At 40.3% G+C, this 144,179-nt stretch overlaps 1 protein-coding gene and 1 pseudogene across 1 annotated transcript; both read left to right on the top strand.

The window, feature by feature from the left end:
* The first annotated feature begins 1,211 nt into the window (after positions 1 to 1,211).
* Positions 1,212 to 102,623, top strand: LOC146655276 (uncharacterized). Its single transcript, XM_085428036.1, has 5 exons — positions 1,212 to 2,299; positions 65,478 to 65,582; positions 80,082 to 80,218; positions 90,310 to 90,434; positions 93,020 to 102,623. The coding sequence occupies exons 1-5, from the start codon at positions 2,189 to 2,191 to the stop codon at positions 97,303 to 97,305; spliced, it is 4,764 nt and encodes a 1,587-aa protein (XP_085284162.1). The 5' UTR covers positions 1,212 to 2,188; the 3' UTR covers positions 97,306 to 102,623.
* LOC146655277 (E3 SUMO-protein ligase KIAA1586-like) lies at positions 62,315 to 64,725 on the top strand (annotated as a pseudogene).
* Positions 102,624 to 144,179: the final 41,556 nt, after the last annotated feature.

Raw genomic sequence — 144,179 nt, forward strand, 5'->3', positions numbered from 1 at the left:
TATTAATGGGAATTAACTGTTTAACAAATTATTTAACTAACTGTTTAGGGCGAAAAATGGCAATCAATCTGGGAAAATACAAACCAAATATACTGTTACATGGACAAACGATATATCTGCTCATTACTGTATAAAAGACTTTGGTAAATGTACTTTTTCTTGGCTAACTGTATTCATAATGTCAAATAGCGAGGTGGTTGTTCAAGCGCTTTGGTTGAATGATGTAGAGAGTTAAGTCATGTTTGAACTAAACTCTTAATTAAACTGTGTCCAACTTTCCTTATAGTGGAATATAATCTGGGGATAAGGAATAATTTTACATCTTTTTTGGGTCATTGTCAAAAAGCTTTAATCAAACTTGTTTTATGTTTTATGTCTCATCCACCTAAGTTAAAATTGTGGCTCTATAACCGTTTAGGCAGGGGCTTGGTCCTGTGATCCGACTATAACTTGAAAAAAAAAAACAGCAAGTGTGTGCACACACAAATAAAGTGACAAATCAAATAATCCATATCTGTTGAGCTTCCTATATAGAGGTGTCCTAGGGGCTGCAGAGAAAGATTGTGGTTTGTGAAGCAGTTATTAGTTCTGGCTGTGTTTTCTAAACCCAGCCATCCACCCCAGCCTCCAACATAAACGTGGCGACACCTGTGACATCTACAGATTCTTTATACTTGAATTTCTGCACATCATTTGGGAACTTAATTGTGTAGGTTTTCTTTTTTTCATAATGATTAAAATTCGCCATGGGAAGATGATTTTGCTCTGACATGCATGTTAAGAAAGACACTAAATCACTACATGGTTCAGTTTTACTATCAAGTTTTAATCCATCCAGTTAATTCAAAGGCATTATGGGTTAAAGAAATAACACATTCATTTGTTTCACTTTCCTTTAAGCTCTATTTCTCCGTCTTTCCTGTCTGTGCATTTCCTGCTTACCAGTAGGTGGAGCTTGTCTCCTTTGGCTTGAGAGAGCGTGAGAAGGAGGGAGAGAAGGAGATGATTAAAGAGAGAAGAAAGACAGCAAAAGGAGAGGCAGAGAGAGAGAGAGAGAGAGAGAGAGAGAGAGAGAGAGAGAGAGAGAGAGAGAGAGAGAGGAGGGAGGGAGGGAGGGAGGGAGAGAAATGGGGAGGGAGGGAGTAGAGAGCAAGCGTCAGCACTCCATGTGTTAAAAGGGCAGATGGTAACCGCGGGTAACTGAGGAGCAAACCACTCTGCTGGCCACAGAGCAAGAGATCAGCGGAGAGAGGGAGATAGAGGGAGGGAGGAGAGTGAACACATGCAGCGCAGCAGAGGAGAGGAGCATCTGAGAGGAAGCTGCACGCTTGCTCTGACAGAAAGAGAAAGAGAGGGAGGAGAAGACTGAGTACTTCTTCTCCACACTAACAAGGAGGCAGAGAGCAAAAAGAGGGGCAAAGACAGAGACAGAGGAGATGCTGAGATAGTAACAGGAGGGGGAAAAAGTATCCCTCCCAGCCACTTACAGAGATACAGAGACAAAGAGGGAGGGAAAACAAAAGGGGCTAGAGAGATTGTGGAGTGAGGAGAACGGACGGGAGATAGTTAAAGGAACTGCAAGACTGATCAATAAGCGGCTGAGATTTCGGGAAGAAATTTAGACTCAGCGAGAAAAAGAGAGAGAGAGAGCGAGCGAGAGAGGGAGTCAATGACAGGGAAAGATTGATTAATGAAAGATTTGAGCAAAACATCTGGAGAGAAGGAGACTTAAAGAGAAATATTTAAGAGGAGACAGGGGCATCTAGCGGAAGGCAAATTTAGAAAAGAAAGGGAGAAGAATTAAAAAAACATTTAGAGAAGGACAGGAGGATAAGAGTGGAAAGAAAGGGGAGCAGAGGGTGAAATATTTAAGAAGAGACAGAAGCTGAGGGGAAATGAGCAGGAGAACGCAGAGTTAAAGAGTCACTGGCAAAAACTTAGAGAAGAGAGAGAATAAATCAGAGCAGCAGAGGGAAGGGAAACTGCGCTCATCCTTTCTTTTTTTTATTTCCTCTGTCCCTCCTCTTCTTGATAAAACCTAGGAGGGGAGATGAAGTGAGGAGAGAGTTGAGTAGTACAACATCAGAAGAAGGAGAAGAAGGAGTTTTCAAGGGTTTTTTGGCAAAGTCCAGATAGATCAAGAGAGTTATAGATAGATATTTAACTGCATGAAAGAGAAGTATATCCAATGGCGTGCTACTACATTGTGATCAGTTCCACCCACCTGCGTGACGGACAGCTGAGGAGCATCAAGGGGGTGTTCAGAGGACCAATAGGAACCAATGGCCAAAGAAACACGGTAAGACCAAACAGTTACTTCTTTTATAGATGCAGAGTTTGCAGAAAAGAAGGGAAAAAGGTCACATAAGTGTAACTGTGTTTGACGTCCAGACTATTGGAGTCTTTCTGGTATTTGAACTCGAGGCTTTTTGGTGGCGGGAGGTTAGTTAGATTCTGTCTACATTTAATTGGCATAAATCCAGTTTAATCCAGAGTTCAGATGTGTAGCTATTAGTGTTTTAACTTTGCTGCAACAAACACGTCCAGGAAATCATTACCTCTAAATTATCATTAGTTAAACCACTCCCACTCACTTGATTGTCAGCTCCTTAATCATAGTGTTTGTAGAGTTAATTAATTGCCACTTCCATTAGGTTAATTGACTCGGTATTGGAGGCAGAAAGATCCAGATGGGGGTGGGGAGGCTGGTGCGGGTCCCCGTCTGTTGCACTAAGAGCTTCTCTGGCTCAGAGTCCGTGCTTAAACATGCCCAGGATTAGATTTTTTTTCCCTTTTAACCTTTCAAGTGTTTACTGATTGAGTTCAGTTAAAAAGTCAGGTAGGTGTTCTCTCTTTACATTTGCATTTATCCTTAGTTTGACACGCCACTTCAGCGCTTTTACAACAGCACTCTGTTTCAAACACATGCACTTGGATCATTTTCACGCAGTTTTCTGCACATCTTGTAGTGTAAATTTCACCTTTATCTTCTTATCACAAGCCTCCTTATGTTAATGAAGTGGGGAGAATCTAAAAATAAAGTCAGATAACATTTAGAGACAAATTAAAACCCCCTCGCTGCATTTTATTAAAACCTGAATGAAAATTAGTTATTCAGAACGACTGTGGTGTCATGAAACTGTGTGGGATGCTTCGACCCGACCAGATGAGTCACATGCGTCTTGACTTTTTTTTTGGTTCTCTTAACTCAGACTAAACCTTGTACTTCATTCGTACTGACTGTTGCAGGCAAACATAATTACTGAGAGTCCTTGTAGAGATGCACCAAAGATTCCAACAGGCTTCAAAGAGACACATCACATGAGACGTCAAGAGGTTGTGTAAGGGCAGAACTACAGTAAGCTCATTAGGCATAAAACACTTGCTGCAAGGTTTAGAAGAAATAAAATTAGTCTGTCATTTTAAATCAATCAAAAGTTTCACGCTTAACCCTGGCATGGCAAAACATGGCTGATTTTATGTTCTATCAGCAAAAGCGCTGATGGGAGCTGTGCATTGGCCATTACAAATCAATTAAATGCCAGCGTTCTGCTGATAAAGAAGTCATTTTAAATCTCTACTCCATCTCTATCATGTGATAGGACTGTTAGATCATATTTCACCTGTGTCAATACTTTTAATAACAGCCATTGATCATAAATGACGATGGCTTGTCATGGTGAAATGATAGGGTTATAAGTCTTCAGGAGAGCCCGGCTGGACAACAGAAAATCAACAATGCATTTGACTTAGCGTGCAATTAACTAGAGAGCACAACAGAGCCCACAGCAGCGGTGGAGCACTGTGCAGCCAAAGCACTGTGGATTGTGTTATTGTGTTTTTAATAAAAAAGCAACAATGCACAGCCTAAGTTGTTAAAATTAAAGTGGATTTAAGTCCATGCACACTGCACCAGCATGTAATGAAGCATTAATATTAAAGCCCTTAATTAAATTTTTGTACCATCGCCTCCAAACACCCCCCCAACCACCCTTTTTTGTGTGTGTTTACGCTCTATATTAACTAGAGTGATATAAAGAAGTGATTTCTTATCAAACACTTTTATCAGCAATGCTATATCTTCCAAATTTCCTAAAAACAGAGTGAGGAAAAAACAACAGGAAAAACAAAGCCTGCGTGTTTATCTTTTGGGGATTTCTGCTTGCTGAATCTGTCAGTGTTTCTTAAGAACTCGACAAGTTATTTCTTAGTGTCCTAAAAAAACTGCGACTGTGTCTTGTGATTTCACCCTGCTGTGACTGAGGTCTGGTTAGGCTAGAAAAAGATCACAGGTTTTCAAAGTAAGGGGATTTTTGATGATACGGTGACGATAATAAACACTTGACTGACTTCAAGGATAATTATGGTCATGGTTAGGAGATACTAATGTTGTTTTTTAGGTCTGAATAGTGAGTGAAAGTGGAAAATCAATGACTGCAATATAGTATTACTCTTAAGAATACTTGTTCATTGGCTTGCTGGATCTCTGTGGGTTCACTGGATAGGCTCATCCAGGAAATTGGCCAGGAAACAGAGGAACAGAACAAAGGAAGAGAGAAATGTTATCTCTGTTAAATGCTGCGTATGTGTTGTTGTTAATTAAGTATCGTCTGAACCTTGACTCACTGTTGATGTTCGGTGAAATCCAACAAAAAGATCATCCAGCAAACATGACGTTTAGTTTGTTGTTTGTGGTCTCTCCGTGCTGTCTTTATCTCCAGTTTCCCCTCATAATCCAATCATTTGCGCTATTGCAGCCACTCCTCCCTGCGCCTGGGCTCTTCCTGTTTGAAAGTGAGTTCTTCCTCCTCACTATTTCTAAGTTGTTGCCCATAAGGGCTCGTCATACTTTTATGGTTCCCCTTCTAATATTGTAGTGTCTTTATCTTACAATATATAGTAGAGTAAAAGACAAATAATACATTAAACGAATTAAGCAACTAACCTTTGCTTAACCTCTTACTACTCATTAAAAAATAGCTGCTGTGACTTTAGTCCCTATTAACCTGGATGACTGAGAACCTTCACAGACCCAGAACCTTCCCTATTAACCTCTTTACGTCCAGGGGGTCTCTGGTGATCCATCTAAGGTTAGGGTTAGGTTTGGGTTTTATTTCTGGCTCATGCTAAATAGACCAATTTTTAGGAACTTCAAATTAAGTCTCAAACAGATTGACATCAAAGTTTGTCTGCTGTTTTTTTCATTTGGATCCTCCATGCAGACAAAAACTCTGGGCTCTAAACCCATAGTCTGGCAGCACAGTTTATAGAAATAGGATCTTTATTTTAAAAATATTACTACACTGTACTGAGAAGCAGTTTGAAATCTGGATATATCTATCTTAAAAATAAACAGATACTGTGCAGGTTATCGAAGTGGCATAAGTCATGTGATGGAGAAATATATTCTGTTTCCTTTGAATGTTATTTTCCTAACTTTTGGTTCTATATTGGTGTACTTCTTTCAGTCCACTAACTATTAAAGAAACTAACTTTCACTTCAGTTGTCATACTATCTCTTAATCAGTAATGCAGGAGTTCTGTTTGAGCTGTGCATTTTTGGTGAAATGTGTTGAATATTTGGATAGAACAGGACAAAGGATGAAATGTACTACAGTTGAACATACACTGTAATATCTGTTCACAGTGGGGAGATGGGGGGGCATGCCTGGTCTGAAAAAATGCTTAGCTGGGTGGTATGTGCCACATGAATGTCAGGACTAAGGGTTTCCCAGGAGAAGATTGTGTTGTAATGAGATGATCAATTTTATTCACTTCAGCTGTCAGCGGTTTTAATGTTTAATCATGTTGAAATGAAGTTCATATATTTATTTATATATATTGTTAAGTTATCTTCTTGACAGGGCCTATTTCCAACTCTTTTCTAACTAACTTCATCACTGAAGCCACATTTCTCATTAAAGACTGTCATAAAAAGCAAAGAAAAAAAGATGATCACTTACTTCTAACACATTAATTATTGTGCTTCATTAAATAGATGACAAACTAATGAAGCTGTTATAGCACCTTCAACAAGTTAGAGCTTTCAGACTTGTTAAATGATATCCAACTAAGAAAACATAAGGTAAACTTTCCACTGCTAACAGAGTACCATAAATAAAATGTTCTTTAATTACCCACACAAGCAAACGGTGGCATTTCAGAGGCACGTATTCAACTCTGTTCGTCACGTAATCCAGGAATAGAAAGCTATATCAAGAGTTTTAATTGGCAAACAACCACACATGACTATCACCAGTCACCTTGGATCCTCATATACCCAAGCTAATTTTATCCTCAAGTTCTTTAGCACAGCCAGGTCTGATGAAATTGCATGAAATGATGAGGTTTTAAAAATTCAAATAACATGACCTGTGCACAGAAAATGAGAGCGATATGTTTGCGCCAGCACAAAAGAATTGCATGAGAGAGACATGGGCAGAAATAGGCAGCAGAGTCTGACGCCAAAATAGTGTTGGGATCAGTAGGATGGATGACTTTCCTTCAACTCAAATGACTCAACTTGACTCCTCGTTTAGCAAACAATATTTTTAGCATTTTTTTTTGTAAAGCATGATCAAAAAGTTACCTTAAACAGTTTGAATTACTCAACATAACCTTTTCTCAGTGTTGGTCATATCAATTACATTACATTACAGTACAGTTATCCAGTTATCACCCATCTTTGGACACAATCTGATGACAGCTACACACCTGTAAAGTTTTAAGAGTGCATTTTGCATGGCTGAGTTGCTACTGTGGTGAAGACATCTGTCCACAGGCAGACAGACACATATTAGCATCTGCTAAAATGCCCAGTAGAGTAGGTGTCCTCACGTCTGGTGGGGAAAAATGGGCATGGCGTGGTAGTGCATTGGTAGTCTTTAGGTGCAACACAGACCTTTGTAAACCCACATATAGATGTTGTAGCTGTGTACTGTCACCAGAGAGAAGTGTCAGAAATATATCAAACAAGCAGCGATGTTGTCTACTTTATGTTTGTGCAGTTGTTGATCCGTCAGCTTAAAGAGAAGATGGAGGCCATAAAGAATGTTTTGTAGAGATGTGAGTGCTTCTCAGAGGGTTTTTTGATCTTTGATGTTTTTTTGTGCTTCTTCCTCTTAATGTTAAACTCTGTGGTCGTTTTTATTTCTGTTCAAGCCAACTTTTCAACTAAGCAGCATGCTAGTGTTATTGCCACTGGGCAACTACAAAGACACCATGGCAACATGCGAGTGTGTTTCCGTAGCTTCTGTATAGGTTTAATTTACATAGTGTATCTCCTTGCGTTGCCAGAGAGCTACAGAGATGTAGGAGCATACATCTTGAATGAGAGTACAGATCAAGACTTATCTCCCATTGTTTAAAAAAAGTTTGAATCCAGCCCTACAATGGCTTCCTTCTTTTGCCTTGCCACACCTCTTTCTTGAGAACTGGCTAGCGAGTAACATTTTGGATAAAGGTTGAGATGAGAGGATCTGTCCAGTAAATATTAGCATATATTAGCATGTTAGCATAGCTTAGGAGCGAAACAGCTAGCCTAGCTCTGTACCTCCAGGCTGACTATACCATGTTTTTATTTTATCCATGCTACATTACCAGCATGCATTTTTATCCACCCCGATCAGCAACTTCTTTTTGAAATGTTTTATTATTTTTTGGGCATGTTAAGCTTTTATTCATGAGGACAGTAGAGAGAGAAAGACTCCAAAGGATCAACATGTCTGAAATGGTTTAAAGAGCACTCAAATTCAGGACACCATACGGCAAGGTGGAACATGGGTCGCCTGCTGAACAAGGTGAGCTATAGCAGCATCCCTCTCTTCCTGTTTTTTCAATCATTATCGCCAGCAGATGGACTTTCTCAGATGTCATGAAAATGCAAGACTTTAATTTAATTTTTTCCAACCTCTTTCAGGACATCGTGCCCATGCTGGCTCAAAATTGAGGTTCAAAGTTCAATGCTGCGCATGGAAACAGCCGCTATGAAAACAATCTCACTATGAGGTCCATCTGGAGCTTTTAATCACATTTGACCTTTTGGTGAGATTATTTTCTCAAGTCAAACGAGTATTTAAAAATATTTTGAAACTGTGGTAAAATGTTCCAAAGCCCTAAAAAATGATCATAGGCATATCAGGCATCTAACTTTATTGCATAAAAGTACCTTGATTACAGGCATCTATCATGTAAGAAACACCTGAAACTATTATGCAAAATTCAGACCTTGTGTAATGCTTATAATAAACAGCATTTTAGTCTTATTTCCTCAGATATTTGACACCTTTGTGTCCGACAGGTGAGCGTTTCCCTGCTGCAGAGAGAAAACACATCTCACACTGCATGCTGATATCACCCACTTCGCTCCTCTTCAAAGGAAAACAAATCACTCTAACACCTTGAATCAAATGTTTTTCTGTACCTTAATTGCTTTAAGGTGCCAAAGATATTTGGGCCTGCCGCCTGTGTTTCGCTCTGTGTTACTATTCATGCTGTCCATGAAGGTCCTAAAGCAACATTTGAAATCATTCAACAGGTGTACATGCATATCGATTTTCTGTCCTTCATCACGCGTGTGTCTGCTTGTGTTTTAAATGTGTGCTTTTGCTGGCATGACAACGACACCACGGTGACATTAATTTATGATTGCCCAGCTGTCGGGGAATTTTTCACACCTTTCCCAATATCAGTGAGGCCGGCGTTATGTTGCTATAGAAACATTGATTCCCGGAAGTTAAGTAACGCTTCTTTTCTGCACCCCACTTGGCAAAAAGGTTGACATGAACTTCCTTTTGAGTCTTTGTTTATTTGTTTTGTCCGAAGTTGCCGCTGAGGATGTGACAGCGTTTTGCCCCGGAGCTCCAGCAGCATAGCTCCTTAACTCTGGACTGTTTTATTTTCTTCATCAGAAGTCTGCATTTAGTGCCGAGTGTTTTCAGTTAAAACCACAGGTGCTGCAGACTATCTTATAAAAGCAATAATGTCCTTGAGCCGCTGGGTTATTGAGCAGTATACTCATTTGGTGCTATCGGCTATTTCACATCAGGCCTAACAACACCCAGGACAATACTACGCCATAACCCACTGCCTCTCAGCTGTTAACGCTTTAAACCTGTGTGTTTTGTGTGTGCGCGCTATAAGATTTGAGCTAATTCTCCAACAACGTGGCTCCACGCTCCATAAATTATCACAGAGGAGGACGCTGCGTGCATGATTTGTGCGTGTGTGAGTGTGTGTGTGTGACTGCGTCCGTGCATGTGTGTGTTTAACCGTTCCAAGTTCATCTGGGTTTCAAAGGGTTACATGTGTCTGCGTGTGCAAGCATGATCTGTGTGAGTGCGTTCAGCTGTTGTGACTTGCATGGCATGAGTGTGTGTGATGGAGTGAGTTTGTGTATTCGGTAGTTGTGAGTACATGGTGTGCTTCATTGATGTGTGAAACATCAGCTATGACTGTGGAGCCATCTGCTCCAAAGGGAGAGATAGAGTGCAAGTGTGTGTGTGTGTGTGTGTGTGTGTGTGTGTGTGTGTGTGTGTGTGTGAGAGAATGTATTTTTGCTCTACATGCATGAGTGGGTTTATGTGACAGTGCAGTGTATGTACGAGTATGTGTGTGCACTACTGACTACTTGCCTGAACCAACAAGTTGCTGCTTTTTTGTGCATGTGGGACATCAAGAAGTTTCCAAGCTGATTCCCGCTCAGCTAAAGTATCTAATAATTATTTCAACTCCTCCTCAGGATGAAACTTTGTTTCTGTCTGCTTCTGTTAAAATTTACATGCCAGCTTTTTTGTTTTGCCTTAGATGCAGTCTGTCGTCTTGAAATTGCATTCCTGTGTAACTAAATTCTTTTCACATTTGGGCTGGATTATGTTCAGAGGCAACAATTAGATTCTTTTTGAATGAATGAATGATGCATCACATGTATGAACTGCATCGCTGCCAGCGGTTTCCATGTGCGCAGTTTTTTCATTTTGATTGAAATCGTTCCAACTGAAGATTTCCCAAGTGCTGACATGTGATATGGTTTTCATACACCTTCGTGTTTACATGCACACACTCATTTGATCTGAACGGTGTATGAGCGATAGGCTGTGCAGAAATTTAAATAAGCAAATTTCACCATTTAACAGAAAATTTCACATTGTGAGATTGCAGTCTGTATGAATATAATTTCTCAGACACGTGGCTGGTATTTCAGAAGCAAAAGCAGACTCAGTCAATGCAGGCTTCACAGGTGCTAAAAAAAAGACGCAGACCTTGCATTTCTCAATTTTGAATTACATCTTCTGATTACGACATTGAATTAACTAAAGGAATTTGTCTTATTAAAAAGACACAAGTTGGAAAAAATGAAAAATTGATAAAAATGCAGCTTTGAACCACTAGTTTCTCAAGAGAGAAATAAGCAATTATTTAATATAGTGGCTTTTATTGATCAGGTGTGTGTAAAGTAGGAGCGAAATTTTGAGTTTACAGTTTTGCCAAGAATTACATGCTGTAAATTTTTTGATTAAGTAAAAACAGGTGAGTGTTTTGCAATGAAAAACCACTAAAGGGTAGTTATTCTTAGTTAGCGTATTGTCTGTCTTGTTAATGTTGGTTTATAATGGAGCACTGTAACAAAAAAATAATTTCCCCCAGGGATCAATAAAGTATTCTGATTCTGATTCTGATTACACAATGTACTAAAGCACAACAAGTGCACTGTTGCAGAGCAAGTTGTCTTCCTCCTGCTAAAAATAAAATGCAGCATTTCACACAAAGTGGAAATCCATGCTTGGGGTGCGTAAATGTGCATCTCTTAAGAAGCAGCAACACCTGTGATTGCAGCATCCTTATTGTATAAAGATGATCCAACTTTGATGGTAGTGCACATAGAAAAAACACAAAAAAGTGAAAGAAGTTTCTATTTTCTTCTATTTTCTTAAAACATTTTGTTGTTAGTTTTCCATCTTTTGGTTTTAATATGTTTTAGCTTACAATCCAAGACACTCTGTGACAGATCAACTTTGGAAAGACATGATTTGCAAAGTCCACAAACTTTGAAATGTTCTATGAAATGTTGGTGAATCTAATCTCATCCCCATTAAATCCTTCCCTTCAAATAAAGCTGGAGCCTCTCTACATGTAGCCAACTGCAGAGATTCATGCATATATGGTGTTGTTCCATCCGCACACTGTAATTAAAGTAGGTTCCCACTGAACTATGAATGAATGAAGAGCACAATCTGCAGGAGCATGCTTTGTAGAAAGACAAAGGGAAACATCTGGAGAAATCCACTAAGATTTTAGAGGTAGTGGAAGAGATGTGGGTCTGGAGAGGGGGTCTCTCTGATAGCTGCTAGTTGTGGATCATATTTCTATTTATTGATTATTATAGATCTCAGATTCTGCAAACACTACTATACATTTATCCTTGCGTGCATTTGTACCATTATACTGGACTACAAAGTGGTTGCCACCCAAAGTCCTCCCATCTACCCAGATGACTATTACCAGCTGTTACCCGTTTAATTTAAACACACTGCTGCTCTTATTGTTGCCTGTACTGTCACAGCCATCACCTACACCCCCTAATGTCACTAGTTTGAGCCTCCCCCATCATGGATTAATTTTCATGTCTCTTATTGTTCTCAGCCAAGAATAATTGCTTTTATTTAGTTCTCGTCAGCAAAGGGATAGTATAAAGCAATTCTTGTATACAATCTTGCTAGAAAGTCCAGTAAGATGACACTTCAGAGTTTTTCACAACACAACTTCTAATTTGCATTTTACTTTTTGTTTTTTTATTAGCACTAGGTGTAGAGAAAAGAAGCTCAATCGACAGTTTTTTAATATCAAAATGTGTGCTAGGGTATGGTCACTCCGGCTCAAAGCAAAATTCAGATGACTTGAAACAGGTCATAGATGAAAAGGATCGGTTCAGTTTCAAGTTTCAGTTTGAAGAGAAGAGAAGTAGTATAGATGTGTTTTGTAGCCCAGGGTTGCTGCACTCCTTCCCCTTGGTTTTGGTTTAACTTTGTTGTATACCGATTACCATGTGTAGACCCACGCACCTGATTGGTGTCTACTTTTGAACCTTATCCCACCCTCCAATTCTTAAGTGCTTCACACTTCTGCCTTCCACCATCCCTGATTTGACCGGTGCCCTTTTCCTGTGCCCCAACCACACTCCAGCTTACTGCAGCAGCTGGCTCAGAAAGGCTGCCAATTTGTCATTAGTGGTAGCTGTGATTTAGAGAGAGCAGCCTGCACTGTTTCATTTCTCTGTGTTGCCAGCCTAAGAGGTTGGAGTTACTTGTTTTGTGGTACTTGGGTTAAAATTGAATGTACCTCAAAGGGCTTTCTGATTTGCTTGAAGAGCATGCACTTGCTTGTTTGTGGTTTGGACACTCAAGGCTAGGTTTGTAAAACACAAAAGTGGAAATAATAATTTGCCAACACTTCACGATTTACGTGAAATGTCGGCATTAGAGTGGCTTCCTCAAAAGAGGTGCCTGGCAAAGCTCATGTAGCACGAGGAACATCATGTGTAGGAATAATCAGCGGGGGGCCTGCAGAGCTTGATCTGCCGTCTGCGATGTTTGTGATATATTAATTACACGTGAAAGGCTTATTTTCACATAACTGTTATCAGGGTGAATTTCAGAGAAGAGGATTGCTTCACGTGTCAACCTGTATTGCTGAACTTTATTCTCCGCCTTCATTAAATGCTTCTGCGGAAGACGGCGAGTTCATTCTGCATGACTTGACCCGGTCACATTCCTTTCCATTGACCTTACAGGTTTTTGTGCTGTCAGTGCTTTTAATTTAGCCGATGTGGCCCTTTAAGAAGCAAAAACACCCTGAGAGATTAATTTTTCATCTGAAGATGTTCTTAATGAGTTGTGGAGTGCTGAATGTTAAAGTATATATTTATGTAGCATGGCCGTTACTCGATTACCATGGAAACTGAGGTAGCATGTTGGAGGTGAGTGGGCGTCAACGCGACTTGGATGAACCCTGCAAATGTCGTGGGAGGGACGGAGAGAGAGAGATAAAGTGACAGAGGAAATGAAAGCAGATGGAGAAAAGTAAGAAAGAAACGCTGAAATGAGGTAATGTTTGGTTGCTATGAGAAGTTTGCACGTCCTGCTTTTCACTTCTTTCGCTTGTCTCTTCTCATCTTTCAGTCCGTTCCCCTAGTCTGAAAAAACATTTGCACACTCATATTTTTTTGTCTTCACTCGTGTTGTTTTTTCTCTCCCTTTCTTCATGTTTCCTCTCATTTTCTCCTCTTGTTTCAAAAACACTTTTCCTCTGAACTCATGCATAAATCCTTCAGTCATTCTTCAAAATATGCACATGCCCTAAAACTGCAAGTAGCCACCTTAACAGTACTCATTGCTGTAGGACTCCTTGTTGATTTTTAACATTTTGCCCGCATATCATGTGCACAAATTAAAAATTTTACAGAAACTTCAGTAAAAAAGTGACCAAGTCCCAGAGGTGTGGACTCTCCAAGGACAAGTTGTTTATTTGAAGGCAGGCAGAGGCATGGAAGTAAACAAATTCATAGGACTTACTGGTAAATTTGAAATTCCGCTAATAAACTCAGTCATTGGTGCTACTCCAGAAAGAGTTTCTTCTTTGGGTTGCCCCCCAAAACATTCCAGTGACGGTATGTCGTATGAAGACAAAGATAAAGATGTACTCATGCTTGGTGATCTGTATCGTGTCCAAGCACGTTTGAACCCCAAAGTCCAGTTAGTTTGTATTACAGCTCCTAAATTCATGGCTGAAAGAAACACAACATACCAGATACAACAATGCTGCTGTTCTTCAACAAGCTTTTAATGATGTATAATACTTACAAAGAACAAATGGAAATAGAAAGAGATGGGAACCCTGGGTTAAACTAACCAACGAGGAAGGAAACAACAAACCAGCCATGCTATGGCTTTGGCTTGTCTCAGGACGTGCTGGTAACTCCCAACTCAACGTATACTTAATAAACAAAGCTGTAAAAACAACCAAAGGATAAAGATGTTTTTGAAGAAAATTAGGGAGGAGGCAAGTTGCTCTCCACCATTCTCCACCTTCTCCAGGATTATATTCACACAACCAGTGTTCAGCAACCAATCAGAATAAATAAGAGAAGCGGGGGCATAGTTAGGGTGGACCTGGGCGACTCCCTCAGCTGCATTCATGAAGCTCAGCTGAAAATTGGTGTGTTGATTAAATAGTAGATCTATAAATCACACACAGGTCCAAAAATGGCCCCAATTAAGGCACAAAATCCATAAAATCATGAACCTTAACAACAAGCATCCCTCTATGTGAGATAGAGAGTAATGAAGATATGGAAACTGGGAGAAAAGGGATAAAGTAAAATATAGGGAGTGACCACTGAAGCAAATTCGAGCCTGGAACATTAATTACAGTGTCTGTGAGGGCCAGTGAGGGAGTGGCGATAGTCGTGTTTGGGTACGAGGCAACCAACCCTAGTGTGAGTACACCTTTAGATTCAAGCACCACTTTAGTTGAATGGGATAGGAATGTACTATTTATGCTACCATTTCTTCCTCCTCTTCTTAACTTGGACTCATCCTTTGCTCTTCCACATTCTCTCTTTTTTCCCTCCCTTGTTTGTAACCTGGCGGCTGCTTTTTCCTCAGCTGCTTCTGCCCTCACCTTTGATGCTTCTCTGCTCTCTCTTGTTTTTCCTGCATGTCTCTGCACTTTGCTTGCTCTCTTCTCTTTCGCTTTACTTTTCTCTTGGTTTTAACAGGGCTTTTTGGGTTTTGTCACCCTCTTATCTGTGTCCTCCCTCCGTCATTTATACTTATGTACTAATCTTACACCCTTTTTTCTCATTTCCTCCTCAACTCTGCTTTTCATTTCTCCACTACATCAATCTCCACCCACTTCTCCCTCATTTTGTTCTTCTTTTACTCCTTTTTCTTTTCTCACTCCTCAGCACTTTTTGTTCTCTTGTTTAAACCCAATCTTTGCAAATTTGCCTTCTGCTCATCTTTTTACTCCTTATATTTACCCATGTTTAAGCTTGTTCTACCTGTTCCTCTCCTCTCCGATGAAGCATTTCCAACCTTGCTTTCAACTGATCTGTTTCTCCTCTCTGCTCACCTTTCATCATAATATGCCGCTTCTCTTATCTGCCTTTTCTCTCTTTCACCTGCTTCCTCTCTGCCTCTCCCATTGTTACCTTTACACTCCTTGTTTTCCTTTCTTCTCTGCCATCCTTTATTTCCCTACCCTCTTCTCCTTCAGATTCTCCTTCTTCCATCACTTCTCCTGCAATCTCTCCTCCATATCCCTTCCTCCTCTCATCATCTTTTTCTGTTTATTCTCCTTTTCTCTCATTTTATTTCCTTTGCTTTTTTAAAAATCCTGCTTTCTATTCATCCTTTCCTGCATTCAGTTCTCCGCCTCCTCTCCTCTCCTCTGCGCTCTTCTCCCTTAGTTTAGTGAGCAGTAAAAACAACGATAAAATAATAATAAAAACAACAACTGTCCCGTGATTATAAACCCATCTCCATCTGGATCGCTCACACCGCCACACAGACTCACGCACACACCGAGCCGAGTAGGAAGTCAAACAGAAGGCCAATAAGACACGCTTGACTGGAGGCGACTCTACAATGTGTGTGTATGAGATGGGGAGAGAGATAGAGCGAGACTGTGTGCGTGAACAGAGAGGGTATTCACTCCTGTCATTGTGTGAACCTCGTGTCCTCGCAGCCGCAGGAAGATGAGATAAATCCTGAAACATTTTTGTCGATACTCAAGGGAACGTTTCAGACTAAAGACACCTGGAGGTCAGGGAGTGATGCCGGGCTAAGTTAGTAAAAACTGATAATCAAGTGGAAATCACTGCAGTGATGTCTGGTTGTACCACTGAAACTGCAAATACATGAGTGAATGAAACATTTAAAGCATTTTAGAAGATCTTTTAACATTTAATTACTGACTTTAAGTATTTATCGTTACAGAAGCGCATGTGTGTGTTAATGTGTCACTAAATGCGCCCAGGGGGTGGGGGTTATTTGGTGGCATCAACCCCAGTTCACATATTTACCATTTTAAAATATAAATGTCCTAATAAATTATGCTTTTTTTTAGTATATATAACACCCACCAAAGTAAAATGATCTCCAGCTATAACATCAAAGAGATGTGCACATTCATGAATCAATACTATGATTTAATCATGTAGTGAATAGGAATCTGCATAAGGAATACTTGTGCTTTGCTGTCTTAAGCATATTTGGATGTTTAAGCTTTTAGACAATTACTTAAGTAGGATTATTTAGGTAGGATTTTGCTTTGGAGTTTAAACTGGTGTGAAGCTTATTACCTTTCATGGTCGTCAAATTTGTATCTAATGATTTCTACATTTATTTATGATCAAATATTCAGATTTCCTTTGAATTTCCTTCCTTCTTAAATCTTCTTCACATAAAAAATGCACATTCAAACATACATGCATTTATTAATACATGTGTACAAACATGCAGATTTGATTGCAAGCATCATTGTGAACCATACCCTGAAGTCATGCCACAAAACTAAAACATGCACTCAATGGCCTTTTTGTCACGATGACCTACAGAAATTCAAATTAAGCATTGGAATGGGGAAGAAAGGTGATTTAAGCAACTCTGAGTGTGGCACAGTTGTTGGTGCCAGACGGGACAGTCTGCGTATTTCAGAAACTGCTGATCTGATGGGAATTTTCCAAACAACTATCTCTAGGGTTTACAGAGAATGGTGGGAAAAAGAGAAAATATCCAGTGAAAAGCAGTCCTCTGGGTGAAAATGCCTTGTTGATATCAGAGGTGAGAGAAGAATAACCACATTGCTTCAAGCTGATAGGAAAGCAACAGAAACTCAAATAACCACTCATTTGAGCTGAAGTATGCAGAAGAGGCTACAGTTCACACGGGCTCTCCAAAAGTGGACAAGATAAGAGTGGAAGAATGTTGCCTGGTCTAATGAGTTTTGGTTTTTCAGGATTTGGCATAAACAGCATGAAAGCATGGACCCATCCAGCCTCGTATCAACAGTTCAAGCTGCTGCTGGTGGTGTAATGGTGTGAGGGATATTTTCTCGGCACATTTTGCCCCTTAACACCAACTGAGAATCATTTCAATTCCCAGCCTACCTCAGTATTTTTGCTGACCACCTTCTGATGGCTGCTTCAAGCAGGAGAATACTCAGTGTCACAACGTTTAGATCATCTCAAACTGTTTAAATTTGCTTTACTCAAGCAATGTGTACCTAATAAAGTGGCTCTTAAGTGTACATTTATATATAGAGAACATAGCAAAACATAGAGAATAGGAAAAATTGGGAGCTATAACAGGTTAGATGGGAAGAGACTATGGAGTGTACAAAAACATCAAAGTTATTCGTTGATAGTATAAGTTTGACTTTTACAGTATTTTTTAAGTGAATGTAATAAGACCTGATAAGCTTTGGGATTAAAAATGTAAATGCAGTTTCAAATTTAAGTGGATGATTTGTCACTGGAGAGGTGGGTTAATGTAAGGACTGACCTCCTCAGTGAAACTGCTGGGGCCCAGTTTGCGAAGCAGCGGTGCAAAAATATGGCAAAAGGGGCACATCTGGTCATAACTGCCCCAGGGAAGCCACAGTGGAAGACTCCAGCTGAGATATGTCAAAATCTAAATTTAAACTTTAGCCCTGAATGCAAGCTGTGATGGAAAATGTTCTTTTTGATCCAAAGTTTTAAAAACAAACCAAATAGGGTTTGCAGACTTCACCATTTCCAGGAAATTTGCTTCGAGTTTTCTATAGATGAGGAAAAACACTTTTCCTCAGCCATCATCCCAGTTTTCTGACAAACATGTGGTAAAGCAGCACCAACAGCACATGTCACCGTGACCCAGCCAGAGACTCAATATCAATCATGTCCTCTCCAGAAGTCTCCTGTCAAAAACATCTCTCCACAAAAATATGTCTGTCAGAGAGTCGACTAACACACACAGAAACACAGCTCTTTTAAACTCTCCCTACATGTAGTAGTGGACAACAAAATTTTGTGAACACATGTAATCAGATTACATTTTAATTCTCCACCATTTTCCAGGCAAACACTGTACGAGCTGTGTGGTTTTATGTTGTGGAAACTAATAATGGTGAGACTATTTGGAGTGTGCTTTGGGATAAGCGGTTTCTTTCGTGTAATAAGATTCTCTATTTGATGATCTGTATTTAACAACTTTTTGAAACTGTTTTTACGTTTGGTATAAACACATTTAAGATAATAAGTAGGAAGCACTGAAGCAAACAAAGACTGAAGAAAGCAATGATACTGTGTGGCCTCTGATTATTTTTTCCTATCTGGTCATCATCTGCTTTTTGCATAATTACTTTTGCTTTCATCCAATTAAGACATCCCGATATTGTCTGTTAAGTGCTGCTGGCCTTCCAAAAGATCATTCAAAGCATCTGAGTTTAAAACACGTGATTCCCCTGATTTTGCTAATCTCACGAAAATGTATATTTATTTGTATTCCAGTGAAACACTACAAGATAATGAAATGGAAGATGTCCTTTTAGTGGGCCATGTTGATGTGCTTGAGATGCTTTCCATGGCCAATAATTGGTGTTATCACCACTGAATATAGGTCACTATATGGGCCGCATTTCTGGCTGTTAATCATCACTTCTGGCTTCTTTTGTGTTATTCACAAGCAACTAAACAAGTAGCTCAGACATGAGAAAACCAACACAGCTTAACATTTTTAAGGCTTTTGGAAACAGACAGCATACTAACCTAAGTACTTAAAATTCTGCTGACAGTCTGCAAACATTAGTGCTGCCAGCATTAGGATGTGGGGCTTGAACCATGGAGGTTGCCATTAGGGACATCTGCCATTCTGCTGCCCACATCTACCGCCAGTGCTAATCCTTCTGGTCTTTATGATGCTTAAAGATAGCTCAGAAATATGAGCAACAAAAGGACCGAGTGGACTTCCACTGATCATGATATTAAAGCTGCAAATGTAATAATGTGGATGAAACACTGTTTTCTGCAGTTTTTTTGTTTTTGTCTTTTTGGATGATGTCATAGAGGGGAGATATCTCTTGCACTCAGCACTGGCTTTGAGCACAGAGGTCCTTCTACCAGTTGTTCTGTCCTTCTGTTTGTGAAGATCAGCCAATGACAAGAAAGCTGGTGTACAGTGGGAGGAGCTACATAATAATTTCCCCCTTCTGCCCTGCAGATAATGTAAACTTTTATATTGAGGAGGAACTGAAGGGCTGCATCCGGTGCCTGATTGAAATAATTAAGGATTATTTTGATATTATTCTCAGTCTGAATAAATGGAACATGGTATTTAGGATATATTTTTTAATATATGAAAACATATTTCAGTGAAGGCATAAGGACTGATATTGACTGATTTTCTTCACTAAGCACAGAAAGGATATTTACCAGGTATAAATAATATTTTTCCTGTCTACCGTCCTTGAGCGAGGACACTACTACTACTCCTTTCCATTTCGTTTTCAGTCCCGAGCATAAACGAGAGTATTTCAAAAATACTCGTTGAAGGTTTCTAAGTGTCCATTAAGAACAGAAGCTGTGCTATGAACCACTCCTCTTGTTATCTCTGTTTACTAGCTGTTAGCTAATGTCCAGTACAGCTCCTTTGTAGCAGAGCAGAGGGTGTAAACACAGATAAACCCAGATGACATATAGATGCCCTTGCTCTGGGGCACGTCAGCAGCATCGGCCGCTGTTGATACCTGAGATCAAACAAGTAATTTCTTCTTCTTTTCTAAGAGGAAAAGAAGATAGCCAGATATTTTGGCACTCAGGGTCTGCTCTAATGACACTGCAGATGAGCAGATAGCATTGATCAGAATGACCCGTCTTTCTAAATCAATAGGAATGATCCCATCTAGATAATGTTACAATCAATAACACTCTCGGTATGTCTGTCTGTGTGTGTCTGCACTGATGACCTGACCTGTGTCTTTGTGATGCTACCTGCGTGCGTGAGGGTGCATTTGCCTGTGCGTATACGTGTGTGTGTGTTGTAAGTGTGTGTGTGCGTGTTGGGGGGGTGGGGTCGGGCAGCTTAAGGTCAGACAAGGTGAGGCGTAATGGGACTCTGACCAGATCCAATCTGGGACCACTTGTGGCAAAATGAATTGGCCTCACACACAGAGTCTATCCCTGAATGTCCGTGTGTGTCTGTGTGTGTCCTTCTTTGTCTTCTTGGTGTGTGTGAATGAGCGCCCAGTTGTCTATGTGTATCTTCGAGTGTGTTTGTATATGTGTAAAGGCCATGCTTGCTGTGGAAAACTAATCTAATTCTGACAGTTTCGCACAGACAAAAGGGCACATTTATTAAAAAAAAAAAATCACGACGCAGCACATTCGCTTTGCACTTCCACACGCTGTGTACACACTCGCAAGCTGAACTCGGCAAATGTTTCACACACCAGCCGCCACTTTGTGACCGTCTGTGACAAGTGTAAAATGCCACATGATTGGTGGTGCTGCACTGTGGAAAAGTGTCTCCATTTCCTGCCTTCTGGTTCACTGCCTCGTGGTCGACCGTAGCAATGAAAGCTGAACCCTCGAATTCTCAGCTGGCTTTGTTGCTCCTTCGCTATATTGCTTCAAGAGCATTTCTACTTATGTTTTTTGTCTGTGGGACAGTGGTTTTTCTGGAACAGGTGGACATGAATCTTTCAGAAATATGGAATAAATACCCCTGAAATTACAGTTAACAGGTAATCTAAAGGTATATGACAATGGCCACTTGTGCTTAACTCTAACCTGAATTTTAACTGACAAAATCCCCAAGCTAATAATTGCTTGGAGGTTACAGTTACCCATTAATCTCCTTGTAGAGGGGAGTTCAGATAAACAGGTGCTGAAAGCTTCTGCACATTTGTATGCAACTAGGAATTGAGTGCGACTGTGTTTGTTTCTCAGGCCAGTTTGACTTTTTAGTTCACCTTTCTCATTGCTGTCTCAGTGCATGAACAAACACATTTAATGAACAATTTAGAGCTTCCTCTTCACTCGACCTGCATATGACTCCTCGGGTGCTCTAGGTTTTGGCGAGAGCTGAAGTCAAGTTATTATGTTGCACAAAATGCAATGCTATAGGACATAGCACGCCTCAGCACAGAGTGTAAATAGATTACACATGGTCTGTGTTGTGTCTGTCTACAACTGTGCCAGATGAAATGCCAAAATGGTCAGATACTGTCATAATTAAGAATTGATTTACAGTTAGATTTTATAATGCATAAATGAAACTCTATAATACCTTTTTGTTAAAAAAAATCCACAAAAAAGAACACATATGTATTATGAAAATGATCATAAAAAAGGATTAGTAATCAGTCGTTACTGGACGATGATGGCAGTTATTGTTTACCTGACAACACTTATCAGAACAAGCTTATAACACTTTAAATAGTGGCATATAATCACTAATCTCTATGAACAGATATCTGCACATGAACATGTACAGTTTAGTTTCTATCTGACCTGCATAGTTCAGTCACACTGGGACTGACTTAGATTGCAGACAGGTAAACAGTCTGTGTGTTCAGCCAGGCTGTTCTCATTCGAGCCATCAATTAAGAATGTTTTGTCACAGCTGATGGCGTGACTCGTTTATGCACAACATGTCCTTTAGTGACAGAGTCTGATGTATCAGGTTATGACATCAGTGAGACAGGTTGGTCACTCCAGAGTAGACATTCGTCAACGTGCCAGGTTAGTGTTGCAAAGGCTCATACTGTAACCCAAAATGCAAACTTTAACAGTATATTTTGTTGCCTAAAATAAAGGTAAATAAAAGGGAATGAGAATTTCATTAAATCAGCAAGAGGAAAAATAAATATCACAAAAAAAAAGAGTCACTAAGTATCTCTGACAAACCTGCGACTATATGGACAAAAGTGTTAAACCACACCTCTTTGTCTTTGAGTTCAGGTGTTTTAGGTCTTGTTGCCACAGGTGTATAAAATTAATCATCTCATGAAAAAATAGTTAATTCCATAGAGCTCACTGAACTCCAGTGTGGTACTGTAACAGGACGCCACCACTGCAACAAGTCAATTTCCAAAATGTGTTCCCTTCTGCCCTGCAGACAATGTAAAGTTACACACGGTCACAACATGTGGCATGAACATCAGCACAAAAACATCAGAACAAAAACAGACAGTGTGCTTGGAGCTTCACGGGTTTCCACTGGAGATCAGCTCCTGTATGTGGCCCAGCACAACCCTCCAATCCTCAAACCCGTGCTTTTCCAAATACCCAAGCCAAATTTTAGGTCTCAGCAAGAGGACAGCGTAATTAAAAGTTCTAATGAACTGAAAATCTTTCACTTCTAAAACTTGCAGATGAACTGTGAAGAAGTCAGTTATATTGCAGAAATGGTCTGAGAAGTTTCTGTTCCGTAACTGCTGTGAATCAAAGCTGCTCTGTCAGCTCCAGACACTCAAACCCACAGAGGATTAGCATTTGCTGTTCAAAAGATAGATTTCCAATTCCTTTTAACCTCCAAGTCACTGCGGTTAAAGGTGACTCCAACCACAAGATGATCATCTCAATGAATCAGATATCTCTCAAACATTTCCTCTTTGCCACTCTTTCGCCGCAGCTTGAATCTCACCTGTCTCAGATTTTCTAACGCCGCTATTTCCGGCTTCCCTCGGTTTACCTCTTTCCTCACCACGCGCCCCCATGCAGCGTGGAATGTAAATAAACCAACATTGCGAATCCATAGCCAGCACGCACACTCACTCATGCAGAAACACACAGACAGACACACACACATACACACACACACACACGTGCACGCAACACAGATTTGTATGCGGCAACGAGTTCCACTGTGTTTCTATTTCGGGCCGGTTCGAGTTCTTTGTAAGTCTGTCGCGCCGCCTTTGGAGTGTTTCTTGGTTGTAAAATAAAGGCTGCGGATACATGTACTTCTCCACAAAGATTTGTTAGCTCTCTCTATTACAAGATGTGCACATTTGAGTGAGTGTGTGTGTGTGTGTGTGTGTGTGTGTGTGTGTGTGTGTGTGTGTGTGTGGAGAGGGAGACAGAGATAACATTGTTCTCCCAGAAATCTATCAGCGCCAACAGGATTGCTTTTCCCCCGCCTCGCTTTTTCCTGTGTTTCATTCCTGTTTCCATCTCCCCCGCCTCATCTCTCTCTTTCTATCCACCGTTCCCCCGTCCTCTCCTACTTCCTTCCCTCTTTCTCCTCATCCTTTCTCAATTCTTTCTAACTCTCAAGCTCTCCCCAAACAGAGCACCAGTTGCACTTTATAACATCTAGTTTAGCAGCTGGACACCAAAACACGACAATGGATAGCCGAGCTAACTTGCGTATGTGTGTGAGTGTGTGTATTTGTGCACGAGTGCATCAGCATGTCTGCCAAAGCTATCTTCTCTAAATGATACTCTGCCTCCTCTACCCCTGACAGAGAGCGAGATAGATATGAAGACGGCAGAGAAATGGGAGTAGAGGAGGGAAGTGGTGAGGCGGGAGACGGATGAGAAGACAGAAGAAAGAGAGAGAAACGGAGGGATGAGGGCAAAAGTGAGATGATGGAGGAAGATATAGAGGCAGGGAAATGAGTGATAGAAGGTGAACAAGTTAAAAAAAAAGATGCACAGGGATTAGCTGAGAAGGGAAAAAATTAGTTATGGCTGGTGCAGACAAGAGACAAGAGGGATTGAGGCAGGACGCAGCAAGGTTGTACTTTGCATTTGTCAGTTCAACGCCGCTATACTGACAACATATAATTTCCACATTTAGGGGGTAAAGACATACAGAGCAGAACATATGAAAGAACAAGTAAGCAGCATGGGAGAGCTGATGCATAAACAAATAAGCGCCTCTCACAAATACATGTTAGAGGCTGTTTGGTATGTAATAAAACTCCCTGAAAACTGAAGCTTAGAGCAGATAAAGCTACTGTGGCTATACTATAAGTTAAGGTAATCCTATCAAGATTGTAGATGGCAACTATAATGAAAACAGCATCTCGTACACATTACTCATTACTCAAGAGTTGTTTGCCAGATTGGATGTAATAAAAACACCAAAAATGTACCTTTTCTGATTGGTTGGTGGTGTTTGCTGGAAGTTGCTTGCCGTTGCTAGGTAAAATTGCTTGTACCATAAACCTACTAGTGATTGCTTTGGTTGTAAGCTGATTGCCACGGTTGCCTGTAGTTTTTCTTATTTGACTGAGAATACTCGTTGACTACTAGTTGAGTACTATTAAAACTTGAAAGATTGCTCTATATGGAGAAGTTTGCCCTTAAAATAACAATTGTTTTTCACAAGCTGCAACTTTTGACAGCATTTGTTGACAAGCCTGACAATTTTTAAAACTATGAACACGGCACTATGCTGGTGCCCAAAGCGATCACGAGTAAGTTATTACCACACAGCAGGAGAATACATCTTTTTCCCTAGCAACAGATGGTTGCTGGAGGAGAGGCGTATTCACTTTCTTTATTAGTGACTTTCCCAGCAACTGCCATCAACCATCAATCAATACTTACAACTCGCAGCCGGTGGTTGCTAGTGGGTTGCAGGTCAGTCTCTAAGCCTGTGAAACTGGAGCCTCATTCACTTGATCCTACATTGTTACCATTCACACCTTAAAGTTAGATTTAAGGGTCCTATATTTGAGTAGCTTTGTATCATCACAAAGGTTTCTATAAAGGAAGAATGTGCAGTGAAAATGTGCTGATGTAACACATACTTAAAACCATACATACATTTGTTTTTAGAGCGTCAAGTCGAACAAAACAGGTCATTTCATATGCCAGACATCGCTGATAATTGTTCCTGTTTGCTTTCCTGCTTGGGTACTTATTATCCGTATAAATATATTTTAAAGTTTATTAACAATCATTATTATTGTTAAATGTGGTTGTTGTAAATAGCTTCTGCAGTGGGTAACACTCTGGCTTCCTTGTGTGAAGTGATGCACCGTTTTTCTGTTTCTTTGTAGTTAGATTATTTCGTTTCACCTCTGCCAAGGTCCTTTGCTTTGGACTTAGAGAGCTGATAACCTTTTTTCCTTTGGTACTTTGTTTTCTGTTCACAATTCCTGAGTAGAAATGAACAAATACATGTTTTCTTTTTTCCTCCACTTCTCCAGTGAATGCCTACGTTTTACATGATGAAAAAAATCCAGTCAGGAAAGTGATGAAACGGTCCAACGGCACTTTGCTGGGTTTACATCAGTCCTTTTAGTTGATCTGTTTCTCACCAACTCTGTGTGAAAACCTGAATAATCATCTGCCCTTTCCCTTTGTCATCCTATTTCTCATTCCCAGAATTTATAACAGGTTCAGTTAGAATCCTTTATTCGAACTCATAACCAACAATAACCTAAAGAACACACCTCAAGCTTACTAATTAACACATTTCATGAACAGTTTGTGATTTTAGTCAAATTACAAACTGTAACTAACCAACAGCAAACATTTCCATCTGTCCAATGCATCTCTCCATCTCCAGCTATTACTGTGACTCTGAAAGCAACTGGCTGTCGTTAGCCAAGACAGAATTAGAGCATTAACTCCCCCTAATACACAACTACGAAATGTCTTTTTCAAAATGTATGTTTGTGTCAGACAAACAGCATTTTAATTAATGAGCATTAAAACTGTTTGTAGGGAAATACCTGCACACAAGTTGCAGTTTAAGAAAATATAGATATTTTCATTTACACCCCAGAGAATATGAATTGTGAAAAAAATCAACATGAAAATGTTCCTATTAAACATGGACACATCTTTTCAACCTTTTATCCAAAAACTGTAAACAAAATCCTTTAAATCCTCATTATGAAATCAGTCTGTTATAGACTGCTGTATGCAATGGACAACCCCCCGCCCCCAAAAAACACTTCCATCTCCACTTCCATTCCTCCAAAATGTCAGCTTTTCTGTAGCTAACAAAAACACTTCACAAGCCCACGGCTATGTTCACTTTTTTCCTTTTCAGAAGCATGAAAACCGTGTTTTAGATATAGCACGATCAAACTGGTGATCATCATATTTAAATACCTAAATTTAACATTTTCTTATGTTTTTGGATCTCCTAGAGAGAGGGTTGGATAAAAACAAAGTAGACTTTACTGATTAAAAAAACACACGCAGAGAAAAACAGAACAAAAATGGGGTATAGGTGAAAAAAAAGCCAGGTGAACCTAGAGCAAACAAACAAACTGTCAAGCGAGTACACAAAGGGCTGATTGGACACAGGTGAAAACAACTGAAGACAGGTGAAACTAATGAGGAACAGGTAGGTGGTCACAAAGGAGAGGAAGCTAATGAAGCAAAAACACTGCAGACACGGAAGGAAAGGCATTACCAAAGCAAAACAAGAAGTGAGAACAAGGGAAGACAGAAATTAATACATAAAACAGAAGAAGACAACAACAAGCAAATTCAGTTCTAATCACATTTAATTTGGAAGAGTTTTATGTTGAACTGACTCACTTAATTGGTGCAAAATTTCTGGCTTTGAAAGTAGTTGACAATGTTAGGAATTGATTACCAGTTTACACCACAGACTGTATAAAAAAGATGGACAAATTTGTCACGTTTGAAAAGAAGTGCCTTTAACCTGCATTCTTTCAACTTTTTATGGTGAGTTAGTTTCAGGTCTTACTGATTATATTGTTCATAATGTGAGTTACGGTAGGAATAAGAGCAAAATATACATCAAAGAAGGGTTTACTTAGACAAGCGGTCACGCTGGAAGTTTATTATATATATTTATATATATTTAACTGATACATTTCCTACATGTAGCCTCTTTTTTCTTCTCTTGTGAGAATAATTTGACCTTTTAATTACTATATGTTGACCTTTCAGTCACTAATTTTGTCTGATTTTGTCTTTTGGTGCTTCTGAACCCAGATTAAAGAGCGTAACAAGATTGACCGACAAAGTGAAAAGTGCCATCGCACCAAAACAACTGGATAAAAGAGGCTGAAAAACTGTAGCAAAGCTGTAGAGCTGAGTGATATTCATCTATAGGGGTCAAATGCACAAAAATTAAATGAGGGGCTCTTTCTTGTTGACTCAGCCCAATCTAATGCAAGAAATACAGCTGATTTACTGCCTGGCCCAAGTTGTATGTAAATGCAAAATTGCACCATACTGTATAGCATTTATTATTCACTGCTCAAATGCTTGAATTATACAGCCTGAGGCTCAGCTGACAGTGATTTATTGGATTAACTGCATTTATTCCACTCTGAAATTCATTACCTAAATCTGTGATGAAAAAAAAAAAAAAAAACAGGGGTCTCGCTATTGTGGATTTAAGCTTTAAGTAATTATGTTACAGGTATCTCATGCTAGATAGTTAGTAAACCTTTCTAATTGTGGTATTGGATCGCTCATGCTTTGCTGCAAACCATTAACTAAATGTGTGAGGAGCCAGATATACGCTGTGAGGTAGTTAATTAGAGTGGAGCAACGCCAGTGGTTAAGACATCCCATAATATAGCTATAATACCTGAGAGATCTCATGTGAACAGCCCCTCTGACTGGAAGGGAGCGACTCAAGCTTCCAGCCGCATTATCTGACGTCTGAGAAGCTGGACGTCAGATATTAGAAGCACCACAGCGAGATGAGACGATAGAGTGTTTTTCCCTCTGCTTCATCCATCAATCCCTTTCAGTGGATTTTGTCACAGCTTCCCTATTTGCAAAATAACTTCAGAATTTGGCTGAAACCCTACCTTTTCTCATCTTCCTAGGCATCTTTCTTTGTCATTTACCCACTTGCATTTTCCCTCTATCCTCCCCCTGTCTCCCTCCATCCCTCCTCCTATCTGTTCTCTCTTTGTGCTCCTCCCTCGCCTCTCTTATCAATTCATCTCCTTCTGTCTTTTTATTTCTCTCTCTTCCTTCCATTCCCTCTAGTTGCCTCTTAGAAATTCCTTAACGGCACTTTTCGTTTTTTTCTTTTTTTCAAGGAAAGACAGAGATTGATGGAGTGAACAGCAATAAAGAGACAGGGAGAGGGAGTAAGAGTGTGTATGTGGGGGGTATAATAGAGGGAAAGAGAAGGGAGGGAGGGATGAAAAAGGAGGAGAAGTGAAAAATCTCTGAGCCATAATCTTCACTCAGCCTGGAGAAGCTCTGCCAAGCTGACCACACACACACACACACACACACACACACACACACACACACACACACACACACACACACACACACACACACACACACACACACACACACACACACGTTTTGTGTGGGCTAAGTTTAAGACAGAGTGGAAATCAATGTAGCCACTACCACTATGCATGATAATGAGAAACAGCGTGTGTTTGTGTGTTTGTGTGTGTGTGAAAGAGAGAGACAGTATGACAGAGGATGTGTGTCTAAATCGAGCATCTGTTTGTGTGTGTGTGGATGTGAGTGAATATCTGCAGTGTGTGTGTGTGTGTGTGTTTGTGTGTGGTCTAATCCTAACTAAGCCTTTGGGATGTGTGTCTGAGTCTGATACAGAGTCGTAGGCTGATTGCTGTATCTGCCCTGAGAATGTGTGTGTGTGTGTGTGTGTGTGTGTGTGTGTGTGTGTGTGTGTGTGTGTGTGTGTGTGTGTGTGTGTGTGTCCATACGCACATGTCTACATAAGTGTGTATTTGCCTCACTGGAGGTAAACGCAGCTCCCAGAATGCAATGAGGGAAAGTTCAGGTTCAACAAAAAGTCACTTTATTAAATGTGCGGGGAAAGGGCAGGGGTAGTAAGTGAAACTAAGCCTCCTCCTGGTCACGCTATCTTTGCTCAGCCGGCTCAAGCGGACGTCTGCTCTGCTGGCCCAGAGAGGCGGAAAACAGACGCACGGGAGGAAGCGGCGAGCTGGGGTTGCAGGGGGAAGGGTTGCTGGGGGTTAAAGACAGGGCCGTGTAAGTACAAGCAGCACTAACCTGTCCAGATCCCACGCATGTAGCCGGGATCCAAAATCATTATTCCTGGTCACACTGCAGGTTCCAGGAAATCCATAACACCGCGGCAGAATCCTGGCATGTTGGGCAGTTCATCAACGCTTTATTGCTCAGATTACAGTGCTGCAAGTCAGAGATATACTGCAGCACGGCACAGATGTTTGGGCTCCATATGGTGGAACATTAAGGTGTTTGAATGACTAAATGTGGAGTGTGTGCAGGTCTGTCTTTACGTCAACTCCATCTCTTATGAATCACAGTCTTTATAGCGTATATGCAGTGATTTTGTTTTATCAAAATATGCTCTGTGTGAATTTTGAATGAATTATATTCCCTTTAGAAAGATCAGACAGAAGATTAATAGGTATCTATTTGTCACTAGCATGTGGGGACTTCCCACAGACTTGGAGACATAGGAGGGTTGTCACACATCTAAACAATACAACTTTGCAGCTTCTGAAAATGTCTATTTAAGTATATTTCGCCTGCAAAATAAAAAGCAGAACATTTGGATCAATCTACTGGGTGCTTTGAAACAAATTTTTAAAACTAAATGTGCAGGGTAGGTCAACAAGATCAGGGGTGTTAAATATACTGCCTGGGGGCTACAACCAGCCCATCAAAGTTTCTAATTTTGCCAACTGCATGGCTCTGCAAAATGTGAAAATTTAAATTAAATAAGACATAAATGTAAAATTTTAACTATATCATAAAAGTCAAAACTGAAAGTCCAGAGGTTTCAGTCACAGTAATGCTTGCAGCCATTTAATAAAAACCTTGCCCTGCCATATAATGCCAGAATAATAGACACAGCATCAAAAACAGAAAATTAGAAACAGAAAATTTCCTATTTTTCAGTGTGGGTCTAAAAAAAAATAGGACATTTTCTTTGAATTAACACAAAATGTAAAGTTTTTGAACTGGAACAATTACATACAATATAGTTTCTTAAGCTTACAGATTTATTTGTTAGACTGTAACTCTCCAGTCTTGCTGATTTATTAGAATAACATGTCTATGTCATAAATGTAGGCGGGCCAAATGTAGAAACACTGAGGCATAAAAAATACATCTCAGGCTGTTATTTTATCAGTTTTAGAAATCAAGTTCATGATATGAATATTTTCAAAATGTACTTAACTTTCTGTGTGCAATAATGTCTGAAATTTAACTATTAGGTCCATTCTAACAAGATGGAAAATCTGTTTATGTGTCTGCGCATTGCACTTTATGTCGTCCTGTGTTGATTGTCTGTTATATGTCATATGTAGCACCATGGCCTTGGAGGAACTGTGTACTATACCACTGCACATGGTTGGAATGACAATAAAGCCACTTGACTTGTACACTGTTGAGCAAAATGTCAAACATTTAAGCTGCATTTAAAATATGATTTGGTTACTAAAGAATGTGAATGATTATTTCAAATGGCTCTTAAATAGACAGACCGCATTTGAATCAACAGTGTTTAAGTTTGTCCTTTAAACTGTGCTCAAGTACTTAGTTGCATTTAGGCTGGTCGTTTAGTCTACAAATAATTAAGGTCAGATCGTCTTGAGGCTGAAGCACAATAATAGATGATGAATAATGACAGCTAAGGCATGTGGTTCTATTCAGATGATCCAACACATTATGACTACTTGACTAATATGCTGTTGACCTTTTGCTGCCAAAGCATAGATTCTACAAGACCTCTAAAGGTGCTTTAGTACCTTGCAAATATTTGTGACAAGAGCACAGAAGGCAGTGCTGTGATGCAGTTACAGAGCTGCAAAGTCTGAATAGACAGGCGGTCGGCTGGATGGATGGGTCTATAAAACACTTGCCTTTAATATGGGAGACTGATGTTTGTTTCTCCATTTCAAACTATGTACTTTGAGTCAATAACCTTAACTGTGTCTGTTATAATGAATCATTTCAAGCCTCTCACCTAAACCTAAAACAGGTGCACTTTTGCCCACACTCAACTAAACAAGTGCAGTAAAAGTACCTGCCCATTCAGCAGTCTGTTATTTTGCCTCTCCTCAGACTGCTTCTCTACGAACTCTACATGCTGAACTAATGCAGAGCTCCCCACAAGCCTTGTTATTTTGGAAATGCAGTTATCTGACCAATTTGGCACTTGCCAAAAGTTTTCGCTGACTGATCCTTCACCCACTGCCTAATAAGACTCAGATCTCAGTTATGAGTTATGTAAAAGTCAATGACAACATTATTATAATCTGACATGAACTAAAGTTGCACTGAACTTGGATGATTAATACATATCTTGATACACTTCCTCCACTTTCACTTAATTTAGCTGCTGCACTTACATATGCATGTGTGCATGACTTACTGCAGGATGATCTAGTGCTCTGCACACGCCTCCAAACTTAGGAAAGGTGCTATAACTATTCAGGTAGCATGTGACCCGATGAGACCCCTTGTGACTCTATACATCTTAAAGTCTCTTAAGTGTTAAATAAGCATGTATATATATATATATATGTGTGTGTGTGTGTGTGTGTGTGTGTGTGTGTGTGTGTGTGTGTGTGTGAGAAAGTGTCTAGTATAGCTGATGCAGCTTTGTGTGCCTGTTTTCTTTGTATGAGTGTGTGGATGTGGCTTGTGTGAGTGTGATTTGTGAGTGTGCCTCTGTGTTAATTGGAGAGCTGTTGTCTTGAAAGATCATCCATTTGTCTCCATCTGGCCCTCTGGCTGCAAATACCTCCCTGCTACATCGCACACTCTCACAATCTCACACACACAGGCATGCACACAATTACATTTACTCACAAGTGAACAGTACACGCACTGGTTTTCCTGCGCTTTAAAAGACAATGCTCCCTGTTGAAGCTGCCACTCAAATACATTTTAATCTACATCATAAATCAAATTTTGTTCTCCATTTCAAGATATTTCTACAGTCTCTTGGATGAAAGCCTTTAATATTGACTGTAAAGTGGAGATGGTGGGTGTGCAGCAGGCCCACCGGCTCATTTCGGAGCGGACTCGCTTCTCATTTATTTAGGGGATGGAAAGGTGATGCTCGGCCTCTCGATTAAAAACAAAACACAATTGGCTCTTTCTTTAATCCACCGTGAGTAATAGAGTCTCAGTCTAATATGAAATAACTGCCATAATTGTGAGAGATGAGCCCTGCGTTGAAGCCCTAGTGATGAGGACAATATATGGCATCGGTGAGGGAGGGAGTGCATGTCGTGTCTAATTTGAACAATGTTTATTCATAGGATTAGGCTGTTTGGCGAGAATGTGGGTTGTCATGTTCATGAAACAACATGGCAAACACTCTTGAAAGTGATGTAATATTAATGTCAATATGCCCGTCTCATTTTTCATCCCAGTGTCACAGATTTGGAGGGTCTACACTCAACAAACAGTGTAACCCTTTAATTTACTCTTAATACTAAAACTTCAGAGTGAAGGAAACGTTCCGTTACTTTTCACTGAAATCAGACTTTAACACAACAAAACTGAGATATTGCATTGGTGTTACATGCAACAGAGCATCAGACAGGCAGCAAGTCACAGGTAATGTTAGTCAACCTGGGAAAGCTGTTTTAAAAACCTCTTCTGCGGTTTCAGCCTGAAAAAAACCCCTTTGTAATGCCAAGTTTTATCTCAGCTTGGATTTGTAACAAAACTTTCCTCAACCAGATAAAGATAAGAGTGCAGTAATTCTTTTGGCAATAAAGAAGGAAGACTTACCCTCACACAGCGTAAAGAGCACTAAAAACTAAAACCCAAGGCGAGAATCTCGGTGTAATCATTGATGAAGATCTAAATTTCACTGTCCACTTCCAAGTTATGACTCAGGCTTTATCCTGGCATCTTAAATTAGCTAAAAGGAGAAACATGGTGTCTAAGGAAGATTTAGAAAACCTCATTTGTACTTTGAGCTCTTGCAGGATGGACAACAGTAACACACTCTTCTTTGGCTTCCCGAGTAGGAAAAGTGGACATCTCATTAAACACGCCGCTTCTACAAAACTACTTCAGCCCTGCAACTAAAGTTATAGTGGCTGCTGGTTCCTACTGTGTGAAACATACCAAACACAAACACGATTTACCCTTTTTATGTGAAGCAAATGCTACAAAGCGTAATTTTTCAGAGGTTACCAGGGTAGTGAGTTCCACTAAAGGTGACAAAACAAATATATGTTTTACTTGTGTTTATTCATAAGGCTGCTGGAAGCTGGTTAACTTTAAAACATAACTGCAGGAACAGCAGCTTGTACGATCACCTATGAGGTCATTTTCGGGGGAAGGATAGTCTCAATAAACACCAAGAGGGGAAACACTATTACTTCAGTTTTTAGACACTTGCACTGGCCTCTTGTTAGCGTGAATATATAACTGAATTTAAAGCCTTACTTATTATCTATAAGGCTCTCAGTGGTCCAGGCCAAAAATACATCAGATTTATTTCTGCTGAGCACAAGTCTAGTTGTTCTTTCGGCTCCTCTGGGGTTGGTTAGATAATGGCATTCTGAGTTCAACCCAAACATCAGCTCCCCTTGAAGCTTAGATTTTCCCCAACTTTTGTCATTTTTAAAACTAAGATATAGACCCAGTGTTTTTACTTATTTAAGATGCCACTTTTACATATTCTATTAACTCTTATTTAAACTTGTGTTATCTGTTTTGCATGCTTTTCTTTTATTTTCACTTTCAACTCTTCTAATTAGTACAGTGATGTATTTATGCTGCTTATCTTTGAAGATCCTCAATGCATTAAGAAAGCACTTTGTTTGCCATTTTATATGAAGTGCTCTGTCCAAATAACCTTACCTTAAAACTTTTTTTTTTAAACACAAAGTCTGTGTTATAAATAGTGGAGGGCAATATGAAAGAGTTTTGTATCCCTCAGCAGGAAGGATTCAACAAAAGATGCTTATCAGGTTCAAGCTGCCAAGTCAACCTGATCTTTCATTCTGGGGAATAAAAGTCAGGACATCTTGACTTTTCAGGCTTCAATTTTGACCATTCGTTTTAAAATCAGACTCTCAAGTGAAAACACCCAACTTTGTCAGATAACAACACGAAATATTGACAAATAATTTCAACAGCGGATGCATTTCATTGGTTTTGCGGCTTTGTAGCCCAACTAATACAAGATAAAATATTTTTTATGTTTTCTTTTACATACAATTTAAATATAACTATGTTTTTAAACTGACATGTTGAATAAAATGTAAATAAGATTTAGAAATCTCATAAAAACCCATATTTTATATTTAGAACAGAACACAGAAAACAGATCAGTTATTTAAACTGAGAAGATATTTCATGAAATATATCAGTGTATTCTGAATTTGGCTGAAAACTAAAGGCTGGATACAGTTAGAGGAGGTCAGTAACATGACTGGATATAAAAAGGGTAGCTTAGAGAGGCAGTGTTTCTCTGAAGTAAATATGAGCACAGGTTCAACATTTTTGAAGAAAAAAAAATTGTGGTAACAATCAACAAATTCCAAAAATGTGGAGAAATCTGTGTGCAATGGAGAAGGCCGAGACTCAATCTCGGATGCCAGTGATCTTCATGCTCTCAAGCAGCACTGCATTAAAAACAGACACAATTCTGTCATGGAAATCACTGCATGGGGTCAGGAACACTTCCAGAAGTCACTGTGTATGAACGCAGTTCACTGTGCCATCCATAAATACAGGTTAAAGCTCTATGATGCAAAGACGAAGCAACATGTAACCATGATCCAGAACACTGATGTCCTCTCTGAGCCAAAGCTCATTTAAAATGGACTGAGACAAAGTGAAAAACTGTTCAGTGGTGAGACGAATTGAAATTTGACATTTTTTGGGGAAAACATGTACATTGCATCCCTCGGAGTAAAGAAGACAGCGACCATCTGGCTTATTATCAGCACTCATCAAAAGCCTGCATCTCTGATGGTATGGGGGTGCGTTAGTGCCTATGGAATTGGCAGCCTGAACATTTAAATGTGTACCCAGGTTTTAGACCAACATATGCTCCGAGTCATATGTTTTGAGGGAAAGCCTTGCAGATTTCAGCATGACAATGCTAAACCATATACTGTAGCTATTCATAGTACAGCATGACGTCGTAGTATTAGAGTGGCCTGTCATACAGACCAGACATTTCACCAACTGAAAACATTTGGAGCACCATGAGACAAACAATGCAAAAAACAACACAGACCCAGGACTGATGAGCAGGAAGAATCTTCTATCAGACAAGGATGGGAATGTTTTCTTTCCCAAAAGTCCACCAACCGTTCTCCTCAGTTCCAAGACTTTTAGTGGTAAACATGGCCTTTTTGAGATCTGTTGCTACCGTCAAACACTAAATAATTTTTTATAATAATTTATAAAAACACTATAAGAATTTCTTTTCTTTAAATTGTACATTTTTTCAGTGTGAATGTTTAATATTTAATGAAAAAAAATCTGTTACCTCAATTTTAAAGCTGGGAATCAGGACTCTTAGTCTTGGTTTTTTCTTCCTTTAAAGAACTCTTTACAGCTTGTAGAAAAGCTGAAAAACAAGAAAAACTTGTTGAAAAGGTGATCAACTAGGCATTCGTTTAAAGAAATAAAATCCTAAAAGTACTAGCATCTGTACTTGATATAATGTCCTTTTAGCTGATCTGCACAGAGGTAGTGGACAAAACTAGTTAGTAAAGAAAGAAAACTTTAATAAATACTAAACTGCAGGCATGTTAGTATGATAATGGTTATTAGATAATAGAGAAAGAGAAAATAAAAGAATGGCTAAGCAGCCAAGAAATCCAAATCTATCTTTGCGATTGTGTTGAAACAGAGTTGGCAGTAAATCTGTTTCATCTCTTACTTCTCATACAAGCATGAAGGACTGCAGGACGAAAAGAAAGCGAAACTTTTGCAGACATATCATAAAAAAACATACCTTATCCGATTCAGGCAGCTGAGCATTAAAGGAACTATTACTTTTATGGAACAAAGTTGCTTTCCCGAATAGGAGTTCACACTGAGAGCAAAATCGCCATTAAAAAGTAGCTGGCATGAAGCACAGCTTGGTAATCTGGCCAATATCTGTCCTGCGTGGGAGCACGCTGAGGAACAACAACAACACATACACAAAGGAGTTGAACCCATATGGTTTCTAAAGGCTGAAACAAATAACTCTCAAACCAAAGTCACCAGTCGCAGATATAAGCTATTTTAAAAACAGGTTTGTTTTTTATCAGACCTGCAGCAACTTAAGTTATTGTCTAACCTGCTGGTTCATTTCTCCATTAACGAATTAATCATTTAGCTCATAATTCTAAGTCAGTCCAAAAAGGGCCTCTTGTTATGTTTGTGAAGTTGTTAGCATTTTAATGGATTTACCTGCGAAATAATATCTCTTGCAGTGTGGTGCTGACTGTCCCAGAAGTTTGTGCTTTTCTAGCCAGACCCCCAAGTGTTTGACACCTAGCAATAAATTACAAAACAATAAGGGAACACAATTAAAAGTGACTAGTTCTGCCCACAGAAAGACACAGCTGTGAAACTTAAAAAGGTAATGAGTGCATGCATGTCTGTGCATTTAGCCCTGTAGCTTACCCATGCATCTTGCTAAGCCTGCAAGCATTAGCTGATAACTTAGCGCTCCACCGTCTTGACCAAATATGGTCACATCGGGCTCTGAAAACCCAGCAATAAGACTTCAAAATCTAACTCCTCAGTAGCAATGTCCATCTCTTACATACCCTCTGTGGTTTTATGTTTCCCAGCTGTCCTTGGACAGGAACATTTTTAATGGGCGTGGCTTACAGTTTGGGACAAGGGTGTAAGAAGTGCAATGTTTCTGTTGATCTACTTTTATACTGCTTTTATGCTTGTGTTACTTGCATTTTAGTGCATTTTTTTAACTACAGCCTCTAGTCAGTCCACTAGTTTTAATGAGGTAATATAAAAGAGAAACAAATTCCAAATGTCTAAATTTGTTTAAACTATTAACAACTGAATTATGTTTAATTCTGAGGACTTCAGCAGATGGTTTGGGAGTGTGTCAAACGTATGCTTGTTGTCAGTTTTAGTCCAACATCCCTACATGCACTTATCATTTGACAACAGTAAAAAGTGAAAGAGAAGTGGGAGGGAAAAGCTGTGTAATTAACCCACAAAGTACACTGTCGACTTCAAAAACCCTCTTTACTTATTCCTTCCTCCGTCCCTGTCTCTATCTCTCTATCTTCATCTCTTGCCGCTTCTCTGAAGTCCGGTTGCAATATCAGACAGGCTAATTAAAGCAGCACGTAATGAGGCGGTGGAGGGGAGGAAGAAAAGGAGGAGGAGGAGGAGAACAAGGAGGTGGAGGATGAGGAGGAAAGGGGTGGGTCAGAGGGAGAAGCTGAGAAGAAAGAAGTCATGATTCGAGGATGTCAAACTCCTATTAAAGGAACTAGCTCCTCAGACAAGCAACTGATTTCCTGTTCCTCTGAGCCTCACTGTAGCTCTGTGTTTTGGAATTAAGCAATTCAAAACAGGTGTAACAGGACAAAGACACACATATTTTGATCGCTTCAGTCCATGTAAGAAAAGAGAAGCCGGTGATGCCTGCGGGGTGTTAATTAAGACTAGCATTAAAGTTAGAGTAAAGTAACGTGTAGCCTAAGAACCTCCCTGGAGATGTAGAGCCAATGTCTGCAACATATGAATCCACTCATTTTAAATTAGCTGTGAGAGAAAGGTGCCTGCAAGGGGGAAACCTATGTGCATTTTGCTGTGTTATATTTGAGAGTGGAATTGATTTCTTGAAACAGTTGTGAAGATCAAATGTGAACACAAGACAAGCGGATAGGTCAACTAAAACAGCAGTCCCCAACCTTTTTTGCGCCACGGACCGGTTTATGTCCGACAATATTTTCACGGACCGGCCTTTAAGGTGTTGCAGATAAATACAATTCACTAGCTGGGCCCACATCCTCATTTTAGGTTTGACAGTGTTTTAGTAGGTAAAGGTGAATGCTTGGACATGAATTGAGCTGCAGTTTGGGGAAGGCCTCGAAGGGGACTGGCAACGGCGCCCGAGCCCGGCAGGTCCTGGCAGAGGGAGGGTGGGGAACGTAAACGAGAATGAACAGCTTGCAGAACTGGGGGAACCTATATAGACGACAACCGGAAGGAGCGTGTTTGGAGGCGTGGTCCTGCTCCTGAAATTCTGGTACATAATCTCCAACAAAATAAAACCAGTACCGGTATCAAAAAAAGGAAGATTTATTCATAATACACGGGAACAGACCCAGGGAAACAGGGTTAACGATAAAAACCATACCCCCCCCCCCGATAAATACCCTGAAAAAAAGGGACACTCTTTTACATTGCTCCGTAGTACTTTTGAATTATGTTTCTATTTTTTTTTTATAGTTTATTGTCATTGTCTTTCTCTTTGTAGCTATTTAATATTTATTTGTAGCTTTTTTCATTGGGTCCATTCTGTGTCTGTTTTTTAAATTCTGATTGTGGTCATTTTGAGTCTCAGTTCTCTTTTTGTGACTTATTTCTGTAGTTGTTTCTCATTTCATTTTATGGTTATGCATTCATTTTGTTTCTCTTTTTGGTTCTGGACTGCTTTTGGCCAATGAACTATTCCTGTGGTTGTTTCATGTTTGAGTCATTTTAAGGCTATATAGCCACCTCACTGCCTTCTTTTGGTTTCTATTTGCAGACATAAAAAAAAAATACTTCAACATAAATTTTCTTCTTTTTGTTGCCACAATAGTTAAATAGTTGTTTTGTATTTCTTTGGTATTTTGGCTTTCTCTGAAGGCACTTTATTGACATTTTGTATCTCCCTTGGCATATTTTGGACTCACTTGCATTTCTTTCAGTTGCTGCATTGTATCTTTGCAATTGTTTTTTTTTTTTTGTTTTTTTTTTAATCTTATCTTTTTGTGATGTAACTTTATGGCTGCTTTATATGTCTTTTTTTTGTCAAATTTGCTGCAATTTACTGTCACTTTAAGGTTTCGTGGTAGGCCATTTGTCATGCTTTTGCATTCTTTGTGGTAATTTTGAATCCCTTTAAAGCACTTTTGCTTCTCCTTTCAGTCATTATAGTCTGTAGACATTTGAGGTTTCTTTGTAGAAATTTTGCAGCTTGCATCTAGTTTGTCACTTTACATCTCTTTGCAGTCATTTTGTGTCTGTTTTTGGAGATTAGGACTGTCTGCATAATCATTTTCAGTTTCTTTGTGTCCATTTTTTTGCTACTTTGCTAGGATTTAAGTGTATTGCAATTTAGCATCTTATTAGGGTAATTTGTGTCTAATTATGGATAATGCACACCCATTTTTCTGTTTGTAATGATGATCATTTCTTTGTGGCCATTCCATTTCCATTTTGTCAGTAGCACATCCTTTTAGTTACTTTTTGTCTATTGATTGGCATTTTGTTTTTTGGTCATGCTTTGCAACACATTGTGTTTATTTGATGTAATTTTATATAGTGTTGCTGTTCATTTGACCATTTTCTTTTGTCATTTTGTGTTGCTCTGTTGTAAATGCATGCCTTCCTTGGTCATTTTGCACCATTTCATGGACAATTATGGCAATTCTGCTTCTTTTTTAAGACAATTTTTTGTCAATTTTGGTTGTCTTTGTAGTCATTTAGAATCTCTTTGTGCTCATATTTCACTTCTTGAGTGATTTGGTTGTTATTTTATGTATTTGGTTTTTTTTAAGTGTCTGCATTGCCATTTTACCGTGTTATATTATCATTTTTTTTCTTCTTATGGTAATTTCCTTTCTCTATGTGCCGATATTTCCTATCTTTTTGTAGTGATTTTGTATCTCTTTGTGGTCATTTTCTGGCTGCTTCTGATTGTTTAATCTCTGTTTGGTTGTTATGTGTTTGTGTCATGGATCATCTTCAGTAGGCATGTTTAGTAAGTTATCCATTGATGTAAACCACAAAGAGGTCCTTTGCGGTCTTGGTTCAAGTGAAAATCTGAAGAAAAAAAAATGTCTCTGAGTGATTTTTGACTCGGCCTTGTCTCTGCCGCATGGCTGATGATGAAATGACTTGAAAGATGAGAGACCGCCAAAGAAAGACGGAGATATGGAGAGGCAAGGGGAAGAGACAGAATAAGACTAAGATAGGAGACACATAGATACACTGAGACAATAAGGAGGATGTTATTCCTGCATCATTACTTCAACACCCATTCTCCCTCTACTGTCTCATCTTCTCTTTTCATTATTATTCGCACTCCCTCTCATCTTTTCTTTCTATTATTCATCCTCTCTCTTCATGTCTCTATCATTAGTTTTTATCTCTCTGTCTCTCTTGCTTTCTGTTGTTCAGACACTCAGACAAATGAGCCATGAAATATTCGCCATCAAGACACAGAGAGAGTTTCTGAGTGTGTGTATCTCTGTGTGTGTGGGTGGCAGGCTGTGCACATGAGAGTGGGTGTTTGTGTGCATTATGACTTTGGCTTTAAGTCTGTCAGGTCTACTAGCCACTCTGGAAGGTAGCCCACCTGCGTTTGATCCGACTTCTGTGATCCAAAAAGTAATTTGGCAGGCAGGAAATCAAATTGGCTGCTAAAAATTGTGAATCTAGTCATGGCTGCACAGCTGACCAGCCAAGGAGAGAGGATGTTTCACGGAGATCCTAGCCAGAAATCTCACAAGCAAATTTACTAAATTAGCACAGAAGATTGTGTTTTATTGTTTAATAAAACACAATCATCCCCTAAACCTGACTAGTTGCTATGTAAAGATATTCTTGCAGGAATTATCCCTGACCACAATATCAGGTTTTGCTGAATCATCAAAAACACGTAATTTTCTCTGTAGGTCCCTAAAGAAAACAAAATATCGTTATTTTTAATAAAGGGTAAACACTCATCCAATACCAAATTTATCTTAGAAACATTTTCCTCAACTACATGTTAAGCTGCAGGCTGCTGTGCAGAGTAATTTTTTGCATGTGCAGCACAGCCTCTACGTGTTACAGCATTGAAGAACAAATATTAATTAAGCACCTCTGAAAGACATATAGTGAACAAACTTGCAATTTAGGACATTTTTAACAAATATTTTATAACAAAAAAGAACTGCTAACTAAAAAGGTGGACAAAGCTTGCTGAGGAATTAGCATACCATTTGTTAGGCATCTAAAGAACAGAAACTGATGTCTCACTCTGTGTCTGTGTGGCAAATAGTCAAGTTTTTTTTTTTGATAATTCAGCTATATGATTTCTTTATAGTTTAGACTGATTCCCACATTAAAGTGTACCATGAGGTACCATGATAACCTTCAATTAATGAGAAAATAAATCTGATACAATTTATAAAAGAACATTTTTTCAGCTGTTTTGAAAGCTAAAATACCAAAAAGGTAATGGGTAGTTGTGTTCTGTTGGTCAAATATTTACAATTAAAAACAGTAGACTCAAGCAGGATCTGCAAGAAAGGTCTACCAGATAAATAATACTGGTGGTATCTTCAGCTCTATGACCAAGCACTTATAGGTTGTGCTGGGTAGGCAGACTTGGGGCCACTGACCACTCCTTTACTACAAAGCGAGTGCAGTGGACGAATTGCAGCCTCAAAAACAAAGATTCAGACATCTGTTTATAAATAACAAACCTATGGAATAATTTCAAACAACTCCAGGGTATGGCTGTCTATTGAAAGCGGGCTTCAGGAGTCAAGGTTCAGCTAATATAACAGTGGCAGAACATTTTAATCTGTTTGTTAAGGCTCATTTTAGTAATTATCACTCCACTTCTACCATAAAGACTGATACATAAAATTCCCATGAAGACAACCCACAACAACTCTTCTTGTTATTGTTCAGTATTGTTTTTCAGTTTGAGCACGAACTATTAAAGTGCTCCAATTATATAACTTCCCACTGCATACTTTCAAATGGTTTCTGCAGAGTCGGAGGTGAGCAGGTATGCTCTTGGTGGAGGGACGGTGGAGACCGAAGCAAAGAACAATTTGCATATTCATAGATGCATAGATCTGCACATATTTAAGGGGGTGTAGAGATACATTGAAGCCATTTTCAGGCACAAAGGATTTTCTTTAAGTGTGTAATTTCTATGAAAGAAAAGGTTTAGAGATGCAATCAAGTGAACCTCTTGTTTCCTTGTGGTAAACATGTAGGTGGCTAAATTATTAATAATTGCTGCCTGAGCTGTGATAGAGTTATGGGATAGATTTCTGGATCAATAGATTGAAAATATCAAATGATGAATGATTACACTCTTGTTTTGTGTTTTCATATTAAATTACTCCATATTAAATTAGTAAATCAAACAATTTTTGTGGCCTCTGGAGCTCCAGTGCAGTTGTTAAGGAACTAATATATATCTGTATAAATATATAATTTATCATCTAAGATGGGCACGAAGAAAATTGCCAATCTATATTTAGATCAAGCATAACTATGGCCCAAAAAGTTCTGCAAATTTATCAAATGGTCAAAGAGCTTTAGTTGCACCAGCAGCAAACAGGACGCCTGCTTTTTTCTCTTAAATTTGGCAGATTTACAAATATAAAGGAGGGCAGCAGGTATGTAAGTTATGTCACTTAAGAGAAGCTGAGTATGAATCACTTTTTGTTTTACAGTATCCTTATTGTGATAAGTAAAATATTATTTATTTAATGAAATGTCTGTTAAGAATTCAAAAATATTTTGGACCACTGACAATAACAGAATGAAACAGATGTTTATTCATGTTAACGCTTATAAGTTAGCTACCATTTATTCTGAACCTTGTAGATTTGTTTTATAATAATATAATAATCTAAATGATGTATTTTAAGTTTCATTGAAATATTATTAAAGAAATATAATACAGATCTATAGAATTATTTATTTTATAAGACAAACTGAATTTTACTGTTAAAAAGGTGAAATATGAGTAACATAAAAATGCTACTTGCACCATAATGTAGATGTAGTCTTTCATAAAAGTATTGATACTGTCATTGACATTTAGGTCTCACAACCCATATGGAAAAGATATATATAAATCTTATAAAGTTTGTATCTGTCTTGTGCGAAACTTATATGAAAAGCATACAAGAGTGAAAACAGATATAAGATCCCTTGAAAAATTATATAAATGAAACTTGTATGTTTTGGATACTTACTAAAACAATATATGAAAGTAATGAGAAAGTGGCCACTTTCATGAGTAAATCATATAAGCCTTACATGATTCACTATATGAAGTAAGCCAAATCTTATGCAAGTCTTTTATACGTTTTTTCTATTTCTTTTCCATATGGGAAAATAATGTATACGAAATTTGACTTTATAGAAGTAATAGTGTCTTCAGGCTGGGTTTTGTTTTTAAATCTGTGATGAAATAAAAAAATAACAAAAAAAAATCAAATTCAGTCTTTTACAGAGACCATATATCAGATATCTCTGTCTCTGTATCATCCAGAAATATTAAAACCTCTAAAATATCAAATTAAATCTTTGTGGAATATTTCTGTCGTGCATTAATGGCTGCCACACATTATCCCAGAGACCTGTTGATGTTTCCGCAATTACCTGGTTCCAACTGAGGTCAATCATAGTTCTATAATGAGGTAATGTCCCATTAAGATAATTGGGTTAATTTGTTGCAATTAACAAGGTACTGCAGGGACAAAACAGTGTGAGTCAACCAGGGGACAACAGTTCAATAAATGTACAAAAACATTTCAAAGTCTGCAAAGTTGAAAAAACAGCTGATTTGCAAAACCATTGTAAGGATAGCCTGTTCAGGTTTTAATCCCCTGCTGGGATGTTCGAGCACAGAGTAGGATGCAGTATTTATCATCCACAGTATATAAGCTGCTCTTTGGGGGTGCTATTGTCTAAAGTAGCCAGGAACATCAATTTAAATGTGTTTGCAGCACATCCCCATTCCAAATGTTACACATCCTCACCCTGTTTATGCAACACAACTTATAAAAAGTGCATAAAATCTGTTGTGGACATGAAGCCAGAGGCACGTCCATATGTTTGACATCTTTAGCACGACATCGCTTCTGAGGTTAAAACTCCTTATGTGCTGTGGGTCTAAAGAAGTTGTTGTCAGTTTAAGGCTCTATAAAGTCGTGAAGCACCCTGGCTCTTAATACTGCTTGTTTGTGTATTTCTGTGTTTGTTTTTTTCCCCCCATTTGATGGAAAAGACCCAAAACGTGTTTTAAGTCCCAACTTTTCACATGCTAATTGTTAGATTTGTATTGTTGATTGTCATTTATGCTTAGAAATATTTACTTATATATGCTTAGAGTTTTGTAATTAGTTGTAGATTGGTAGAGGGTTTGATCCTTGATAGTCTGCAAACTTTGTGTGTATTAGACAGCACTTTGGGAGCATGAGAGGTCATACCGTGTCTTATTGTTTTATGGTAGGATTAACGTAGTTGCGTCTGTTCTAGTCTAAGTGCTCTTTGTTTAGATGAACTGCAGGACTTCCTCACCGTGTTATCTAGGATGAACCATCTAGGGTGAGGGGGAGGCTACCCTCTTCCTGACCAAGGATGTTTGACCCTTTGATCAGCAGTCCACACACACACACACACACACACACACACACACACAGGCAAGGTACTCTTTGTTTGTATGTAGACGTCGTATGTTAATGAACTTATGCATATTCATGTAACCTCAATAAAAGGACAGTGTATGGGAGAACGGACGAGACCAACTGGAGTCAAGCGGTTGTCCGGTTCTCTCCCGTGCACGAGTAACATGAAGAACTTTGCCTATTTGTGTCTTGCTTAGCAGTGTAATTATATTGTCTTAACGTTCCAGCGAATAGGTTTATGCTACAAACCTAACACTAATACTTGGAGAGAAGCTTTATCACCAGGTAACATACACGGTAAGGCTCCTGAATACCATTTTGCCAGATGAGTTAAATTTGCATAATGATGTCGTTGGCATAATCTCTCGATTTGAGAAGAAGGGGATTCATATCCCTTTTGGGACCACTATTTTCCCACTTATTTTACTTTGATCCATCCATCCATATATTCATTCATTTTCTCCCATTTATCAGGGTCTGGGTTGCAGGGGCAGCAGACTAAACAGAGATGCCCAGAGCACCCTCTCGCCAGAAACCTCCTTCGGCTCATACGGGAGGATAATGAAGCCTTCCCAAGTCACCTGAGAGACATAATCTTTCCAGCATGTCCTGGGCCTGCCCCGGGGTCCTCTCCCAATTGGTTATTCTCTAAAACACCTCCCATGGAAAACGTCCAGGAGGCATCCTAGTTAGATGCCACACTACAATGCAGGAAAGCAGTGGTTCATGCAAATCACTGAGGGGAGCCCAGGAAGCTAATTGCCCCACTTGCATCTGCAATCTTATTCCCACCTATGGACACAGTTTGTACTCATAGATGACATGACACTAAGTGGGGACAGAATCATAGATTTGGTTTGGTTGTGTTTAGGCACTTTGTCTACTTGGTTACGTTTAGCGAAAGGGATTTGGATATATATATATATATATATATATATATATATATATATATATATACAGTGGGGCAAAAAAGTATTTAGTCAGCCACCGATTGTGCAAGTTCCCCCACCTAAAATGATGACAGAGGTCAGTAATTTGCACCAGAGGTACACTTCAACGGTGAGAGACAGAATGTGAAAAAAAAATCCATGAATCCACATGGTAGGATTTGTAAAGAATTTATTCGTAAATCAGGGTGGAAAATAAGTATTTGGTCAATAACAAAAATACAACTCAATACTTTGTAACATAACCTTTGTTGGCAATAACAGAGGTCAAACGTTTACTATAGGTCTTTACCAGGTTTGCACACACAGTAGCTGGTATTTTGGCCCATTCCTCCATGCAGATCTTCTCGAGAGCAGTGATGTTTTGGGGCTGTCGCCGAGCAACACGGACTTTCAACTCCCGCCACAGATTTTCTATGGGGTTGAGGTCTGGAGACTGGCTAGGCCACTCCAGGACTTTCAAATGCTTCTTACGGAGCCACTCCTTTGTTGCCCGGGCGGTGTGTTTTGGATCATTGTCATGTTGGAAGACCCAGCCTCGTTTTATCTTCAAAGTTCTCACTGATGGAAGGAGGTTTTGGCTCAAAATCTCACGATACATGGCCCCATTCATTCTGTCCTTAACACGGATCAGTCGTCCTGTCCCCTTGGCAGAAAAACAGCCCCATAGCATGATGTTTCCACCCCCATGCTTCACAGTAGGTATGGTGTTCTTGGGATGCAACTCAGTATTCTTCTTCCTCCAAACACGACGAGTTGAGTTTATACCAAAAAGTTCTACTTTGGTTTCATCTGACCACATGACATTCTCCCAATCCTCTGCTGTATCATCCATGTGCTCTCTGGCAAACTTCAGACGGGCCTGGACATGCACTGGCTTCAGCAGCGGAACACGTCTGGCACTGCGGAATTTGATTCCCTACCGTTGTAGTGTGTTACTGATGGTGACCTTTGTTACTTTGGTCCCAGCTCTCTGCAGGTCATTCACCAGGTCCCCCCGTGTGGTTCTGGGATCTTTGCTCACCGTTCTCATGATCATTTTGACCCCACGGGATGAGATCTTGCGTGGAGCCCCAGATCGAGGGAGATTATCAGTGGTCTTGTATGTCTTCCATTTTCTGATGATTGCTCCCACAGTTGATTTTTTCACACCAAGCTGCTTGCCTATTGTAGATTCACTCTTCCCAGTCTGGTGCAGGTCTACCATACTTTTCCTGGTGTCCTTCGAAAGCTCTTTGGTCTTGGCCATGGCGGAGTTTGGAGTCTGACTGTTTGAGGCTGTGGACAGGTGTCTTTTATACAGATGATGAGTTCAAACAGGTGCCATTCATACAGGTAACGAGTGGGGGACAGAAAAGCTTCTTACAGAAGACGTTACAGGTCTGTGAGAGCCAGAAATTTTCCTTGTTTGAGGTGACCAAATACTTATTTTCCACCCTGATTTACGAATAAATTCTTTACAAATCCTACCATGTGAATTCATGGATTTTTTTTTCACATTCTGTCTCTCACAGTTGAAGTGTACCTCTGGTGCAAATTACTGACCTCTGTCATCATTTTAAGTGGGGGAACTTGCACAATCGGTGGCTGACTAATTACTTTTTTGCCCCACTGTGTGTGTATATATATATATATGTATATATATATATACCTGGATCCCCCGTAGCCGGTTACCAAGATTACGTGAAATACCCTCAGAAGGTCTGCTAGATGATGTTAATGCAGCACTACGGGCAATACCTACAACCACGATTACCGACACTAACAAGCTGATCTACAATACGGCAGCAGTGATCAGTGAGATGCTTGGCCACAAGTTGAACAGCGACAAGGGGCAGTACCCTCCATGGAGAAGGAGGCTAGAGGGCAAGATCAAAGTAGCACGGAGGGAGGTTAGCCAACTAACGGAGTTGCAGAAAGGTGCAACAAATAAGGTGCCTAAGAAATACAGCAAGCTGTCCATACCTGAGGCCTTGGAAACTGCCAAGCAAAGACTCACAGCCTTGGCCAGCCGCTTGAGGAGGTACACCAGAGAGATAGAAGGCAGGAGAATAAACCAGCTGTTCTCCACAGAACCAGCAAAGGTGTACTCTCAGTGGCAAGGGAACAATAAGAGAACAGCACCACCAAGGCTGGAGATGGAGCAATACTGGAAGAGCATATGGGAGAAGGATGCAACCCATAACGGCAATGCTCAGTGGCTAGAGGATCTGAGGGCAGACCACAGCGACCTCCCTGAACAGGGTCCAGTAACCATCACAGTGGCAGATATCCAAGAAAAGGTCTCCAGTATGAAGAGTTGGACAGCACCAGGGCCCGACATGGTTCACGCCTACTGGCTGAAGAAGCTGACTGCACTCCACGAGCGTCTGGCAGCACAAATGAACCAGCTGCTAGTTAACGAGAGACACCCGGAATGGCTAACTGAAGGCCGGACGGTCCTGATCCCCAAGGACCCCAAGAAGGGACCGGTCCCCTCCAACTACCGACCAATAACCTGCCTCAGTACTACATGGAAGCTCCTGTCAGGCATCATATCGGCTAAGATGAACAGGCACATGGGTCAATACATGAGCGGGACACAGAAAGGAATTGGCAAGAATACCAGAGGCGCAAAACACCAGCTACTGGTAGACAGAACAATCAGCCGAGACTGCAAGACCAGACTGACCAACCTGTGCACTGCCTGGATTGATTACAAGAAGGCCTATGACTCAATGCCCCACAGCTGGATACTGGAATGCCTAGAATTGTACAAGATCAATGGGACCCTAAGAGCCTTCATCAGGAACTCAATGGGGATGTGGCGTACAACACTAGAGGCCGACTCCAAGCCCATAGCACAAGTCACCATCAAGTGCGGGATCTACCAAGGAGATGCTCTGTCCCCACTGCTGTTCTGCATAGACCTGAACCCCCTCAGTGAGATCATTAACAAGACTGGCTACGGATACCGACTACGGAACGGAGCAGTTGTCAGCCACCTCCTGTACATGGATGACATCAAGCTGTATGCCAAGAGTGAACGAGACATCGATTCACTGATCCACACTACCAGGCTATACAGCAATGACATTGGAATGTCGTTCGGACTGGAGAAGTGTAGTCGGATGGTATCAAAGAGAGGGAAGGTAGTCAGAACTGAGGGGATTAAACTACCAGAAGGCAACATTGCAGACATAGAGGACAGTTACAAGTACCTGGGGATCCCGCAGGCAAATGGGAACCATGAAGATGCCGCTAGAAAGGCTGCAACCACCAAGTACCTGCAGAGGGTCAGGCAAGTCCTGAGGAGTCAGCTGAATGGTAAGAACAAGATCCGGGCCATCAACACGTACGCGCTGCCCGTGATCAGGTACCCTGCTGGGGTAATAGGCTGGCCAAAGGAGGAGATAGAAGCCACTGACATAAAGACAAGAAAGCTCCTTACCATGCATGGAGGGTTTCACCCCAAGTCCAGCACCCTGAGGCTGTACGCTAAGCGGAAGGAAGGGGGCCGGGGACTGGTGAGTGTCAGCACCACAGTCCAGGATGAGACAAGGAACATCCAAGAATACATTGGGAAGATGGCCCCAACTGACCGAGTGCTCAGTGAATACCTCAGGCAGCAGAAACCCAAGAAAGAGGAGGGAAACGAGGAACCATCATGGAAGGACAGGCCCCTGCACGGTATGTACCACCGGCAGATAGAGGAGGTGGCTGATATCCAGAAATCCTACCAGTGGCTGGACAAAGCTGGACTGAAAGACAGCACAGAGGCACTAATCATGGCAGCACAAGAACAAGCTCTGAGCACAAGATCCATAGAGGCTGGGGTCTATCACACCAGGCAAGACCCCAGGTGCAGGCTGTGTAAAGATGCCCCAGAGACAATCCAGCACATAACAGCAGGGTGCAAGATGCTAGCAGGCAAGGCATACATGGAACGCCATAACCAAGTGGCCGGCATAGTGTACAGGAACATCTGTGCCGAGTATAACCTGGAAGTCCCGAGGTCAAAATGGGAGATGCCCCCAAGGGTGGTGGAGAATGACCGAGCTAAGATCCTGTGGGACTTCCAGATACAGACGGACAAAATGGTGGTGGCTAACCAACCGGACATAGTGGTGGTAGACAAACAGAAGAAGACGGCCGTAGTGATCGATGTAGCGGTTCCGAATGACAGCAATGTCAGGAAGAAGGAACACGAGAAGCTGGAGAAATACCAAGGGCTCAGAGAAGAGCTCGAGAGGATGTGGAGGGTGAAGGTAACGGTGGTTCCCGTGGTAATCGGAGCACTAGGTGCGGTGACTCCCAAGCTAGGCGAGTGGCTCCAGCAGATCCCGGGAACAACATCGGAGATCTCTGTCCAGAAGAGCGCAGTCCTGGGAACAGCTAAGATACTGCGCAGGACCCTCAAGCTCCCAGGCCTCTGGTAGAGGACCCGAGCTTGAAGGATAAACCGCCCGCAGGGGCGTGCTGGGTGTTTATATATATATATATATATATATATATATATTAGGGGTGCAACGATATTCGTATCGATATTGAACCGTTCGATACAGTGCTTTCGGTTCGGTACGCATATGTATCGAACAATACAACATTTGTAATTTATTTTATCAACTTTCCTTCCGACGATGCTGTCTGTGTTGAGCGCTCAGTGAATCTTCGTTCGACTACTCCGCCTAGGCTGCACTGTCGAGCGCAGATCCACTGAGCGCTCAACACAGACAGCATAGTCAGAAGGAAGAGCGCAGGGCAAGCTAGCAAGACACATGGACCTCCCCCACCCTCATTCAGATCTGGCGTTTGGAATTATTTTGGTTTTCATGTGACGTATGACCCTGAAGGTAAGCGAGTCATGGACTAAAGTAAAACAGTATGTTGGATGTGCCATGCAATGCTCAATTACATGGGTGGGAGCTAGTGTGTTAGCGCAGTTAGCTCGTTAACGTGTTGGCTGTCTAGCCCCACACACGGGGCGATCGGCGGTAGCTCGTTAACGGAGATTTGCCGTGTTGTGGCGTTAAGGTCATTTCAACGAGATTAACCTGAAAGCACTAGTGGGAACACAACGAATATGACTGCACATTTACACCGACATCATCCTAGTGCAAAGACCAAAACAACAAGCATGCTACTAACTTTAGCCGAGTCATTTAGACAGCTGTTAGCACATGATTCTCCTTATGCTGCTGAGAATATAGCCCAGAAGAAGCGGATAGTATAGCTTTTATTTTGGAAAGAGACATTTCTCTGTAATAAACTCTCTTTTCCAAAGATGAGTGATTCCTCAATCAGATACAGGGCTTGCAATATCGCTAGCCCGACGTCCTGGAGCTAGCGATTTTTTTCAGTCGGGCTACCAAAATCTATCTCTGCCCTGCCCGTCGGGCTATTGTAGGAAGGAAAAATATATGTCAATGCTTTTGCATTCTTTCAGAAATGTAGCTAGGTAATTATGTCATTGGCATCTGTGAGCCACTGTCAATATATGACATATTGAAATCGCGTTTGAATTTGCGCTTGTTTTTTTGCTTTCACTTTGCAATCGTGCGAACTGTGTATAGAGAGCGACAGCACTGATCTGTGAGTGATGATAATTTGTGCACCAATTCCTCTGACATCGTCTTATTAATCGTTAGCTTACTATGCAAACATGACAAGTGAAATCTCCCACAGCAAGCTTAAACATGTGAGAGGTTGATTGCGCAGAGAATCGCTGAGCTTATGTGAGTGCGTGTGTAAAAGCAGCAGGATATATATATTTTAGTTCTGCTGAGCCAAATAAGACAGGTCAGGGTGAAGAAGTGACAGCCAAAGAAAAGCTTACCACAAAACGGAGAAGTTATGACAAATCAGACTATAAGGCAAAAAGAAAGTGCAGCTTTATGGTTTCATGGACAAAATAATTTCTGTGGCTGCAATATGACGAACTATATAACCAGGGCTGCACATAAGTGGTCCGCAGGTGCGCATTCGCTGTCAAAATAAAAAACACGCACAAGGGTTAGGGTTAAATTTAAAAACTGTACTTTTGAGTTAAAATATAAATTTATAATTTTAATAAATGAAAAATTAAAAAGGCATGAACATTTTTTTTGTATCGAAAAAATATTGAACCGTGACACCAAAGTATCGAACCGAACCGAACCATGAATTTTGTGTATCGTTGCACCCCTAATATATATATATATATATATATATATATATATATATATATATATATATACACACACACACACACACACACACACACACACACACACACACACACACTCTTCAACAACTTGAACCACATGATAAAGAGCAAATTTCTTCCATTTGCAAAGAGGTTTCTCCTCATTTGTTAAATGGTTCTGTGAAAACACCAGCAAGCATATTGAAGTCTAGTTTACAACAGAAGAAGATGAAAAAAGTTGATGGTAAGTGGCTAACCTCTAAGTGGAAATGAGTTCTGACCAAGGCTACGTCCACACGTACCCGGGTATTTTTGAAAACGCAGATTTTTCTATGGGTTTGCACCTTTCGTCCACACGAAAATGGCGTTTTCGGTCACTGAAAACGGAGATTTCTAAAAACGCCGGCCAGGGTGGATATTTTCGTAAACTCCGTTTTCGCATTTGCATGTGGACGAGAAAAAACGGAGAAAACGCAGCGTCAGAGGTGTGCGCCTTTTTTGACGTCACACTGTGCGCCACGTTATTGTTTCGGTGAAATTAATTTCTACAATACTGTTACTGTTAATTTTACTCTCTCTTTCTTACATATACACACACAGTTACTGTCCCTCCACACATACGACTCGGTTCTGCTTCTATGCCCCAGCTTTGTTTACTATTTCCCACCGAGGCTTCTAGACTTCTGATTGGCCAACATTTCTACACGGTTAGGAATATATCGCCACCTGTTGCTTTGGCATGTTCCTAGCAGCGTTTTCCTTCATTTCTGCGTTTACGTGTGGATGGGATTATTTTTTTAAATGAAAACGGAAAATCTCCGTATTCAAAAATACCCGTGTACGTGTGGACGTAGCCCAAATATCAATATGTGATAACTTGGAGGTAAGAACAATTTGTCACTTTTCTGTGAGAGACATTAGGTTGGATCAAAACATTTCAGTATCACTTCGGGCCACCAGGTGTGCATGTTTTACAAAAATACCTTCCAGTGTCACAGTGTCTTTGTTCTAATTAGATGAATGTCAGTCTGTGCTGGTTGCATGAGTCCTTAATTACCACTTCAGCATTCTCTACAAACTGGAACTCTCCACTTCAGAGATCCTGCGTGTACTGTACCATATTTCACAATGTTCACATTATTTTGACACACAATGACAAAAATATACTCAAGGACAAGCATTCACACATTATTCTCATGTGGCTTATACCTATTTCTAGACCCATAATCATTCCAAATATACAGAAGCCTAAAGATAATGGGCTTCTAATTTAAAGCATGTATAAATAAACAGACCAGGTCATACTGTGTATGCCTCTTGTAATTAGTTGTACTCTTGGATTTTACTTCTAGTAAACTGCCAGCAATGGTGGCTTTGGAACCATTTTGGCACTTATTTTTTGGCACATCTTCACGCAGGAGAACTTGTAGCCATCTGATATTCTCTAAATCTACTAGTTGTTATTTCAACCACGAAGCTGACAAATGTTTTTCTACTTGGCTGCCAGTATGAATGAAGCAAACACTCAAACCAAAGTACATTTACTTGGCTGCAACCTTTAATGTCTAACTGCAGAAAGCGTCCTGTCCCACCAACACAATAATAACCACATTTGTAATAACCAAGTAAACCGAGTAAGATATCCTTATACTAGCCTGTCTTAGCCATAAACACCAAATAATATAATGCATTTCTGATAATGCAACAAACAAACATAATAATAATAATACTAATAATAATAATTTATAATAATTTATTCATGCAACCTATAGAATAACTTGGATCCAGTTTCACTGCTTCTAAAAGTTTGCAATCGTAAAAAATAGACATCAAGTTGTGGGTGTTGCAATGATCAGGTGGTTACTTTATTATTTTATCTCAGTGTATCAGTGTCTTCTTTGACTGACTGTAGTTGAACTTACTGTGTGATGTAATGACACCAAAGATGATGATGACCATCTGATGATGTATCAATTCAATGAGGGAAGCAAACAAACAAACCAAAAACACGAAACAATGCAAAATATCAAATCAAAAGCTTATTTTCAAAGTTACCAATGGTCATACATGGGTTCCCAGTCAGTAAGGCAGATGATTCTGGTGAAAGGTCACACGTGAGCAGAGTCACACTATGAAAAACATGCAAGAAAAATTTAAAATAGGGGAAAAAACCCCCACATGGGATAAATACTGGGAAAGAAAAACACAAGGAGTCAAATCTAGCTCAAGGAATATCCACTTGGAAGCTTGACTGGACAGTGACAAGACAATCTGGTGAGGGAAACAGGGGAGTGTGTACGCTGGGGAGAGCGATTAACTGATCAAGAACAGGTGGTGGAGGAAATTGGGGAGAAAACCAACAAAAGGAGGAAGTTAAACTGACAGCAATGAAAAGGGATCACAGAGAATCGCCCGAGGCTAAGCATGATCAAAACTGAAAAACCATGACTGATGCACACCTTGTTTAAATCACTGCAGAAATACTCAAGAAGTCATTTTTTAAATCCAAGTAATAGTTCTTGCTGTCCAGCAGTGATAGTTTCCTTCAGTTTGGCACCCAGGAAAATTTTGAGCCTCTTTATACTCCACACACATTCTTTCAGTGCTGTTGTCAGCAATGGCATAAAAAGACAGAGTCCAGAGAAGACCTTACTGCAGCGCGATGAGGTTAAGCACAGACGCATCCAGTCGGCTGGGGACAGCTCGGCCTTTATAGTCCCAGCTACTGGTGGTGCTTTTAGGCAGCAGCCTCTCTTTGTTGCAGTCCCTCAGTGCAGAAACTCTGACTCTACCAGCATACTTTGACTCTGACAACATGTTATAAAATGTGTAGTAATCCCGCAGGTCCCCTGCATGTACAAAACAAGAAGTTGTTTTGGCTAACTGAAATGCAGCAGCTCCAACAGCTGAGTGAGCAGGAGTGTGCTCCCCAGAGCAAAGCTTGAAATACAGCCAAACATTTCTGTGCAGCTCTTCTGACATAAATTCACATCAGTGGATACTGAAAGTAAAACAAGTTACCTATAGTAATATAAAATTATTACCATGATTAATAATAATAATAGTCATGATAATAATAGTGCAAAAGTCTTGAGCTACATCCCTCATTTCATTGTATTTTGCCTCTTAAGATGCAGACTTTTTAAAGATTTCTTGAGACTTATGAATAGTTCTCTGGACTTTCTGAAGGTTTTTCAATGTTTTACTTTCAGTCCAGTCCTTCTACATCCAAAGAAGAATGTCCTTCAAGAAGCCTGGAGAAGTATTCCCGAGGTCTGCTTAAAAAATTACAATGAAGTTGCCTAAAAGGGTTCAGGCTGTGGTGATAGTATATGCTGTATTCCTATGTTTCAGTATAATGCTGCAGCATTTTCCCATTTTCCTAGTAAACCATAAAGAAGACTCAAGACTCTTGCAAAGTGCTATATGCAGACAAGTGTTCTTTGCATTGCCTCCTTTCCTTGAATGTCTTTTTCCATGCTTGCAAATCTAAGTTTGATTTTTAATATTCATTTTTTTTCAAAGGCATTACTGACATCTGCGATTAAAACTATGTATGACAAGAATCTGTACACATTTCTGTTATTAGTAGAGAAATAACTGTTGAATCTCTAATGAATCACATACTCGAAAGAATGAATCTGAAAGTCGTTTTGCTGGTTTGATTATTGGGGTAAACAAAGATTCAAACACAACACTGGCATTTTTATCAGTCCCAATATCAGGAGAGCTTTCTTTTAAACAACTGTTTGTTTGGGTTTTTTTTTTACTTTTCTTATATATTACATACTTATAATCGTGGACGTTTATGTTAAAGGTGGCCATAGTTTCAAATAATGAGATGAGCATATGCATTTTATTTATATATAGAATTTTATTCTTGGTTTTGCATGATATCATACAGAGCAGAGCTGTTTGGAAGGAAGTTGGCTTTGAGGGAGGGTGGAGCTAAAAAGACTTGGATGACTTGGAGGGCATGCAAAGCTGCTCTGTCCAACAAAAGAAATACATACCTGGACCTGATCCAAATAGGTTGCCTTTAATTCATATAGAATAGCATCAAGGCTATAAAAAGACCTTTACTGCAAATACTATGTTTACTTTCTTTCTTTCTAAATCAGCTTACCTCCCTTAAACAAACACTGTTATTTTCAAAGAGCAACCAATTCAGTTTTCAGTTATATGTACATGAGCTTGTCTGTACATCTTCTGGCAGGACGGGTCATTCTGTTCTTGAACCATTTCCATTCTCCAGTAAATGAACAAGGGACAATATTCGCTGGACTACCAGACCTTACAAAGCACTCATCAATTGAAGACTCATGGAGGAAATAAAGGGACTGAAACTCTCATATTTAGCCTTAAATTGGAAGGGTTTTTATATTTATCCACTGAAGGCAAAATACATTTCTGTAGCTCTAAAACTGAGTCTGTTAGTTTCTAAAATGTAATAGAGCTGGTCTGCCATAATGTGAAGGCCTGGATGTTCTCACAACAAATTAATAAATGCTTATTTCCCCTCTAGAAGACCAGAACCTACAGATAATATAATATAATATAATATAATATAATATAATATAATATAATAGGTCCTTCTTGGAGACTGGTACATTTGATAAAATGGTGAACCATGTTTCCTTCTTCTTGCAATTAGAACATACTTATTCCGACTACACACACTTGACACACACACGAGAACAGTACCATTTAACTGAATTTGATTTTCCTTTTTTATTGCAAGCCTTTATTTTTCCAGAAGGGATGTAATGATGAAAAAAACCTGCCAAAACCACACATGAATAAAACGGATCAAATGCAAAGAAAATTATAACTGCATTTAATATAAAGACACAAAATAACAGCGCACGAGTCAATAGCTCCATGTGGCCCTTTGAAAAGATGATCAATAAAAAATGTGGCATTCTTTGGTCGGTGGTAATAAAGTAACCTCATATTTACTTATATTACATATTTTATTGACTTTTGGCACTCTGAGATATTACACAGAGGCCTTACTAGTAGTGAGCAGTGACTTCATCTTTCCTTGCTGCATGCTCTTTAAAAGGTTGACTCAGTTTTTCTTATTGAATGCTGCTAACCTTCCAGGCTACTTATCACCTAGTTGTCACATCAGCCGGTATTCATTATAAGCAGTGAAAGAACATTTAAAGAGCTCAGTCAGTATAAAGGTGAACAAATGCCGCAGCATTTCCTACAGATCTCGTCTTTTTCTTCATACACTGACAGAAAATATTCAATAATTCATCTTTCTTTCATTTCTTTCTCCTTTTTTTTTTTTTTTGAAAAATGTTTTGACCTTGTCCCTAATTTTTAGTGCATTAAAGTGATGATTAAGCCACACCATGGGCAGCATAAAATGATCAATATTCTCCTTTTTATTCCCTTAAACCTGATAAAAGAGTCTATCTACATCCTGACTGTGGTTTGTCATTAGTGTTAAGAAAGTACAAGCTTGGAGAAAGAACATAACCCTGAGGGAGACAGAGGAAGAGAAATCTGTCAGTAAGAAAGTCATTTACAGGAGCAGCTCAGTGAGCATGCGAGGCAGGAAAAAAGCTGCAGAGGGGCTTCACTTCACACATCAGACTTATCAAGCCAGTTACAAGACATCGAAAATCAAATTAGTTACAGCCGACAGCTTTGTTTCACCAAAAGTAAAACATTTCAAGATATTGAGTTGAGCGGGGCAAAATGTGGACTATTTGATGCTTTATATTCTATTTCTTTCATATATTTTCTTCAACTTGAAATGTAAAAAAAAGCAGAGGAGTCAAGATGAAACACTCAGGTCTAATCAGATGTTGACAATTACAGTAACAAGACATAACAGACAATTCTGCATCTGCAAGCAGATATGAGCCCTGTTTTGGTTTCATAATATGAAAAAGGAAACTCAAATTCAGACAAATGTATACCAGCTGTCTGTAGGTCTATGGAGAAAGTTATCTTTTCTTCTAATAGCTTCATTCCAACCTTTCAACATTAGTCAAGTGTCCAGAATCATGAAATCAAGAGGATGCTCATGTTGCTCTGTATCTAACGGTTGTATCTTATTTATAATTTACCTATTGACTTCTTGTTAATGTCTATATAATCAGATATCATCATATAAATATGTAGAATTTGTAACCAAGGGACAAGATCTTCAGTACCAGAAGTCTTCTAGTTTTTTTTGTTATTTCTCGTGAGCAATCATGTTTGAACATGCTTTGGCTGCACGCAAGTACCAAAATACAATCTTGAAAGCATCAATTTCCATTTTAAAGAATTAGAAATGAAAGAATTGGACATTTATCATTGGGTATAGATATAATGCATGTTCTGTATTATTGTGGCTAGACCAGAATCCATAAAAACTGGGAGTTGTACCCAGAAAATCAAGTCAACAGACTAGCCAATAGGTTCATATTGGCATGTTGATAAGATGAAGGTCCATCAGAGTTGCTTTTGCGTTTCCATCCATCTTTTTAACTGCATATCCAATTCAGGCTTCTACACTAGGATAGGGTCCAGTACACAAGACAGGTTGCCAGTCTATCGTAGAGCCAGCACGGGAGACAGACAACCATTCATGCTCACATTCACACCTGTGACCAATTCCGAGTGAACTAATCACCAATTAACCAAATATGCATGTATTAAAATGTGAGAGCAACTAGAGAGAACCCCTGCAAGCACAGGGAGAGCATGTAAGCTCCACACAGAAGTATGGAAATATGCTATTTAGTTATATGATTTAGTAAATTTGGTGAAAGTGATTGAAAGTGAATTCCCTGTTTTTTCTTTTCTTTTTTTCCTGGTGTCTCATGAAGGGAAAACAGATTTATTCAATTCAGTTTCAGCTCAGTTGTATTCATATGGCATCAAATCACAACAACAGTTGACTCAAGGCGCTTTATTTTGTAAGGTAAAGACCCTACAATAATGCAGTCAACCCCAACAATCAGATGACCCTTTATGAGCAAGCACTTGGTGACAGTCGGAAAGAAAAACTCCCTTTTAACAGCAAGGCACTAGCCTCATGGAGGGACATCATCGTTCGCCACGGTTTGGGGATAATGGGAGAAAGACAGGACAAAAAACATGTTATGGAAGAGAGCCAGAGATTAATAATAAGTAATATTTAAATGCACAGTGGTGTGTAAAGACATAGAGAGTCAAACAGCCAAGACAATGTTACTGCAGCTACTTTTACTTAAGTCTCTTCAAACTCATCTGCAACTGAATAATGTTTGAGTAATGCTTGAACAGACACAGTTGGATGAATTACCAATCACCCACTTAGGTCACAAAGCAGAACAGTGAGATGTTATGCTCATTCTCTCATGAACCAAACACCTGAGCACTGAAATAAACTGGAAATTAAAGCAGGGAATGCAGCAGCCAGCATCACATCTGTATTTTTAAATGCAGTTGTTTACCAGCTTTTGGAGATTGACTGATATGTCGTGACTCACCTCTACTTCAGTTAGCTGAGTTTTTTTTTTTTTTTAAATACATGTGGTCTGACTAAGCAGCTATTCAGAAATTGTTTTTCACACTGAAAACTGTGCTTGTAAGATGTAGTGTGGATTTGGGAGGTTACTTTTTCTCCTCACAACTGTGCATCTGAGTTTGTCCAAAGGGTTTTAAAAAATTCATTCACTCTACAGGTCAGACAATTTCCCAAACTCTTCCACAAAGCTCTCCCACAACTGAAGTAAAAAAACAAAATTAAATTAAATTTTAAAAAAGGAATGCGATTTTCAAAGAACAGCAAGAAAACATCTTTATTTTGTTGCACAGCAGTGCACCAAAAGCTTCTAAACTGTAATGTGTTTTAATTTGAGTTTACTGAGCAGCAATTTCCAAACTATCCAGCAAGTCATGTGTAATGGACATGGAAACCCATCCTCAGCGGGCTTAATGCAACCCAACGACATCTTTAATGACATAATGCAAACCTATGCCGTCTTTGATTAAATAATGCAAATGTAATGTTTCGTTGTGTAATAGAATAATGCAACATAAATTCGTTAGTTAATGGAATTATGGTAGCTACGGTAATCACTTCTCTGATGAGCTAATGCTGAGTAAAGGAGGAGATCCCTGCGGTAATGGCAGAGGATGGCAGCCGTTCTGGGACGTTGAGGGATTAAGGGAGGTTGTCTGCGTTTCCCCTCTGCTTTTGTCACAGGCTTTCTGTTTGTCTCTGTCTGTCCTCTATCACATTTTCTGTCTTTGTCTTTCTGTCTCTGGCCCCTCCTCTCCCACAGACCTCTTCACAATGCTCACAGTGCTCAGGAAGCTTCTCGATTTTTAGAGACAAAAAGTTGGAATTTTCCAACTTATGCAATCTGTGACGCACACACACACAGCCAAGTACCCAGACCTCCACTGAAGGTCGTGTCACAGATTGAGTTTTCCCTGCTTTAAAAGATAAATCAATCTTCCATTAATGGAGAATGTGTGTGTCTGCGTGTGTGCGTGCGTGTTAAAATCTTGCATTGCATTTGTGAAAGCACGTGAGCTTTAGACACACTTCTGTATGTTCTGTATAAAGAGAAATTATCACATATGGGTTTGCAAAACTGTGTGTGTTTTTTTTGTGCGTGTATATTTGGGTGTGTATCAGCTCGTGTGTGTGTGTGTGTTCACTCAGACACTCAGATTGCTGATCAATAATTGTGATTGAAGGGCCCATTAGCCATCGGAAGCAATAGAGACAGCATCACTCCAAATGACAAACTCAACAATGAACACACACAGACACACACACACAAACACTCACGCACACACAATATGACAGGTAACAAATTAAAAGCTTGAGTATGATGAATACACATCCCCATAAACGCATTTTACAACCGATACTGGTTATGACTGTAATTTACCACTCCAGCCAACACAGAGGGATTTTCCACAAACACATTTTGTTTTCATCTTGCTTCCTATGGCCAACTTTCAAAATCATGATTTATAAATATGCAAACACACTTTGAAATGTACTTTTCCATCTTTATCTGATAAGTCAGATTTTATTTTTCTTTACATAATCTAAATGGCTGTGAACTGATTTTTCGAGTCTATGACTAATAATTTAATCAGCAGGCGGCTTAATGCAGTTTTGTTTCTGTCTTCTCTTCTTTTTTCTTCGATAAGGAAAGAGTATATGAGGTAAATCTGCTTTAGACATGGTCATAAGAGACATTTACACTTTACAAAATGCACAGCTAAAGTGCTTTTATTATTATTTTATTATTTTCTGTTAACTATTTACTGTTAGAATTGGGAATGCTCATATTAAACATTGCCACATTTTGAAGTCACTGTATGTGCATTTGATCCCTGTGAGCGAAAAGGTTTCAGACTGCGCTAAATGCTCATTTTTTGTAAGCTTGGACCTGTAAGACATCAGACAGATGGGATATCCCTTATATGCTCCTCTGAAGCACACAGCCCTGGCTGTAGGCACATTCAATCCTTGTGCTAATAAGGGGCAAGGCTGGCTTAAAGGAAGAGGAAAGGATGCTAAAATACCTTGCTACAGACAGGGCATAAACTAAAAGTGGCTGCATCAGTGCAGATAATAACATCAAAATACTCCTTGATTTTGAACAATGAGAATCAAAGCTACTGTAGCAGACCTGAAGATTACATAAAGGATATGAAAATGAGCATCACTGGTCCTCTTTATGTGAAAATGGCAATATGAAAAACATCTGTATTTTAAATTCCACTTGGCAGAAGTCAAATTCCTTAAGGGTATCAACACTAAAAGTGTTCATCATGCAAACTGGGCTTTTCCACAGTTAAATCATGTAGCCCGAAGGTCCTTAAAGTTTATATATTTATTTTTTATCCTGTGCAATAAGATGAAAATAAAAACATTCTGTGTAACTCTGAGGCTTTGTTAGTTTGTTTGGTTTTGCATAACAATCTACGTCTTTGTAATCAGCTATTTCTCTCAAAACACCTTCAGGGCCTTCACATACATTTATGCATTGTATTTAACATCTTGATCAGATGATTTGAATACAAAAAACATATTAGCTAGTTAATACTTTACAGTGCTTTAGTATAAGTATTGTTTGTAATTTCTGTTGGGATATTGTGAGAATGACTATTTTCAATCTAATTTAACAAACTCTACATTTTTTAAAAGCTGCATGCCTTGTGATCCGAATAGTGTTACGTATTTTAAAATGTCATCTAGCCCAGAAAAATACAATCACCAGTAATGATATTTTCATTTCATTTGTTTAATTGGGTTCTCTTTATCGCCTTTGAGGACTTGTGTGCAGATCTGGTGAAGTTTAGTTCATGTTTGTTGGAGATATGTAGAAAATATATATTAGAGGGTTTACAAATCTTTTTTCTTATTCTGTAATAAGCAGAGTGTTTACACAGAAAAACCATTACCTAAAATTCATTACGGTCAGCACACATAGACAAATCGAAAAGATCTCTGATCTGCATTATCTCTAATGACCAGCACTCGGGTGACTTCTCTTGTTGCACAAAAGAAGTCCAATTGTAAAGAAGACCTTGAGAATATGACTTCACTTTTCACTCAGACCAGTGCTTTAAGTGGGCCGGTACGCGCCGGTACTCAGTACCGCCACTTCTAAATATAGCTCTTGAGAGTACCGCCACCTCTCCATGCGCCCAGAACGTGCTTTTAGCGTACCGGTACTCTCATTTGCACATCTGTTATAATCGTTTGGCTGCGCTGCCGCTTTTCAGAGCGCCCTTCACAAGCACGCTTCCTAATTCGTCCCACCGAGAGCAGAGACTACATTACCCATACACCAATGTGTTTTACAAGTGAAAAGCGCATGCGTCGCTTTTGCCGTTGTCATGTCAATAACTCAACGTGGTCCGGAGAGTGTGTGTAAAACGCGCAAACAGCTGCTCGTTAAAATACAAAAACAATGAACACTTAATATGCTCTCCTGGCATCAGACTCTGACTAGTAAAAGAACAAGGTCAGAATCAGAGGACTCGCTGGCTGACACCCCACCAAGCCAGAATGATATCGCTGCAGGTCAGACGCAAGCTAACGAAAGCTGCACTAGTGTCGCAGCCGCGGACGACGGCACTTTTGGCGACGACGAGGACGAGAATGACACCATTTCTACCGACGACAACAGCCGCGTTAGCGAGCATGAGTGGCCAGAATGTTGGTCCCAAGCACAAGTCCGGTATTTCTCCACAAATTACAAGTGGCTGATCAGCAGAAATCAAAAGTTGGGTTGTAGTGTGTGTAGTCAAGTTTGTGCTCGCGTGGACATGCAGCAAGGACAGAGAGTGTCGCAGGAGTGGAGTGGGTGCTTAATCTCGTCTTTTGGAAGGGACAAGGCTGCACAACAAAACTCACTACGAAAGAAAATAAAAGAGCACAGAGACTCAATTTATCACAAGAAAGCAGTTGAAATAAAAGAGAAGGCAACACAAAATACAATGCAAAAACACATTGAAGATATGAGAAAGGCTGACTACGCTTCAACTTGCAATGTGTTTAGAACAGCTTATAAGATTGGCAAGCATGGGCGTCCCTTTACAGACATGCCAGTCTTAAATGGTGTCAAGATGGGCAGAGTTTTGCACTCTAATAACTCATGTGCAAATATACTGGATCACATTGCAGCTGAAATGAAAAAGAAGGTAGTCAATGACATAGTGATGAATGAAAGAAAATTGTGTGTGCTCATTACAATAAGTGGAAAGTCTGTGCTTGTCGTGTGCCTGCGGTCAGCTATTTCCAGTGAAAATCCAGACACAATACTTTTTGAACTGATTGAGCTGCAGGGGACCACAGCAAAGGACATCACTGAAGCACTGTTAGGATGTCTTCATAATAATGGCTTTGACCCTCACTACCTACAGGAACATTTGTTGGCATTTGCTTGTGATGGAGCCTCAGTGATGCTTGGGAGGAAAGCAGGAGTTGCTGCACAGCTTTGTTCCAAATTCCCTTACCTGTTTGTCTGGCATTGTTCCAATCACAGACTGGAACTGGCAGTTTGTGATGTTTTGAAGGAGGTAGGAGGAATCAACCACTTTAAAATACTCTTAGATCAGCTTTACTCCCTCTACCATGCATCACCAAAAAACCAAAGGGAGTTAACCGAGAGTGCTCACAATGTTGGACAACGTCTCCTTGTGATAGGCCGTGTTTTATCAGTGCGTTGGGTTGCTTCAAGTGAGAGAACAGTGAAAGCAGTATGGGAGAACTACCAAGCTCTGCAGGTACACTTTACAAGTGCTGCTGCTGATAGCAGCAGTGACTCAAGAGAGAGCAAAATACAAATTAGTTTATAATTTATTTTATGTACATTTTGTTAAAAAAAATTTCAATACCTTTTTGCACATTTTATTTATGTTCAGTAGCTCTTTCTAGCCCAAGCAAATCCACAAACTAATAAAATGATTTATTATTTTGTATAAGGTTGTCTGTTGACTGTTGTATATAAAACCCATTCAATATAGTTGTTGTTACCTCAGGGGAGGCGGAAAAAAAATAGAGTACCGGCACCTCTTTTGGGCCACTTAAAGCACTGACTCAGACTATGACTTGAGTAACAGTTTAAGAAGAGTTTACAGTCTCAGTCACTGGTTGCAAGTCTTGTGCATTATACCATGATATTCATTTAGAAACTTATGGTCCCGTCTAAAATAGATGATAAAGCAAGGTATGATAGGGTAGGTAGGGTTTCTACTCTTGTCAGTGACAGGCTGCTACTGTATAAACCTGGGGGGTCCTTCGTCTTTCACCCTCACCTTCCTGCCAGGGTTCAAGATACCATGATGTCAAAGGACATACTGAAGAGTCAAGGTTTCAATATCCAGTCAATGCATTCAGTTAGTTCATTTCACTTCATCCATCCATTCTATTCTGATTATCCAATTCAGGGTCATGGGCTGCTGGAGTGTATCCCAGCTATGATAGGGCGAGAGACAGGGTACACCCTGCACAGGTCACCAGCCTGTTACAGGGCCAGCACAGAAAAACAGACAACCAGTATGGAAACCCAGTAGGTTTTCAATTAGATGGCTCCCAGTGACCAAGTACTACACAGAGGGAGAGGAAAACTCCCTTTTAACAGAACAAAACCTCTGCAGAACAAGCAGGGCAAACATCTGTCCTGACCAGCTCGGGGGTGAGAAGAAAAAAAAAAGGCACAGGGAAACAGAACACACACTGGCCTGGGACAGAGAAGACACAGTTTTATGACATGCGGAGATGGTGTACAAACGCCTATAATAGAGGAGGGTGGGAAAGAAATGGTCTGTGTATCACAGAAAGTCTGAGTTTGATTTGGCCCTAATTACAAGCTTTATTAAAAAGAATGATTTAAGTCTGTTCTTAATTTTCAAAAGTCCAAAGGGAAAAGTGTGTATAGGAGGAAGCTATAGCCAAACTTTTAAAGAGATAAAACTGTGATAGTTTGCTGAAAATTAATTTGGAAAGAAACTTTGTGTGATACAGCTTCATCTTTGTTTTTCCTCCTTTTTTTCACACTGTACTCCCTTTGCACTAACCAGAATCCTTTTGCACATGAAATAAAGAAAATAATATGCTTCATGCTTCAAAAAGTACCATTTAAAAAATGAATATTTTTCTAATAAAAAATCATCATAAACTGAGAATAAAGAGCCATATGTCTTGTTAATGGAGCAATAACTCCCAAGGTCACCACACAGACACAATATAAGAAATGATATTTTCATATTAAGACTTCACTCCTTTCTCCTTGTCTGATTTCCTTCTCACCTTTGTCTCTCGGTAGGAGGAGGGGGACTCGAGGTTTTACTGTGAGCTCTGCGATAAGCAGTATCTGAGACACCAACAGTTTGACAACCACATCAACTCCTACGACCATCACCACAGGCAGGTGAGTCATGCCACCTTAACAAGGCACCAAGAGGTCTGGTTTATCCTGCCACAGAACACCTTAAACCTTCCAGACCAAGGTCATGGATTTATTACATCCCAGTGCCACAACAAGCACTCGAGTCTGATTTCAGACACACGGCACACTCGCTGTGGTCTACAAAATCCCACTAACACAGAACCGTATCCATCCTCATGACCACTATGACTAAAAATTGCAGCACTTCTGATTCATTTCATGGAAGAATTGACAGTTACATTATGACAGGATTAGCTTCTTTTTTTTTTTTTTACTCGGAGTGGACATGGTGACAGAGTAGCACTAGGCAAAGCCCGTTGTTTGGTAACCCACTATTATAATGTGATTAATATGGATAATAATGTTCTTAATATATGCAAATTGCCAAGACCTCAGCTCAGAAGCCATGACAAGAGACAGAGACACAGGGTGAAGGCCAGTAAATACTAATGTTCTGTCCTCACTAAGCGTTGTCCTCGTGAACGTAGACTCAGCTATACAGACAGCTAAACACTCTCCTAATCAAAATCCAGGGAACAGGCCAATGTGTTGAGTTGGATGATTTAATAAGGAAAAAGTGTGAAACTGTTGACAAAACCAGAAATAAACCAATAAAAATGTTGCCTCAATATACAGTATAACAAACACATATTCAAAAATATGAGCACAATATTTATCTGCTTAGTGAGTGCCCGAATAAAACATCAAATGAAATCACACTCATGATCAAAACGTTAAAGAAACCACATGACATATGAGCTAGCTTAACCTCACTAGCTTAGGTTATACATGCATTCAAATTAAATTCTAACTACAAACTATATCACGCCTTCACAACAAATAATAATGCACACAAGTTGTCTCAGTGATAACAAACAATATTACTCACAGATGATGCCGTTTATCAGCTTGTGAAGGCATGGATGGCAACAGATTAATGGAGGTGAAACTGCCTCTGGCTCGATCTTACAGAGTAAAAAAAATACACAAAAACAACCACTAGAGGGCAAACTGCTGCAGAACAGAAAATACCTAATGCCAGCATACTCCCCACCTGACATCCCCAGGATGTCAAACTGCACATCACTTGACAGAGATTCTCTGCAACAGGAGTATAACTTCAGACACTGGCCTTAAGTAAAGTTTTGGAACACTGTCTCTGAAAACTTTCACCTCGACCTTCCTGACCTTCCCATCGTCACTTGGAAAAGTCCTTGTGATCAGTCCTGTGGGCCAGTCATGTCTCTTCAGTGAATTGTCTTTCATTAGAACAACGTCTCCGTCCATGAGATTAGGTCTCTCCGTTCTCCATTTCTTTCGACCTTGTAGACTACTGAGGTACTCCCTTTTCCACCTCTCCCAGAATGTGTTGGCCAAGCTTTGAACCTGATGCCACTGACGTCTGAAGATATTACTATCATCAAAGTTACCAGGAGGAACAGGAAGTACAGCAATCTTCTGAGTTAGCAGCATAGCAGGAGTGAGGATGAGAGGTTCGTCTGGATCTGTGGACACTGAAGTAAGTGGTCTGGAATTGACAATTGCAGTTACCTCTGCCATAAATGTTGTCAGGACCTCATGTGTGAGCTGAAAAGACCCAAGCTTGAGGAACATTGCGTCAAGGATCCGACGTGTGACACCGATCATCCTCTCCCAGCTTCCCCCCATGTGTGAAGAGTGGGGAGGGTTAAACAGCCATACACAGCCCTGATCAGACAGGTAGTTGGACACTTCCTTGTTGTTACAGCCTTTGGAAGTGATCCCAAGCTCTCGACAGGCTCCAACAAAATTAGTACCACAGTCTGACCTTAGCTGTTTGACAGGCCCTCTAACTGCAAAGAAGCGTCTTAGAGCGTTAATGAAGCTGGATGAATCCATTGATTCGATGACCTCGATGTGTATGGCACGCACGCTCATACATGTGAAGATGATTGCCCAACGCTTACTGTTGGCTAGCCCTCCACGTGTCCTCCTTGAGGTGACACACCATGGTCCGAACACATCCAATCCAACAAAGGTGAACGGAGGATCTGTACTCAAGCGATCAGCAGGCAGGTCTGCCATTATCTGCTCCTCCTCTCTCCCACGCAATCTTCGACATGTCACACAGTTGTAGACCAAACTGCTGACAGACCGTCTTCCTCCAACAATCCAGAAACCAGCACTCCTCAAAGCGCCTTCCGTCAAGTGTCGTCCTTGATGGCAGACTTGTTCATGGCAGTGTCTGATAAGCAAGGAGGTAACATGATGTTTACCAGGCATGATAACTGGCTGACCCTCTTCTGCTGTGAGCTGTGACTTTTTCAGTCGTCCTCCGACGCGGAGAAGACCTTCAGAATCAATGAAAGGACAAAGCTTGCTGAGAGAGCACTGTTTAGGGACCTGACCTCCCTTTTGTAAGCAGTGTATTTCTTCTGAATAGACCTGCCTTTGGACAGCAAGAAGAATTCTGATCCTTGCATGATGCAGCTGGTCTGGACTGAAAAGCAGCTTGCAGTTGTGCCAACCGTGGCAAGGACCTTCTTTTGCTGCCCTTGTAAAGGAGTAAGCAATGTGGCAGAGCCTGGCAATAGCTCTGGTGAGTGACCTCCAACTTGAAAATCGCTCAAAGCGTTTACTGCCCAGCTGAAATGACAAATTTGTGGCACAAGTCACTACTTCTGGACGTAGTTCCACATCTGTTGCGGGTTCAACTAGGCTGAAAGCTTCCTGTTTTAAGTGACAATGTTGCTTGTCTACAAGAAAGGCTGGTCCAGACAACCAGGAGGAAGCTGCAAGCTGGTTAGCTGGAATCGCTCTAGTTGCCTGGTCAGCTGGGTTGACATCAGAAGGAACATAGTTTCATTGGCTTTTGTTGGTTGAACGTCTGATCCTTTGTACCCTGTTATGAACATAGACGTAGAACCGTCTAGAGTCATTAAATATATACCCAAGCACTACTTTACTGTCTGAGAAAAGCTTGATGTCGTCTACCTGAATGTCCAACTCTGCAGACATAACCTCTGCCAGTTCCACTGCAAGAACGGCTGCACAGAGCTCAAGCCTTGGGATGGTGATGTCAGGCTTAGGTGCCAACTTTGTTTTCCCAAACAGGAATCCAACTTCGCTATGTCCTGCAGCATCTGTGACTCTCAGATAAGCAACAGCAGCAATAGCTTTGGTAGATGCATCACAAAAGATACAGATCTCTTTGCTCTGAGCTGTGGAGAGTGGGACCATTGTGTAGGCCCTTGGGATCTTCAACTCTCTTAGGTCTTGAAGAGATGTGCACCACCTCTGCCACTGTTCAAGCTTTTCTCGGGGCAGTGGTGCATCCCAGTCACAAGTCTCAGTAGTGAGTTCTCTCAAAATGAGGCGGCCCTGAACACTGAAGGGAGCAGCGAACCCCAACGGGTCAAATAAGCTGTTGATAGTAGACAACACACCCCGACGTGTAAAGGGTTTTTCTGCGCAGTCCACATGGAAAGTTAGAGTATCTGTAGCAAGATCCCAACCAAGACCCAGGCTGCGCTGCATGGGAGGGGAGTCCTGACCCACGTCCAGGTCTTGCAGGTTGCTAGCAAGATCTTCAGCTGGAAATGCCCTCATGACCTCAACACTGTTAGACACAATCTTGTGTAGTCTGAGGTTGGATTGCGCTAGCATGTCTTGTGCACCTTTCAGCACTTTGATGGCATCTTCTGCACCGAGGAAAGATTTCAGGCCATCATCAACATAGAAATGTCTGTGCACAAAGCTCCGCACTTCGGGTCCATAGTCCTCTTCACCCTCCATAGCCGTCCTCTTCAGGCCATAAATGGCCACAGCTGGCGAGGGACAGTTACCAAACACATGAACCCTCATGCGGTACTCCAGCACTTTGTCATCAAGTTGGTGGTTACGAAACCACAAGAATCGGAGGTGGTCCCGATGATCCTCCCTCACTAGGAAACTGTGGAACATCTGTTGAATGTCTGTCATCACAGCCACTGGGTCCATTCTGAAACGCATGAGAACCCCAATTAGGGTGTTGTTGAGGTCCGGGCCTTGTAAGAGCACATCATTCAATGAGATGCCTTTGAACTGTGCGCTTGAATCAAAGACGATCCTTATTTTTCCCGGTTTCTGGGGGTGATAGACACCAAAGGAAGGTAAATACCAATACTCTTTGTCAGGCTCTGGTGGAGGAGCTGGCTCAGCGTGTCCATTTTTGAAAATATCCTCCATGAAATCTATGAAATGATGTTTCATCTCCGGTTTCCTATTCAAGGTACGGCGAAGTGACATCAGTCGGCTGAGGGCTTGCTCTCGATTATTTGGTAAACGTGGTCTTGGACTACGAAATGGCAGGGGAGCCACCCAGCTGTTGGAATCATCTTTCTTGAACTCCTTGTTCATGATCTGGAGGAAGATTTCATCTTCGATGGAGGGTGCCAGCTTATCATCCTCTTTTGAATGGCTGAAGACCAGCTCACCTAAGCTTGGCCGACTGGAAGTCAGTGTGTCAGGGGATATTAGCTGTTCCTCTATGAACTTTTCTTTGCAGATGATCCTGTTCTCACAAGGCTTGAAGTAGCTTGGTCGTCCATTCTCAAGGACATTGGTCTTGAATGTGTTGACAGTCGGCCGGTGAGCCCCACCGAGACAGACGTCACCGACTATTACCCAACCCAGGTCCACTTGTTGGGCATAAGGTTCGTTGTGACGGCCGTTACGCTGACTGCGCACTTTGTGAACTCTGATGATGTCCCTCCCAAGTAACAAAAGTATCTCAGCTGACGCATCAAGAGGAGGGATCCTGTCAGCAATACACCTGAGATGCTTGTGGCTTTGGGCGGCTTCTGGAGTAGGGATTTCGTCCCTATTATTGGGAATCAGGTTGCACTCAATAAGAGTCGGCAATGATAAGTGCAACTGTCCATCAGCTGACTCCACCATAAATCCAGAGGCCCTTCTTCCAGCAGTCTCGGTGATTCCTGAGCATGTTTTGAGGGTATAGGGGGAAGCCTCACCCTGGATGTCAAACATGTCAAAGAATGCTGATCTGGCTAGCGACACATTGCTTTGGTCATCCAGCATCACGTATGTCCTCACCTTTTGGTCTGGGCGACCCTTGGGATACACACTGACCAGACAGATTTTGGAACATGATTTACCTTTAAGACCCTGACCACACACGGCTGTGCATGAAGAGGCTGCTATGTCAGTGACACACTCGGTAGGCTCCCCACCATGCTCTGCAGAAGGTGGTCTGGAACTTGGAGCCCAAGGTGCCGGTCCAGGATGGAGTGCTGCAATGTGCCGGTCGCTGTCACACTCAGAGCAGTGGGTGTCAGCTTTACACTCTTTAGCTTGGTGAGTTGCTGAAGCACAACATTTAAAACATATGGAGTGCTCCACCAGGAAGCGTCTTCGCTCTGCAAGTGGTCTTTCTCGAAAGCCTCTGCATTTCCTGAGGGAGTGAGGTTTCTTGTGGAGAGGACACTCTCTGTCTAGATCAACGGTGAGTCCTTTGGAGGACTGAGAGGTGGGGGGGGTTTCCTACCTCAGTTTTACTTACGGATAAAGGAGGTTTGGATTTCCATTGTTTGGAGAAGGATCCGTCACCTTTGAACACAGCTGAACTGAAGTTAGCAAAAGCAAAGCTAGGATCATTTCTCATCTCTGCATGGTTATACACGAAGTCCACAAAAAATGAGAAAGGGGGATATGGAACTTGGTGCTCCCTCTTATAGCGAGACCCCTGAGTTATCCACTGTTCTTGGACATTGTGGGGCAGTTTCTCCGCTATAGGGTTTATTCCCCTTGCAGTGTCTAGGAAGCTGAGCCCTGGCAAATATCCCTCTTGCTTAGCAGCTTCGATCTCTAGGAGCAGGTCTCCGAGTTCTTGAAGCTTCTGGTGATCTCTATTTGAAAGCTTTGGGAAGTGGTTCAATCTATCGAAGAGAGAAGCTTCAATGGCCTCTGGAGAGCCATAACACTTGTCCAGCCTTCGCCAAAGCATGTTCAAACCCATGAATGGATTGTTGACATAAACTGCCCTTATCCTCTTGGCGTGGTGTAGCGACTCCCCACCAAGCCACTTAATGAGCAGGTCCAGTTCTTCACTAGGTTTGAGGCTAAGTCCCTCCACAGCGTTAACAAAGCTAGATTTCCATGACAGATAACTAGCAGGCTGGTTATCAAACACTTTTAGTCCAGCTGTGACAAGGTCTCGACGCGCCAGATATACAGCTAACTCAGATACACCTTGAGCCTCCAGTGGTGAGCGGGGTGGAAGTTGGTTTGTTGAGTCTGTGCAGCGATGTGTGTGCATGGAGGGGACATCTCTATCTGTGTTAAAAGGCAGAGGGTCAGGGCGATTCTTTCTCTGGTTGCCTGGGTGCAGGCCTTCAGCCGAGCAAGCAGAAGGATACGGCTGTTGTGTGTCACGACTGACGCAATGAACTTTGATATCTGGGAGGTGTCTGTGTTGTGGTACAGAAGCAGCAGCCTGTGTTTCTTTCTCATTTTGAGCTAAAGCATAACTCTGCCCTGAAGAGAAATGTGCTTGGATGAACTCACCAGTTCGCTGTAATGACTGCTTCGTTGCTTGAGCATGACTGGCTTTACTCCCAAGGTCACAGTTGTCTAAATCCGCAGCAGCCTCAAACACTTGAGCCTCTGCTGAGGCAGCCTCAGCTTCACACTCTTCTTTTAGTGCATTCAATGTAGCCTCTATGCGTGCTTTCTCCACTTGCATGTCTATTTGACGTTTTGCATAGGCTGCTCGTGTGCGTGCAGCTTCCGCCTTTGCACGAGCTTTAGCAGCAGCGGCACTAGCTGAAGATTTATTTGAACTTTGCTTGGAAAATGCAGCTGAGGCAGCACACTCTGACCTAACCTCCAGGCTCTGAATATCGGCGTCAATAGGGTTTGAGCTGGACATCGTTTAATACAGGCAGGTGAATGGGTCTTCAAATCCCGTAAAAAGATACAGAAGAAGCGAACGTAGCCTCTTTGATGTTTTTCTTCTACTTAGTGGTTACTGGTGGCGAAGAAATAGGCTGCCGAGATTCCTTCAAAGCTTGATGTGATGATTCATCTTTTCACTGTTCTGTCCTCACTAAGCGTTGTCCTCGTGAACGTAGACTCAGCTATACAGACAGCTAAACACTCTCCTAATCAAAATCCAGGGAACAGGCCAATGTGTTGAGTTGGATGATTTAATAAGGAAAAAGTGTGAAACTGTTGACAAAACCAGAAATAAACCAATAAAAATGTTGCCTCAATATACAGTATAACAAACACATATTCAAAAATATGAGCACAATATTTATCTGCTTAGTGAGTGCCCGAATAAAACATCAAATGAAATCACACTCATGATCAAAACGTTAAAGAAACCACATGACATATGAGCTAGCTTAACCTCACTAGCTTAGGTTATACATGCATTCAAATTAAATTCTAACTACAAACTATATCACGCCTTCACAACAAATAATAATGCACACAAGTTGTCTCAGTGATAACAAACAATATTACTCACAGATGATGCCGTTTATCAGCTTGTGAAGGCATGGATGGCAACAGATTAATGGAGGTGAAACTGCCTCTGGCTCGATCTTACAGAGTAAAAAAAATACACAAAAACAACCACTAGAGGGCAAACTGCTGCAGAACAGAAAATACCTAATGCCAGCATAACTAATTTATTTTAACAAAAAACATGAAATTAACATAAAAATACCAACACAAAGACGACCGTGAGCTCTGGAAGTCAGTTTCATCAGTACCGAGAATGTGTGAGTGGATTAGTGAACAGTACGCTGGTGGGAATGTTGAGTGGCACGAAGCAAAGATGCATATGGAACAAGGGCCCCCAAAGGTTTAGTTTTATGGGTGAAACACTGGGCCAAAGCGTCTGCAGCTGACCTGATGGTCTGGCCCACACACCGCACAGCAGTAGAACATATAGGCAAACAAGACAAGCAAGCAGAACATCAAACCATAAAGCCCGGGTTTTTCTTTCCTCTGTGATGAGCAGAGAAAATGTATCAAAGCATCTTTTGACCAAGTGGTGCTAAAAAAAAAAGCAAAAACAAAAATAAAAAAGCTGAGTTTACAGTAATTAGCTCTCTGTGGTAGAGAGCGAGAGGGAAAACACACACTCAAGAGAAGAAACCAGAAGTTTGAACAACTTTATGTGTGTTGAAATATACGTTTTGATCTACTTTTTAAATATATTCGTATTCAACAACATTACACACAACAGACACTTTATTAGGCACACACTTCTAGCTTTCAGAACTACTTTAAAGTTTAATGACATAGATTCACAAAGGTGCTGGAAACATCGCTGAGATATTTTAGTCCACGTTTTCATTATTGCGTAATACAGTTGCTGCAGATTTGTGACTGTATGATAATAATGAGAATCTCCCGTTCCACCACATCCCAAAGGTGCACTATTGGACTGAGGTCCCATTACTCTGGAGGCCACTGAAATACAGTGAACTCATTGTGCTGTTCAAGAAACCAGTGTGAGATTACTTAAGCTTTGTGACATGGTGCATTACATCTTGTTGGAAAAGATGGGCACACTATGATCTTGAAGGAACGGACAGTGTCAGCAACAACATTCAGGCAGGCTGTAGAGTTCAAACGATGCTCAGTTGGTGCTAAGAGGCTCAAAGGGAGGTACGTGCAGCAAGTATCCCACAAACCATTACACCATCACCAGCATGGACTACTGATAAAAGGCAGGATGGCTTTAGGTTTTCATGCTGGTTATGCCAAGTTTTTACCCTACCATCCAGATGTTGCAACATAAATCCAGACTCCTCCTATGAAGCAGCATTTCCCAGTCTTCTACTGACCAATTTTGGTGAGCCTGTGTGAACTGTAGCCTCAGTTACCTTTGTTTAGCCCACATCAGTGGCACCTGTTGTGGTCTTCTCTTGCTGAAAGCCATCAGTATCAAGGTTGTCGTGTATTCAGAGATGCTCTTCTGCATATCTTGCTTGTAACTGGTTATTCGAGTTGCTGTTGCCTCTCTCAGGTAAATGCTGTCTGGCTATTTTCCTCTGACTTCTGACATCAGCAAGGTGTTTCCACCGAGACAACTGCCGCTCACTGTAGAGTTTCTCTATCTGGTCTGTTTTCTGTAATCCCTAAAGCTGGTTGTGTGTGAAAATCCAGTGGATCAGCCATTGTTGAAATACTCCGACCACCTACACTTAATGTCACTTAAATCACATTTCATCCCCTGTCCTGAATTGCTCAGTTGCTGCCATGTGATTGGCTCATTAGATATTTTCATTATCAAGAAGTTGAACAGGTGTACCTAATAAAGTTTAAAATGAGTTTATATTAGGTCCTTGTTACAGTTCTTGAATTTATATACTTTATATATATATACCAAGAGATCTGAAGCAGAAATTTAGATAGTTTGTTTAAAACTGTTGCCCCTTTAACAGTTACACAGCTTGTGTGTGTTAGACTATTGTGGCTGATGTTACAAATCAATAAGTACAACTGTTTTATGGCAGCATTAGATTTTTTAAAAATGATTTTCGTATCAATGTGATTAAGTATCACAACCAGTCAGATATTCAACTTACAAGATTCGCCAAAAACAAATATTCTTCTCCTCTTTTTTTAAAATCCATTAACGATTGATTTTTTTCACATAATGCATGGCGGTTTTATCTGATGACACAGCCCACTGTATATCAGTATTATGCCCCTCCAAAATTGTATAATGTTATATTGGATTTTATACATATCATCCACGGGCCATTTGCACTTGAGAAAGAGAGAAAGAAAATAATATAAAAAAGTAAGAGTAAACACTGAAATAATCAATGTTTAATATATACAAGTTATTTTATTGGGCAAAAGCAGTCATCAGTTTTACTTTATATGTACAGATAGTTGATGGTGGGGCGATATGGTTTGGGTCTTCTTAGAGGAAAAGGTCAACACAAATCAATACAAAGATGTTCTGAGTGATCACGTTCATCATATGATGATACATTTCTTCTAGTGTCTTCTAGGATGACAGTAATCATATCGATAGGGTACGAGGTCACATATTTGATAAGTTTGAAAATGATGTGAATCGTATCCTAGAAACAGTCACTAGAATTGCATTGAAGACTTAAGGAAGACATTAGACTAATGTGTTTTCCATCATCAACAAAACACCAAATGAGGAAATTTCATTTGGAAAAATGGTGTTCGTTACTGTAGCAGAGTTCAAAGGCTTGGAGAATCAATGCCAAAGAGCTCCACGTGTGTTGGTTACTCATAAATCTACACATTGAAGTGTCAGGTTTCAAGTTAGTAAATTGTGATAAGAAGCAAAGTCCAGAGGAGGAAGGTGCAATGGCGTAAGTCAGATGCTGGACTTTCACCCAAGAGAATATAGCTTTCAGTCCTATTATTTCCCAAGATTTCCCAGCAGGACATTGCATTGTAATGAGGTGATCGATGTTATTATCCTCTAGTCAGTGGTTTTAATCTTGTGGTTGACTAACCAGCATGCATAGACATTCCTCATGAAGATATTCCGAAGTCTATACCTCTATAGAGTAAGACATAAAGATTAAATGAAATCTATAAAGCCAATAATAGGCAAACAGGGTCATTTTAGGTTAAAAATCAACAGTACAAATTCTCCTAATTAAATAAAAACACAAAGATTATCAATAATGCAGCCTGATTACCTGAACTAAATATGTGAAATTGTCGCATTGCTGCAACATTCTTCTCTCATTATTTTTCTCTCTTCAGTTGGATGTAAAAAAGAGAGATGTGGAGGAAGGCAACTCTGAGAACTTGCAGCTGTTTGGGTGTTTACAAAATTATAGGTGCTGGGAGGAATGTATTTGCTGCAATTACCATTTGTTCACTTGCAAGTGATGAAAGAGGCATAATATTTTTCACAGTTAGCTGTGTGTCAGAGTTATTAGGTTTACTTGAGGATGCGGAGCATTTAGGGCATATTGTTCGAGACTGCAACACTTGCAGGAAATGGATTTTCCAGCACTAATATTCTCTAGCCTGCACACACTCGGCTAAGCTGCCCATCTTTTGGTTCACGGTCAGTCACGGTCCCATTTTCTTTTAGAAATGAAGTGGTTTGCAGAGGGGCTACGTCACCAGCGCTTGATGTGCTGCTGTGACAGATGAAACGAGCCAGACTGAGAAAAACAACCATCCACAGTTTATCCTATATATGCTGCTTACAGAGACATATTTTTTTTTATCTTATAAAATATATAAATTAAACAGTGAGACCTGTCAGTAGCAGAAAGGTGACACATCATTTTTTGTGTGTGCTCTGCACTCCAGCACTGTGAATCTTAAAGGAAACAATAATCCTCGAGGTGAAACTACCGACTTTCGGCCAATGCTTTACAGCTGATGAACTTTCTAGATACAGTAGCCCTTTGTATACAAACTGTACTGTTCGATGTGGATCTTTAATTTCAAATCTATTGTTCATGTTCTATATGGTGTAGTGTAGTGAAACACTCCAATTGATTACATTATGTTTGGGGTAAGTTGTTATTCCCTGTTTGCTATTGCCAGCAGTGATTTATCTACAGTTCACCTGGTCAGCATCATTTCCACTACATAACAATATCAGCATGGGAGGAAATAAATGCAACCTTGGATTGTAGATGAATACTAAGCATAAGGATCCCTTGAACCAGGGCTCCCTTTAGAAATATTCACAAAAAAGATTCACACAAAGGAGATGTCTAATTTAAAAATGCTGCTAATACAGCAGTAAGACTAATATATATTTTTAAAAAGGAATTTGCTACATGATGCTAGGAGTGGAGGGAGGTGTTTGTTTTATAAACACTATGCATTGGTTGATAGCTTCACATCTGAGTAATGACGCTTCAGTATCCCAGCTGACACAATGTAAAGTACATGGAAATTCCTCTGATTTCATTATCTTGCTGTGTACCACAGGGCAAATTAATTACTGAAAACAAACAGGGGAAATACCAGAAAATCTGTTAATATCATGTTTCTGTTTTTGGAAATAGCTTATTTTTGTTTATCACTCAAACTGTATTCAGCTAAATGTGACAACATGAAATTTGGATGAAAAATGTCATCATGCATCATCCTAAGACTCCAAGAGGTTCTACTGTTCGCAATGCACGACTTTCATGTTCCTAGATAGTTGTAGAGCATGTATAATGCTGTGATTCTTAATCTCTTATTTTTGTATCTTTCTTTGATGATCTGAACATGTTAGTCTAACACATTTTGATATTAAACACAAGTAAATACATAACGCAGTTTTTAAATGATCAGTTCATTTATTCAGAGAAAAAAAACCGGTATCTAAAAGTGCCTGTGTGAAAAAGTAACTGCCCTCTAAACTTAATAAATTGTTGTGCCACCCTTGCCTGCAAGAACTGTAATCAAATGTTTGCAGCAACTGGTAATGACTCTGAAACTGATGGTTAGACATCAGAATTTGTGATTGCATCAATTACAGCAAGTCGCCAGGTCCCGAAGAAGCAAAGCAGCCCCAGACCATTACACTACCTCCGCCATGTTTGACTGTTTGTATGACCTAAAACGCTGTGTTAGTTTTACACCAGATGTAACGGGTCTCAAACCTTCCAAAAGATTCGACTTTTGTCTTTTCAGTCCACTAAATATTTTCCCAAAAGAGTTTTTTGCCTTGGAACTCATGGATGCCATTCTTGCCCACTCTCTTTCTTATTGTTGACTCATGAACTCATGACTGAGACAACTGAGGCCTGCAGCTCTTTGGATGTTTTCTTTAGATTCCTTTGTGACCTCCTGGGTGAGTTGTTGATGCGCTCTTAGAGTAATTTTGGTCGGCCAGCAACTCGGTTCACCACTGTTCCACTGTCCCACTGTTTACTCCATTTGTGGATAATGGCTCTCATCGTGGTTCACTGGAGTCCCAAAGCCTTATAAAATGCTCTATAATGTTTTTCCAGACCGATGGATGGCTTTGTTTCTCATCTGTTTCTTTACATCACAGCATGATGTGTTGCTTTTTGATCTGATAGTATACTTCATTTTGTCAGACAGGTTATATTTAAGTGAGTTATTTATTCAAAAGGTCTAACATTAATCTGAGCATGGTGTGGCTGATGAAATGTAAGTTAGTTTCTTAGAAAATGTGGATAATCAGTTAATCATGTGAATTATCTGTATATGATATTGAATGTTTTGATGATCTGAAACATGTGTGACAAAGATGCAAGAAAAAAATCAGAAAGAGGGCAAATACTTTTTCAAGGGCTCTATTATTGTAGTCTCCATTCTATGATATGATTTGGTATGTAGGGCTCACCTGAATGAATGTATCTTAGGAGTTTGTGCAGCTTGACCATCTGGAAGGACACTGGCTCTATTCCACAAAGTGTCAAAGTGTCCTTGGGCACGATACATAACCCCAAATTTCCCTTGAATCCCCTGAATTTCCCTGTAAGTGTGTGAAAGGTTGTTAAAAATAGGTTCAAAAGTAAGCAGTACATGTGTGTGTTATGAATGAATGTGGCCTAAATCAGTGCTAAAAAATATGATGCTATAATCACTCAAATGTTAGCAAAAAAAGAGCATTTGGGCTCAGTTTGCACAAAAGAGACATAGCCTTCATTCCACCTCAGGTTAATAGGCAACATCATCGGTATTGCAGGAAACTATCACATGTTGGGTTGTTTTTTTTTAAATGTTCGTATTTATATTGATATGCTGTAAACCAGTCTACATGTTTCACAGTTTAACGGTTGACGGTGTGCTAACGGTGTTGATTCAGTCCTAGTTTGTCGCGTTGTTATGGTCTACCGTGAGGCTTCCTGTCATTCTGTCCACCCTTCACACTGTATGTACACCTTCCATGAAAAATCACAGGCTACATAACAAACTTTAACAAACCCCACAGTGTCTGTCTTCCAGCCTGTCTCTTTGTGCCTCTGTTTGTCCGTCTGTCTCCCTGCCTGCCTCCATGTTTTATCTGTCTGTCTATTTATGTCTGCTTATCTATTTGCTGGTGTCTCCGCCCGCCTCGCTGTCTGTCTCTTGTCATCTGTCTATTTGAGATGTGAACCCACAGGTATATTATTATCATTATTATTATTTGTGACACACACATAGGCACACACACACACGGGCACAAATGACACTCGCACACTGTATCAGTATCTCCGGTCAGCAGACAGCTTGCAGACAGAGCTCAATAAGTGAATTAAGCTGGTCTGGACTCTACTAAAGCTGACACTGGCTGACTTAGACGGTGCATATAGACACACATGCACAAACAATGCACACACACACGCTTACAGACAGAGCAAATACACAAGACTGATAACTCCACCCACTTACCTCACAAATTAAACATTTAAATTCATCTTTTTAATGCATTATCCATTTGACCTCTTACATCTCCTTTTTAATGCAGCCCTGATACGACCGCATCTGCTTCTGTTAATCACTCTGCTTGTCCTGCAGCGACTGAAGGAGCTGAAACAGAGGGAGTTTTACAGAGCACTGGCCTGCAGGAGGCAGAGGAGGCGCAGGGAGGAGAAGAGAGAGGAGAGAGTGCTGAGGAGACTCAATCAGCATGAAGACAGGAGGACGGGAGAGTGGTTAGTAGCATCCATAAGTTCTTTCTTTCCTTTCAACCCATTTATTATATTTTATGTGTAAAAAGCTCAATTGTATCAGTTGCTCCATTTATATTTTATGGAATATGTTTCAAAATCGACTTGGTAAAAAAATATGTTTTCCAAAAATCAGTGAAACTGTTAAACATTGTGTTTTTCTTTATCTTTTAAAGTCTTTTTTAGGACTTCAAGCTGTAGTTTTTCAATGGGATGAAAAGAGTACAATGTCCACATCTGCCTTTCTCTTGCCTTTCTCTTCAGCTCCACAGAGCATGAATAAAAAAAATCTATTTTGTTTTTTTTGTTTTATGACCAAGAAGATTTATAGTTTTGGTTCACTTTCCAGCTCTCAGGAGTACCATTTCCACCAGCACCAAGCAGCAGATTTAGAGGAAAAAAACTAGATGGACTACTGAATAAGCTAAAAATGAAATTCAGTTGTTACTGAATTTAATTCACAACAACAGTCACCTCAAGGTGTTTTGCATTGTATTGCATTCTGTGGGAGTAGAGTTAAGGTAGCTGCTCTGCTTTGTCCTGCTACATGGCACTAAAGAAGATAACAGTGAAGGACGTACTTCCTTAAACGTAGTTACAGCACTTTCAGAAAGACATCTAGTGTAATGACATTTATTGCCCAGTTCTGTGTAATCCATTATTGTAATATTAAATGTTATCAAATACAATTTTTTTTCCATTATGTTTATAAGAAGTTTGGAAAATTGCTCATAAATAAGTACATTTGTCCTGCATGAGGTTAATCTCAAACTTATTCTATCTTTTAAGCTAAATAAATCACATTATCAGACTAATATTATTAATAATCTGTCCACACTTAGTTTGTCTTCTGCTTCATCATCACACAGGACTTAAAACTGTGACAATGCTCATTCCAGAATAGATGGCGGGAAAAGATTCAAGATTCAAGATCTTTATTGTCAATACAACAATATATATAGTATAGAGTGTATCTATTGAAATGCCATTTCACCCCAAGCCCCCCATGGTGCATTTATAAGGGTATCAAAATATATCTACAGGGGATATAAAACTAGAAATGACAAAAAATTAATAACTCACTATATTTAAGTAAAATGAAAAAGATGAAAAGGTACTAATACTAACTATATCTATGTATAATAAACACGGACAAAAGACAATACAAAGTGATCATGTGTAATTACAGTAAAGTGAGATGTTGGTATTGAATACTATGTTCAAGTTATGGTCAGGATATTGTGGACAAGACAAGACGAAGACATGTGAAAGATGTAAAATGTGCAAGTGTAGCATAATGTAGATGTGAAAGTTTGTGTTGTTATTATTGAATCTTCTGGTGAGTACTGTAAAAATGTTTGTAGAGATCTTTATGTTTGTCAAAGTGTTTGTTTGTAAAAGTGTTTATGTTTATCGGCCCTTTGGTGGTAGTTGACTGCTTGGGGGAAGAAGCTCTTGCAGTGTCTGGCCGTTATGGTTTTGATGCTGTGAAACCGTCTGCCAGATGGAAGAAGGGAGGACAGTGCATGTGAGGGGTGGAAAGTGTCATTCACTATGCTGATTGCACATCGGATGATGTGTTTGATGATGAGCTAGGAAATGATTGGGAGAGGGCCTCCAATGATCCTCTCTGCTGTTCTCACTATCAGAGACTTCTTTTCAGCGAAAGTGCAGTTCCCGTACTGGATAGTGAGGAATGAGAACGCTCTTAATGGTTCCCCGGTAAAAAGATGTGAGGACGTGAGGAGGGAGACTGGCCTTGTTCAGCCTCTGAGAAAGTGAAGATGTTGTTGGGCTTTCTTCAGTGATGGGGGTGGTGTTCAGGTTCCAGGAGAGGTCATCTGATATGTGCACACCCAGGAACTTCCCGTTGTTGACCAACTCAACAGCAGATCCATTGATGTGCAGTGGGGTGTCTTCCTGAAGTTAACAACCATCTCTTTAGTCTCCTGAACAGACAGGTTGTTGCTCTGGCACCAGTCCACCAGGTGTTGTACCTCCTCTCTGTATTCAGACTCATCATTGTTAGTGATGAGACCCACCGCTGTTGTGTCATCTGCAAACTTGATGATGTGATTTGAGCTGCACTGTGCGGTACAGTCATGTGGTAGCAGAGTGAACTTGACACATTCAAAGTTCAAATGTGAATTAATGATGGCCTTGTATTTAAGAGCCTCACACTGTGTCTCAGTTTGATAGCTCCACTGGTTTACTTTAGTACTCTGTGTAAACAATATGCAAAGTGTGAATTATTACAGGATAATAATGTCACTAATCAAACAGCAACCTGACCTGCTGCATTTTGAAACTTGTCTAACCTCCGAGCACATCTTTTTCATTCAAGAAAACAATTTAAAATCCACAAACACCAAAGCGCTCGTACTGGCCTCGCTGCTGCTCATGTGTTCACGTCCAAAGACATTCCCTGTTTCCTGTGTAGCCCATGTGGTGACCCTCGTGAGAACACATTCAAACTTTTGATATTTCAAGAACTTGTAGAGTACTTTATATAGCTGCGCTTGTTAGTATGTATACCCTCATCTGATTAAAATTATGTGTTTAAGTAACCATGTGAGACCCAAATACAGTACGCCACAAAACTTAAGGACCTAAACAGTAGTTGTAGTAGTTATACCCATGGGTGGCTTCAGAGTGAAGAGCATGGTGACAAATACTAACATAATTGAATAAAACTGTATCAAAACTTATACTTTAGAAAATCCTAGTTCAATCATTTTAATGTCTCAGAAATTTTCGACCTTTTTAAGTTGGTGTAACTGATTATATTTAAATTAACTTGAAGTATTTTACAGATGTGCAGTACCCATTTAGGAAAATTTCACTGTACTTATTTCTATAGTGTCTTTGTAGCTGCATTTGTCCAGTACTATTGTAACATCCAGAGTGGGTGTGTTGGATAAGTTCTGGGTTTGCAGAAGCAAATTATGGGTGTTACGTAAAATATTATGCATGTTCAGTTACTATGTTTGTTCCAATATGTTTACAGTATAGTTGTCAGAGTGGTTAAAAATAACCTAATGTTTGCCCCACACAAGCCTGTAATCAAAATATTGAAAAAATAGTTGACCAACAAATTAAGGCTTTAATTTGAAATATAATTTCCGACTGCACAAAATTAACACAAATATCTACAGTTACTAGAAAGGGGTTGAAAACAGCAGATAGGATGCAAAATGAGTGGAAAATATGCCTCAAAATTACCACAATTATCACAACAGAAGCTCACAAAATATTGGAGGTGGGTACTTTCTCACGCCCGACTGAACAGGAATGACTTTTACTAAATCAGCCCTGTCCTTTTCATGTAGCTGCAGTGAGTTACGATCATCAGACGGTAGAAATGATGAACTTGCGTGAGCTGGCTTATCCATTACGGGGAACACCCCGCCATGTTTATGTCTGTCAGAGCTGCTTTACAGCTGCGTGTTAATGTTGCTGAAAAATCTACATATCAGTCTGTTTGTTCATGTGCCAGTGGGAGGCTCCGACATCTGGGACTCTCAAGTGGGCTGCCAAACAGTTGTTGTGCTCACGTGCTGTTTGTCTTTAAAAAAATCCTGTAAGAATAATGATAAACAAACAGAGAGGTCCAAAAACAGATGATGCAGATTTGGCTGCTTCTTGCTCAAAGCGTGTGATGAGAAAGGTTCATCTGGCGAGCTACCAAGCACAAAAAATTGATTTCTCAAAATGTATACGATTGCACACGAATCCACAATTTGAGCTCAAAGCTGCAAGTCCCAACCCGAGCACGCCCACGTAAAGCGAACATTGATCTCTGCCTTAAAATACTCTCTGAAGACATGATCTAACATCCAACTTTTGACTCCATGCATGAAAGTTTTCTTCATGTGTTCCTGGACTGACCTATGTTTGTCTCTCAGCCTTGCAAGTAAAGAAGAAAAGAGAGATCACTGAGAATCTCGTTGGTCACAATGCAATAAAATGCATTTTGTTGTGCTTAACGGGTATTTTCAGAGTGGCTATGAAGTGTTTCTGACCAATCACGCTGCACGGCTGAACCCACTCACTGTACATGTATCAGTATCGGCTGTCATAGCCATTTTCAGATTTGCAACAATGCAGTTTGGCTCCTGGCACAAAAGGAGAGAGAAGAGAAGCGTGGCCAAATTGATTTTCAGCTGGATTTCAGCTCTACTCTCCTCTTGCCCTCCTCAATGCTCATCTTCTTGTTTCCTCCACTCTTCATTTTTTTCCTTTCAGTTTCCCATCTATATTTCTATTGTCCTCTTTGCCTTTATTTTTTTAATCTTTCCCTCCTATCTCCTTGCTTCCTCTCCTCTTTGTTTCCACTTCATTTTCTCCTCACATCTCTTCTTATTCATCATTTGATTCTTCTTGTCTCCTCATTTTCTTTTCCTTGCATTTTCTTTCTTCTAACCTTTTCCTCTCCATCTCTTTTTATCTCCCTCTTTCTGATTTCCTTATCTTTTCTTTTGTCATTTTTCTCCCATTACCTTCATCTTTTGTGGTGGACGCTTCATCTCTTTGCTCTTGAATGCTTTGCTTCTTATATTGATTTTTATTGATTTTTACGCTGATTTTTTCCCTTTTTTCCGTGTGAGCTTACCTGCGATAACTTCTGGACACTTGTAGATCATTAGGACTAGAGTGTTCTTAACAGAAACAGCAACATTTTATGGTTACCTTATCCTCAGCGCTCCGTGTGTCTGTGGCCTAGACACAGCTGAAGCCTGATTACAGCGTCTGGGCACCGAGCAGCCTCAATAGCCTGGAAAGGTGCTAACCGCTAGGCTAACTAGCAACAAGATGCCTTCCCTCTCCACAGATGACTACCACAGCCTCCTGCAGAAGATTGCAGTACTGGAGACAAAAATTCATCGCTTAGAAGTAAACGTGGAGGTAAATGGACTGTGTGGAAATGAAACAACCTTGCCTTTGAGCAAGCTAGTACACAGCTAAGGAGCACAGATAACATGACCAAGAAAGTAGACTCTGTGCATTATTATAAATCCTCAAGTGATAATCCCCCCTTAGACTGTCTTGGTGCAAAACCAAGACATAAATCATGTCTCCTGGAAGGGGGAGGACGTATCACAGGCAGGGCACAGCGAGCTGAAATCTCTGAAACCGACTGGCCTTCACTTCCTACGAGACAGAGAAGCTCTTCTACCCCTGTATACGGGAGGAAACAGGACTGGACAACCGTGAATAGGAAGGTTAACAACAAACCTCCAAAACAACTGAATGTGAAACTGCAGAACAGATTTGCTCCACTATCAAAGGACCCTGGATCTATATCGGACAACCATCCATCTAAAAGCAGCGAAGTAAGGTCTGAAAATCTGTTGAAAAGTGAAAGGCCACAGGAAAAGCTAAAGGCTAGGCCTGAAACTCTGATTGTGGGTGACTCTGCCGTAAAGGATGTACAAAGGATGTGCGGTAAGAACACTAAAGTCCTCTGCTTTCCTAACGATATGGTCAACAACCTGAAGGAGAGAATTCTTCAAATTGCAGATGAATATCCAACTGTGACAAACATTGTTCTGCATACAGGGTCAAACGATGTGTCCAAACAACAGTCGGAGGTTCTGAAACGGGACTTTACTGGATTATTAAATACTGTAAACTCTCTGAATGCAGCTGTATTCATCAGTGGACCTGTACCGCCGGTCAGAGGAGGAGACGAGAGATTCAGCAGGTTGTTTACACTGAATAAATGGCTTATATCAGCATGTGCTGACCACTCAGTGCACTTTATCGACAACTTTAATATTTTTTGGGAACGCAGGCATCTGTTCAAAGCAAATGGATTTAATTTTAACAAGTCAGGGGTGAAACTGTTCACCTCCAACTTGTTTTATTCCATACGTCATCCATCCGTGCTTGGTGCCAAGGCTGAGATAAACGAGGAGTTATCTCATAAAGAGGAACAAACAGTACTCCAAGAACAGACAAAGCCCAGCAGAAACCTTGAGGAGGAGCTCCATTTGCCCCCACCCGGGAAGAGCCTCAGAAAGGAGAGACATCCATGGCATCTGAGGAAGAGCCTCAGAAAGGAGAGACATCTAAGGCAAGAAGAGGGGTCCCTATTTGCCTCCAACTCTCTCAACAACACCAACGACCAGGACAAGGGACCACGACCTTCCCCAGTCCCCCAAACCCCTGACAGGCCATCACCCTCCTCCCCCTCCCTTTCTCCCTCCTCCCCACACCTGAAATTCACTGAGGAGATGATGGAGCGGGTCAATGCTGGGCTCAGATCTACCCCCCGTCCCAATCCCTTTTTGTCCCCCATAAACCCCCCACCAGAGCGGCCAAAGGTTCGCCATCGAGCCCCACCCTCAACAGAGCAATCGAAGTCACATTGCCCAGCCTCGCCCCCCTTAGTTCCTCTTCATGCCCTGTCTCCGCAGTCTGATGCGTGATGTGTGAAGGGTCCGGGCTGTGAGGATTATGGCAGTGATGACTTTTCCCAGGAGAAGCTGGGACCCTGTTTACTAGAAGGTTTTAAAATTTCTGTACTTTTAGGTGACAGGAGACATGTGGCCTGGTCAAAACACAGAGAGCTGCACTCTAAAAGATCTTTAAACATAGTAAACATACCTTGTGTGCCACAGACTGCTCCCAAACACGAGGGGACAAGTAATACCTCTAAAACACTTAAGTTGGCTTTATTAAACATTAGATCTCTAGCTGGGAAAACATTTTTAATTAATGATTTAATCACTGAGCACAGCCTTGATTTTATGTTTCTAACTGAAACTTGGTTGGACCAAAGTAACAGTGGAGCTGTTCTCATCGAGACGACCCCTCCTAACTACAGTTTTATCAGTGAGGTCAGGGCGAGCAGGAGAGGAGGAGGGGTTGCTGTCTTATTTAATGAATCATTTCAATGTAAGCAGCTATCTCCTGGAAGTTTTCAGTCTTTTGAATATGTGGCTTTACAGCTGAAGGCCCCATCCAAAGTTGTGTTTCTTAATGTTTACAGGCCTCCCAAATACTGCACAGACTTTTTTAATGACCTCAGTGAACTGCTGTCTGTGATCTGTGTTGATTTTGACTGTGTAATTATTGTTGGGGATTTTAACATTCATGTGGACAACCCTCAGGACAAAGGGACTAAAGACCTGAGTAACACTCTGGGCAACTTTGGGCTGACTCAGCATGTAACAGAGGCCACACATAATAGAGGACACACTCTTGACCTACTGATCTCCAAGGGCCTGAGCATTTCAAAGGTTACTGTGTCTGATGTGGGCCTGTCTGATCATTACTGTGTTTTCTTTGAAAGTAAAATCTCAGCCCACACAAATATATCAACAACAGTGATCACAAAACGGTGTATAACTGAACACAGTAGTGCAATTTTTAACCAGGTCTTCCCATTAACACCTGACCTGCCCAGAGGGTCAGTCAATGAGCTCGTCAATAGCTTCAATGCTAACATGTTAAATGTAATGGACACTATTGCTCCCATTAAGGTGAAGGTTATCTCTGGAAGGAAAAAGTCTCCATGGAGAAACTCCACACTGGTGAAAAATGAAAAAAGAGAGTGTAGGAAAGCTGAGCGCAGATGGAGAAAAACAAACCTCCAGGTTCATTATGACATTTATAAAGAGAAACTTCACAATTATAATTTACAACTGAGGAATGCAAGGAGGTCCTACTTCTCTGACATCATCACTAAAAACAGCCATAATGCTCGGGTCTTATTTTCTACAGTTGACAGGCTAACAAACCCTCCTGTGTCAGTGGCAGCTGAACTTCATTCGACCATGGCCTGCAATGACTTTGCCAAATTCTTCACTGAAAAAATCCAAAAAATTAGACAAGCAATTGGTACATCAACAGCAGATCCAGGATATGTACTGTGTCCACCAAAAAACTGTTTAAACACCATGAAACAGTTTCAACCTATTAACAGCAAAGACCTGGAGGACATCTTAGGTCAACTGAACTCCTCCTCCTGCTGTTTAGATGTCCTGCCAACAAGTTTTTTCAAAAAGGTCTCAAAGACTTTAGAGTCAGACCTGTTACAGATCGTCAACTTTTCTTTATTATCAGGTGTGTTTCCAGAATCACTAAAAACTGCTGTAATCAAACCTATACTGAAAAAGGACAATCTTGACAAGACACAAATGAACAACTACAGGCCGATCTCAAATCTCCCGTTTTTAAGTAAGATCATTGAAAAAGCAGTTTCTCAACAGCTCAGTTACTTCTTAAAACAGAATAATTGCTACGATGCCTTCCAGTCAGGTTTTAGACAGAACCACAGCACTGAAACCGCTCTGACCAAAGTGTTTAATGACATATGTCTGAATACAGACAGTGGAAAAATGTCAGTCCTAGTTTTACTGGATCTCAGTGCAGCATTTGATACAGTTGACCACAACATATTACTCAAACGACTGGAGAACTGGACAGGTCTTTCAGGAACTGTACTAAACTGGTTCAAAACATACTTAGAAAACAGGAAATACTTTGTATCAATAGGTAACTTCACATCTGAGCAGACAAGTATCACATGTGGAGTTCCCCAAGGTTCCATCTTGGGACCCCTTCTGTTTAACATCTACATGCTCCCACTGGCACAGATTATAAACAACAACAAAATAAACTATCACAGCTATGCAGATGACACACAAATATATATCACAATGTCACCAGGAGACCGAGGCCCTGTACAGGCTCTTGGTAAATGCATTGAGGAAATCAATGACTGGTTGTGCCACAATTTTCTCCAGCTAAACAAAAACAAAACTGAGGTAATAGTCTTTGGCGCCAAAGAAAAACGATTACAGGTCACCAGAGAACTTCAATCTATACATCTAAAAACCACAAACCAGATGAGAAATTTGGGTGTAGTGATGGATGCAGACCTAAACTTAGAAAAACACATTAAGACAATAACAAAGTCAGCTTACTATCACCTCAAGAATATATCAAGGATAAAAGATCTGATGTCTCAACAGGACCTGGAAAAACTAGTCCATGCATTCATCTTTAGTAGGCTTGATTACTGTAACAGCATCTTTACAGGTCTACCTAAAAAATCAGTCAGACAACTACAGCTCATTCAGAACTCTGCTGCTCGAGTCCTCACTAAGACCAAAAAAGTGGACCACATCAGTCCAGCTCTGAGGTCCTTACACTGGCTGCCTGTCCGTCAGAGGATAGACTTTAAAGTTCTGATGCTGGCCTATAAAGCTCTGAATGGTTTAGGACCAAAATACATCAATGACCTCCTGACCCAGTATAAACCATCCAGATCCCTCAGGTCATCTACCCTGAGGTACCCCTGAGCAAGGTACCGTCCCTACACACTGCTCCCCGGGCGCCTGCTTAGTGGGCTGCCCACTGCTTCACTGAGTGAATGGGTCAAATGCAGAGAAAAACAAGTAATTTCCCCATGGGGATCAATAAAGTATCCATTATTATTATTATTATTATTATTATTATCTGGATCCGGTCTTTTATCAGTTCCCAGAGTCAGAACCAGACACGGAGAAGCTGCATTCAGCTTTTATGCTCCTTATATCTGGAACAAACTCCCAGAAAGCCTCAGATCAGCTGAAACACTCAGTTTATTTAAATCCAGGTTGAAGACTCACCTGTTCTCAGCTGCATTTGAATAAAGCACCAAATCCACACTTTAAGCTTAAATTTCAAAACTTACATTTAACTACTGATTTTATCTACTGTTCTGATTTTATCTGTTTTGATTTTATATACTGTTGTTTGTTTGTTTGTTTGTTTGTTAATTAGTTAGTTAGTTTATTTGCTTGTTTTATTCAATTTTAAATCATGCTTTTTATTTGTTCTTGTTTCTAATGTCTCTGTAAAGCACTTTGAATCACCTTGTTGTTGAATTGTGCTATACAAATAAACTTGCCTTGCCTTGCCTTTGTCTACGTTTCCCATTTTCTTTCCCTTCTCCCTTTTTTCCTTTGTACTCTTCTCTCTTCTCTTCTTTTAATTTATTCTGTTTATTTCATTCTCTGATCTATTGCTGCGTCCTGTTCTCGCGGTGTTTTAACGCTTTGGTCTTTGTATCCTCCTCTCCTTAGTGCTCCCGGTTCTGGTCCCATGTTCCGGTCCACCACCGTGGCTGTCGACTCAGCCGATCAGTCCAGACCAGAGATTGTGCAGAACGGCAGCAATATCCATCCAAGCAACACCACACTGGGAACAAGTAAGAGCTTTTATCCACTTAAAAAGGCATGTACTAGGCTTCTTAAATACTTTATGAGTATGTGTTTGGTTTGGGTGATGAGGATATCACTCTTGATATTGAGGGATTCAATAGCGTGTGGTCTGCTGCAGAATCGCTGAAATATCTCTGTTGACAGCAGACTCTGATGTCAGAGCTTTCACTTCTTTTCCAATGTATAAGACCTGAAATGCACACATATGAGAGGGTGTGGTTTGAGGAGGAGTGGAGTACAACATAACAAGCACCTAATCTGGTTGGTTAGACACTGAATAAAATGATGCTTTAGGGTCTCTGTAGTTGCAGTGAATATTAGGGAAAATTAAGCTATCACTGGAGTTGCTGTAATAAATCAACACAGACATTTTGCCCTGTGTTCAACATTGATGAACCTTGACACACAATTTCTTGCTGTTGACCAACTCCAACCCATCTCAGCAGTGCTGACCTTTGTGCGAATGGAATGGCTTAAGACTCCAGAATAAATCATATCATATGAGCATTTTACAGTTTATATTTTGCTCTGGCGGACACTGGGGTATTTTAGTTGTGCATTAAGGAGCTTGAGCATAAATGGTGGCATTTACTTAGCACTTATATCTCTGCTTTTACTGTCCTCTGCAAGGAAGTGGCTTGACTATCATAGTTACGATGAAAAACAAAAATGCTCACCTTAACACATTACAAAGTTGCTGTTCCCAGTAGAACAACACCTGAACTTCAGTTTACCAGGAAAAAATGGGAAGTAAATGTCTAGAAGTTTGGCAAAAAAAGAAACAAAAAGTATATAAAGAGTCCGGGCAAGCCAAACAATGAGTCCTGAACCAGAAAATAAGCAAAGAAGCAGGGATGCTGGAGAGCTACTTGGTCTGGGAGACAGCGAGACCCTTCTCCCAGCCTCCTATAAGCAGGGGCAGGGTAATCCTTAATTAGTCTACCTGGTGGACCTGAGATAGAGGAAACACTGTAGCAGAACAGAATAATGAAAGAAACGGGAAGCAACACAGGTGGAAGGTATATAACTATCGCAACTTAAGATTTCGTATCTTGTTCAAAAATATTTTTCCAACTGAATTTAGTTTCATGTATAGCACCGGTTTTACTGATATAGCACCAAGAATACTTGTCTCAAGGCGGCTTGTTTTGTAAGGTAAAAACTCAAATTATAAATGATCAGATGATCCCAGATGATATGAACAAGCATTTGGTGAAGGTGGGGAGAAGGAGTCAAAGGAGCTTGCAAAGAAAAGCGTCTGGACTTCTTTAAGTTACTTGAAGACGTTTCACCTCTCATCCGAGAAGCTTCTTCAGTTCTAAGGTCAAATGGTGGAGAGTCCCAGTGAAGGAATTTCTTTGTAACAGGAAGAAGTAGAGAGAGAGGAGGTGCAGCCATGAGAATATAGAAGACAGAAAAGATTGTAGCTCCTCATAGAGAGTCCATGAACAACAAAAACATCAGTCAAACTCTGGGAAAGAAAAATACAAGAGTTAATGACATGCTGTGGTAGCAGGGCCTGGAGAAGAAGTAGTCAGTGCATCATGGGAAATCCCCAGCAACCTCCCTATAGCAGCATAACTAAAGGATGCTTCTGGGTCAAGTTGCTTACTATTATAGAGTTTTTACTACTTTTTACTTTACTTCTCCTTTAGTTAAGAGGGAGAAAACTGCACTTGAGATAAGTTATTATTATTTTATTATACTGTACTTGAGATTACAGTATTTTGTCCAACACATTCACAGTGTATGTGAATGTCTCAATAGAAATGCTGTGAGAATAACTCAATAAGATCAAAAGTAAGCAACAGCAACGCGTTCAATATGTTTCCTCTTCTCATTTTAAATTTGAAATCAGTGCAAAAGTTCAAGAAGGGTTGAATTTAAGTGGAGTTGAAGTCCTAAATACATTTCACTTTTAGAGTAGGAAGACTCATAATTCCCCTTCTAAAATTCAAACAGTTTAAATTCAAATTCAAATTCAAATTCAAATTTTATTTGTCACGTACACAGTCATACACAGTACGATATGTAGTGAAATGCTTGGACAACTGTTTACAAACAAGGTTTCTGATGTAGCATATTATAGATCACTTTTAAAGTTATGATTCATCTTAAAACCTTCACTCAACAAACAATTTCTCTAAATCTCTCACCAAACTGACGTATAGACAGACGAATGTCTGACAGCACGGTGAGCCCCATAATGGCTGTAAAAAGATGGATATTACACATATTACACAAGTCTTATTTTTTTGCCATTTCTAAGTGAGACACATTCAAATCTGCGCTTATTTTTTCCTAAGTCCATCCTACATCCATAAATCATATTTAGACGTGCTGAAAGCAACAAAAGAGTAATGGTGCGGTACCAAAATGCTCAAAAAAGCCTAAGGAGATTACTGTATAGGAAGCCTTAAAAATGAATGGTATTCTTTGTAGGAAGGGTATTTTGTATCCCTTCCTACTCTTTTCTTTATAGTTAGGTTCGACACATAATCCTGTTATGTTCTACATGTAAATGTAACCAGTGTCAGCTGCTATAATCCTTTCTGTTCCCCTCTCCATCTAGAGTCTCAGATCCCCCGGATACAGCCCTTCCTTCCTCTGGAAACCGCACTCCTGAGCAAAACACAGTGGACCTATGAGCAAACAGACGCCAACAGCACCACAACTACTGCTGCTTCTGACTCCTGCGTGCTTGACAAGACCCATCTGGATTACAGTCAACTGCCAACCATTACACCCAGCATCAGCACCACCCTGACAAACAGTGATACCAACAGCTCTACAGAAAACAGCCACTTTAACAAGATCCCTTGGGCTCATGATTATTTAAGCCATCCCATTACTCCCAATAACATCCCAACAACAGCCTCTGGCGCCACCCATAATGGCTCCATTTTCAACAAAACCACAGTGACCAGCATCAGCAAGAACTCCACCACCCCCTCCATTACTAATACCACCAATGTCAGCATCAACAGCAGCAGGGAAGTATGCAGAGCCTCTGACGTCCAGTCTATCCTGAGCAGAGTCCGCCCTGTCTCTTTCTCGCTCCCCAAAAGGAGCTGTGTCCTCTTACACCAATCAGCTGCCGTATTTATCCAAGCAGGGCAGGGCTCTGGCTTGTCAGGGAAGCAAGAAGGTGCGGCAGTGCATGACAGGAAAACAAATCTGGGGGAGAAAGTCACCGATCAGCAGCTCAAATCATCCGCAGACATGGTTGCTGTTGGTGTAAATCACTGGAATACTGGAAACCAGTGCAGTGAGGAGAGTAAAACTGAAACTCGACCCGTTGAGGCTGGAGCCATTATGTCTACTGAGAAAAGAACTGTGGGACTCTCTGGGACTGGAGCCCAGGTTTCTTTATGTAATCGCCATGTGATCAGAGTAGAGGACTCAATTATCAATGGGAATGGAGCCCAGCTCTCCTTATGTAAGGACGATGGGACTGGAGCCCAAGTCAGCAGTGAAAGTGGGACTAGAGCTCATTTTTATTTAAACAGTGGCATTTCAGGACATATTTCTGAAAGTGTAAGCACAGATTCAGAATGCGGAAGCAGCAAAGTTGAAATCCATGATGCTGTGGAAAATCAGACAGATTTAACCCAACCCCAAGAAGTAAAAGATCTGGCTTGTCCTACAACAAATGAGCCTAAAAAATCAATTTCATGTGTTGAAACCACGTCAGCTCAAGCACAGCCCAAGCAAACTCCTCTCCCCAATCCCCAATCTCCCCAGTCAAACTCCGCTCCATCAAAAGAGTCGGCTTCTTTGCCTCCAAGTCGTCCCAAAGAGCCGTTTTGTCGTGTCCTGAGCCGAGATGGTAGCAGGGTTCTTCTGTGGCCAACGGAGATGGTCAGCTACACCAAAACTTCGCCCTCCATTTCCTACAGTGTCAATCCTCTACTTTATGACTTCAGAGCGCATAACAGGGCCAAGGAAGGGGGTGAAAAAAAGAAAGGAGGGCTGGAGGAAGGGGGTGAGAGAATAAAGCCATCTGTGATCAAACAACCTGACTGCCAACAGAGGCAGAAGGATATGAAGGGAGGAAAGGAGGTGAAGATAGATGAAAGGGAAGAAGAGGATGAAGGAGGACAGGCAGGAAATCCTATGGAACTTGTAGCCCATTGTAGCGGTAGCGACGCAGTTCCGGATCGCTCCAGCTGCCATGATGAAAGCGCTTTAAAATTTGTTCCCATTTCTGCAGAAGGCCACCATGCTCCGACGCTAGGCCTTCAAAAATCAGGGAGGAGGAGGAGGAAGAGGAGGGGTGGGGTAAGGAGAGGAATGAGAAAAAGGGGGAGAAAGAAAAGAGGAGAGGAAACAGACAGAAAAGAGTCAGAAAGGGGAAAAAGGATAATAAGCAGTCTTTGTGTGAATCAGATGTTTGAAGGAAAAGGAGAAGACAGGCTGCAAAGAGAGGGCACCGTAAAAGAGGAGAAGAGAGAAAAAGAGCTATTAAGTAATCTTGCAGCACATCGGCTGGTGGGAGGGATAAAAAAGAGGATGAGGGGAGAAGAGAGAAGGATAAGACGAGATCAGACAGAGCAAGAGAGGGCAGGTAGAAATGACGAGAAGAGAGTGGAGCTATTAAGTAATCTTCCTGTGAATCGGTGTAATCGGTGTAACCAGCTGTGTCTGCAGGTGAAAAGGGAGGCCAGCCAGCATCAATCTCAGCAATCAGCCTCCGGGTGGGGCCAGGGGCTCAGAAAGCTCCTCTGCAGGGATGCAGCATGTAACTCAGTGATTAGCCTCGTCCCAGGGTCTGTTATAGAGATGCCATGCTGTCCTGCAATTACACCCGACCCTGCTCAGAATGACAGAGAGATGGGGGTGATACACAAAAATACACAAGCAGGGAAGGAGGACAGACAGGGAGATGAGGAGCAAAGGAATCTGAGTAAGGGAGAGATAAGCGCTGCTCCGAAAGCTGAAGAAAACGCATGTAACCCAGCGATTAGCTGTCTTCCTTTTTCCTGTTGTGACACTGCAAGCCAGGCAGAAATTTGTCTTGTTCCTAAACCTCACAGAGAAACAGCATGCAAACCAACGATTAGCCTTGTCCCTGCTCCTTTTAGAGAAACAGCGTGCAGTCAAAGACAAACAATACCTGCAGGACACAGCAATCTTGTGTCAAGCCCGACCACATGCTGCTCTGCCCAACAGACAGAAACAGAGCCCAGACTGAGGCCGGCCTGTGTAGACATGACCCTCCCTGCCGATGCGCTTTCAGAGGAAGGGATGTCGAAGAGAGCAGCAACAGCCAGCAAGAGGAAGAGCGGATTGCCGGAGGCTGGGGCAACGCCGAGGAAGAAACGGAAAAGGGGAAGGAGACAGGCGAGGAGAGTCGCTAGTGTTTTAAGGCAAGACGGAGCTTGCACTGATATGACTTCGGATTTAAACGAGGGTGAGGCCTGTTGCATTCAGGATGGTAACGAGGCGCTTGAACTCAATAGCAAGGACACCTGCAACACTTCAGAGGACAAAACTGTTGACTGCCATTTGCTCTGCAGGACAAAACACTCTCTGTGTTCAAATACCAGGGAGGGTAACACCGCTGACAAACTCGATAACTACTGCAGCTCTGATGACAGCAAATTCAGCAATGCAGACGCTAATGACTACAGCCAGTTTAACGTCGGTCCCTCTGGAGGCGAGGAAAAGGTGAAGTGTTCACCGGAGAAACCTTTTAGTGACTGTCATACCAATAACAAACCCAATGACCACAGTCAGGATGATGGAAAGGGCACCATGCAAAATAAGCGTGACAGTTCTGCCATCTCTAGTGCTACTTTTGAGAAAGACAAAAGTCTTTGTCATGGTCACGTGGCTAAAAAAGCCAGTGAGAAAACTGCAGACACACCTGTGGATGGCCTTTCTGAAGATTATTTTGCCTGTAGCACTAATAACAGACACACTGACCACTGTCAATGTAAAAACACAGTGAATGAAATAGAGTCTAATGACTCCAAAGCCAATGACGCATTTAGTCATAACTGCGATTACAGCCAGAAAAATAACAAAAGTGACCACAGCGAGGAGGAGAAAGCCAAATCTCAGTGCCACATTCGACACAAAAACAGCCTCTCTGATTCAGTGATTGATTACAAAAGCGGCGTAGGGATTCAGCAAAGTGTTGGAGGTGGAGCCGATGATATTGACGGTGGTCAGTGTGACGATTTTAACGGTAATCATGTCACTGATTGTAATCACTGTGCTAATGCTGTGAATGAAGAAGTTGCACCCGTGAGGGAGCAGATGGAGGATGAAAGCGGTGTGGAGAAGGAGAGAAAGAAGGAGGAGGAGAAACAGATGGAGAGGAAAAAGTTGAAGGAGAGGCACGAAGAGTGGGAGAAGGAATGGGTGAGGAGGAAGGAGAAGGAAAGGGAGGAAAGAAGTAAGGAGAGGGAGATAGATTTTGAACCTCTCTTCCCAGAGAAGATGCCCCGCTTTCCTCATCGCCTCCCTCCATCGTGCATCCACCTCCATCCTCCTCTCCTGCTCCAGCCATCCTTTTCATCATCCTCCTCTTCCTCTATCTCCTTCCATCACACCATCATCCAACATCACCTTTCCCTCCTCCCACCCGCACCACACCTCCCCGTTCCTTCCTACCCTCATCTTATTCCCTCTTTCTCCCCACATTTATCTCCCATCCCTCCACCACCACCTCCACCACCACTACCTCCTCCCGCTCTTACTCCCACTTTCTATGCATCTTCTCCCATCCCTCTCCTGGATGCCCCTGGTCCATATCCCTTAGCAGCAGCATTTCACCCTGTGCAGAGCCACCACCCATCTCTGTACCCCACTCCACATCCAGCAGTTTTGCCCTTGCAGTTATTGTTCTGAAAAAGAGGAACAAAAAGAAAGAATTGAGAGTGGTACATGTTCACATTTGTGATACAAAAAATTACTTGTCAGGTGGGTGCAAACAGCTTTGGGTGTCATCGCTTGCATACTTTTACTGTAGCTGAAATGTGAGGAATTTCAGGAACTCTTGAGTAAAAACACAAAACTGATCCTTCTTAAAGTCAAATCCTCTGGAAAACTTCATCACCGCGTCCAAACACTCAAGCACTGATTCACACATCTGAAAAACAATAAAGATGGCTAATTATCTTCATCAACTGCAATCCCACTTGAAATGAGCCTCAGGTGTGCAGCCAGCGGGATCGTGGTAGGGATACACAGCTGGGCTCGTTTCCCTCAGCAGAAATCAGTCAGAGCTGCTGTTTTGCATTTTAAGCTGGCGATTTGCTCATGAGGCACGTTAGAAAATGTTGTGACTTTAAAGGATGAATTCACCCTCGCATGCTCAGATTTCTTCAGTCTGTCATCGTAGATGTGCGGGAATTTTTCTTTAAATTAATTTGTATGTTCCGGGTCGCTGGCCATCAAGAGCTGATGGCATTCAAGATTTGCACAGGACAACAGGAAGTTGTTTTTCCCAGAATGGGTTCAAAAGAAACCCAAAGTTCTAAAAACATTAAACACGCAATTTTTTGCTACTTTGCTGTTTTGCATAATTAGAAAGCTTCATCGTTTAACAAATACGAAAGGGTATTTTCTGGTTAGATTTCACTAACAAAATATGAGTCTGTTGCCACATTCACTTAGTTTAAACCTACATGTTTTTATTCTTAAACTATACTGGAGTAGCTCTGTGTGATTCACTGTTCAAAGGACCCTGTTTAGTACTGTATAAGCATCCACCATTTAACAGACAGGAAAAACACATCCACACCATAATGAAACAAACTTGAAAAATCGTAGATATTCTAGACAGAATCTCAGATATTTGTATAGAACTAATGGCAGCAAATCCTCTTTAACTTGGAGCTAAATAAAGCGCAAAATTAAAGGAGAACTCCACAAATTCTACACATCAAAGACTGTTTACAGGTCTTGTGGAGTTGCCCTTGAGTCAACTGGCTGGGACTAAAGTTTGAAACTGAATAAAATCTGGGGGTGTGGAGTTTGGAAAGAACTGAGCTTAGCAGCAGGCACATGTAGCCCATTCCTCATCGCTGCCTAAAGCTGTAGGCTTGGAGCTAAAGGATCCAATGCTAGCATAACATACCCAAACCTTGAAGTGCACCATCTGCAGTCACTCGGCACTGTGGGTAATGTAGGAATCAGAGTAAGACAAGGAAGAAAATGTATGGAATTAAAAAAGATGATATCTCTTTAGTCTGCTTTAACAGTAAATTTGCCCATTGTGGGTCCAGCAGAGTTAATATATGCTAAAATGGTAGAATACTACAAGACTGGCATAGTAATAGACAGATAATATGTTCAGGGCGTGAAAGCATAAGTAGGCCGAGATAATGTGAACACTATCTAGTCAGAATAACAGGAAATTTTCAGGGTCCAACACGATGTGAATGCAGCATGAGCCAAAAAAAAGGTCTCTTAAGAGACTCTGTGTAACAAAATTGTCTTTCTTTCTCCTATCTTTCAAAATTATGTTTTCATTTTACTGTCCAGTACAGCAATAAAACAGATGAATAATGATTTTCAGGAAGTGCAAAGAGAAAAAAAACCTTCTTTGAGAGAGGTTTTAAAAGTGCCAATTTAGGGAGCCAGCACATGATGCAGCAAACACATCTGCGTTTGCTCAAGGATGAGCAGATTTCCTGATGGTAATTCTAAGCTGATTTGTTATTACCTAGAATTGACTTGTTGTTACCTAATGTCACCAAGGACTGCCACTGGCCTGTGGGTCGCCCTTTGAAAACCTTGGCTCAATGAGATTTTAAAGCAGCAGAGAAAGATGTTGGTTTCCCTGTATTTAGAGATGAGTGTTAGGGATAACTGCAGGTCGCAGAGCAGTCTGTATGTACACCAATCAAAGCTTAACAACAGGTATCTCGGAACCAAGCATCAGACAAGTTTGACCCAGTCGTGTGGGAAAGAAACACAAGAAACACTTAAGAGCAACCTTGCAGATGAATTTGTCTAGAGTTTACATTGACATCTGAAATTACAGAAAAGCCATGTCCTAAATCCTACATAGCAATAAAGTGATTAAATTTATTTATTTGTTTATAAGTAAATTTATAAATGTATCAAAAATATAGTCTTTGTTTTACGTTGTATTACCCTATAACTTACAGTACTAAATTTTAAAAAAGGGGGAGGTGTGAATAGCTGGAAAATCAGTGGATAACACGAACACAACTTACAGTAAAATGTAAAATGTTAATGATTATTTTCTATTTTCTGAATCAATATAGGACTGCTAATGCTGCCATTACAGCAAAAGCCATTGATTGTAAATAATAGATGAACAAACCCACAATGATTTCACATAATGCTTTGTAAAATCTTAAAACCTTGACTGAAGCGTTTTTGGCCATTGCCAAGACTTCATACTAAGAAATACATGCTCACATGGCAGCACTTTGTATATCTATTATAAGGTAGCAACTGTGCGCTCCCTCAGCTACATTAAATCCTACAATTTTGTAACTGAAAGCATGATCTCACTCAAAAATCGCAAAACAAATGGAAATGTGTTGAGCACATTCTGCGCTCTCTCTGTGACCCCGACTGTAATTCTGTGCAGCGAGTTCATTAATCCACTTCTGCACGTAGGAAAAATTACTTTCCTGTTTTCCACAACACGCCATCAAAGACAGATATTTCTGCACTTTGCAACTATAGCTCCATTTCTCTGTGTCCTATGCATGCATGGTTGTAAAATACCCCTTGTCACACTTTATTATTTATATTCTGGCACTGGCTAAATCAGGAGTGGGCTATGCATTTTCCCATGGGACCACACGAGACACAGTGGAAAGCTGCACCAATAAGTTGAACTCAATTCTTTTCAATATTCATTTAAGTCTTTACAAGCCTATTGGTGCACCCCTCCAGCAGACCCAACGTCTCTTGTGGCCCCTTGGAAAGTTAAATTGCCCACCTCTGGCCTTAAAACATACCCTGGTTTATGAACTGTTTGACTCTAAATGCAACCATAAGTTACTAAACGAACGACATGTTGTATTCAGTAAGGCTTGAAACTAGCTATTGAGATAATAAAATAATCAGAGGTCATAAATCAGGTGAGGATTAGGGTTGTTTTACCATATACTACCTGCTTTAAGAAAATCCAACGTTTCCCCTTTTAGACCACGAAACCACGTCCATCTTTTATATACTATCGTCTATGGTATAACATAAATTGTGAGTCTGTACTGCAGTGTGTCTTTAGGCTGTGACGGCTGAACGTCAGAACAAAATGTTGAGTTCAGAAATAAGCCTTTGCTCTTTGTTTCTGATGAACTGGCTCCAGCGTCTGACCTTTACGCTTGACGTTTTAGACTGTTGATTTTCTCCCGTCTCACTCCACTGCAGCTGAACTACAAACATCCCGAAGAGGTGGTTAACTTTGCATTTAGTGACTCACCCATTTAGGCCTAAACGCACACAATGAGTGATTTAGCACGCCGCAGGACACAGTTGACTCCAACAGGGGTTTTCCCCATGAGACAGAGCCGCGATGAAACGTAGAAAGATGTGAGGATTTGACTGACAGGTAATGAAAAAATAACCATTTTTTAAAATTAACACTCTCACCCCTCTGTTGTCACTCACTGGTTGCTTGTTGCACTTTGACAGGTGATTTTCCACTCTGTGGTGTGTGACAAAATAACCCAAGCGCAGTCACATCATTTCACTCAAACGCAGGATGTTCAAAGTGTTCTTTCTTTTTCTATCTGAACAACGCCTCAGGGTGGATTTTTCCTTTAAAGCAGAGGGATACGACACAGTACATACGGAAAAGGCGTAGCTCTACCCTTATTCTTTGTTTAAATCTATCGCATTTAAATGATCTCGGCTGAAGTGCAGGAGAAATTTGTCTCAGATAACAAAATGCGCCGCTTCTTCGTAAATCCGGAGAGCCGCTCCCGACTGCATGACACTCAGACTTTCAGAGGCGTGAATGGCAGGAGTAACGAGGAAGGAAGAGCGGAGAAACGCCCACACCTACTTACACATTGTTTTTCTCTCGCTCCTCTGAAGCTGAACATCTGGCTGCGATTGCTGTGGGGCATCACTGGCAGCACCTATTCATCTCAGCGAATATGGATTATTCTGGTGCAGGCGTCTATGACAAAATAAAAACAAATAAAAATATGCATTAAAATTCAACAACAGGAATCAGTTTTTGTGGGCAGATTGGCATCCTTATTCTCACTAAAATCTTAAGGCATGCTCTGTAAAATATATTGGGGTCTTATTGATCCCAGAAACTTGAACGCACGCAGACACACACATACACACACACACACACCTACACACACAGCTTAATAGGAACAGTCTTTGCCTGCCTTGCCTGCTCTGCTGTTTTTCCCAGAGCTCATCATTAAGTAAATGCTGCCTCCTCACCTTTGGTAGGTTAGACATGTCTCTGCAGTGACACTATAGGTGCCTGCGGTGACATACATGCAGCTTACGAACAGTAGCAAACCTCAAAACTTATTCCTCTTCTTGCAGCAGTGTGTGCAAGAAAACATGAGAATTATAGCTAGTGTGATGACACAGCAAGGTGTCCTCTCCTTGTAGCCGTGCACCGCACGGGGTATGAAACCATATGTTCGCTATGAACATAGGTTTTCTGTATTATTGTGATAAACTGTGTACATTAGAAAAGAAGAAAAAAAAAGCTGTTATTAGATGTATTTTTGTAGAGAACCCTCAGTTGAATGAGGCACAGTTTTTGTATCATGTACTCTGATGCTATTTTAGCTAGTAAACAAACCCCCACGCCCACCTACTATGTCCTCTTGTTGAGCTGTTGTGCACACTGTATGTTCTTTTAAAGGTCCGGTCATCAATTAATGGGTTCGAAAGGCATTATTTCAGTTTCTTCAGAAAGCATTTTATCCTGTTTTGTCTTGAGATCTGATAAACTAATATTTAGCTGATTTGTTTGTGTAATCTCATTTCTGCAAACTCATATTCAATGATATTACCCTGCTAATATAATAGATCTAGTAAATCCATTGAGAAAAACGAATTACTCTGAAAATGGAAATAAATCAGTGGACTTGATATCAGAGTGTCTTGTTGTCACTGTTTTTCTCTTCCTTTGACTTGCTTTCATAAGCCCAGTCCATGAAACTGTGAATCGATACCTTTTACCACCACATCCCTGTAATTCCCCCTGCCTGTGAAACAATAAAGAAAATGAAGACAAAAAGAGTACAGCGCTCATTTCGAAAATATTTTAATAATTTTTCAAACTTGGATCGCAAACTAGGGGCAAAAGCATGCCTGGGAATTCATAGATTTCCCTCAGATGATCCGTGCTTGCTTTGGGATTGAGGCCTTATGCATGTGTGGCTGTGTGTGCATGTGTCCAGAGGGCCCACCGACAGCTGCGACCATCATGTTCAATGACTAAAATAGCAGCAAAATTCAACATGTTCAACACCTTGGGCTATGTTAGTGTGTACATGCATACAGTGTTTCCATCTGTGTGTGAGCGTGTTTAGGGTATGGAAGTAACAAATGCAGCGAGTGTGACGATTCAAGTTCACCTCATTACTGAATCAACGGTTCTCAGTAATTTGCTTCAGTGACCTTTAAAAACCAACAAAGAAACTTCTGACATTAAAACTCAACCATATGGAATTAGTTTCACAAAGAGTGCGTGTGATCTTTCGGCCCTGAAGTCAGCTTCTTACAGCCTCCGTGATTTGACTTTTCTCCCCGCACTTGGCAGAAAGGGTTGATGGATGTCTCGAGTCAGGCAGGCACTTTATGGTGAATGAGTTAATAGACTTTCTTGGTGTATCAGCGGCACTACATTATGGTCCACTTCCTTTGCTCCAACCACAGAAACTACTCAACAATGTGTTAAGAAAACCTCAGCAGTGGGTCATTGTGCACAGGGAGCATGGAGAGTAGGTTGAACAGAAACTGCTGTTTTCACTGTCTTCAGGCTCAATTAGAAACAAAATATGTTGAAAAATGCATATTTTCTGACAAAAATAAATTCTGTAGCAGAAGCACTCAAAGCTAGAAAGCCGCTCGCGTCCTGTAGAAATATTTATATGTAAGAGATTTATATGTAAAAATGTTTTTACCAGGAACACAGTAAATTGCCAGTTTTACCCAGTTAAATTCAGATTCATTCATTTATAATGTTGTGTGTACGCAATTTTGGGACATGTACAAATGTAACCAAATGCTTCCTTCTTTGTGTCTGACACACCAGATGGCTGGTCACAGAAATCCTGCTTGGAAACAGTTTGAAAAAGGGCAGGCACTTTCAAAAACATAACTTGCTGATTATTGGGCAAACTATCGTTCTATCAAGCGTGAAGAACACTGATGATGAAAAACAAGCTGCAGATATTTCCTTTTGTGTAGTCTAACACAAGCTAATCACAACTAAACCAAAAAAAGAACTATAAGACAGTGCTTGCTAAAAAAACACAAACACTTGCGTCATTGTATAATAATATATCCATAGAAGGCATTAACACAGAGTATATTTGTTAAACGTTTGTCAGGTGTATGGATGACCCACCCTTCTACCACTGGTGTCAGCAACCCTTACCATCAGTTTCAAGCAATTCCTAGTGAAACAAATTCAAACTAAAACATATTTGAGCCTTTTTGTTAAGGTGAGGTGCAACTAATAATTTTAACTTGATAAAAACTTTTAATGATTTCCATTATCTTTTAGCATGCTTAAGCCTACTTTGAAATGCAATACCTTTGGAACTATGCAGGACACTCTCTTTGTGTGCAAAATAATTAATTTACAAGTAGCCTACTTTGAGAATACTTCAAAACTAGTGATGTTAACTGCTAATTCTACTTACTTGCACTTGCAAAGTCATCTTCATGTCTTTGGTTAAATGTTCTGTCATTGTTCAAAATAAGCAAACTTTATCTAATAAGATCAACAAGTACTCAATGTACCTAACTGGGTAGTTAGCATATTATTAGGTCTTCCTTGGCACCTTCATAGGAAGAACTCCAGAGGACTTATATCATATGTGCCATGAGCTAACTTCAACCAACAATACCACCAAAACATAGGACGCAGCATGTTCAAAAAAGAAATAATGTCAGTTTGTGCACAAAAGTCACTCCAATGAATCACTTTAAAAAAAAAAAAGCCAGATGTTTGGGCAAACCATCAGTTTATCATGTTCATGTAACTTCAACCTACTTGAGTAAAAGAGAAAAGCCCGCGGAGCTGTAAAAACTTTGAGAGCATGTGGTTAGATAGTGCTTCCCGTCTTTGCTAAAATAAATAAATAAATAAATAATTAAAACATTGTGTCGGAGTGACTTTAATGTGCAATCACTTTCCAATGACACTTAGCAGGTGTTTGGCTTCGCCATCTTTCTACTACAATATTTACGCCCATAGCTGAGATTTTTTTAGTACGTACGTTGACAGAGAACAGAGTTCTGGCCCACCCTTCTTTACAGTGCTAGTTTCAGTAGATTACTTTTAATTAAATAATGCCAGCAAACCTCAATCTCAAAGTCCTGCTACTGCATTTTAGTCAGGTTGAGGTCTGAGCTTTGATTGGACCACTGCACAACTTAATGCATAAACCATGCATATAAACATTTCATGCACAAATCAGTAATGTATTAATATTTTCATAACTGAATTTGTTTGTTCTCTACAAAAATTATTATTATTAATATTATTTACAGTTTTTCAACCATTACCAGCCAGAATCATGATTCTACTTTGGTCTCATATTTTCAAAGAATATTCTTCCAGAAAAAGTGGCTTGTTCAGACCCATTCTTCCATATTGTTTTTTGGTAGAGAAGAGCCTTCAAAACTGTCCATACTTATTCATTCTGTCATGAATTCTAACATTTAACATGCTAACTGAGGCCTGTAGAGTCTGACATGTAGCTCTTGGGTTTTTTGCTATTTCTCCAACCACAGTCTGACCTTGGGGTGAATTTGCTGACACATCAACTCCTGGGAAGATTATGAGATGTGTTAACACATACCTGAATGCTCCAGACCAGCAAACTCACCAAACTTCTGCTTTTGCAGAGGTGGCCACACTTGCTGATGATTGATGAATCAAATGTATTTGATTAGCAGCAACTGGCTGCTATTTACTATAAGTGAGATCTTGAAGAAAAATCTTAATAATTCCAATTGTCCTTAAGTATTATTGCACTTATCTTCAATGGCAAAAAGTGCTTTTTAAATAGGGAAAAACATTCATTGTCATACTGCTTTATCCTAACAAGATAAATTAAAGACAGTTGCTGACTGAGGAAAGGAAAATAATTGACAAGCATGCTTGTGGTAAAGGCTACAAGACACTGACCCACCAGACTGATTAAAGCAGGGTTTGAGTGGTGAATTAAAAGTCTTCAAGGTTGCACAGTATGTGGCTTTCTGAGGGAAAGTGGGCTCTGTGGAAGAAAAATCCTCACATTTAAAAGAAAAACATAAAAAACCCAACTGGAGTTTGCTAAAATGCATGTTGACAAGGCTTCTGGGAGGATGTCACTGGAACAGATGAAACAAAATTAGTGTTTTTTGTCACTTCAAGTTTCATAAGTCCTGTGTTCATGCAATGATAAAAAGAGAATCTGTCAGAGAAGAAAAACAGCACCCCTACTGTGAAACACAGAGGAGGCTCAGCTGTGTTATCTGGTGTCTCTGGAGCAGTTGGCTCAGGACACAAGGAAATCGGAAAACTATCAGCCCAGCGTTATAGAGTCTGCCTCAGTTGTAGGTCATGTTCCCTGCATACATGGATGAAAAACAAAGACTAATTGTTATGAATTGCCTTGCTATGACGCATGATATTAATCTGATAGATCCTGAATGAAACAAGCTGAAACTCACAGCTAATAAAAGGGCACCCATCAAGCCTGGTGAAGGATTTTGTTTAAAAGGAGTGGGCCAAATCACCAGCTGAGAACTGCACAAGTCTCATTAACAGCTACAAAAAGCAATTTATTATTTGCTGCAGCCTCCACTCTCTGTTTTCAGTCCTGCCAGATTTTGAAACCTGGCTGCAGGGATTTGCCTCTGTTCAGCAACGAGAGTATCTATAAGGTCAATTGCATTTTGGCGATAAGAGCGGGTTTACAGGCGGCGATACAGGTCATTGTAAAATTCTTGGATGGGGTTAAAGGGTTGAGAAGGCCAAACCTTTTCTTTACCTGACATGTGGCACAAGACGCATTGTGATATTGAAACAGGAAAAAAGCCTTTTTCACAAAATTGGAAATGCCATCATGTCTTAATTGTCATTTGATTTCTCTTGATTTCAACAAAAATTTCTCAAGTCCAGACATTAAAAAAACAGATCAAAGGTTCAAAAAAATTTTAAAAAGAAAGGACTGGATGACATATATTGGATGCGTTTGGTCCATTTTGTGTAAAATGTCTTTACGATTGCTAATGTGTTTTACATCAAAAAGCTGCTACAGTTACGCATATAAGCAGGTCTGTTTCCATTTCTGATGCAAAACGTTGTCTGATGTTGGTAAAGATGAGCTCTAACCAACTGAGCCAACTGGGCAGTGCTGGAAAAGCACACAGAAGAATCTTATGTTCGGAGGGCAGAGAGTTGATTGTTATGCACTGCGACAGTACTGAGGCCTATAATTACCAAATGTATCAATTTATATTTGCAGAAGGGAAAAATATGTTTGCGCAACAGGGCCTTTGGCAGTCACGGGCCCCTACGCACATGTTTTGTCTGTATATATATCAACTAACAGCTCAGCACACGAGTGTAAGGGAACAACACTTTAAAATCTGTTGACAGGTCAGAGGTCTACATATTTCACATAGAAGACGTATAAAGCCTTTTGATGCTCCAGAGGGAGCTGGGCCAAGTCTCATAAATTGCTGGCTGATGCTAATGACTACGAGCTTGAAAACAATCTGGAAGTGTGACGTCAGAAAAAGTGAGCCTAGCAGACGGCTGTAGTCTGAAATTCATCTCTGCTTGAGGCTACATCATCCACATGTGACATGGAATGTGTCAGAAGAAAATTTACATAGCTACGACCCTGAAGCTCGCATCTGATTCAGATATTATGGCACTGATCAGTTGTTATTAGTAGCAGGCTGTTATTATGCAATTTAATCAGCCACAAACGGAGAGACACACAGGTGATGTAAAAACTTCTAGAGATCATGTTAAGAAGTGCATGTAAAATATGAGCAGTAAATGTGTTCAGACTCAGTCAAAGTAAAAATAGGAGAGCAACCTCTTTGCAACTGGGAAAAATGAGTGATTGTTTGGTCGCTGCACTGAATTATTTTGGTGTTGGAGACCAGTTGCTAGAAGTCGCGGTGGTCACTAAATTGTGTGCAACAGCTTCAATCTCTGGGCGACTACTTTAGATTACAAGGCGAATGCACAGGTTGCCTGGTGGGAGGCATCAAAACAGTGGCAGTCGAATTAGACTGGTAGCAGACAGACTCTCTTTTACTGCTGGTTTACTCTCATCTTGATTCACCAAAGTGGCATTGAACATCACAACCAACTGCAAGTGGTCACAAATCTGGATCCCTGTCTTTGAATCAATCATTTTAATCCTTTCACGCCAAGTGTATCATGTAGATTTTTACATTTTTAAGAAATAAATTGCAAAAAAAGGATGCCTAATGTAGCACACATAAGACAAATTAATATTTAATTCTTTTTTTTCTTAAATTTGTCAGGAGGTTCAGTAAACACTCCATTTTCAAAAAAAAAACAGAAAAGAAATTTTAGCAATTATCTCATGGTTCAGCCTTTAAATGTTGAAGGCAAGGACTCATTGAACATGGTACAATAATTTTATTTGCACTGCATCTCCAACCACTTTTCCATGGTGTTACTGTACCCCACCCAGGGTGGTTTTAACTCAGGAGGTAGAGCAGGTCATCTCCTAATGGGAAGGTTGGTGATTCAATCTCTAGCTGCTCCAATCTCCAGTATGAATGCCTAGCCAAGTATGGCCAAGTATCCTTGGACAAGATACTGAACCTCATGTTGCTCTCTGATGTGTCCACTGGACTATGACTACCATAAGCTGGCAAATGTGCCTCTATAAAATGTGCTTTGAAATTCAGAAATGTATGTGTTTTAAGTGAAGAGATGATCTTTTTACCAAAACTAACAAAGTTAGTTACCACTAACTTTTGATGCCTCACCTAATCAAATATCTTGTGAAAGGAGTAGTGGTACTTAAAGAAGATGAGCTTAAATACCCTGGGTCAACCATCTAAAGTAATGATAAGTGCACAAGAGAGGTGAAGAAGAAAGTGTCGGTAGGGTAGAGTGGGTGGAGACGAGTGTCAAGGTTGACACAAGGAGTGAAAGGGAAGGCTTAGAAGATAGCAGTGAGACCTGGTTTGATATGTAGTTTGGAGACAGTGGCACTTACAAAAGACAGGACGCAGAACTGGAGGTGGCAGTAGATGAAGATGTTAAGATTTCTCAGTGGAAGTGGCTAGGATGGACATGATTAGAAACAAATAAATCAGACAGCTCGGGTTGAGCAGTTTGGAGACCAAGTTAGAGAGGCACGGCTGAGACAGTTTGGATGTGCAGAGGAGGGATGGTGGATATTAAACAAAGGATGTTGAATATGGAGCTGCTAGGCAGGAGGAAAAGAGGAAGATCGGATAGATTTAGTGATGGAGGACAAACACAGGGATGGTGTGACAGAGGAGAATGATAGGAATAGGGTGAGATGGAGTCAGATAATCTGCTTTGATGACCGCTAAAGGGAGCGGCAGGAAAAAGAAGTTGAGCGGACTGAAAAACTTCCAGCCCTCCAGCATCCAGATACGGCTTCTTTTATTTTAAACTGAGAACACACCATTCATTTCTACCATTCATCTGTTCAGAAAGGCAAAATGACCCCACAGAATGTGATAAGATGTGATAAGAACCTTCTAGTAGGCAGAGGAGGGTTCCAACTCACAATATGGGACTGATAAAAACCATTTAGTGGATTGATAACATTTTCAAACAGAGTGCTGCTGTTCACAGAAACTGTTAGCTATATTAGCTATTGAAGCAGATGGGATTTTATTATACTGGAAAATAATAAATACATATCAAATTCTGTCAATAGAGCACCATAACAAGGGTACAGCATAATATACCCCAGCTCATAGCTTATAGAAACTCGGCAGAATAATAATACACAGAATTTAGTTATGAGCACTGAATGCTGCTCTCTGTCTGCTGCATTGTATAATCTAATACATGTGAAAAATTTAAACACAGACATATAAAGAGCAATTTTCATTTTTATAGAGATGGATTTGGCGCTCTTGATGATGGTGAAATATCACTCGGAGGATAAATTTAGAGAAAAACCTCAAGACTGAAAGGTGGCTTGCGCTTTTTTTAATGTATGTATTTATCTTTGCTGGGCTGAAAGGCTCTATGACTCCGAGGAACATGAGACTCCCCATCCGTTCTGTTTAGGACTTTAAGCTTATTAGCATCCTCGGCTGGAGCTGTGGGTGGTAAATACAATTTCTCCTTTTTTAAAGAAAGTGGGAAGTTATTTTACTTTGTCTTTTACGGCTACATTTATCTGAGAAGTATCTCTTCGAGCTGCTCTGCAGGTTCTGATTTGCTGGGGTTATAAAATATGTCCTCGATGAAAATTACTTTTAGACATTATCTTAAGGGTTTTAGAGACTTACCTCAGCCAGTGAAGGAGCATGTAATCCTTCCTCTGGTGGGTCTTAAACATTTTATCTGTAGCTTTGGCGATTTTTATGCTTCACTGTGTTAATTTCTTCAATTCTGACAGAGACTATTTGAATTAATTTTACTCCTAATGTTTACCAAGAAAATATGTCCTTAAATGACTTCTGTTTGTAACGAAGGCTTATACCATTGTGGCATTACTACATTAACTTCAAGGAAGCAGAACAACAGTGGGATCCTCAAGGCATTACTCTGCCTGTGTGCGGTGCACCGACACACACTGGGATGGTTGGTAATGGCTAAGCAGAATGGGTGAATGTTTCCTCTCACAGGAAGTCAAGACTCAGAAAGCCCCAAACCACAGGGAAGCAACAGAAAGCAATAACATTTGTTCTAACATTTTTGATCACTCCTGTTACTGCAGAAATGGGTCATGGCTGCCAGAAACTCATCAAACATCTTGTAGTCGTCTGAGTCAGTGGAATCTCTGATGGGTCTTTCTCACCACGCTGTCAACATTGCTCTCCAGTTTCAAAGCTGACAGTATTTTAGCGCTGAGGAACTTAAAAAGTTTTTCTAGCCTTTCCACTTTTCTGCTCATTTAGGATGACTGATTGCATCTCATTTCTCGCCTGGAGTTTCTTTCTCAGTGTTGCTCCTGTTCAGGCGAAACAAAAGGTTATTTCGGATTGAAAACCTCTCCACTGTGCTTCAGTGCTAGCTATGCAAAGTGATTCATTATCTGCAATCAGCCCAACAACAGCGGCATTTTCTGTGAGCTTAAACAACTTTACAGACTCAGCCTGATAAACACAACCAATTGTGCAGAAATTACAACGGAGGATGGCGGAACAACCTTGAGCAGCTCCTGTGCTCAATAACCAACTGTTTTAAAGCTTCATCAAACACCTGTTTTCTTCTCCATAAGAAGCCTAAAACCCAGTTACACAACGTGTGGCACAGAGTCAAATCCAGCCTGTCTGAGAGTGCAATGGATTTAAACTGCTCTCCGAAAAAAAGAGAAATCATTAGCAGAATCTTGATTTTGCCATGATCGACCAAAGAAGCTGGATTGACTTGTTTTTTTTTTGTTTTTTTTTTTCAGTTAAACGATCTATTTCCTTTAATGAAAACATTTGGGGATAAAATTAAAGACTGAAGGGCAGTTTGGATTTCTCATTTAGTACTGACCCAAACGTGCAGCTACATTTATTTTTGAAAATTGCATTTGTGGTCATATTCTAAGTGAGGACGAGACACTAATCTATTCAGATATAGTTTTTTCGGATGTAGAGAGCACCAGTGTGACACTGCATTATGGGTCATTAGTACCCTCAATGGTGCTAGGCTCACGATGTTCTTCAAGTCTCTTTATGGTGTGTCGTTTAGATTTAGCCAGCCCTTAAAGTTAATGGGAAGATCAGGTTAATGTTCAGTAGTTTCTGACTGGGGGAGGTAATGCATTTTGCTGCTAGAGAAAAAAAAAGTGAAAATAAATTCCTCAATGCCATCAAAAAACGTCGGAAACATCTCTCAATATTTTTACTAGCGAAGCGAAACAAACTGGGGACCAAATGATCTGTCGAGCAACCAAGAATTACTGCTGTCACTGAGTGTCATAACGAGGAGCTTAAAAAAAGACAAAAGGAAAAATGTCTGAAGGGCTGCAAAATGTTCGTCGGCTGCAAGAACCAGACAGTAGAAGCTGTTTGATTATGTGACTGGCAGAGAAACTAGGCAACTATGGGATTTGTGTTTGCCTTTGATGCTATTTCATGTTTCACTTTTAAGAGAGAAAAACGCTTCAAGGATGACTTTTTTTGCAGGGGAACCTTCCCGAATGAACAAGTGCGAAGTGTTTTTACCCCCGCCATAAAACCCTCTCAGAAAACCCACAAAGTTAATAACTTATGAATCACTGCCTGATTTGACATTAAAGGGCCTATTATGTTTATTTTCTGGTCTAAAGCTTTGCACATACCAGTGTTCAAAATAATCCATATTTCTTTCATCTTGGGGTTTCATGCAGGCCTTCGATTCATCTTCTGTCTGAAACAAGCCACTTTATCTCCTGTCCTTTAAGGCCAGTCTCCCCATATATGTGCCTGCTTCCTTCTGACTGGCTGCCCCTCACTTGGCTTCCAGAAACAGACTGAAATGTAACCAATTTTCATGCTAAAAAGGCAAATAAACTTAACCAGTTACATCATTTATTAATAACTCAGCCCAGTCAGCAATTTATATGCTTGGGTATGCTTGTTGTATGCTGGTAATACTACGCCAATAGACTATTTTTTTTTTTTGAACATATGTTCATTTTAAAAGGTTGTTTGGGTTTGGGCAGATTTTTGCCTCGGAACAACATTTTTTGTGTTATTCTGTGCATGGAGTAAATGACCACATAGAATTCGAGCTTTCTGAGTCTGAGCTTTTTGGCCAAAATGCTAAAAAATAGTTAATATAAATGTCCACAACTGAATTTCATGTTATGTTATGTTTATATGACAGAAAATAAGGAACAAGATGCAGTGAACTCCAAAAGAAGAGAACCTATTGGCAGCATTTGGCTAAACCATGAGCTAAAACAAAATGGTTACTTAGTGACTCTGTGTGTTGATGCAGCAATTTCCTTTTCCCAAATTCTTCACTATCAGAACACAAACAGCCCGTCTGTTTCTTAAAAAAAAAAAAAAAAAATATATATATATATATATATATATATATATATATATATATATATATATATATTTCACACAGCTTTCACACAAAGCTGTGTGAAAGACACCTGGATTTCATTCATGAGGGTGAATCTGGTGAAGAGGACGAGTGGGCAGTGATACTTGTAGCTCCAAAAAAACTTGTGCAGTGTTGTGATGGATCACCCAACTGCTGGCGTGTCACATCTGAGATTTTTGCAACCAGTGTTTTCCCTCAGAGGCATCACGATGTTACAGTTATGTTAGATGATAGTGTTGACACTCTTACCCTGTGGACAGATGGAGCACAATGCTGAAGAAAATTGTCCTTCTGGCTTGGGGACTCTGAAATCTTCCTCCGCAAAGACTGCTTCCTGGTCTCTCGGTCATAGTCAAATGTCTCGATCATGCCTCGATCATGCTACCAGTGATAATTCTCAACATGAAGTGATGTAAGATGGGAATCCATCGTGTTTACCTATGTATTTATTAATGTATGGTAGTTCTATAGCAGACCTTAAAAGCTATACGTTCAAAATCTCCTGAAGGATCAGTCTGATGATTTAAAGCAATATTGTGTAGTTTAAGAATAACTTGGGGTCTTTACTTTTTCAATAAAAGGAGAATTAGACTTTCGTATTAATGTAAATGTCAAAACAGTTTTAAAAAAATCAGCAGGAAATTATTTAGAGCAGCATAATGCCAACAACAGTCAGTTCTCACATTTTACCTGCAAAACTCACACTTTATTGTTTTTACTGCTTTCTCACAGCTGTGGAACAGAAATCTCACAGACTCTTATGCCATGAAATGAAGTACAGAGTGTGTGCTCTAATCGCGGTGTGGTGGTGAAATGCTGATGCACTTCCTGGCTGCGGTTGCTGTTCCCGTTGCCAGCGCTGTCAGCACAGGTGGCGATTACACCGGCCAGCCGCGGAGCAGCGAAGTGATTATGGTTCAGCAGCAGAGTGGATGAATGGGCCTCATGTGAGAGCTTTACTGTGGTTCTTTGGCGGTTGAGCATAGACCTTCAGTCCTTCAGCTGGTGTGACATTAATGTGCTGACTGTCAGTCTCTCAAATTACATTACAGGTAGGTGGACAGGTCGGATTTGTCTTGAGTACTTTATGATATGTTTTAAAACCTCCCCTTTCATCTTGCAGTCAAAGTCTCTCAGTTGTTCCTCTTAAGTGCTGGCAGTGATTTTGCTGTCATAAAACTTAGTTTGTAGAATCTACCAGGGAGCTGCAAAACTTGCACATTTTTACTATAACTACATGCTTTTATGGGATTTCTTTGCTTGTAACAGCCTAGGCCTTGGTTTAGTTTTTCATTTGTTGTGTGGGAGCTTGAGAAATAAAATAGAGTAAGATGTAAGATAACAGTTTAAGATGTACTTTTTTCTACCACTTCTGTATTACAGCACTTAAAACAATAAACAGAACAAATAGCAAAGAAAAAAATTGCTCAGTGAAATAGAAAACAAAACAAAGTAGCTGAGGTTAAAACTACAGATAAATGTACTTAAAAAAAACCAACAACTACAAATATGGTTTGCTTACTGAGTGCCATACATTTACCTGACTGAATCAATAGTTGAACAGATTCCTCGTATAAATTAACTGTACATAAGGCATAGTGTACAGGCTGTTAGAAGCACAGATAGTGGTTAATGGAGCAAGATCTGCCATGACATAATAGACTGGAATATGATAATAGTGAGATGAGTTTAACTCCCAACTCATTGCCATATAGATGAGCTTGGACACTCCTTTATACCACAATTAAATGGCCTGAATAAACTGAATTTTTCAAGATGCACGATCACTGTTATCAACGGGACATTTCATCCTACTGTAACCAGGGGGCTTCTGGTGTTCCCTGTTACAGTAGGTCCGTGTATTCCGAAACTTTTGGAGATTTTCACATTAGAAAAAAAACACAGCACACCACCAAACAAAAACATCACAAAAAGCATATTGATAATTTTTCCCCGTGCATCAGGTATAGTGGAATTGGCTCAGTTTGGCCCCAGTATACCTTTTTTGCTTTCTTCTGACCACTACTCATGCTAGGGCCTTCATCTAGGTCGGAATTTTCATCAGGACCCAGGTCAGACTCTTTTCCATTATTTACCTATTGCTATTACTTGCTGCGTTGTCTCACAGTATGACTATTATGTAATTTCTTCTTCATCTTGTTCTGTTTTACTGGCAGTTGGCAAACCCATTTAATTGGAGCAAGTTGTACTCCCCTCTACTGGAAGAGAATGTAATTGTTCTGCCCGTTACTCACGGCGATCGCTTAGAGGTGGAACCAGATAATCTTCCACGGCACACCTGTGTGCTGCAGCACGTTGGTTGGGAAACATTCCAGTGGGTAATATGTTTAAATAAAACTAACAAGTGAGTGAAAATAGCAAGAAAACATTCCAAAATTGGAAAACTGGGACATAGGAAAAGTACAAAAAAATAAATAAATTAAGCAAGAAGCCCCACCCACTTGTTGCTTAAACCTTCTGTTTACAAGGGGCAGCCAATCTAAAGTAAGACTGCTTAAAGGGAGGGGAGCTAAAACCGCTTGCTTCAGACAGTGGATGAACTGTGGGGTTCCATGTCTGTGAAGGTTCTCAGTCATCCAGGTCATCGTAGTCAAAGGAGCTTGCAAAGAAAAGCGTCTGGACTTCTTTAAGTTGCTTGAAGACGTTTCACCTCTCATCCGAGAAGCTTCTTCAGTTCTAAGGTCAAATAGTGGAGAGTCCCAGATATAAACCTAGTGGGAGTAACCCCCCATAGAGGGACAAAAGGACCCCCTGATTATATAGTGTCAAAACTGGATTATAGATGGCAGAGAGTTGGTGTCGTACAGAGGCGGGGGTTTACGACACCAACTCTCTGCCATCTACAATCCAGTTTTGAGATCCCTTCCCAGACGCCTTAACGCCCACTCACATCCTGGGCCATCTGACCTCAGGAATTCGCATGATAAGGTGGGGCCAGGTTTCACAATGAACACACCCGAAGCTCTGCCTGATTGGGACCCACACCCAGTTTCACACCTTGGCTCAGGCGATTAGAGGATCATCAGGGGGTCCTTTTGTCCCTCTATGGGGGGTTACTCCCACTAGGTTTATATCTGGGACTCTCCACCATTTGACCTTAGAACTGAAGAAGCTTCTTGGATGAGAGGTGAAACGTCTTCAAGCAACTTAAAGAAGTCCAGACGCTTTTCTTTGCAAGCTCCTTTGACTGTGGGGTTCCATCTTTGGCCGATATAAGACAAATAAAAATTAATTTGAATTGTGAATCTCACAAAGTTACTCTAATATAGACCAAGAATAAAAACATAGAGCTGAAGATGTGAATAATAGGTCTTCCAAAAACTGGTCACGCACTGTGACAGTTTGCTGCTTTTTTAAATATAATATCAGCTCTTATCTGTGGTTTTCTTTTTCTTTTTAAGTGAAATAAACAGAATAACAGATAATTGATAGTTGCAGCCCTCGTCATCTTAACATCTTGCCATCATGAAAGACCCCCAAAATGTCAATGTACTTTTATACTGTCTCTTTTTTCTCTTATCAGGTGTCAGATTTTAGCTTTCATACTCTGAAATGCTCTTTTACACTTGACCTTCTCACCAGCATACAGTGGGGCAAAAAAGTATTTAGTCAGCCACCGATTGTGCAAGTTCCCCCACTTAAAATGATGACAGAGGTCAGTAATTTGCACCAGAGGTACACTTCAACTGTGAGAGACAGAATGTGAAAAAAAAATCCATGAATCCACATGGTAGGATTTGTAAAGAATTTATTCGTAAATTAGGGTGGAAAATAAGTATTTGGTCACCTCAAACAAGGAAAATCTCTGGCTCTCACAGACCTGTAACGTCTTCTGTAAGAAGCTTTTCTGTCCCCCACTCGTTACCTGTATGAATGGCACCTGTTTGAACTCATCATCTGTATAAAAGACACCTGTCCACAGCCTCAAACAGTCAGACTCCAAACTCCGCCATGGCCAAGACCAAAGAGCTTTCGAAGGACACCAGGAAAAGTATTGTAGACCTGCACCAGACTGGGAAGAGTGAATCTACAATAGGCAAGCAGCTTGGTGTGAAAAAATCAACTGTGGGAGCAATCATCAGAAAATGGAAGACATACAAGACCACTGATAATCTCCCTCGATCTGGGGCTCCACGCAAGATCTCATCCCGTGGGGTCAAAATGATCATGAGAACGGTGAGCAAAGATCCCAGAACCACACGGGGGGACCTGGTGAATGACCTGCAGAGAGCTGGGACCAAAGTAACAAAGGTCACCATCAGTAACACACTACAACGGCAGGGAATCAAATCCCGCAGTGCCAGACGTGTTCCGCTGCTGAAGCCAGTGCATGTCCAGGCCCGTCTGAAGTTTGCCAGAGAGCACATGGATGATACAGCAGAGGATTGGGAGAATGTCATGTGGTCAGATGAAACCAAAGTAGAACTTTTTGGTATAAACTCAACTCGTCGTGTTTGGAGGAAGAAGAATACTGAGTTGCATCCCAAGAACACCATACCTACTGTGAAGCATGGGGGTGGAAACATCATGCTATGGGGCTGTGTTTCTGCCAAGGGGACAGGACGACTGATCCGTGTTAAGGACAGAATGAATGGGGCCATGTATCGTGAGATTTTGAGCCAAAACCTCCTTCCATCAGTGAGAACTTTGAAGATGAAACGAGGCTGGGTCTTCCAACATGACAATGATCCAAAACACACCGCCCGGGCAACAAAGGAGTGGCTCCGTAAGAAGCATTTGAAAGTCCTGGAGTGGCCTAGCCAGTCTCCAGACCTCAACCCCATAGACAATCTGTGGCGGGAGTTGAAAGTCCGTGTTGCTCGGCGACAGCCCCAAAACATCACTGCTCTCGAGAAGATCTGCATGGAGGAATGGGCCAAAATACCAGCTACTGTGTGTGCAAACCTGGTAAAGACCTATAGTAAACGTTTGACCTCTGTTATTGCCAACAAAGGTTATGTTACAAAGTATTGAGTTGTATTTTTGTTATTGACCAAATACTTATTTTCCACCCTGATTTACGAATAAATTCTTTACAAATCCTACCATGTGGATTCATGGATTATTTTTTTTTTTCACATTCTGCCTCTCACAGTTGAAGTGTACCTCTGGTGCAAATTACTGACCTCTGTCATCATTTTAGGTGGGGGAACTTGCACAATCGGTGGCTGACTAAATACTTTTTTGCCCCACTGTATACACCCCATAACATGTGAACAAATCTTAACAAATAGCTTCTCAACTAATGTGTGCATTCAGAGCTGAACACAAAATAACCATACAGCCATTTAAGTGTATGTATTTTTTCAGAAAATCACTTAATAGAGTAAAGGCTGAAGTACAATTCAGTAAGAGCCTTGCGTATATATTGAAAATGTGCACACAGAAATGCACACAGAGGCTCCTTTTAAAGACGTAATCCACAGTGACTGAAGTGTGACATCTGAGCTGAAGCTCTACAGATGACAGTGCAGGGCTCTGTCTCTCATTTAAGTGCTGTTTATTCATTAGGTTTTTTCTTCCCCCTTCAATAATAAAGAAAAGATAGGGAGGTGATTTCAGTCCTGCCCGCCTTTAAGTGTAAAAAAATAATTGAGACGAGATCCCAGAAAGTCAGAAATAGACTTGTGAACGCAGATAGTGCTCCCCAGAAACATCAGCGAGTATGACATCTGTGCCGCTCGCCGATGTTAATGATGACTTATAAAATGGATACTTCTTGTCCTAGGCTCTGATTGGCTGAGCTGAAGCCATTTTTAAATACCCAATAAACGAACACCTGTGACCGCATGAATGTTAATTTAAATGTTAATGTGCCAAAAGAAGATCAGCCTTCAAACCCTGACGGGAGCTAAACTGCTCGATGGAAGGAGAAGAGGACAGGGAGCGAGGTCCGTTTATTGAGCATTTCTGTGTTACAGCCTGTTTTGTTAAAGAAATAACAGCCAGCTTGGTGTGAGGCTTCACATCTCCACCTCAGCCTCTTGGGCTTTCATCACTTCAAGCCTCGTCACATTAAAGGGGAAAAGCGAGAGTATGCCTGCATTAGCATTGGGGTTAGTATAGAGAAGTGTCTTTACAGTTCCTGTCTGTTGTAGCCTTGCTGAAATGAATGTGATCTGGTTGTCAGGAGCTCAGACAATCATTACGAGTCCACAAAGTCAGTCTTTTTTCTAGCATCTATTGCAGTGCTGTAAAGTGTCGGCTGTTGACATCACTGATTAGACGTTTCTGCTCACTGGACCCTTGGCTGTGGGGGAGAACTGCACACCACCTCCTCCTCAATTACATCAAAACACAGAGCTGAGGAGGAGGAGAGCAAGAGGGAGATGTAGGAGGAAGAAGAAAGGGATCGAGTTGAGAGGAGACTGGAGGAGCAGAAAATTAAAGAATAAACCACGAGAGGCCAGAGTGATTTCAGAAGAGAAGTCTCTGCCTTTTAAAAATCCTGTTAGCTGATTTAACATCAGAGTAAAGAAAGCTGTCAAGCAGTTTATTGCTCTTTTATTGCTTGTATAAAATAGTCTTATCACCAGTGTAATAAAAAGGCTACAGTGTTATATATGACAAAGCTGGAATCTAAAATTTGATTGGGTGCAGTGTTCCTATGGCGTAATGCGTCTTTACTTTCTAAATTTTGCCAGTGTATACATACAGATAATACTATTTCATGTGTTGTCTAATAAAACAAGGGTGACAGACAGAGCTGAAGAAATGTGGTATGGTGAGAAATGACTAAATGCATGAAAAATGGGAAAAATATGTTAGGCAGCGGCACATACAGTCAGAGGTCTAAGAGTGAAATTGCAAAGTGCAAAGTCAGAGTGTGGAGGCTGAGCTGGTGGATCAAAGTGTGTATTTACCTTCAACTCCAGTGACCTGACTCAAATCCCATCGCATGCCAAGGTTTCTACTGTCAGGGAAGTTTTCATTTTAAATCAAAGGTTAAACTCATATGACTCCATGCAGTCAGTCTTCCTCTTCCCCTTCCTCATCCAAGGATTTAGGAGTCTAACTTCATCTGAGGGTGTTTTACGTGCTCAAAGTTACTTCAGAAAGGACTACGAATGTCAAACGTGGCCCTTCACCCCCAACTGGTCACTGCAGACAGTCATTCCTCCCCAAGACTGGTTCTGCTGGAGATTTCTTCCTATTAAAAGGGAGTTTTTCCTTCCCACTGTCGCCAAGTGTTTGCTGATATAAAGTACAATATCAAGTATAAAGTGCCTTGAGGTAAACACTGTTTACCTCAAGGCATGAGGCATGATATGCCTGCCCCCTTGAGAGTCTTCTCTACTTGAGCTAGTATTATGATGGGATTTTTCTTAAGCAAGGAAATAATTCTACAAAGACTTCATCCACTTTTGGTCTTCCTGGCCATTCAGTGTTAGTGAACTGGCTAGTGTATTAATTATTTTAAAGAATGCAGAAGATTATTTGGCCACTTAAGTTTTTCCTATTGCTCTGACAGGTTTCTTTTTGGTTTCCAGTCTAATGATAGCTTCCTTCCACTGCATTAGCATCTTTTTGGACCAGAGAGTTCAAGTAAAAATATCAAATGCAACACTCAAGATCTTTTATTAGCTTAAATTGTGTAAAAATGTTTGTAATTTCTGAACATAATTTCCAATACTTATGCCAAAGCCTTTTGAAGTAAATGCAGTCACATATTTGATTTTCTTATTTAGAGTCTGCTGTGGTGGTGTACCAGGGGAAAATTCCAAAAATTGTCGCATTACCCAAAAAGCTAAACTAAAAAAAACCTATGATCCTAAATGTGTTAAATAAAATAACAATAATTAGGAGATCAATGCAAATAAATCAATCTATATTTTAATAATTCATTTAATGGAAATCATTTTTCAGACATTATATCTACTCTGTGACAACTTGCTGCTTTTCAAAGTTAAAAAGCAGTGTAATCTGACTATCTTTGTGATAATGACGGATGTTGGAACAGAACAAACAAAAGAGTCATTCTTGGGCTTTTGAAAACTGTAAAGGTCATTCAAAACAAAACCAGAACAATTAATCGATATGCACGGCACATTGCTATAGTATTACATGATGCATGTCCAAATGTCTAAGCTGTATTTGGAGGTCGAGTTTATATCTTAAAAAGCACCGAAGAGTCAGCATGCCCTGAAATACCACATACAAAGGGAAAAAAAGGGCACTCCTGTGGTCGACAGATTATCCACAGAAAGAAAAAAAAAGACGTCATAGCACTGGCTGCGCTGACAAATGATTTCTAAAAACCGCAGTACAAAAATAGCCACAGAGCAGCATTGTTGCAGAAAATACACATAACGAAAAGAGAGGAATGTAAATGTCAGCATATAATGTCAAAGCGAGCCATTGAAAACAGTGCAAACTCCATCTACCAATGAGGGTTGTATGATATTAACAAAAAAAGGAAAACAGAATCAGACTTTAGTGAGATTACTTTGTCACATGTCAAAACAAGTTAGTGGTATTATCACCATTTGTTGTAAACCTTCATTAACAGATTTTCAGTACAGATGAAATACACAAAAAGGTTTACTCGTTTTATTCAAGCAGGTTTCCTAAAATATTAAATTAATGATTGCATTTTAAAAACAACAGTGTGCTTATCTGCTTCACCGTTTATCGTCTTTATCAGACAAAAATCAAGTTCACATGAACTTTCGAAAAAAAAAGTCTTTTCTTATTGTCTATAAATCCCATGAAGATATCAGAACCTAAAATGAAATGATTCAACCCACAGATGTTACACTGATATAGTTTTGTGACACCAATTCTTTCATCATTACATTTATAAGCCCATATTGGCCTTTCTCTCAGTATACTGTAAATGTGTTTGTTGGCTGATATTTTCCAATATTTTTGTATAGAAAAAAGCTGTTTGGGTGTAATGTAGAAATGGTATCCAAGCACTCTCTGCAGCAGATGTAAGTGTAGCATTACAGCTGCGCAGTTATAGCTGGAAGCAGTCGCTTTTTTGTGAGGAAGGAGTAATTTTGAGTTAACTAATATGCAGTATGTATTTAGTAATACTGGTTATTCTAATTCAGTCCCATCACCCCGCTTCCATAAATGTACAAATTTGTACTGTCCTCGAACAGATGAGCATTCAAAATCGGCACACAGGTACATCTTACGACCCTGAATAGTCTTTTATATCACAAATTATGATGGCATCATGTCGCCTAGCAACTACCTACGAACAAGCTAAAAGGACCAATTTGTATAACATTTATGCACTTATAACACCTTACAAAAGGACTGTATCATTTCAATTTCACAATAATGACATCTCATTTATATCCACACACTTGAATTATGCATGATACTGCAGCTTGGACCTGTAGTGTAGATTCATTTGCATGGAAAACAGGCCCCAACATTTCCTCTTGACTGATTTACTGAAATATTTTTTAAACTAAAAATATTAATAAAAACAATAAGTTATTAATAAAAATGTACACATTCATTAGAAAATGCTAGCTTTTGTGGTCAAGGTGTGCCAGGATTATAGTAACATGAAATCCAAACTATTTTAATAATAAGATGTTAGTAGATCTGTGGGGGTACTTGATATCCTCACACCCTCATCACAGAGACTGTGCTGTGGTTATTATTAAGAAATTGGCGAATAAATAAAATTGCTCATTAAAGAGAGAGTAGAAAGCTGGTGAGATTTGTCATTTTTAATAGCATTTACATAGATTTTTAATAGTATTATTATTAAGGTACTGTAAGCTCTGGTTTTCCCTTCCAATGACGGCACTTTTACACAACTCTAGACAGCAGCGTTCATTTTCAAGTCTGGAAGGGGGAGAAAAAAAAAGATTTATCTGGTGCTTTGTAATAGCTTCTAACGCGATTCGACCAATCAAAACTGAGAACCGCAACTAACCACTATATCACAGAGAGTTAATGGCACGAGGAAGATGGAAGAACAGGGTACTACGAGGCATGAAGAGGAGAACACATTACACTAAGTGAAGAGGAGAAGGAGGAGTAGGAGGAAAAACAGCAGCACAGGCAGGGGAGCTGAAGAAAGAAGAAAATACTGAAAATGGAGAAAGGAAACAGAAAAGGAGAAGAGGGAGGCGAAGCAGACGGGTTTGAGATGTTCTGCTGTCTCCACCAGCAGATGCTGACGGTCCAAACGCACACACAGCAAAACTCTCCCAGTCCACTGCCAGATAAATAGCTTTACACACACACACACACACACACACACACACACACACACACACACACACACACACACACACACACACACACACACTACAGAGATACACACAGACACACACACTCGAAACTAAATAAATAGCTTTATACTCAGCAACAGCCAAAGTGGGTCAGACATCAAAGTAGCCACTAGAAAAGCTGCTGGAGCTGTCGACACACACAGTCACACACAGACACACACATACCATGTGCACACACACTTGCTTACTCCAAATTGCTGCTTGAACTGTCTGCACACACAACGCACAAACACATTTGGAGACACACACTTGTGCTTACTCCAAATTGCCATACTCTTCTCTTTCCATTCACTCCTCCTCTTCTTCTCTCTCCCGCTTCTCCTCACTCACTCGCTCACACACACACATACACACCCAACCTCTCGCATCTTTTAAATTGCAGTGAGCGAGTGCCATGGCTGACCAAATAGCAGCAATCAGGAAGTCTGAGTGCTGAGGGACAAAGGCTGTCGGCCACTTTAGGTACATACACAAACTCTGTCACACACCTTCAGTGACAAGGACAGTGTCAGTTTACTGAGAAAAGGGCGACAGGAGGTCAAATGATGGGAAGTACAGTATCTACCTGATGTCTGTGGAAATTCAACCTCTAAGGATATTAAAATACTGTATATCTTTAACCAAACTTAAATGATGGTTATGGGGTTTTTTTTCTTAAAAAAACGAAGACTATCTTAGCAAACCACTGCAGCTCTGTAGAAGTTTTCAGCCACTTTCAGCTCAGTTTAAATTTTAAGGCACAGTATGGTTCAGCCTCAGTGCTCTCAGAAACCTCGTTTACCAGCAGCAGCAGCAAGCAGCCCTTTTCAACAAACACACTGCGATAAACCACTGTTCACTACCTGTGCATCACCAAACAGACACAGTAAAGATCACACTGAAGATGAGTACATAGGACCTATAGAGTCAGATGTTTTCATCCTGAGTTTGTAGAGAACAAACTTACATCCAAGTGTGCAAAAAAAATCTCCAATAGGGAGTTAAAGTTACTCTGTTTGCCCCAAAAAATTATTAAGAAAATCCCAAAACGTTTCGGTTAACAAGCTGGTTCAAACAAGATTACTTCAGCTTGAAATAGAACAGTTTTCTTTGCTGTGGAAACATTTCCATTATTAACTCAACTAAAGATTATTAAAAGTTATTCACTTTAATCTTTCCAAATACATATCTGCAAATGGATATACTGAATTTGAACTGTCTGTAGGCAAGGGACAAGATTTCAGTGCTGGGAGCTTTTTGGGATTTCATTTGTTGTACACATTCAGTCCCAGCTCCAGTGACCAATAATGTTTGAGCAAGCTTTGGATGCATGCAGGTAAATGGTCTATATAGAAAGAAACAGTCATGACATTTTTCAGAATGCATCAGGTAACCACAGGCCAGAGTCTGAGAATGATTTGGCTTTTTAAAAAGTCAGAATTTTCAAAAAGTGATCTCTCTCCAAAATTGACCGTGACTCATGAGGAGCAGCCAACAGGTTGTGTTATGGGTGGGCTGAAAGGACTCACAGTCAAAAAGCTGAAAGCTCAACAGGTATTAATGAGGCACTCAGGGAGGTGTTATAGGTCAAGATTGTGCACTGTGCATTCAAGAAAGAATTAATCAATAGATTTTTTTCCTTTAGGATACTCAAGTTCAGTTTTCAAGGCCTCTACGGCTTTTCCAGATCTATTTGTACCACAGCTTTCACCTTTGCCTGGCAGGTGTGTTTCTTTCCAGAATACGGGCATTAATTTCCAGAGGCGGGGATGCTGGCATTTTATGATGGAAGAAGACAAGTAAGGAAAGTAAAAGTTTAGAACCAGATCAAGGCAACTAATTTCAAAGTGGCCAGAACGACTGTTCTGCACTGAGTAGGAGAATGGCCAACCCTGTAGAAGCTAGTCTTCCTGCGGATTTGTGCTTCTATACACTATAGCTACATCATAACTGCAGACCCGACATGCAGCCCCCAAGTATTGCGATTCATCTGTTCAGTACTGTTGATTCCTCCTGTGCATTTCAGGTTACTTTTTTACTGCATTTTTTTTTCATTTATCACTGATAGAACAACAACAACACACACACACACACACACACACACACACACACACACACACACACACACACACACACACACACACACACACACACACACACACGAGACAAAGATAAAGACCAGGAAGAGGAGAAGAGAGAGACAAAAGAGAGACAGAAGACTAGTAATCACTCAAGCAATTAGTTAATATATATATATTACAGTCATGCGGTGACTAATTAACTACTTAAATAGATATTTTAGAGTAAAAATAATTTTATTTGCCAGGTAAGAAAGATCATTGTTCTCTAAGAAACAGCCTTGACACAGGACATCATGATAGAGAAATACCAAATTGTATAACAAGCCTTCAAAATATTGTTTTTTAAGTGCGCGCACAGATCGAGCAGCATGTTAATGACATTAGTTGTACTAATTTTGAATGTCACACCTACCAGCAGGGAGGACTGTCTAATGTCACCACGAGCAAAAGCCAAGCTATTTATGTGTTTCAAATGAGGCAATCTGAATGATTGCCTGCAGAGTTTGCAAGTTACCTTCTTGGTGACTCCAGGAATTATCACACACTTTGGATTTTCTTACATACATTATGATTTTTCTTACTGATTGCTGTTGCAATTACAATCCATTAAAAGCAAGGACCAGCTGTGTAAATGATAGCCACTGTTCATAACAGACTGTGTGACTGAGCATTGGCCCTTCTTGTGAATCTATTTTTTCCCCTCGGACCAAACAAGCGAATAAAGTTTTTCACCTAAGACTTTTCTCAGGGATTAGTGTGTGGCCAACTATTAGAGGTCATCCACATTACTGTAAAATGTCAGAAAATTGTGAAGAGTTACATTTATATAAAGCAACAGGTGTCCTGTTTTGTCCAAAGAAGAGTTCACAGCCACAGTTTGTCACTTAAAAAAGGGAGCAAATAATCACAAATCACAAAACAAAATGTTTTGCATGTTTGTTTGAAACATTACTTGAAAGATTAATTAATCACCCATCAAAGCAATTAATTAACTTTCCGTTAATCAACTAATTGACTTTAAGCTCTACTGTTCTCTGTGAAGTATATTTTAGAAAGCAAACAACAGCACATTTACTTCCATTCTTAATGTTATTCTTTTTAATTTCCTTTTATCTGCTTATGGATAGCAGTAGGTGGTGATTTGCAGACATGATTTGCAGACAAAACACTACCAGTCTTTGTTTTCCTTTGCAGTGCAGTAAAACAGAAAGAGTACCACATCTGAACAGCATCTCACACAGTCAAAACACTTTGAGCTGCAGATGTGAAAGCCGGTTTGAGTCGGTAAATAAGAGCAGCAGAGAGCCGCCTGCTTTTTCTCATAATATCAAATTCTGACTGTGACAGTGGTATAAGCGCTGAATGAAGCAGGTAGGCTGCACAAAGAAGAGAGGAAAACTGACAGTCGCAGTATGTGCCTATTTTTGCAAGGTCGAGTGTAGTTGGTATATAAAAAAGTAATAATTGCACAGCTTAATAGCAATCTTATAAGTCATAAACTGTGAAGAAATAAACCGTGTAAATCATGTCTTATTTTATCATCATATTTTCATACTTATAGAACAATATAAATATGTTGTTGTCCAACTGAATAAAGTTGTGTCAAGGAATCTTATTAAAGACTTTACTGAAAAATGTAGACATTTCCACTCTCTACATACAGACGCCGAGGCATCTTACAGGAATGGTGGTTATTTTACAGTAGGCAGTGCTTTCATAAGTGCTGATCTCTAATATGCTTCTGAGCAAGTAAAGTATACAGAATAAGTTACCACGGCAATGGACCCCAGTAAGAAGTGAATCATCCTTGTAGTGCAGAAAACCTAAAGTTAACCCCAAAGTTACCAGGATAAGTCCAAATCCTTTCTGTAGTACAGGTCTCTGGTTTTCCACTCAATTCTTTTTGTGGAGTATTAGTTTGAGTTATTCAGTTTTTGATTTTGTGCATTTCAGTTTTATCTTGTAAATACCTCAGCTACAGTTATGTTTTTATGGCTCAGATTGTGTGTTATCATACTTTTTGATACCTGTTTTGATTTTCAGCCTCTAAAGTTTACCTTTATTTTAATATGCGTGTGAATTGTCTCATCTGTGTATTTTGCTGGGTTCTGACTGTATTTCCTGTTTTGAAAGCTGCTGTCTCCTGTGCCCTGTGCTTTGAGCATTACATCCTTCCCAGTCTCATTCCTTAGCTGTGTCTCCTTTGCCCAGTCAGTGTGTCTGTGTGTATAAATAGCCCTGCATTTTTACGATCAGATTGTTTGTTTAGTCTGCATTGTCTGTCAGTACTACTATGTCGAATTCTTTTGCCCCTGCTATTTTTGGTCTCCTTTGGATTGGACTTTGGATTTTGTTATACTCGAAAACTGGGCATCAGCACTAAATGCTTATGTGGTTTTTTCATGGTTCAAATAAACTCTGTCTTCTTATTTCCACACTTTGGGGCCCCTTGAAGTCTAAAGTTCACACAGCCTTCAAACTGTGACACCTCAATAAGAATTGCCAGCTCTTTCTTCTCCATGACAACATGACCCCAGTACTATGTTCTCTGAGGTCTGAGCTTTGAGATGACACAGAAACACGGGAAAAGTGCATTTGAATCTCATACAATGCTGTAGTATGTTTGGGGTTAAATAACAAGCTAAACCTTTTAATGAGCTGTTAAGAGTCACCACTCTTTTTATACTGTATACTGTGTTAACTAAAGGCTGCTTAATGTTTTATTTCAGGTTAAATATTTACTCTGGGACCAGTAACAATTTGATAACCCCAGAACGTTGACTCGTTTCTTCATTTTGCTCTTTTATAGTCATTTCAGAGGCAAATATCTTACCTTGTTGAACACTTTATAAATCTGTAACGTGTGCATGTAATGGTGTTATATTGATTGAAATAACCCAAAGTAAACATTGCAGTAAAAACTCCACTCGACTTCAGCCAGATATTAAAACGTTAGCTTGTTTATTGTCCTTCCATAAATTTTTGTAGTGGTCAGGTATTTAAATTATGGACAATACATTTAATCTAAAAGTGTTGTATTTAAAAAGTACAACAAGCTACGAGTGAAATGCACCTCTTAGTACCTTATGTTTAACACAGTTGCTCTGGACGTTATGAAAGCCCTGAGAGGACTTGTATCTCTGTCAGTAATTCAACTTAATTATAGAGAGAGATCACTTTTTAAAAGTACTGTTTACATGTTAATGCATCAATAATAATGACCCAGCTATCTAATTATAATATAGTTAGAACACTTTGCGCTCTTAGAGAAGCCATCACATTTGAAGAAGTACTCCAGCTTTCATTTTATTAATGAATAGCGCATAGAGTACCAATGATGTGCCATAGCACTTATTTCAGTAAAACTTAGGCTTGTACTATAAAAACGATGGACATTCTTGCATACAAAAACATTGATCTTTTCATACACATTTTATTACACCAGCCATCTTGCTGCTCTTTTTCCTTAATTGTAGATTGTGCTATATTATGAAGATAAGAAGAGAAGAATCTATGGGTTACACTGGCTTGATATTTTTTATATTTATAGAATTTTAATTAAAAATGTTTATCCATCCAGGGATAATAAATGCCATGGTAAATATATAGCTAAGTTAATAAATTCTCAGCTGCCAGTCCAAAAAAAAATAAATTAGACTGGCTCAGAATGTATAAATAAAATGGATTTGTACACTCATATTGTTGTATAAACAAATGATTTTAGCCACATAATCTTTAAAAAGTAGATGAATGCAGTAGAAGGTAGTCGATGTAAGATGATGCAAATCTTACGCCAAGTTAATGTTTATATGTCTATTTATTATTGCATTTGTTTATTTAACAATTTACATCATGACTCTGTATTTATGTCAGTGGCATATTTATTTGATTTAAATAAAGGCACACTACTGTTTTTTCTCCAAAACACACACACACACACACACACACACACACACACACACACACACACACACACACACACACACACACAAGCTGAAGTCTCACTGTACCTAGATATTGAATGCCACTGCCGAAAGATCTCAGTGACAAGTCTGTCACATGCTGACGAGCCTTTCTTCTTCTCTTCAGACCTGCTTCAGTGGTTCATGCAGTTATCAGAGAGTTTGCATACATGGCAGGAGGAAAGAAAAGCAGTTCCTACCAAACAGGTGCTCTACAGTATTCATATTCCCCTCTGTTCCCCTTTATTAATAAAATTATAAATCATCAAGTTTGAAATGTCCTTAAACTGTAGGAATCCATTCCCGAAACAGAAACATCTAGATCAGAAGAACTGATATTTCGACACATTGTGTCACTTCATGTAATAATTAACTCATTAATAGTCCTGGACACAAATGTTGTCCTTTGTCCTCTTTCCATCTGACCGGTCTCAAAATCACACACACCCATGTAAACAGAAGGATTTTTTTTTTCCAGGTTTGAAAGTGGAAAATACTGCATTTGGAGGCTGGGAGGGTCAGAGGTAGCATGAGTCCCAGATAGAACCAATCATTTTTACACTCTCTTTGGTTAATCTTTCACACTTCAGACACATTTTCATTTGTGCTTTGGTTAGTTTAGGTGCTGAAAACTTCTTGGTTCACTTCTCTGCCACTTTTGAAAAGTTTGTTTTCTTGACTGCATGATGAGACTCTGAGGAGAACTTACATGGTACAGCATCCTTCCTACTGACAAACACTGTAACAAAAAAAACCTACAGTTTGTGTCCATGCACGCTACAAACTTGTTTTTTTAGTTATTATATCTTTACCTAAAGCTTGCGTATTTCCTTTGTGAATCACACACACCATCTACAGTGCTGAGACCTAAGAATCGGTATGACATATTTATTGGCTAGCATTGTGAAACAGCTGGAGGCGTAAGCTATTTGGTAGCTATCAATCTTAAATTAATAAATTACATTTATGTAGTTCACTTGATGTTGGACTATTACTTCAGAAAATTAGGAAATAAAAGCACCATTAGCATGCTTGATATGCCGGGGAGCTACTTTCACAAAAACACTTTATGATTTCATTATAGCTTTCAGTATTACTGTGGTGCAATTTAGAAATGTTAATGTATAGAAGATTACCTGCATCGCTCAAATGCACCCAATATCGTAAAACTGACTTTCTGATTCTCAGTTAGGTTGTTCTCCCAGATCCAACATGGATGATTGATACAGCAACCACCAATCATACATGTTTTTATTGACCTTGTCCCCAAAAGTTGATTCTGTTCATCTGGACGTAGCGTTTTCAGTGGGAGAAAGATTTCGTCACTCATCCAAGTGACTTCTTCAGTCTCAACTGACTGCAGGTTTCCCCAATCTTATAAACAGTACATTACCATAATGAATGAAACTAGCACCACTGAATGCATGCATCAAGAAGTTTATTGACCTTGCTTTGTGCGTTAGTGTGCAGACATGTTAGAACAGGAGGAGGCCGTCCCCAAACTGTTGCCATAAAGTTGAAAGCATGAAATTGTCCAAAGTGTCTCTGCATAATGAAGCATTAAGTTCCTTTCATTGTAACTTAGGGGCCGAGCTCAACTCCTAAAAATAAAATAACCTCACACCATAATCATCCCTCAACCAAACTTTACACTTGACACAGTACGATCAGACAAATACAGTTCTCCTGGCAACCGCCAAACCCAGCGTTGTCCATCAGATTACCAGACAGAGAAGTGTGATTTGTCACTTCAGAGAACACGTCTCCACTGCTCTAGAGTCCAGTGGCAGTGTGCTGTACACCACTGCATTAAACTGATGCTTGGATGCAGCTGTTCAAGAAACTCACTGAATGAAGCTCTCAGTGCACTGTTTTTGAGCTAATCTGAAGGGCCTGTGAAGTTTGGAGGTCGGTAGTGAGTGACTTGACCTCTGTGTACAATTGCCTCAGCATCTGCTGACCCCCCTCTGTGATTTTACTTGGCTGAATTGCTGTCATTCCCAGTTGTTTCCGCTTTGTTTTAATACCACTAACAGTTGACTGTGGAGTATTTAGTAGCGAGGAAATTTCACAAATGAAGCTCACGCATAAGTACAGTACAGAAGATCTGTAATCGCCTGCTTTCCAAGAATCTTAAAGACTTTAATGACTGCTGTGAACTGTAAAAACAAACAAACAAGAGTTCCTCAGTGTATAGTTCTGAAATCAGTTAATGTTAATGCAACTTTCAGTAATTTTCACCCTAACATTCTCAAGTAAGGATCTGCCGTTACTCCACTGTGGTTGTATTTTCATTGAATTTTTACTGAAGTCCAACTTGTGCTGATTCTCTCTGTTTGTGTGTATGTGTTAGTGTGTCTGCAGTATATTTCTGAATTTAGCTCTCACAAGCACAGGCATCCCATAACACAAACAGAGGATGATTTATTGTAGCAGACAGCCAGTGTTTTCATTGTCAGGAGGTTGGTAATGGGAGCCAATTGAAGAGTGAAGGAAACATTGTGTTGCTTTGAGTGTAGGAACTATAGTGAGGAGCGCTTTGGGAATGTACTGTTCTTTTCTGTCACCCTTCTCAAACCGCTCGGCTTCCTCTGCAGAGCTCGGCACACCTCCACAGGATCTGGACTCGTACCTCCCATACAACTGGCTCACAGCCTCACATGCTCAATGTTAACTGTGTTATGCAAAATGAAGGACATGAATTTAATTTTTTTTTCTTTAATCTGATTGTCAGTAGGATGTCGGTCCTTTACCCACCTACCAGTCCACCCATGCAAAGTACAAAATAATACAACTCTGTTATTTTCAGCAAAAACACATAATAATCCAATAATTTTTGCCCCAAGAGATGTTAAATTTCTGCTTTTCTGACTGAAGACTTGGTAAGAGTTGATAAATCTTTCAAGAAATGTACTTTGAAGTTTTTCAAGTATTGAGAATTTTTTTTTTAAAATTCATGAATATGTATATGTATGCATAAAAATAGTTAAAGAACTGTTTTCTGTGATTTCTCTATATCCAGCACCTACTTTTTATCAAACACTGCTTTCCTCTCACCTTGACCGCCTTGGGAAGAATTCCTTCAGCCATAAGCAGAGACTCCCACAAATTACCTTCTGCTGGGCTGCAAGGTAAAGAAGTGGCACTCATGCATGAACACACTGTACGACAACTCAATGAATAAAATGAATAAAACGGATGCAGTGATGACTCAGGTGAGGTGGCTGTTCTGCCTGAGAAGTTGTAAAAATTTTTGGACTGCAAGAAGACTTATTGAAACAGCTTAACATTTAGATTTTTTTATACAACCTATAAATCTGGCAATACAGAGTAATTACATTTGTATACAAAATAAATGTGCTGAACACCTTTAAAAACAACAACACATTCAAATGGAAACATTTTTCTTGTATTCCTTTTTTAAAGGAATCCTTTTGAGTTTTTGACTCAAATACTGAATGTTAGAACAGCTTTTTGTGTGTTCATCCACCTATTCAGCAGTCTAATGAGTCACATCACAGTAAAAACATGACAGCAACATCCTTGAGACTTAAAAAAAGCCCATAGCTGCTGGAGGTTCTGGATCATCACTCTGTATGCTCTTTTGTTGCCATGTCATTGCAAATTGCTTTTAGTGTCTAAACAACTTTTGCTTTGGCTTGTAAAAATGAGTTTCAATTAAAAACAAATGAACACACAAGTATTTCTAAATTACATGACATTAATATTAAAAACATAAAATCTTAATTCATCTCAGATTACCTGTGCACCTATAATATACCTTGCCTTTTAAAAAGTGCCTTTTCATCAAACTAAACTTCATTGTCAGTAAAGAGTGTTTACTACTGTTAGTTCCTTTTAAGTTAGCCAAACATATTACACATATTAAATGGACAGGTTTTCATCACTTGAAATGTAAAAGATGCTTCTGTGTGGTTTATTGTTTTAATCCAGCCTCTCATCTTTTCCTAAACCTAAGAAGTTTGGGAATCTAAACCTAACTTAGAACCTTAAAAGTCATAAATAATCAGAATAAGTCAAAAAGAAATTTTGAAGGCTGTTGATGAAAGACTCCTTATCAAAGTCATTTGAGTCATTTCAAGCTTTGGCCTATTATCGCAAGTTTGAAATATGTCTCAAGGGGGCTTTACAATCTAGAGTTTATGATATTCAGTACAACTCGCATATATCTATCATAGAAGACTCTCCCAAACTAATTTTAACATCTCTTTTTCTCTGTTACAAAACCATTATTTCAACAGCATACCCATCTCCATGAGTAACTATATGTGAGTCACTCTCACCTCTGCACACTATCTCATCCAAACCTCCCCATTAGGCCTGTAGGATTAGCATTTGCTGCACAGCTGTTGTTTTGTTGTATCGCACATTATAGACTGAATGATATTCGTGTTATTGTGTCCACCCCCCTGCAGCAGTGCTCCCCTGCTGTTCTTTGCTATTGAGGTAGTAATTGCACAATATCACTTTGCTTTACATTGTGTGCACAACCTTATATTACCCCAGCATATGCTCACTGTGCCCTTTTAAGGCCTCAGGAAGTGTGTATAATGCTCTGTAACTTACCAGAGAAGTTTATGGTTCTCTATCATATCGAGACTATCTCTCCACTCCGTTACATATTCCATATACGGGGTAACTCTACTTCTTTAAAACACTCTGGCTTGCCCGGCCACGCCCCACTGCTTATCTATAAAACAGCTGTGCAGACGTGAAACTGGTGATCATTTGATCTCCACTTGAGTATGTGTGTGTGATTGACTGTCTGGTACCTATGTGTGGTACTGCATGACGGTGTGTGTATGGCAGTGGTGTCCGCTTGTGGGAGCCTGTCTCCACAGCCTCCGCGCTGCCTATCCCCTAGCTCCTCTCTCACTTATAAGGCAATAAGAAGCTCCAATGCTCGAGTGGCTAACAGTTGACCCTTTTTTTTGAGCTGGAGTATGGCGGCCTCTTCATCCCAAAATTGTGTGGAGTGTGGCATTACCATGCCATTTCACTAGCTGGGACCACATCCTCGGAAACGATGAGCAAGAGGGAGGAATGAGGAAGTACGAGTTGGTGCTGCGGTTTGGGGAAGGCCTTGAAGGGGACTGGCAACGGCTCCCGGGCCAGGCAGGTCCCCAAAGAAGGCATCCCCCAGTTATGTGAATGTATAACTGGTAGGCTTGTGATGACCATCGGCCGAGGAGCTTGGTTATGTCGTCGGGGATTCCTTGCGGGAGGCAGGAGTTGTGGCACTGATGCAGAAGGAATGGCCAGAGAAGAGATTGGGACGAATGCGAGAAATGTGTGCAGGGTGGCCGGATTCGGTGAGCAGTTTGGCGAAGAAGTTGATGCCGCTGAGGTATGTCTTTATCGTGGGAATTTGATACATGGAAACCGGAAGGTGTAAGGTTTGATGCTGGAACGATTCCGATGTCGAATGACGGGAAGGAAAGATTGAAGTTACTATGGAACGAACGGAACGCGTTCCCAGCGGTCCAGTAGGTGGACGATGTGCTTGCTGCAAGACTATTTATTATCGCTACTTGGAGATGCTGCTGGGTTCCGCGATGCGGGGCGGGAATGGCCGGCACCGCAAAAGGAGCAAGAGTGGAGATAGCGACAATGAGACATAGAACAGCTACAGTTGTTAAAGTTATTGCAGATGGAGCAGCCTCCTAGGTGCATGGTGGGCCTGTCCCACTTGTCCGAACCTTGTGGCAAAGGCATTGAGGGAGTGGAAGTCGTGGGATCGGGAATTTCTGGTACTGGAGCCGGGGGTGAGCGGGTAAGAATGGAAAGATGGCGTGAGAGCTGAGAGTCGTTTTGGGCTGGGATGATGCAGGCGGAAGCAGGATGCGATGGAGCACCGCATGACTTGCAGGAGAGAGAAGAACGAGCGGCAAAGACGCAACAGTAGAGTTCCTGATCGAGACTGCCCCAGAAGGCATCTTGATTAAACTGCGAGAAGCTGCCTGAGAAGCAAACTGGATGTGGTACTGATAGAAGCCAGTGCCGCCGAATCGTAATGCGAGATAGAGTACGATCGACAGGTAGGAGTTGAACTCTTGTCTTCGGGATGGAAACGCGGAGAAGAGAACGTCTCTGTCCAACAAGAAAGCAAAAGCAAACTCAAGTGCAGTGAGCTCTTTCACCCTAGAAGGGGCCATACCGTGAATGACGACGACGCCGTCATGGCTATCAATCAGCTTGGGAAGAGCAGGCTGCGTGAGAGGAGGAATGAGCTCGGCTAAATCTGTGTATTTACCGCCAATGATTTGTTGGCGAAGGTTAGCGGACACGGGAGAAGGAATTGGGGCCGTTGGGTTGGGAGGAAGGATTGCCGAGGCCAGCGAAAACTGGGTGGTGTTAGCTTGAAGAAGTAGGGCCTGGGCTAAAAGGCTCGACCAGGGGTTGCTCCCAGTGTCTAAGAGCTTGCAGGCCAGGGTAGCGCTGTACGTCACACGTACCCAGCCGTTTTGGATGATGGACCAGCTGTTGTTTCATGGTCCTCAGCTACCACCTTTACGTGGTTTTACTGCTTGAACGTGGCAGTCAGCCCTTCTTTTGGGGAGCGGATGTTGGGTGCCCATCAGCGGTAGGCATTGTTTCGTGGTCAGCCTAAAGACTTGTGAACTGACCATCAGCGGCCGCTCAGTTGCGGTCCTTGCATCTTGTGGGACTCGCTCAGGCCAGTCTTGCATCTGGCAGACTGATGTCTCTGCCCTTCGGCTCAGCCTTTGCATCTGGCGAGGCCTTGATCGGGGTGGCATGTATATATATGTATATTTGTAAAGAGTTCATTGGTACACTTGGGATTTCGGTTGTACTGTCTCCTCGCGGGGTGTCTTAAAGAGTTACCCCATACATATGGAATATGTAATGGAGTGGAGGTGAGGGATAGTCTCAATATAATACAGAACATACAGTCACATTGTAACCTTGGTTTTCTGAATGAGAGACTGTACGGATTAAACTATAACCGGTTTCACGTCTGCACAGCTGTTTCATACGTAAGCTGTGGGGCGTGGCCAGTGTTGGTCAAGTTACTTGAGGAAAGTAATCAGTAACTAATTACTGATTACTTCCCCAAAAAAGTAATCCCATTACTTTACTGATTACTTATTTTCAAAAGTAATTAATTACTTAGTTACTTAGTTACTTTTTAAAAACACGATTTAAAACCTGAAGAGGTGATAAAGCACAGATCTTTCAGCCCAATTCTACTTTTTCTGCATAATCCATCATACAAAATGTAATCAAATGGAAAAGTCTCTTTTTTTTTTAACTTGTTTTATCAGTTTTAATCTTAACTTTATGCATCAAGCAAAAATTTAATTATATGCAACATTCTCTGACTTGAATAAATTAGTTTAACATTTAAACCTATTTTCTGCACATTCCAGCACATAAAATAAAATATTTTTTGTGTTTACACTCACTCTTTCAAATAGATGCAAGTAAAACACAGCAGAAAATAAATAAAGTCAAAGACTCAGCGGTCCTGTTGCTCTATTTTCACCTGTAAAGCAGGACTGGGTAGGCGGAGGTTTACCCTGGTGCAGGTGTGCTGCGGTCAGTTGAAGAATCCGCGAGTTTCTCTGTGAATTTCTCATTACGTCGTTGCGCACTCGGTGCTTGCTTGGAAGTTTAGGGGTTTTTTTCGTTGTAAAAAGTTTTCTTCCCACGCACAACGGACGCTAATGTTTTTGTCACTTTCTATGGAATCAAACTCAAAATAAGGTCAGTACTTCCACACTTTAAATGCTGCACGCTCATACTCTCTCCCACAATCGATATATGATCCATTGTTGATCTGCACACAGCTGTTGTCACCAACGGCGCACTCGCTTACGCCACTGTCATGAGACATTCTGGCAAAAAAAAATCACGGTTTTAGTAACGCAGTAACGCAGCGTTCCTACGGGAAAGTAACGGTAATCTAATTACCGATTTTGCAATAGTAATCCCTTACTTTACTCGTTACTTGAAAAAAGTAATCAGATTACTGCCCATCTCTGGTGGCCAGGCTAGTCAGAGTGTCTTAAAGAAGTATCCACACACCACGACCGGGGCGGGGGGGGGGGGTTTATACCCCATACATATGGAATATGTAACGGAGTGAAGAGATAGTCTCTCACTCAGAGAACGAAGGTAACGATGTAACTGTACGATCTGTATGTTGTCATCAGTGAGATTTAAATCAGAACAGAGTGATAAAAGAAAAAAAGATATATAATTTCTCTGAAGTATTTATTCATATTACTATCAGTTACACTTTTTGTTCCTCATTGTTTCCAGTTTCTCATGTTATTTAGCTCTTAAAATGTCCGCAACACAAATTCCTGTAATTGTGCAGTGAATTAAGACTCAAGGCGAAAAATTAACTCTTAACAAATCTGATGACTTCTCTTTCTCAGCCCCATCTGTTTTGCCTCCTCTCTCATTCTGTAACTCCTCCTCTTCTAGTCTATTTTCTCTGCAATCGCATTCTGTTGTTTTGTAACTGCTTGAACCCTGACCGACATTGTCACAGTGTTGTCATGACGACAGTACAGAGAAGTTTAAGTATTGCTAATTGTTGCGCAGATATATTTTTAAAGCTGTCACATATCGGCTGGCTCTGTGGCAGGCCCTCCATGTCTTTAACCCATACTAATGTATTTCTGCTCAGAAATGACAAAGGGTTCGAGTATAAGCCAGAAGAAATCAATCTCTAATGAGCTATGAAATTCTTTTATTCCTTCTTTAGTATCTATTCCTTATTTAGTATTTAGTAAGACAGTTTAATCAACTTGACCTTATGTGTTTGGTTAATATGCAAACTGCTTATATGTAATGTAAAAGATAATTACCAAAGGTTCTGACAGATTTTGTGCTCCATGATATTAAAGTGTAGACACACACACACACACACACACACACACACAAGTTAACTAAAAGTTAGAAGCTTAATAAAATGCATGTATTTTTTTCTTCTAGTTCTTTTCCTCCTAATATAATAATTTTTATGTTAAAAAAGAGATTAGTTTAAAAAAAGGAAAGAAGAATTTTTTTTTTTAAAATCACGAATCCCATGCAGTTAGTTTGACATGCTATTTTGTGAATTTCCATCAGAGTATTGTTTTCAACAACTGGGCGAACTTCTCCTCAGTGGTCTGGACATGCACTGATCAAAAGAACCTTTTGACAGGAGAAGTATTGCACACACCACACACACACACACACACACACACACACACACACACACACACACACACAGTAGTGGTGTAATGAATTTAATGGATGAGTGAATTTATTGTGTTGAAATTGTGTTTGTGTTGAAAAACAAATTCTTTTTTCCTTCTGATTATTGTTTTTTCTGTCTCATGCTTTGCTCCCCCTGTCATGTGTCTTTCTGTTTGCCAGCATGAGTTCATTTATTGCCCCTTTTTTAGTTTATTTCCTGTTATATTTTGAAGGTTAGTTCCTAATGTGGCTTTTTGAGTCATTTTTTCCTTTTTTCCTGCCCTCATTATTGCCTTGATTGAGTTCACCTGTGGCCAATTACCCCTCTCTGGAGTGTGTATTTAGTCTTCTTTTTCTTCCTTTGTCAGAGTCGTTTAAGCTCCCTCAGCTTTCTTCTGTTTTGTTCCACATTTTCGCTTAGTGTGCTTGCCTTCTTGAATTTAGCTTTATTTGCTGTTTAGACATTCCACTGTCTAATGTAATAGATGTGAAAATTGTTCTTTTGTTTTGGTTTCCTTTGGACTGGGTTTGCAATAGGAATGAAAATACTGCAGTGATACCAGAAAACCAGTGACTGGTTTTAAGACTGCCACTACTTTCTAAAATAGATCTTTTTTTTTAAATCATTAACCATTTGCTTGATTGACTAGTACCAAAACACTGTAAATAATCATATACATTTTTGCAAGTGAGACAGTTTAAAGTTGTTATGTTGCAAACAGAATCCTGCTAATAAAATTTTTTTTTGGTATGAGTCTTGAGTCATGGTGGGCACAATGTTTTCAGCCATGAAAACACAGGCAAAAGATGCGGATTATGTCCCAGCCACATGGGGAGAAAGGAAAGGATCATTTCATCATTGATGTAAGCCTTTTCTTTAATTCAAGAGTACATTTTGTGTTGCTGTAAAGCATAGGTGTACATATAGATTGAAAATAGCTTTGGTAATATGTGTATGTAATGTTATGCTAATTAGCAGGAACAACACTTGAGTTGTTCCTGCTAATTAGCCATATGGAGATGTGGTTGTTAATGCCTGGTTAATGCTCACCGGTCTGGTGAAAGTTGTTTGGTGTTAAATTGTTAACCTACAGGTAACAAATGAATTAACACCTTCAGGTAACGAGTAAAAATTTGAACCTTAAGTGTTTTCTGTGCCACTTTGTTGGGTTTTTGGAAGCAAAAATTATTATTTTTGGTAGGAGAGTGAAGAAAGGTATCAGCAAACACAAGCTGCACCCATAACTGTACAGATGCGATGCACTCCAATGCAACTAACTAATTAGTGTGGATGTGAGTAAATTATTAGAATTTCAACATCAAAACTGAAGCACAGGCCACTTCGATGGTGTGTATTATTAGTCAGGTCATTTCATTACGATACTCTAGGCATCTCTCACTATGACATGCTAGGAGATGACATCTAGAATGATAAATGAAACCTCATCATTCTAGATGTCTCTTGGGAAAACATCTTTCCACAAGTACAAGTAAATTAAACATTTTCCAGATATCTTCTGTGGAAAAAAAAAAAAAAAAAAAAGGTCTTTCCACAGACTAAACAGATAACACACTGATCTTGTGAAAAATAAAACAAGCTATTTCACAGAAATCACACAAATGAAATTATGTAGAATAGAATAAACAAAGAAAAAAAAAATTGCATATTTAAGATTCCATCAGAGTACCCACTCTTTGATTACCACTTTCACTACTGACAATATCTTATGGCTAAGTTTCATAAGGGTAAAAAAAAAAAAAAAAAAAAAAGCATAACAACGTCATGTTAAGGAAAAAAAAATTAGGGATTCGATTGATTTTATTTTTGCAAATATATCTGTAGAATCCAAATATTCAGTCAGAGGCTGAGCACGCAGGACCCTTAACATCTGGGTAGCATGTTTCAGGCACATTATGCTTGGCCGGGTGGGAGACAACCTGTCTCCAAACTCTTGCGGAACAACTCTGACTGACTGCAGCACAACTCAAAATAAAATAAATAAATAAACTCATGTAGTCGCAAATGGACGTAATATCTAATTTTGCAGTTAAATAGCTGTACTACCACTTCATTTTCAAATATATTAGGTTCTGTTAATTTCTCTTTAATGTGATTTTTTTTCCTATACATAGATACAAGAGCTTTGTTTTTCTGAAAATAACTTACTACAAATACAAAAACAAAACTAGAAACAAGAAAACACAAGAAACTAAACCAGGAACTGAGAATTAGGAATTAACTCGGAACACGGAGGGAAGAAACACATCACCGTGAGGGTACAATGCAACTAACGGAGAGAAACACAGGACTAAAATATACAAGCAGGACAATGAGAGGATGGGGAACAGGTGGTAACACAGCTGGGACAAATCACACCTAACGAAACAAGGAAGCAAACTGCACACAGGACAGTGTGTCTGCTATCAGGAAACTATCAGGAAACACATGACAGGCACAGACTTGACACTGAACAGAGCAAACACGGAGCACAGGGACAGGAGTGACAATCTGCGACATGAGACGCGACTGACAAGGGAACAGGAAAATAAACATGAAGACAGAACTCAACCTACACTAAATATGAGGGGCACAGGAACAAAACCCGAGAACTAGAAATCACAAAACAAAGAAGAGCTAGAGAGCTAGACATACAGAACCATTAACCAAAAAGAGTAGTAGTGATAAACCATGATGAAATCAAAGATTCTTAATAACACAAAACACTGAATCACCGACCCAGGACTGTGACATTTTTTGCTTGATGAACCAAAATTGCTGTGATGCATGCAAGGTTGCAGACCTGTTAGACTTGTAGTCAAGACTGCCTAAACCAAGACAATACCAAGACCAGAGGGTATCGAGACCAAGACAAGACCAAGACCGAGACAAAAAAAGTCTTTAAACTGCAGCCAGATGCTGCTTCGTTTACGGGTGTCAGGCATATTTATGTGTTTTTGCGATGCACTCGCACAGCCCTCCTCACCGCTGTCTACTGTCTCACTCACTTACTGAGAGGAGAGATGCACGCTCCACTTGACTGTCGCGTCTCTCACCCTCTCTGTTTTTCACATAATGATATTATCCTATATCCTTGCATGTGATTGGCCACAATATGGAAGGATTGGAGCATAGCTGAAGCACTGTGAGAGAGCTGAGCAGCGAAAGGAAATTAAGTGAGGAGCCGGCTCCCGCTCAATGGGAGTCGACTCTTCTGATTCACTACAAAGCACTCTGTAAGCACAGCTCTTAGAGCTGATGCTTTTGCACATGACACATTATCGAACGCTACGTTGTGTGTCATGGATACTGTTGTCTCCAAATCTCCCGACGACTATGTCGATCTGAGATGGCAAGACCGAGACAGCAAGACCAAGACAAGACCAAGAGATCCGAGACCAAGACAAGACCAAGACTGGGTGGCTGTAGCTCAGGTGGCAGAGCAGGTCAGCCACTAATCAGGTCGGTGGTTCGATCCCAGGCTGCATCCTGGCTGCATGCCAAATATCCTTGGGCAAGATACTAACCCCGTGTTTGCCTACTGGTGGTGGTCAGAGGGCCCGGTGGCGCCTGTGTCCGGCAGCCTCGCCTCTGTCAGCGCGCCCCAGGGCAGCTGTGGCTACAATGTAGCTTGCTATCGCCAGTGTGTGAATGTGTGTGTGAATGGGTGAATGACTGAATGTAGTGTAAAGCGCTTTGGGGTCCTATGGACTAGAAAAGCGCTATACAAATGCAGGCCATTTACCATTTACAAGACCAAGACCACGTAAAAGTGGTCTTGAGACCTCGACCGGTCTCGAGACATCCAACTCTGAAACCTGTTTCCCCATCTTCAAGGTAACCATTTGATGGTGTTTGAGACCATCGGTTTTGTGGATTAAATAGCAAAGCATCACTCAGATATATAGAAAAAAATCTGCCATTACTTGAAGAAATTAAGTTTAATAAAAACACTGAAAGATTTCTTCATACGCAGAGGTAAAAAACCACATAACGTTGAGATGGAACTGACCTTTGTGAGGATCCCAAAGGAAGACCAAGAGTTTTCTTTGTTGCCAAAAATAAGCTCATTAGAGGGACCTGCCTCAGGAGGTAACAATTAATAGCACCTCAGATTAGAATCCACATCAGTGCTTTGTAGAGTTCAAGTAGCAGCAGCATCTCAATATAAACTGCTGGAGGAAAATGTTTGAATCCAGAGATTGCCATGGCTGTGACTTGGACCAGTGTAGAGCCTATGTGCAACCTTGAAGACCATCGTGTAGATGTTTACTTTCACCAGGGAACAATGTCAAAAACATGGTTGCTCATGCTTTAGATTACTTCCTGCTATCCTAGCTCCTAATGGACCAACAAATCTTCCCAGTTTGCATGAATCATAAAACATTGAATATGAAAGCCAATCCTATTTGTGTATTAATCACATGAAAATAAATTAAAGATGCAAAACCGTGTGCCACAATCAGGGGTTTATGTTTTGGGTTTTTTTTTAACACAACACAGGAATGACTGCAAATGTCCATAAGTTGCGGAACTTCAGCAGCCAGCTAACCCTACAAAAGCAGAGCGAGCATAAAGGGAGTAATATTTTTTTAAGTGGCAGGCAGTTTCAAATGCAATGTTTCTACCAACTCAACAAACTTCAGCAAACACACAAACTGTCTGTGTTTACAGTTTGTCGCACAGTGTGTGACTAGCTAAACGTCCAGCTGCTGTGTTATACAGGCAGAAGAAAGAAAGAGAGGTAAATTTACTCAGAGATGAAAAAAGATAAGAAAGACAGGAGAGGAGAGGAAGAAGAGAGGTTATATTTAAAGGTAAGGACTGCTCAGCGGTATTTGATAAACTGCAAATTTAAAGCTTACATGAGTGCTCATGTTTTTGAATCAGATATTGAGCCTTTTACATGTGACATAATATTTTTTCATAATGTGAAACATGCCGCAAGACAAGTTAAGTTAGACTATGTTATGTAAGATTGTATGAAAATACTTGGAGTTTAATGCAAGACAAACAGGTTACATTGCTACATTCCCATCTATTAATGCATACATTATACGTTTTCCACTTTTACTTGAGAAAATATGTTAAATTGGTAATTCAACTTTCACTGGAGTATTTTTTTAATGCTAGTATCTGTACTTTTGTCACCTTTGTTAACTTTAAAGTAAATTTAAAAGGATATGGGGAGCTGTGGTGGTTTGTGCAGGGCTTTGCTCTTACACTGTTGGAGATTTATCCAGAATTCAAGGTTATCATCTGATCTGCACTTAATCAAGACTTTTTTCTTCTTTTTGTTGAATGAACAATGGCCCCAAACACACATCAAGGCTCTATAGGAGAGGTTTGACCAAGAATCACGCTGATGAAGTGCTGCCTCTGATAATGTGGCCTCTGCAATCACCTCTATGTAAACCCAACTGAGATAGTTTGGGCTGAGTGGGACTGTCATGTACACAAAATGCAGCCAAGAAGTGCTCAGCATGTGGGAACTCCTTCAAGACTTTTGGAAAAGCTCTGGATGTCGACCTCCTGAAGCTGGCTGAGACACTGAAGAGTGTGTAAAGCTGTCATCAAAGCAGATAGGTTTTTTTTAAGAATCTAACATCTAATTTGTCTTTTCTAAAATGCTACAGACTGTTATTATAATGATGACAGTGTATGTATGTCTGTACCCTGACATCCTCTACACAAATTATCTGGATTATCAACATTTCTATACCTTTTGGGAATCTTAATTCCTTACAAATTATGTATATT

The sequence above is a fragment of the Rhamphochromis longiceps genome, linkage group LG13 (assembly GCF_057381845.1).
Source record: "Rhamphochromis longiceps isolate RC_006_pf linkage group LG13, R_longiceps_female_GT1.1, whole genome shotgun sequence".
In the NCBI taxonomy this organism is placed as follows: domain Eukaryota; kingdom Metazoa; phylum Chordata; class Actinopteri; order Cichliformes; family Cichlidae; genus Rhamphochromis; species Rhamphochromis longiceps.

Bases quoted from the DNA above. Each gene is read 5' to 3' on its own strand.
- LOC146655276 (XM_085428036.1), top strand. From the start codon at position 2,189: ATGGCGTGCTACTACATTGTGATCAGTTCCACCCACCTGCGTGACGGA. The intron at 2,300-65,477 runs GTAAGACCAAAC...GTCTCTCGGTAG, and splicing joins CCAATGGCCAAAGAAACACG to GAGGAGGGGGACTCGAGGTT. The intron at 90,435-93,019 runs GTAAGAGCTTTT...CTCTCCATCTAG, and splicing joins CAACACCACACTGGGAACAA to AGTCTCAGATCCCCCGGATA.